We start from the raw sequence: 144,179 nt of genomic DNA, 5'->3' as shown, positions 1-144,179 counted from the left end.
CAGGTGCGCTGACCAACTGAGCTGAGGGGCGGACGGCCGATTCCGACGCCCACGTCTTCGCGACCGCCGGCGCGCATGTGCGGACGGCGAAGAGAGCGGCCCGAGGGGGCGGGAGGGGGTGGGGGGAGCGAGGGGATTTAAAACGGCCGCCCGCCCTCGGGAGCTCAGTTCGTCAGCGCACCTGACGATGACATGTTTGATAGCTGAAATATTGTGCCCGTTGGACACTATGAACCGGCAGTATACCCGTGGACTGTTCGAGAAAGAAGAAATGGATTGAGAAGATTGGTAAGTCACCTACGTACACACTTTTCCAACACTATCGGCGGAGTGCCTTTTCCATTGCGTGAGGAGTTGGCCGTTTAAATGCCAACGTCGCCAAACTGTCCAAAAAGCTCAATAAGGTGGTTGCTAATGCTGATCAAATGACCGATATTTTTACAAGCAATTTTTCCATCGTTGTTCGTTATGTAGAAGTAACGTTCCCAGTGACAGATCTATTCCACGACACCATATTCTGATGGAACTTTTGCAAATTAATAATAGTTAAGTACAGCCTGTGTGTGGCATGGCTGATTAGACATGTGTCCTTATCTTACTGTCTATGGCTACAACGTACATACAGTGAGTACAGAACGCAGACCCAGACGCTGCCTTGCTTTTACCTCTTCTTGGAGCCATCCGGCAGGGTTTGTTGGCCCTCCCCCTCCTGCTGCTGGCTGGAGGTGCTCGTGCCCTGTGCTTGCTCCAGGGAGCACTCTGGCGATGCGGACTTCTTTCGTGGCGGCTGCTCCTGCCCTTCCAGAGAAGGTTCATCCGGCAGCGGTTGTTGGCCCCCCTCCTGCTGGCTGGAGGAGCTCGCGCCCTCTGCCCGCTCCAGGGAGCGCTCCGGTGACGCAGACTTCTTTCGTGGGGGCTCCTCCTGCTCTTCTGGAGAAGCATCCGGCGAGATCCCTCGCTCCAGCCCACTGGTGCCTGGAACAATGTTCCCAGGTGAGTAATTTTGGTTGCCTGGTATGGAGTGGAAGGGACTAAATTGCAATGTCGTCAGTCCATCTGTCAAGTCGCAAATGCGGAAGTCGTCAAACGAAGGAGGCGAAAAGCAGACCCTGGAAATCCTAAGAATAACTGTCCCAATGAAGGCCGAGAATGGAAGTGGCTCTCCCATAAGGAGAGAACTGAGTAAGGCTGGTTTAACGAAGGTGTGTGCTGAAAGGTGTGAATGCTACCCGGTCATCGGTTGTGGTAACACTCAAACTTGCAAAATAAATACTGACGAATTTACAAAATGAGAAAAGAAATCTACCTCAGGTAATATCGGTTTGGGCTCTTGGGAAAAGTGGGGCACATGAGGCAGTATAGGGGCTAGAGCTGTTTAGGAAATAGGTTAAAGGAGGACATCTACGTTTGTCGTAAGAAATCTTTCGACAATGCCACTGGAATACGCTATTTGAATACTAATATTGGCAGGAGTAAAAGACAGGGAAAGGCAGGTTGTGTACAACTTTTACGGAAACCAGACCTTAGTTACATAAATATAAGGACATAACGGGGAAGCAGTAAGAAATCGTTGAAGCATACCCTCTTCTTCAGACTGTCTTGTGTAAGCAGTAAAGCAAGCCAAACAAGTCTGTAGAGGAAATTTAAGCTCTGAGACAAGAGAAAAATGATGAGGCTTGGTGATAGCAATGGAATTCAGTGAGGTGGCAAAGAACTGAGGAGCACTAAGTTACCGGTACGTATTTGTTGTAGCACTGTTCCAGGTTTCCAATACCCTTGTCAAAGGAGTCACCCACCTCATTTCCGCCAATTCCCTACTCTGATCTGCTGCTCGCTGTGTGTACCAAAACGCTGCCGTCATACCCAACAGTTCACCTTCGTTGCACGTGCAGTATGAGGCCGACAGTTATGATGGGCGACACTATGCGGCTCCAGGAAATGAGGTCCAACACCCAGCAGGTTTTCATGCTTGATGGGAAACACTTTCTAGGCATCCTCGTCTTCACTGTGCACTCAGAACCAGAGTGTGTGACATGACGCAATAGACGGGTGTACTAGCGAGCGCTGCTTCTATACTACTCTCCACACGATTTTCACTGTGGCCTTAATTTCACATCCGATGGGTGGTTAAGGAAGCCCTTTTAGATCTATGCAACACAGAGCGAGTTATTTGTCTAAGTGTTCTCAAATGCTTCTGCCGTAGAAATCAACCTAATCAGCGGCCCGTTTTACACGAGCCGCTTTCTCGTGGAAATAGACTAGTCAAAGTGCATTCGCCTCCCGTGCACGCATGTACATCAACCAACCGCTACACGAGAATGTGTATGAAGTTTATGCTCTAAACTGTGCCTAGTACGGAGTTCTGAATTTCGAGGTATGCTGCACATTACGCTCGCGCGGAAACAAGCTGCTATGGTAACCTCTCCTCACATTTGAAGTGAACCAATTGTGGCCGAGTTCACCCGTGTCGTACAAACAGGTTTTGTTCTTTCCCACCTTCTTGGTACGTGATGTTTTCTTACTTTTTCGGGATATTGGTAAGTTACACAAAGTCCTGGCACTTGTTTCTACTGGTGTTACTGAGGGAAAGCCTAAATTTTATATAAATGAGAACACTAAGATAAACATTTCTTACTAAAAATCATTTTAACAGTGCAGAAAGTCAGAATTATTTGACAACTAAGATTACTTTCTGTGTTACTTGGCACCTCCTATAAGCAAGCGAAAAGGATACAAAAGTAAAACGAAAAGGCACTTCCCTGCGTTCTAGAAATGTGTCTTCTTCAAGTACATATTTTTTCTATCAAATGTGTGTTCTGGTAAGTTTCGATGACTTTTCCTTTTCTTCCAGCTCTCAGTACGGTAATGAATATACTAGATCACCTGTGACAAGAACGTCCGCTATGAATTTTGGTTTTGTCATTAACTGCGTATTAACAATGCTTATTCCTACATTTAGATACTATATTTCGTCTTTCCTAAAGAAGTTGTTCCTCATAACCTCGCCTTCGCATTTCAGGTTCCATAGTGCACAGCAGACAGCTTTCACCTGACACCCAATTTTGGCAGTCAACTGTAAAGCAGAATCACCGCTAAAACGACCAAGGTACCCTCCGCCACACACCGTCAGGTCGCTTGCGGAGTATGGATGTGGATGTAGTCCCTGTGCAGAACTAAATGCCAGCTGCACTGCCAAGACTTGCCCCGAGCAGTGATGTGAGAAGACAGTCGATCGTGTACAAGAGGAGAGCTTAAGCCTGCGCTGTGTACCACTGTGAGGTCAGCTTCACGCAGACACTTGCCAGCCTTCTCCAGCTCTGGAGACTCAGCAGCTGCAGCAGGCAGCCCATCCAGCTCCGCGTCGCTTTCCTAAGGCAAAGAAATAACAGTTGTTAAAGAGACTGGCCAAGTCCAGACCGTGGGTAGGGAGTGGGTAGCGCAGGGCGGAGTATGGATGGGTGGTGAGGTGACCATCCAGGGAACACTCCTGTAGCGTTTTTATTGGTAGAGATTACCTGTAAAATTACACTTTCAGCTTCAGTCATGTTTATTTCACATGGTTCACTCGCACGACGTGTTGCGATCTGGCGCCTAACTTTAATGCACCTGATTATGGCAGCTTGCTGACGAAACCCGTTGTGTAAATAAATGTTTTTGAAAATAGATCTGGCTTAGTTGCTAGCGGTTTGTGAATGTAACAGTCAAACCTCAACCAATCACACAGAGCATGGACAAATCTTATGTAAGTAACGTTAATCTTCCATTACATTTTGTTACGAGTCAGAACAAATTACAACTGTATATATTGCGATATGGGTCAGGTTGTGTAATTAAAGTAGTACAATAGAAGCACTAATGTTTAAATTAACTCAAGTCTATTCGTACTATACTACTATAGAAAAGCACAGACATGCTGCGAGTTGGTGGGGGTGCATGCAGTCTCAATAGTGTGACATGTGAGGCCAACCCAATTTCAGCCAAGGCTACTGAGGGCAGCTTCGCCAAGTCGTGTCATCGCTGAAGATCAGACAGCAGAACATTTATATTCGGTTTAAACATTAACTGTCGTTGAAAGAAGGTAAGAACATCTCATGACCAGAGATGTTAACAAAAGCTGTGAAACGTTCACATAATTGATTTGTTAGAAATTTATTTTAAACACTTTGCTACGTTGGACTTTCAAAAACATTTACAACACAACAAAAATATTTCTTAAATGTGGTATGTACAAATATTAAATCCGACTATCTGTGGCTCCACTTTATAGCATTCTACATCTACATCTACATTTATACTCCGCAAGCCACCCAACGGTGTGTGGCGGAGGGCACTTTACGTGCCACTGTCATTACCTCCCTTTCCTGTTCCAGTCGCGAATGGTTCGCGGGAAGAACGACTGTCTGAAAGCCTCCGTGCGCGCTCTAATCTCTCTAATTTTACATTCGTGATCTCCTCGGGAGGTATAAACGCACCCTCTCGAAACCTGGCGAGCAAGCTACACCGCGATGCAGAGCGCCTCTCTTACAGAGTCTGCCACTTTATTAAACATCTCCGTAACGCTATCACGGTTACCAAATAACCCTGTGACGAAACGCGCCGCTCTTCTTTGGATCTTCTCTATCTCCTCCGTCAGACCGATCTGGTACGGATCCCACACTGATGAGCAATACTCAAGTATAGGTCGAACGAGTGTTTTGTAAGCCACCTCCTTTGTTGATGGACTACACTTTCTAAGCACTCTCCCAATGAATCTCAACCTGGTACCCGCCTTACCAACAATTAATTTTATATGATCATTCCACTTCAAATCGTTCCGCACGCATACTCCCAGATATTTTACAGAAGTAACTGCTACCAGTGTTTGTTCCGCTATCATATAATCATACAATAAAGGATCCTTCTTTCTATGTATTCGCAATACATTACATTTGTCTATGTTAAGGGTCAGTTGCCACTCCCTGCTCAAGTGCCTATCCGCTGCAGATCTTCCTGCATTTCGCTACAATTTTCTAATGCTGCAACTTCTCTGTATACTACAGCATCATCCGCGAAAAGCCGCATGGAACTTCCGACACTATCTACTAGGTCATTTATATATATTGTGAAAAGCAATGGTCCCATAACACTCCCCTGTGGCACGCCAGAGGTTACTTTGTCTGTAGACGTCTCTCCATTGATAACATGCTGTATTCTGTTTGCTAAAAACTCTTCAATCCAGCCACACAGCTGGTCTGATATTCCGTAGGCTCTTACTTTGTTTATCAGGCGACAGTGCGGAACTGTATCTAACGCCTTCCGGAAGTCAAGAAAAATAGCATCTACCTGGGAGCCTGTATCTAATATTTTCTGGGTCTCATGAACAAATAAAGCGAGTTGCGTCTCACACGATCGCTGTTTCCGGAATCCATGTTGATTCCTACATAGTAGATACTGGGTTTCCAAAAACGACATGATACTGGAGCAAAAAACATTTTCTAAAATTCTACAACAGATCGACGTCAGAGATATAGGTCTATAGTTTTGCGCATCTGCTCGACGACCCTTCTTGAAGACTGGGACTATCTGTGCTCTTTTCCAATCATTTGGAACCGTCCGTTCCTCTAGAGACTTGCGGTACACGGCTGTTGGAAGGGGGGCAAGTTCTTTCGCGTACTCTGTGTAGAATCGAATTGGTATCCCGTCAGGTCTAGTGGACTTTCCTCTATTGAGTGATTCCAGTTGCTTTTCTATTCCTTGGACACTTATTTCGATGTCAGCCATTTTTTCGTTTGTGCGAGGATTTAGAGAAGGAACTGCAGTGCGGTCTTCCTCTGTGAAACACCTTTGGAAAAAAGTGTTTAGTATTTCAGCTTTACGCGTGTCATCCTCTGTTTCAATGCCATCATCATCCCGTAGTGTCTGGATATGCTGTTTCGAGCCACTTACTGATTTAACGTAAGACCAGAACTTCCTAGGATTTTCGGTCAAGTCGGTACATAGAATTTTACTTTCGAATTCAATGAACGCTTCACGCATAGCCCTCCTTACGCTAACTTTGACATCGTTTAGCTTCTGTTTGAGAGGTTTTGGCTGCGTTTAAACTTGGAGTGGAGCTCTCTTTGCTTTCGCAGTAGTTTCCTAACTTTGTTGTTGTACCACGGTGGGTTTTTCCCGTCCTTCACAGTTTTACTCGGCACGTACCTGTCTAAAACGCATTTTACGATTGCCTTGAACTTTTTCCATAAACACTCAACATTGTCAGTGTTGGAACAGAAATTTTCGTTTTGATCTGTTAGGTAGTCTGAAATCTGCCTTCTATTACTCTTGCTAAACATTTCCTGTGTCACGATTTAATGAACTCTTGATCGCAGAGGAGTACAATATCGCCATTACTTAATTTTTAATGACTAACACACTTATTTGATTGTCTTAAGTGTCTCGATGCAGCGGCAGTCTAGCGAAATTAGTGACTTCCATGGAGTAGGTGTTCTGATAGAAGTATGTAGGAGCACCAAGACCGAGGCACGTAAGGCAATACTGATGCCAAAGCTGAGAAAGAATTTACACCCAAACGTATGGATCGAACTGGCACATAGGTCGGTGCAGACCAAGGGTCTTCCAGGGCTCATCCAATGGCGAGGAAAATCCACCCCACATCCAGCCCCTGCTAGCTGGAAAAAGGGCTAAGAGTTAACAGAGCAAAGCGTGCTAGTTTGCTGTCAAGACAGTAAAAGAGGAAAGCCTGAGAACGTAATGGACATCTGACTCCCAATAACAAAAACAGGAGAAAAATAGGTAACGCAACAGATGTGGCAGGCCTCTGAATGCGATTGCGGGAGGGGGAGTAGAAGTCTTACCCCACAGCCGACCTAGTCCTGTTCCTGTGTAGTCAAGGCTAGAAAAGTATCCGCTAATCAACACCGTTTCCTCTGATACAGAAAGTAGGGTGTGGAGGAAGGGGACAAACCGCATCAAAAAGCAACTCAGAAACACAGACACGGAAAACATTACCAAAAAATGCGAGCTCACAACCAAAGCTTCGTAGGATACTGTACTTTATCTAAAAAGCGGATATAAATAACACGAGATTGTAGAATTTTACCAATAGCTCGCATTATTACAATTTGCAAAGTGTAACTTGAATTAATCATTAATTAACTGATAAGTTTTGCTTCTATCCAATGTTATGTTGCAAGTATGTGTAATAGTTCATCTCCGACCTATTGTTGGAAACTGCTTTTACCGTCGTTGCTTTAAATCGCCATGGAGACAGTAGTAAAGTTTTGGTGGATAAAGTTAACGATAAATGCGTGCCCGGATGTAAGGACGTATACGGTGATGTGAGGTGGAAGGAACGGAACAATTTTTCTATTAAAATTTATTCTTAATCACCAGTTATTTTTGCATGAAAGTAATTTATTATGTAATCTTATTTGTAAGTATATTGCTATTCTTTTCAAGTATTATTATGAACTACGTTTGCGGATTGTTTAACGTAATTCATGCACTATTTCTCACTTCCAAATGCAAGAAGTTTACACTGATCATAAGCTGGTTCGAAATAGTGTTGATCTTTCCGAACTGACGACCGTTTGAAGTTCGTAACTTTAAAATTACAGCTCAGCTGTTTCATATATCCATTTTATTTCACAGCCCTACCCTCGTGCGCTTTGACAACACTGGAGATGCCTCGTCCGTTTCATTAAACATGTTGACGGTCGTTTTCAACCAAACTAGTAACGTGCGACCAGTAAACACAAGGCCAGTTATTGCTAGTCAAAAACAGAGGAATTCTTGCTGTTGCGTTCCCCTCGCTTGGTAACAGCAAGAATCGTTACACCAACACCGCTACAAACTCATGTGGAATGTGATCCAAAAATCTGAGTATCATAGCCTCTGCAGAGCACTGTGGGCTCTAACCTCGCTAAACGCTGTTCACTGGCCTGGTGTTACATGGCACCGAGCATAGAAAAGGCGTACTCGTTCCACTGCTTCATTAACTCAATGCTAAAAGAATACAAGTAATTCCTTCGTCTTCGGGCGAAGTAAGAATTTGGTGGATATAGGACAGCCATTTTGTGCCGAGTGAATTTCAGTATGTTGTATCGAAGAGGAACGACGAAAAATTGTCACTCAGGAGAGAATAAGTCATCTATAAATTACTTTTACTTTTAATTTTCCTAATTACTACGTTTTCCTTTCGTTCAAGGCTGTGTGAACGCATGCGAGAAGCTCACGGTCTGGTCCTTTGCGACAATCATGCACGGTTCACCAACAGATGTGCTGACAATCAGTATTGCATCGTAATTAACTTCATGTAGTGTCAGTATTTTCTCTATAAAATGCTCATTTTGATCGAAAAGTCTGCTCGAATAGACTTTTGCTACGTTTGCCGACTAGAAGATGTCTCATTCTGAGGCGTTCTCTCAGAGCGTCGCGCTAGGCCAGGTGTGCCGCCCACTGCTCAAGGGTGGCGCAGGTCTTAGGAGCTGCAGACGCTCTGCAGAGGTCTACAGCAGGCAATTCAGAGGCGTGAGATGTCCGAGGAGGAAACCAATTTTCAACTGGGGCAGCAAATTCTTGACAGTCTCTACTAAACTCTCACTACTTCAACAACAATGTACGGGCAATTACAAGGGTCATATACAAAGGAAAACTTTTCCTACAGAAATTTTCATGTAATTAAAGAAAACTATTTTACACACGATTTAATACTCCAACTACTTTTCTACACAATCACCGTTCACATTAGCCACTTCTACCGTTTTGCCACCTGTTCTATGCCTTCTGCATGTTCAGTTACCACCAGCTACTGGACTTTTTAAATGTGATTAGTACTTTAGATTCTGAACAATGTGGTGAATTTAGCGTAAAATCTTTCCGAGAATTTTGGTGAGAAATTCGGTCCCTCAAATTCATCTTTTACCGCAGACATTCCCAAAAAATGAAATTTTGGCGACGGCGCGTTAACAGGACGACGGAAACAATACGCCAGTGGCATGCAGTGGACACTGCAGGAATAGCCTGAGAAAAAGACAACCAGTAGCAGCGGCTCTGCTCAGTTCAAGCCACGCACCTGCCTCCTCAGTGTTCTGTTACTTTGGTGATAATTTAAGACTCGTGCCCTATGGGTTTCCAGGTTCGATGTTCACTTTGCAACATCCAGCTTAACCGTGAGAAAGCCCGTTTTTGTGTAGGGGCAGATGGCACTGCCTACACACGTCATTCTTACCCCTCTGTTCCTTAGGGCAGTGACTAGCTGGCGGCCCACACGTCACTCATCCGTCTGATCCCTCCTGGGAGAAACGTCTAGCCACTTAACAGAGCCTCTGATAAAGAGTGACATGGCCTTGAGGATACGTGAAACAGCTAGCACTACGTCCCTAAGCGCAGTGGTCCTAAGGAAGGTTCATTCCGAGATTCACAGACACTGACCGCAATTCAGCATTCACATGAAGTGTTGAAGATCGACATCCTTTTATTCTTAAATAGTTACAACCACAATGACGTTACACTGACATATCACCCAGCAAGCCACAGGTCAACTTGGAGGTAGTGTCTTACTAATGCACAGCCCACCCTTGTGTTAAGGTGCTACACCTTATTTTTGCTGACCTGACTGGAAAATGAACTATCACCTGTCAGCGTGATGGATGTTCATTTTTCGTGTCCGTTCAACGAAGTTCTTTCCAGAAGATGTCCGATGAAACATACTTTTCATCAGCTTTTGGCAATGTATGTGCAACGTCCATCCACCAGGTGTGTTTTGGTTTAGGGCGCAAAAACTGGGGTCATACGCACCCAAGTCAATACTACAGAACACGAAGACACGAGTTGAAAATCGAGTAGACGTCAGTCCCAACTGACATAACAGCATACATCCAATAACTGGCACTTAGAAAAAGGGGTAAAGAGACACTATACGGAAACAGTACCGAAATTAAAAATTAAATAACCTTCGCCATATTGCTTTGGCGGACAAAAAGTAAAATGCAGTCAACACGCCGCGCGTCATTTACTAAAACGGCCGATAAAAGACTGTAAACCCAAACGGTAACAAATTGTTAAGTTGGCATTCCGTAAGGAAGTGTGACAGTTAAAACTTGGACGCAATGTGCACTAAGTAGTGAGGTAGCGCCACTTATCAATTTATGAGGGCTAAAATGGCAGTGCCCAATACGCAGCCAAGTTAAAATTACCTCCAGCCGGGAGGGCCGAAAAGAGGTCGTTCAAGCCACTGGGAGAGTCTTGGTAAGCCTGAGCTTATTCCCGTGAAGGGAGGACCGTTGGCGATGCCAGAGGAACACCACCTCCTGTGAGACGGCAATGCAGAGATCAGACGTAACATACGTGCTCGCGGGGTGAGGTACAAGGACTGCAGCCTTGGCAGACTCGTTTCCTGGTAGACCGACAAGATAAATGTCACAGTGGCTCCACAAAGAGTGAGCCAGTGACAGCTTTCCTGGACTAGTTTCACTATGGGATGGGCGGTGTTCAGCGCACAGACTAAAGGGCACTGAGTGTCTAAATAGAGGACAATTAAAAAGTCTGTTGCAGGATGTACTCTGTAGCCTGATACAGGTTTAAGAGCTCGGTTGCAAATATTGAGCAGTTTGCCGGAAGCCAATATCTGAAGACACTGGTGCCAATGACTAGCTCATGGTCAGTCCGATAGACACCAATGTATACAAAGGTACTATTGCGAAATTCCATGCGAAGGTTGTTAAACTGAAGGCAATAGACGAAGGCTGGAGTAATGTCCTTAGGAAGCGACTAAAGGCCAAGGTTGACACGGGCCACTTCACGAAGCCAAAGGGTTCTCACCCACTGCGAAAGTTGCAGGTTGTGCGAAGTGCTGAAAGCGGACTCCAGTAGGTAACGGAAGAGGGACGTGCCCCTACTGGCGATCGAAGGAATCTAGGGAGACATAGGATTGCAGTCAAATGGCATGAATACCTGCTGAGCCACTACGGTAGGACAGTGGTAGTTCAGCAGCTTCAGCATACACGCTCTCAACTGGGCTAGTGTGAAAGGCGCCAGTGGCCAAACGAACGCCACAGTGGTGGATAGTGTTGAGACCGTATAAGAGAGATGGACATGCAGACGCATAAACAAAGCGTCCATAGTTGAGTTTCGAGTGGACAAGGAACCGGTACAAACGGAGGAGGGTGGTTCTATCGGCACCCCCAGGCGGTACCGTTGAGGACACGTAGGGAACTGAGGTAAGACATGGGAGGACTAAGCTTCAGATCGAGCATGATACCTAGGAATTTCGTAGTTTCAACGAACAGCACGGCAACAGACAAGATGGTGCGATGGCGAGAGAAACCATTTGCGTAGCCAGAAACTCACACAGGTGCGTTTGTCAGTGGAAAAATGAAAGCCATTGTCGATACTCCAAGAGCAAAGACGATCACGACATCGCTGAACACGCCGCTCAGTGGGCCAAGTCCGTGAGGGACTGCAATAGACGGCAAAATAGTCAAACAGGGATCCTGAGATGCCTGGCCGGAGACAGGCCATTATAGGGTTAACAGCGACAGCAAAGAGAACGCTCAGGACGGAACCATTAGTCACAGCGTTTTCGTGGTTAAGGGAGTATGTCAAGGCAGAAAACCCACATGCACATTGAAAAATCGGTGTTTTGAAAATTCCTGAAGGAGAAGGGTAGGCGTCCACAGAGGCCCCACATGAAAAGAGAATGGAGGATACCAGTTCTCCAGCAGTTGTCTTCTCCAGATCTAAAAACACTGCCAGAGTCTGGGATTTCCACAGAAAACCATTCATGATACTGTTGGTTGGTTTAAAAGATTGAGAAAGAACCAAACTGCGAGGTTATCGGTCCCTTGTTCCCAGTAGAACAATTACCCAAGGGAAAGAAGAAACAGAAGACTTATGGCACAACAGGAGAAAGGACGATCCAAAAGAAGAGGACAAACAACGGACAAAACAGGAAAAACAAACCACAGAGAGGCTCAAGAAACAGGGAAGGAAGATTAAAAACAAAATCCAGATTACCATGGCTGGCTAACCATGAGAGTAAAAAAGGAGAAGTCAGCCTCTCTGCAACACATTAATACCTCCACCCTAAAAGCCCTAGGGTGGAGTACACCCAGGGACAAAGGACATGGACTAAAACTCAGATCAAATGATAAAACCCACCCTCACGAATAAAACAGAACTAAAGCTGCTGTTCAGGCCCAACACTGAAGGTAGGGTGCTGGGAAAGTTAAAAGTCTGCCACAGAGCGGATAAAAATTGGCAGTCCAGCAAGGGGACGACCGTCATTTGTCAACCACAGCCACACCAAGGTGGGTCCTCGCAATGGAGGAGGTAGCCTTGTGTGAGCCACGTATGGCCAATGCAGGGAAGCCTTCCACACATTCGCGGTCTCCTTATTGGCACGCGGTTTGTTGTGCGTACTGTTATGCCGCTCCAGCTCCCAAAGCCGAAAAACCTTGCGGTGTAGGACAGAACGGAGGTCAGTTCCAGAGAGTCCCATCTCCAGGAGCGGTTTCTGCGTAGCCTTTTTCGACAGCCTGTGAAGTTCGTTGCCTGGGATTCCGACGTGTCCTGGGGCCCACACGAACACCACTGAACGACTGGACCATTCCAGGAGAGATATGGACTCCTGGATATTCGCTACCAAAGGGGGACGAGGTAGCACTCGACGATAGCTTCTAGGCTGCTCAGGGAGTGTTAACAGAAGAAACGATTCACCAGAACAGGAACAGACGTACTGAAGTGTACGAGATTTGGCCACAAGCTCTGCAGTGAATGCACTTCAGCCAGCGGGCAAGGAATGCTGTTCAGTATGGTCTCTGTGGACATGGGTGAAGCCAATATTACCATCAGCCATCGAGCCGTTTGTGTAAACTTCAGAGCCCCAAAACACGTCAAGAATGAGGAAGTGAGAGCAGACAGTTAACTGAGTCCTTAGAGCCATGCGAAAAGTCCAGTCAAAGCTTCTGCTGAGGTGTACACCATGGAGGTGTAGGTGAGTGGACCTCGAGGAGAGGTGGTAATGGAAAGGACTAGTTCACGCACAAGGGACCAGACGTTAACCGCAATCTTAAGCCCTGACCTGGACCGCCGATGTGGGAGATGAACTACTGCGAGTTAGAAAAGTATGGTTCTTGGGGATTGAAGGGACGAAACAGCACGGTCCTCAGTCCCTCGTTTCAAAGGTGGTCCATTCAGACGGATTTACATCTCAGAAGAGCCGTAACGATGAAAGGTGAAAGGCTAAAACACGTAAAATCGCAGTCGTTATCAATGGTGAAAACAAAAGGAGGGAAGTCAGCAAGTGGGCAACCCCAAGGCTATGCTACAGGCAGGAAATTTCCCACCTCCGAGGCAGTACAGTGGTTGGTTGGTTTTGGGGTTTGAACATCAAAGTCATCAGTCCCCTGTTCCAAACAGACATACCTGTAAAAGGCCTATACAGTAAAAGCGTAACCTCTGCACCCAGACGGAGGGAACACCAAGGTGTACTGAGCTAAAATAAACACCGCAATAACACAAAATGGACACTTAAAAGGAGCAGAGCAAATAGTTGACTTGAGTAAAAGACTACAGTGGTTGATGGATCAGGTAAAAGGTCAACCACTCAACTACAAACTAAGAACCTCCAGCTGGAAAGCGTTGATAGTGGTACCAACACAACTTGTTAACTTGTTACCGTAAGACACTATTTTGATATCCACGTCACAAAAGTCGCAGGAGTGGGTGTAGCAAGAGCGCCCACACTAGAGCGAGTGATAAAACCCAGCTGCACGGATAAAACGTAAAACAGTCAGCTATAGAGGCATTGTCACCTAGAATGAAGAAGTGCAGCTGGTAAAGGACTGCCGCAAGGGGGCTAAAAGGGGGAAGTCCATCAGAAGATGGACCACTGTCAGCCCTGCATCACAGCGACACTACGGCGGGTTCTCACGACGAAGAAGATAGCTGTGGGTCAACCGCGTATGTCCAATTCGGAGATAGAGAACTGAGTCCCTATGTGTGCCCTTCAAGGATGAGTTCCATACAGCCGTGGACGACTTTACCATGCAGAGCTTATTTGGCGTGTTCAAGAAAGACCATTCAGAGCTCCAGACATCGCAGACCTTGTGATATAGGGCTGACCGGAGGTCTCTTTCCACGAGACCAAGCTCCAGGGGTGACGAAGTGGTGGCCTGCTTGGCCAACCGATCGACACATTCGTTTCCTGGAATGCCAATGTGGCCTGGGGTCCACACAAACGTCGCTGAACGACCACTCTGCAAGAGCAAAAACAGCATCTTTAATACCGCGCACCAAAGGGTCCCAAGAAAAGATGCAGTACAGTGACGACCGCCTGCTATTCAAAAGCGTTCAACCGCTAGAACGTAAAAGTGCTTATTGTATAAGGAGACTAACCAAATCTAAGAAGTGATAAAAACAGAGTTAAGGGAAAAAAAGAGGATCTTTGCCATGGAGTGGAATCGGTAATCTCCAGACACTGCTTACAGTGGGAGACACCCCAACCCTCACCACAGTGGCCCTACTCAATAGCGACATTAAAAACCTTAGAACTGAAAATAACCACTTTCACAGTGGAAACAGAGCCAGTTCAATCATGTGGGAATCGTCTGCCAACATTAAAGGTAAAGTGCAGGGAAGTCTATACTTGGTATGCAGAGCGGAAAGGGGGCATTCCACCAAAATGTGGGCTACTGACCAAGGCTCCACAACCACGAAGTGGAGTGGCACGTAATGCAAAAGAAAGCCATGGGTCAGCCTGGTATGGCTGATGTGGAGCCAAAACAGGGTGGTCGAGTCCTTTTGGGACAGGCAGAAGGATGAATACCATGGGACAGGTGTCACCTTAATCACATGAAGTTTACTAGACAGGGAGGTAGCCCCCCAAAAGTTGGCCCATGAATGTGCCAAGTGAGATTTGATATGAAAGCGTAAATCCACTGCAGGAGGGGTTACAGAAAAGGGGGTAAGTGATCTCCCAGCCAAACGATTAGGAAGCTTATTACCTGGGGTATCTACGTGGTCAGGGACCCAAAGGAAGTAATTGAAGAAGCAGCATGGCAAATATCAGTGAGATGGTCATGGATGGCCGAGCCCAAGAGATTGCAGGAAAAATACCGATCAATAGCCTGAAGGCTACTCGTTCAGTCCGTACATAACAAAACACGGTTGAGTTGGGACTCAAAGGTAAGGGCCTGGGAAATTGACAATTCTGCAGTAAACAACCCATATGTAACAAACTTCCTGGCAGATTAAAACTTAATCTGCCAGGAAGTTTCATATCAGCGCACACTCCGCTGCAGAGTGAAAATCTCATTCTGGAAACATCCCTAAGGCTGTGGCTGAGCCATGTCTCCGCAATATCCTTTCTTTCAGGAGTGCTGGTTCAGCAAGGTTCACAGGAGAGCTTCTGTAAAGTTTGGAAGGTAGGAGACGAGGTACTGGCAGAAGTGAAGCTGTGAGGACGGGGCGTGAGTCGTGCTTGGGTAGCTCAGTTTGTAGAGCACTTGCCAGCAAAAGGCAAAGGTCCCGAGTTCGAGTCTCAGTCTGGCACACAGTTTTAATCTGCCAGGAAGTTTCATATCAGCTCACACTCCGCTGCAGAGTGAAAATCTCATTCTGAACCCATATGTAGTTGGCAGGAGACTATTTTCCATGACAACGGAGGACATGAAGGCATATCCCACACCATCAGCAGATTTAGAGCCACTGGTGTGAAAAAACAGCATCCCAAAACTCCTATAAAATCCAGCAGCAGGAACAACAGAACATCGAGGGAACTGAATCTTTTGGGCCTCAGCAGGGATCTATCTGAATCAGAGGCCAAGGTCCTAACCATGGTGGGGGGGGGGGGGGGAACATGGGAGACAGGACAAAGGAGGAAGCTGAAAATTGTGGCGAAGAGAGTCAAGGCAGAGCCCAACCGGTAAATCTGTCTGAGGTCAGGAATCATGGGGGGCGACGTCCTTTGTCTGGGAACAGGATAGAATAAGAAGGATGAGTGGGAGAGGAACAGACAGCAATTGCATAAACCAGGCACTGGGACCGCCAAATGGAAAGGAGAGGTCCCAGCTTCAACCAGGAGTCTAACAGGGCTAGTAGGGAAGGCACCAGTAGCCAAACAAATACCATGATGGTGGACTGGATCCAGGAGGCGCAGTGTAGAAGCAGCTGAACCATAAACTTGACAACTATAGTCGAAGTGAGACAGCACTGAAGACACAAAGGCAGAGAAGAGTGGAACAATCTGCACCCGAAGGTGTGGGCAAGGAAGCCAAGGACATTGTGTTTACGTACACAGCTTCGAAAGTGTGATATGAGGCAGCTAAGTGAGCTTGTTGTCGAAAAGAAGACCCAGGAAACGAAACTGTGGGACTACAGGTAATCGTCGTGCATCGAGGTAGAGCTCCGGATCAGGTTGAACCATAGTACGGCGACAAGTGGACCATCCGCGATTTTAAAGGAGAGAATTGAAACCTGTGAGAGTCCATGCAGAAGCACGCCATATAGCACCCTGGAGCTGCCAATCTGCAGAGGCCATCGAAGAGGAACTAAACCAAATGCAGAAATCATCCATATGCAGAGCAGGGGTCACCAGAGGACCAACTGAGGCCTCAAGACCATCTATAGCAATGAGGGAAAGAATTACACAATACGGAACGCTGTGGGATGCCATTCTCATGGGTCTGTGGAGAACTAAAAACAGCACCAAATCGAACCCTGAACTACTGATGGAACAGGAACTGGAGGATAAAAATCTGAAGTGGGCCCAGAAGACCCCACTCATGGAGTAAAATAGGTATGACGACGCCAAGCCGTGTCATAGGCCTTGACAAGGTCGAAAAATACTGCAAGCAAATGGCGGCGCTGGGAAAGAAGCTGCCAAATTGCGGATAACTAGCGTTGTAAATGATCGGAGACCATCCCTCTCTGAAGCCACACTGGTAAGAGAACAGTAGATCCTGATATTCGAGGACCCAATAGAGCCAACAGGCTACCATCGATTCAAGTAATTTGCAAACAACGTTTTTCAGACTAATCGGCCGATAGCTTTCGACAAACAGGGGGTTCTTACTAGGTTTAAGGACGGGAAACACGGTACTATCCCTCCATTGAGTAGCAAACTCACCCTGGAGCCAAATACAGTTATGCACCCAGAGAAGATGTGGAGCACTGAGATGTTGAAGCAGTTGGTTATGATTGGAGTCTGGGCCAGGGGCTGTATCACAAGAAGTGTGGAAAGAAGTTCCCATTCAGTAGAACGTTCGTTGTAAGATTCGGACAAGTGGTAAAACAATTCAGAAGCTTCAGCTCACTGTTTATGGTGAAGGAAATCAGCTGGATAGGAGATTGATGCAAATACTGTTGCAAAATGGGTCGCCAGATGTTCCGCGTGAATCAATGGGACCATGCAAAGGCCCTCTGGGAGGGCAAGGCCTGGGAGAATAGACTACCGATGGCAACCTAGGATAAAGCAAAATGTAGCCCATACCTGTGACATATCGACTGTAGAACTGAAGGAAGAAACGAAGTGTTCCTGACACCTGTTTGGTCTGTTTCAGTAACGGGCTTTGGTGCGAAGGCATTTAAAGTTACCAAGACTGACAGTGGATGGGTGCCACTTAAGGCGTTGCACATAGCTCGACGGCGATCACAGATGGCAATGGTTATGGCCATACTCCACCACGGGAATTGCTGGCGGCGAAATGGTCCAGATGAGCTTGGGATAGCAAGGGTAGCAGTGCGAACTGTCAGACACGTCACGTAGGTCGCCATCAATACAACCCAATAAAGAGGGAGAAAAACCACCTGTTCAGTATATAGCGGCCAATCGGCGTGTTGGAAAAGCTAACTAGGTAACCTGTCCATCAGGGAACGGGAAGCGAGCGAGAGAATCAACAGGAAATTGTCACTATCGCGAAAGTCTTCGTGTGGCGACTAGTGTAATAAAGGGAGGAGGGAGGGAGAAGGAAGAAATCAATGGCAGAAAAGGTACCATGACTGGCACTGAAATGGGTCATGGAGCCACCATTAAGACGGCACAAGTCGTGGTTTGCAAGAAACTGGTCTATGAGAAGGCTCCGACTAGATGGAAATGCACTGCCCCACAAGGGATGATGAGCATTAAAATGGAGGGGAGGAAGTTGCTGAAGAAGGGATGTTTAGGCAGCAGGTGTAAGAGTCCTGTCAGGAGGGAGTTAAAGATTGCAAAATGTGACCCCAGAGTCTAGGTGGACCCTAACAGCAACCACTTCAAATGTCCTTTGAAGAGGAATCCACGTGCTAGCAACATCTGTATGGACCAATGTATGAATGCCACCAGAGGCCTGCAGGGGGCCGATCCGATTTCGACAAAAGGCATGGAACCCACAGAGGGTCGGTGAGTGATCAGTAAAATGATATCCCTGTAGAACCACACAAGCTGCAGAGTAAAACCAAATAATGGATTTCAACTCCGGAAGGGGATTGTAATATCCATTACAATTCCATTGGATAACCACACAACAATGATTCAAAAGGGGGGCTGAACAGGCTAGAGCCAGTCATGCTGCTGGGTCACCATCTGTTGCTGACAAGGAGGGCGCGACAACCACGAACAGCACGTCAGTCAGGTTGAGAAGGTGCAGATGGTACCTCTGGTGACACCAGAACCTCTTTGTCCCGTGACTTATGTTTTTTTTCTTTCGTGTTGGAGATCGAGGAGTGCTGTGCTGCAAAAAGGAGCCAGCTGCAGCACAATCCGGAACAGAAAGACTGGGCGACCTGGGGGCCCACAGACCATGGTTCTCACGGTTGACAGGTGGCAGCAGACCTTTGGCATGGAAGGTGCCAAGAAGGGGGTCCTGAGATGGGCGCCCTTGACCGGCAGGCGCTGAAGAAGTGGGAAAAATCTCTAGCTGGAGATGGGGTGCGGCGTCCAGACAGGAAGCTAAGGGAACTGCAGGGGAGGGGGGGGGGGGAGGTGGGTTCGGGACTGGGGTAAGGAAGGGGGAGGAAGGGGTAAAGATGTAACAAGCATGGTTAGACGTCAATGACACAGGATGAAGACAGGCATACTACTTACAAGTCTGAGTGTAGGTTAGATGATCAAGGGACTTACTCCTGTATCTTTTCCTTCTTATAAACCAGGCAATCCATTGAATGTGGAGAATGATTACCACGACAAATTCACACAGGAGGGGGAATGCAGCAACTCCCCTCATGGAATGAATGTCCCCAGTCACCACAGTGAAGGGTCTGCGAACCATGGGAAGACCTGTGACCAATATGCAAGCACTTAAAACATCTCATAGGTGGCAGGATGTACAGCTTCACATCACATCGACAAACCATAATCTTGACCTCAGGGATGGTATCTCCTTCAAAGGCAAGGATAAAGGCGCCAGTATCAATGCGATTGTCATTGTGGCCCTTCTGAACATGCTGAACAAAGTTAAAACCCCACCCTCCTAGACTGTGAGGTCCCTGTGCAGAATTACACCTTGAACCACATTCAAAGACTGTGGGGGGGGGGGTGTAATGGACACAGGAATTGTGCCAAGGTGGTCACAGGCACAAAGGGCCAGAGACTGGGCAGCTGAAGCAGTTTTTATCAACTATGAACCCGACCACATCTTGCTCAGAGACCACTTTGCCCAACTTTTCTGGTGCAAAGCACATAGTGGGGGAAACGTTTCGCCCCTAGCCAACGGTGGTTGGTTGGTTGTTTGAGGTTTAAGGGACCAAACAGGAAGGTCATCAGTCCCTTGTTTCAAATATGGTCCATTCCGCTAATGGGACATCTCAGGAAAGTCAGGACAATAAAAGGGAAAAACGTAAAATGGCAGTCATGTTGTCAATGGTAAAAAACAAAATGAGGGAAGTCAGCAAGAGAACGAACCCAACGCTATGCTGAAGCAGCATAGGCAGGACCACCTGTGACATAAAAGGTGCAACCACTAGAATGTAGAAATACGTATGGGAAAAAGAGACTAACCAATCCTAAAAAAAATGGTAAAAACAGAGTAAAAGGGGAAGAAAAGAGGATCTCGGTCAGGGAGGTGAATCACGAATCTCCCAACACGGCTTACAGTGGGACACACCCAAACACTCACCGCCCTGCCCCAACACCAGAGAGATTACAACCTTAAAACTGAGAATAAAAACCACTTTCCCAGAGGAAATAGAGAACCAGAGAGACCATCCGGGAATTGTCAGCCAACATCAAAGGTGAAGTGTGGGGGAGTCTGTACTTAGCACGCAAAGCCAAAAGGAGGGGGCATTCAACCAAAATGTGGGCTACTGACTGGAAGGCTCCACAACCACAAGGTGGGGGTGGCTCATTACGCAAAAGAAAACCATGGGTCAGCCTGGTATGGACAATGCAGAGACGACACAGTGTGGTAGAGTCCTTTCGGGAGATGCAAAAGGAAGAACGCCACGGGCCTGGTGTCACCTTAATTGCATGAAGTTTATTAGACAGGGGAGTAGCCTCCCAAGAATTGGCCCATGACTGTGCGAAGTGGGATTTGATGTGAAGCCGTAAATCCACTGCAGGAGGGGTTACAGTAAACAGGGGTAGGCGACTGCTCCCCCAGCCAAACGATCAGCGAGTTCATTATCAAGGATACCCACATGGCCAGGGACGCAAAGGAAGCCAATGGAACAAGCAGCACGGTGAATATCAGCGAGATGGTCATGGATGGCAGAGACCAAGGGATAGCGCGAGAAACACCAGTCAATAGCAAGAAGGCCACTCATCGAGTCCATACATAACAAAACGCGGTTGTATTGGGACTGTTTAATAAAGGTAAGGGCCTGGGAAATTGCCATCAATCCCGCAGTAAACACCCCACATGTAGGTGGCAGCAGATGATTTTCCGTTCCAACAGACGACATGAAGGCATACCCAACATGATCAGCAGATTTAGAGCCATCAGTGTAAAAAACAACAGCATCCCGAAACTCCCATAAAATTTGGCGGAAAAAAGAACAGAACACCACCGGGGGGATGAAATCTTTCGGACCTCGGCGGAGATCCATCCGAATTCGAGGCCAAGGAGCTAACCAAGGGGGTGGAGGGAAGGGAGGACAAAGGAAGATGAAAATCACGGCAAAGATACGCAAGGCTGAGCCCAACTGGTAAACCCGCCCGTGGGCGGGAGTCGGGTGGGCGACATCCATGGTCCGGGAACAGGATATAATAGGAAGGATGAGTAGGAGAGGAACGGATAGCGAGTGCATAAGACACCAGACGCTGGGACCGCCGAACAGAAAGAGGGGGATCCCAGCTTCAACCAGGAGACTATCAACAGGGCTAGTAGAGAAGGCACTGGTGGCCAAACGGATACCACGATGGTGGACTGGATCCAGCACGTGCAGTGTGGAAGGAGCAGCTGAAACAAACTTGACAACCATAGTCCAAGCGAGACAGAACTAGAGCATGATAAAGACAGAAGGAGGGAGCGGTCCGCACCCCAAGAGGAGTGCGTAAGGAAGCGAAGGACATTGAGTTTACGGAAACATCCTACCTTCAGGAGTCTGATATGGGGCAGCCAAGTGAGCTTGTTGTCGAAAAGAAGACCCAGGAAACGAAACTGTGGAACCAAAGGCAATTGTGCAGCGAGATAGAGCTCTGGATCAGGGTGGATCGTAGTACGGCGACAGAAGTGGACCACCCGCGATTTTAGAGGAGAGATTTGGAACCTGTGTGAGAGGGTCCATGCAGAGGCACGCTGTATAGCTCCCTGGAGCTGCCGCTCTGCAGATGCCATCGAAGAGGAACTAACCCAAATGCAGAAATCATCGACATACAGGGCAGGGGCGATCAGAGGACCGACAGAGGCCACAAGTCCATCGATAGCAATGAGGAAAAGGACACTCAAGACAGAACCCTGTGGGATGCCCGTCTCCTGGGTCCGTGGAGAACTAAAAACAGTACCAACTCGAACTCTGAATGACCGCTGGAACAGGAACTGGCGGATAAAAATCGGGAGTGGGCCCCGAAGACCCCACTGATGAAGGGTAAGTCAGATGTGATGGCGCCAGGCCGTGTCATAGGCCTTGCGAAGGTCAAAAAACACAACAACCAAATGGCGGCGCTGGGAAAAAGCCTGCCGAACTACGGATTCCAAGCAAAGTAAATGATCGATTGGAGACCGTCCCTCTCGAAAGCCACACTGGTAAGGGGACAAGAGATCCAGAGATTCGAGGACCCAATTGAGCTGACTGAGCTGACTGGCTACCATCCGTTCAAGTAACTTACAAACAACATTGGTCAAACTAATTGGCTGATAGCTGTGAACAGATAGGGGGTTCTTACCAGGCTTAAGGACGGAACCACGATGCTATCCCTCCACTGAGAAGGGAAGTCACCCTGGAGCCAGATACAGTTCAACACCCGAAGATGATGTTGCCATTGTGGAGCACAGATGTTGAAGCAGTTGGTTATGAAAGGAATCTGGGCCGGGGGCCGTATCATGAGAAGAAAGTACAGAAAGAAATTCCCATTCAGTAAAAGGTTCGTTGTAAGATTCTGACTCACAAGGGGTAGAACATAAGGTGGAAGCTTCAGCCTGCTGTTTCAGGTGAAGGAAAGCAGCTGGATAGGAGGCTGATGCTGAGGCCACTGCAAAATGGGTCGCAAATGTTCTGCAAGAATTAATGGGTCCGTACAAAGGCCATCTGGGAGGTGAAGGCCTGGGAGGGTGGACTGCCGATGGCAACCTTGGAGAGAGCAAAGTGTAGCCCATACCTGTGACAGATGGACAGTAGAACCAAGGGAAGAAACGAATCTTTCCCAACATATCCGCTTGCTCTGTTTGATTAAATAACTGGCTTTAGCACGGAGGTGTTTAAAGGTAGTAAGGCTGGCTACGGGTGGGTGCCTCGAAGTGTTGCAAAGCTCGACGGCGATCAAGGATGGCAATGGCAATGGCCATACTCCACCATGGGACTTACCGGCGACGAAATGGTCCAGATGAGCGCGGGACAGCAAGGCTAGCAGCGCGAACAATCGCGTCAGACACGTCACGTAGGACGTCATCAATACAACACGACAAAGAGGGAGAAAACTCGACCTGCGCAGTGTATAGAGGCCAATCGGCGCGGTGGAAAGACCAACGAGGTAACCTGTCCATCGGGGAGCGGGAAGGGAGCGTGATAATCAACGGGAAATGGTCACTATCACAAAGGTCGTCGTGTGGCGACCAGTGTAATAAAGGGAGGAGAGAGGGAGAAGAAAGAGAAAGATCAATGGCAGAAAAGGTACCATGACTGGCACTGAAATGAGTAGGGGAGCCATCATTAAGAAGGCACAGGTCGTGGTCTGCAATAAATTGGTCGATAAGAAGACGTCGTCTAGATGGGAAGGCACTGCCCCACAAAGGATGAGCATTAAAATCCCCAAGGAGGAGGAAGGGAGGAGGAAGTTGCTGAAGGGCAGTTAAGGCAGCAGGTGTAAGAATCCTGTCAGGAGGGAGATAAAGATTGCAAACTGTGACTGCAGAGTCTAGGTGGACCCTAACAGCAACCGCTTCCAATGTAGTTTGAAGAGGAATCTTGCTCAGGGAGTCCACTTCGCCAAACTTGTCTTCAATGTGTTCCACAAAGAATAAAGGTTTGGTATTGGTGAAAGTATCTCCATCAGTCCTGGTGCAAACTAGATAACGGGAGGGAAAGGTTTCGCCCCTAGCCAACGGGCCTGACCCTCTTCCCAAGGGGTAGCCATGGAAGGGAAGGCCAAAGGGGCAAGAGAAGAAGCACTTTAATCAGTTCCACACAGAGAGACGGCCGCAGAAGAACAGCCGGAGTTCTTGACCCGTATGTGTTTCATTTGCATAGCGTCAGCCCTGCCCTGATACCATCCACTCCGATCAGGGGCTCTCCTCACGGGCACCATCCAGCCACAGCAAGGGCAGTCTGGTACAGTGGCCATTGCTGGGAGATCTGATGCTACAGGATGACGAGCAACCACTCCAAGGCATGCATGAGGTCACAGCTCAGGTATCAGAAGTATGATCCCTGTGTGTTCAGGGGGCTCAAAAGGGTACATAGTGACCCCACCATATGGGCTGGCTACCATGCTGGCCATGCACCCTAGCATCAGACGACGTGAAAGAAAAGGTGGAATGTACTAGGAGGGCACACGTCGGAGACTCTAGGTAAGGTGCTCTTCCCCCAAATGGCTCACACTACGGAGGAAAAATTTCGTAATGGAGGTTAAACCCCAGAGGAGGACAATGGAATGCCAAAAGGAGGAGATTATTATGCAACAAAGCCAGATTGTAAAACCAACAGAACCAGGAGGATAGTGGGGGCCAACGTAAGCAAGGACACCAAGAGGGAGAGGAGAGGGCGACGGGAAAGAAGCAAGGAGGGGAAAGGAGGGGAAGGGGAAGGAAATGCAGCCCTGGAGAGAAAGAAGGCTGCAATAGCTCGTGGCCCCGTGCTCGCCATGCACGTATCCATGTAAGAGTTGTTGACCCCCTGGGGGTCAAGGACAGGGAAGGAGGGGAAGGGAAAGGAAATGCAGCCCAGGAAAGAAGGAAGGCTGCAATAGCTTGGGGCCTTGTCCTCGTGACACGTACTCACTAAAGGACCATGAACCCCCTGGGGGGACAGATGGGAGGTGGGGCACATGGAGCATTGGGATGTAATGGGTGTCTGCAATCTCTACACGATGCTGGAAGTACAGCATGAAGACATATGGCCAAAGTTCCAGCACTTAAAGCAACGTTTTCAGTAAAGGATACAGGGCTTTACATCACAGCAGTGGACCATCACTTTGACCTTCTCGGGCACTGTATCACCCTCAAAAGCCAAGATGAAGGCACCAGTGGCAACCTGATTATCCCTCAGACCACATGTGCACCTCGCCACTAAATTGACACAGCTTATGGTCAGACTGCAAAAGAAAGTCCCCATGAAATATGATAACCTGAATCATATTTAAGCTCTTATGGGGCGTGATGGTTACAGAATCCTCCCCAGCTTGTCACAAGAGAGTAACACTCATGTCTGGGCAGAGGATGCTGTTTTGAGCAAGACTGACCCAGATCTCGTTTTGGACAAACACTCAACCTCCCCAAACTTGTCCTCTAAATGCTTAACAAAAACTGATGCTTCATTGTCGTTAAATTCCCTATCAGCTCTCTAACAAAGAAGGTACCAGGGCGAATAAGATCCTCTGCCATCCTCAGCCTGACGTCCCTCCCATGGTGTTGCCAGGGAGGGGAACGATTTGGGGTCTTACTTCTGTGCACTGGATTGAGCTCTTGAACGCTTAGAGACTGCTGGTGTTTCACCACCAGCAAGAGATGGACTACACTTAATGTGTCATCCACCCTGATGCCACACACTCCAACCATTAGCCCTCCCCACAGGCACCACCCAGCTGTATCAAAGGCCACCTGGCAGGATGGCCATTGCCTCTAGTCCCAATGCCCCAGGGGGTGGACATCTACCCTTTGGCATACGGCGCAGGCATCAGGAGAGCGATCCCTATGTGGTCAGGGGGCTACAACGAACAGTGTACATGGCGGCCCCACCACAATGGACTGGCTACCGTGCTGGGTATCAGGTGCAAAGAAGTCCATGGTTATCGTCGACGCAGAAAGCGACACTGTATAGTGCTTGGTGGAAAAGGCACAGAGGAAGGTGTCCTCACCCAAAAGATGGAGAATGGGCGGGACTGCAATGGGACGACGAGCAAGTGGGCTTAATATCTGAATAAACGATGGACAAAATGCACCATGTAAGGAGCCCTTACACAATTGGGTCGCTCTTCGGGAAAATTGTGAGGAATGGAGGTCAGACCCTACAGGGGACCATGACGTAAGGCCTAAACGTTGGATACTCCTTTTAGTAGCCTCTTACGACAGGCAGGAATACCTCAGGCCTATTGTAATCCCCAGACCTACAGGGGGTAACTTCGCCACGAAACGATCCTCAGCAGAAACAGCTTTCATGATTTAAACCATGAAACTTGACACTGTGTTTTCGCATGATGCTTTGCGAGATTTATTCTCTATCAAGTACTAATATTTACATAGGTATTATACAGGAAGTTTCGGAACTCCGACAAAAATCTGACTGCAGTAAACCATGAAACTGCAGAGCAAGAGGCTGAACAGACTTACGAAAACTACAAAATACCTATGTGACTATTTCCTTTTTGTAATGAGAAGTATTTTTCATACTTAATATCATGGTTTTAAACTACTGCAGTGTCATCACTTAAATATGACAATCGCTGGTTTTCGAAAGACATCGATTATGATTAAAGAAATTAAGAAATGGCATTTCGTAAGTAAGTTGTGTTTGTGAATATGGGGGGGGGGGGGGGGGGGGGGAAGGGCGGGCACTTTCATAAGGGTAAACTGAAAGGTTTGATTGCCTATTTATGTCCTCGCACTACAGCTCACGGTGCTGATTCTGGTGAACATTTCAAGCTGCTGCCTCACTATCATCTGTTTCAACCACTCTCGTTCCCATTTCTTTTTCTTCGAGCACTGCACTCGCCACCAGTATACGCTGTTAACTGTTTGGCATCCACTGCCAAACAATATTAAAATTTTATTATCGTATAATAGATCCAGTGAAATAGGTTGATCGAAGGAGCTTTAATTTGACAAAGCACGAGTTTGTGCCGGCGTAAAGTTAACAATGCTGACGTCTCACTGACGTGGGCTTTGGCCTGCATGTATCGTTGGCCACGCCAGAGGTAATCGCAGGAATGCGTTCGCAGACCTGGGCTCCACGCAGGAGCAGCGAAGACTACACGGCAGCACACGCAGCTGTCGAATGGGAAGGCGATGAGCGGCCTCTTCGTAGACTAGAGATCCACCTGCGGGCGTACCCTGGACCAACACCGACTCAAAGGAAGGCCTCGGCGCTTGTTGGTGACGTCACGTCAGCTAGGCACGGCGAACGCCAGGTCTGTTGCAGGCATACTCATAACGGTGGTGTCTCCCTCTCTGACACAGGAAAATGTGAAACTATTGGCGGTAGGTGACCAACACACATTGTTCCGAGAGATTTCTGCACTCAATTGTGCAGTTCATTACCCGTGATGACTGGGTGTTTTGTGATGTCCTTAGGTTAGTTAGGTTTAAGTAGTTCTAAGTTCTAAGTTCTAAGGGACTGATGACCATAGATGTTAAGTCCCATAGTGCTCAGAGCCATTTTTTAGTTCATTACACTTAACAAATAGTGTACTCCTGATCTTAAATTTCCACCTGTTTTAAGGATCGACATACAAAAACAACTTCATGGTCCAGCAGCAACAGAATTCGTACTTCTTTACCTTATTTGTAAATCTTAGGAAGTTACGTTTGTACTGGGTTGCTTTTACAGGAGACTGAACATATTGGTGCTCTTTAGGTATCTTGGTTGACTATGGGGTGGGAGCACTGAATGTTAATGAAATATGTTGCGATTGTACACGTTGGGGAGAGGGTGCGGGGACAGAAGAAGAGGCAAAAGAGATACTTGTTTTATCAAATAAAATTTTCTTATCTTATGAAGTTTCTTCTTTCAGTTGCAACAGGGGAATATTTATCTTTTCTAATGTGCATGTTTAAAAAAGTTTAAGCTCAGCAGTATTTTCGATGTATGAAGCTATTTTGTTTCCTGTTTAGAATTCCTTTAGTTGAAAACGACTAATCTAATGACTGACAACAGTTGGAGATTTACACATGTAAATTAGTTCACATTTCCAGTGACGATGTCAAACGAAAGTAAATAAAAGAAACGAGTTCATTGTAAGGGGGTTGGGGTAAGTTTCGGTAGCAAAATGGATCAAGTAAATACAGTTACTTGAATGTAAAATTTCCGAAGCTTGCAATGGGGCAAAGCATCTCATATTGATCTACGTTTCAACAGGATTCAGTAATACAGAACTATGATCATTTGCAGCTGTACGATAGTAAGAAAATATTTCATGTAAATGAAACTGCAGAATCCAAAACAATACCGAACATTTTGTCCAAAAATAGATTTATAGTGATAAGCACGCCCAGGCGTTTATGCCTGCAGCAGACCTGGCGTTCGCCGTGCCTAGCTGACGTGACGTCACCAACAAGCGCCGAGGCCTTCCTTTGAGTCGGTGTTGTCTGGACACGCTGGCATATTTCAGCAGCCCGTCACCGTACAACCGGCAGTCAATGGGCAGAGCGGCACAGTACAACGAACTGATTTTAGCCGACGCACAATCTTATATCTCTGGCAGGAAACAAAGGGTGTTATTAGGAAAGAGACATGTATCAAGCTATCAGGCATCATCCAACTGGGAACTAATTACATGTGGGGTCCCACAAGGTTCCATTTTGGGGCCCTTACTTTTTCTTGTGTATATCAATGACCTTTCATCAGTAACATTACCAGATGCCAAGTTTGTTTTGTTTGCTGATGATACAAACATTGCAATAAATAGCAAATCAAGTGTAGTCTTAGAAAGATCAGCCAATAAAATATTTGTAGACATTAATCACTGGTTCCTAGCCAATTCTTTGTCACTAAACTTTGAAAAAACACACTACATGCAGTTCAGAACTTGTAAGGGGTGTCCCAAGAGTATATGTCTAACATATGATGACAAGAAGATAGAAGAAGTGGACGGTGTTAAATTCTTGGGATTACAGCTTGATAATAAATTCAACTGGGAGGAGCACACCACAGAACTGCTGAAGCGTCTTAACAAATCTCTGTTTGCAATGCGAATTTTGTCAGACATAGGGGATATAAAAATGAAAAAGCTGGCATACTATGCTTACTTTCATTCCATAATGTCATATGGGATTATTTTCTGGGGTAATTCATCAAGCCAAGCTAAAGTTTTCCGGGCACAAAAACGTGCAGTAAGAATTATATGTGGTGTGAACTCAAGAACATCCTGCAGAAGCCTGTTTAGGGAACTAGGGATACTAACTACAGCTTCCCAATATATTTATTCCTTAATGAAATTTGTCATTAAAAATATATCACTTTTTCAAACCAACAGCTCAATTCATGGAATCAATACTAGAAATAAGAATAATCTTCACAAGGATTTAAAGTCACTTAGTCTTGTACAAAAAGGTGTGCATTATTCAGGAACACACATTTTCAATAACTTGCCAGCAGCCATAAAAAGCTTAACAACCAATGAAATTCAGTTTAAGAGAAGCCTAAAGGATTTATTGGTGGCCAACTCCTTCTACTGCATTGATGAATTTCTGAGGAAAACCAACTGATTTGTATATAAGTACAACATAACTTCTGCACAATTTCAGTGCAGTAATGTGTTCACTGAAAATTTGTGTGTGTGTGTGTGTGTGTGTGTGTGTGTGTGTGTGTGTGTGTGTAAGTATAATCTAACTTCTGCACCATTTCAGTGCAGTAATGTGTTCATTGTAAATAAGTATTACAGTAGTTGTATTACATGTTTCTTACCTTATAAATAAATATAAAACTTTTTTATTTTAAATTCAGTGCAATAGTATTTGTAAAATGACTCTTAGTGTTCATTAAAAAATGACGATCATTCCACTTGGGACCTGTGGAATGGTACATTAGCTTATTTGTTTTAGTTTAAATATTTGTCATGTATTGTTGTTTTTCTGACATGTTCCACATCCTGGAGGACCTCCTCACTATGGATCAATTGGAATGAAAGTAAAAAAAAAAAAACAAAAAAAAAAAAACAAAAAAAAAACACTGCAGCCTCCACCTCCGGCAGTTCGCGGCCGGTGCAAGACGACTTCCTCCTGCGACGCCAACATTGACGCCATGCCGTCGCTTTTGCTGGCAGCCGCACGTATTTCTTACTTCGCCGGTTCGCTGCGCCCTCCCCTCCAACTATACGTACGTTTAATCACAAAGTTGTTCCGTCACAGCCTTACATCATTCTCAATGTAGTGCAGCCAGTGGACAACAGTCTGCACTGGTATGGATGCCAGTGAACCAGGCTTGTTGCCTGTACCTGTTATTCGACCCGTCCACTGAGCAAGCTAGGAAGGAAAGCAACGAGGTATTTGGTAACAATTATAGTTAACGCGGAAGAAATTACATAGCATGCAATTCTGTTTGACAGACTTGGAAGATCAGTTGAACCCAGTGGACAGCGTCTTCAGAAGTACATTAGTATCGGCAAAAACCAAGGGCAGTGAAATGTTGTGTGGGAAAAATCAGGTGAAAAATTAGAATACCACATAATATCGTTTATCACTATTTGGTTGCAAAGTAGTTTACAATGGTTTAAGAAGGGAAGGATCTAAACTGGAATAACAAGAAAACAATTTCTTAAATTTGTTAAGATCGATATGAATGCGTAGAAGTCTTTTGAAAGAGTTGATCAGAGGCCGATCGGAGTCAAACCTCAACGGTAAGTAGTAGAAATAATACCGGACTATAACCTTTCTAATGTGTCATTAAGGGACTCCGGAACGCCCTATACTTGCAATGTTAAAATAACGCTTATAAATTATATCTTTCCTCACAAAGTATTTGAGGTAGGAAGTTGAACTTTTTACAGATTATTTATTGGAATATGGGCTACAACTTAACACAGGGATTTTACAAAATTTTAGTTCAGTTATTAAAGATGATTTTTCAATTGTAATGAAAATTAACAACATTTTTTGCAATTTTTTATTTATATATTCAAAAATATACAGTTTTTTTGGAAAAAGGCTGTGTTAAATTATGCAGAAGGTACTGTGTAACATTTACTGAAAGTTTGAATCATATGTTTGGAAGATCCTTAGAAAACATGTAATTAGTATGAGAAAATAAAAGTTTTGGGAATCGAGCGACAAAGATTGGATTAAATTTTTAGTGCATTCCAGGTCCATAGGATGGATTATCTTCATCCCCTGCAAACTACTCCTCCAGCTTCCTCTTGTTCCTCCTCCTGTTTACTCTTGCTTGTATTTCTAGACTCTTTACAGACCTGTCTGCAGCCCGAAGGCGTTCCTTGTCTAAAGCAAGCATCGCTCGTTGTTGTGTTCGTAGATTTTGCTACCATTTTCTTCAGTTGCAGTTACTGCAACACTGTTCCAAAAGGTGGTCATGTATGAACTCTTATCACATTTCAGTTGTATTTCACTAGCAAGTCCTACGTGCTTTATTATGGAGAGTTCCAGACCAACTTCACTACAATGAATACATCTTACACAGTTTGAAAAAATTCCTTTGAGAACCGACATATCAAATATTTCATTCACATCCGATTCGCCCATAAAACATTCATAGTTTTCACTCATTGAACCAAGCTTCTTCTGTGAAGTATTTTCTTTCCCACTGACTTCTATGGGCAGGTGTACTTGAGAGGTTAGGTTCACTCAATTGGTTATCGTCTATTTTTTACAGTAATAACACATACCTTTGGCTTTCCAACATTTCTCCTTTTCTTAAAATCCTTCAGAGGATTTCTAATAACTTTACTTTTACTCATTATTATACTTCAACAAAACAGACTCAAGAAACAGAATTAATTACGAATATTTTCGAGATAACGACAGAGTAAATAAACATGAAACAATCGACAATCACACCAGCGATATATATTGAACCATCACAGGTTAGCCACAACACATACTTTGTCTCACATCACTAAAATGTACCTGACGAACACGGACGTTAATAATAACACCATTTGACAGCAGTTTAACAGCGCCACAGTGGGTCACGCCCATGTAGAACACATTTCAAAAAAAATTTAAAAATAGTTGTCTTCAGAATTGAATAAATTATATATCTATTAAAAGGTAATAGTCTGCAGATTCAGAAAACGCAAAAAAGTAAAAATTGAACTTTTCATGATTTTGAGCCTTTCCGGAGCCCCTTAAAGAATAATGAAACAGCTAGGAAGCTGAATGAAGTCACAACGAAATTAGATTGTTTCAACCTTTTACTCAACTTGTCCAATAGTTTCTCTGCGGTTGCTGAGGCAATAGCTATGGCACAGGGAATAAGTCGATATCCCGCATATGGAAGACTCCAACTGTCGGTTTCGTAATGGGGGTAGCAAGAGAAGGGAGGCAGTAAAAAGTTTTGCGAGGCCAACGCTTCATTATAATAGGCAGCTTCGAATGGATGTAGATTGCAGTAGATACACAGACCAGGATGCTTGCACTGTGTAGGGAAGCATGGATAACTGAAGACCATAACACTTAAAGATTCGGAAAATTTAAGCAGCACTCTCCAGGCCCATTCACGTCTGTCAGTCTTTACACTAGAGGAATTTGATGACTCATTTACATGGAGCCGTAAATTCATCCAAGTGAGAACTGTGGAATCTATTGCAACTTTGCTCACGTCGCACTGGAAGAAAACGTAATATACTGCCGTAAGACATGGTTAGGACTCAAACGTACATCAGCTCAACGCTGTCCTCGTCTACGAAGTCAGTTTTCGGTACACTGTCATAGCATGATAATGTGTTCAATAACGACCGGAGACAGTTACTAATGAAGGTGAGGGAACTGGACGAGGTTGCAGCTTAAGTCAATATATCTTACTCGTGAAGTGGAACATCTGATTAGTCAGTGAGCATGATATCAACGTAAAAAAAAACAGTTTTTGCTCGTCTAGTTGTCAGTGTGCCGCCTCCATAGTAACTAAATACCAGCGGCGTTACAACCTACAGCTTCTCCATTATGCGTTTTCCCCTCCACGATTCTTTGTTGGTAATGCATTGTAAGAAAGAAATTAAATAGGGTCTGCTTGGCTGGTTCATATCAAACCGTGGGGCTGCCTTGTGTGTCTAAAGCGTTGCACCAACGTAGTTAAGGACGCGCTGGGTGAGATGGTTGCCATTTCATCACAGAACTGCAGTCGGAGCGTTTAAACATGAAGAGACTGATGACACCTAAAAGAGGAAAAATTTGGAAACTAGAAAATGTAAGCGAAGTCTACGAGATAACTTTCGTAGACGTTTGCAACCGCTTAGCCTTCAATGGAAGCAATTCAATTTTAGAAGCGTGCAAATTTCACTACAACTTGTGGAATACACAGTTTGCATCAATATTTGACGCTTAAGGCGGAGTAATCTGACCTAAAAATTAAATTCTGTTACACGCAAAAGAGCTACGTTTGCCCATCGTGTTTGTGGCGTCCTCTGGACCTGCGACAGTGCTTTTAGTGTCATCAATGGAAGGACCGCAACTCCTGTTACTGGTAACTATTGGCTCTACTATCAAGAAAGACGGCCCAAAAAGACCGTTACTTTTAATCTATTTCTGTGTCCTAGGTAACAGCAAATCGCATCTTGGAAATATAGAGGCTAAAAACAAATATGACGTTTTAAGAATCTGCAAAAGTTAGGTGTTTCGGGAAGCGTGGTCTGTGCAGGAATTCGAGGAGCGTCACTGAGGACCTCAGCATTTGGTGGCCTTCTGAGCTAAATTCAGCAAACTGTTCGTGTGACATGTCCGGTCCACGAAGTAATTTATTCGTTGCATTACATAAACAAGTAATAAAATCGTGAACCATGTGGTGACTTTAGGAAAATGGAAGAAAGCCTATCATTAATTTTATGGAGGTTCTGAAGGCCAATGAAACTGATTAAGAACTGAAACATCCGCATCTTCTGATGCTACTGAGGTTACTTAAGATTTTTCCCTATATGGAGCTGGAGCTAGCTATGTAACAGTGATACGCCACCTGGTCCCCAGCAGCTGGGTCTCTGCCTTCACGGGACGGCCCTGGCAGATCTCTGGCCTCTTGAGACTGCTGCTGCCGTTGTGCCTCAACAGCCGGTGCTGCCTCCTTCCTCACACGGCCCGCTTGTTTTTCCATAGCTGGTGGCTTCACACCGTTTTCTGCTGCGAAACAGTAAGCAGGCGGGTCAGCTTGTGGGGTCGTATTGTGTTATACTAATTTGGTACACAAGGCTCGAGGTGAGATGGTGGAAGAGGAGAGAGATTGGGAGAGGGAAAGAAGGAAAGGGAGATGGGCAGGGTACAGGAGGTGAAAGAGCGGAGAGCAGATAACTTATTTTAAGTGCTATACGTATTTAACAATTCTGAAACGTTGCTGGGTTCGCTAGCCAATACACAAGACAAAAATACTGGAAATACAGCTGTGATATGTTTCGTTACAATGAAGGAACAGTGTGTAAAGCACACTACCAACACGATTCATTGTAACTCACTTTCTCATAACTTTACGTCTATTTTCAACATCGCATCGAGGTGGTACTACAGAATTGCATGACTTTCACAAATTTAAACAGCTCTTGTCACATTTCACCGTAATTTAATGTAGGATAGGTGATCGCGTGTATCTGCTACAGCAGACAATTTGACACAGCACAATGGGCCTAGTTTGATTCCACATTTGATGAGCTGAAGAGCAGTGCTGACCAGAGGGCACTTCCCGCTGCACCAGTTACCCTAGCTGCTGCCTTTTCCCGTCACGCATTGGGCGCGGGAAGAATGTTTAAACGCCTGTCTGCACTGAAATTAGTCTAACCTTGTCCTCGTGGCCTCTACTGGAGTCTTAAGAGGGCGGTGCTATATTCGTAGTGTCATTACTAAAATGGTTCCTGAAGTTTGAAAGTAGGTTTCCTCAGGATTGTCTATCTACAAGCGTTTGCCAGACCAGTTCCTTCAGAATCTGACATTCCGGCTGTAGAAAAACCTGTGACCATTCGTGGACTATGTGTTCTGTGGCCCCTGTTAGTCTTGTCTCATATGGGTCCCACACACTAGCAGTTTTCAACAGTGAGTTGTAGCCTATTGTAGTGTTCAACCAGAAAACAGAAGTCTGCCACCTGCTTTATCTACAAGCGAGCCTATTGTGAAGCGAAAAGGTTTACATTTCTGAATATTAAAAGGAAGATGCCAAACTGTACATTCTGGTATTTCCACATGCGCCTTTTTTCAGACAAAATTTCACCATAGACCACCACCCCAGCTGCTAGAAGTCTGCGAGGGCTACGAGCACTTGTTCAGTGCAAGCTGTATCGCACTAGCTAAGATGCTCATAGCTCTTCATGCACGCATTTTACAAGCCGTATTTACCGAATTTTTTCCTTATGATCGTTCCAACCACATCGCAGAACACCGTCCATGCTTCCTGGGACACACTGTACGAGGTGTGGCTAGAAAAAACCGGACTAGTACTGGTGAAACAAAACGAATGCAATAAGGCTGAAAGTCGCGTGGCCTGTCACGTGACTCGCTCCGCCTACTGCTCGAGTTTCATCTGCCTCCTGCACTCAGTCTGCCCGTGGCGTCTGTTTTAAGTAGTTGACGTTTTGTCTGTGCGTCGGAAAATGTTGAGTGTACAGAAAGAACAGCGTGTTAACATCAAATTTTGTTTCAAACTAGGAAAATCTGCAAGTGAAACGTTTGTAATGTTACAACAAGTGTACGGCGATGATTGTTTATCGCGAACACAAGTGTTTGAGTGGTTTAAACGATTTAAAAGATGGCCGCGAAGACACCAGTGATGACACTCGCACTGGCAGACCATTGTCAGCAAAAACTGATGCAAACATTGAAAAAATCGGTAAACTTGTTCCTTGTCAACTCCTGTTAACTCAGACACTGCTCTGATTGTTAAACGGCGGTCTTGTCGAACAAGTTTACCGATTTTTTCAATGTTTGCGCCGGGGTGGAGAGGGGGATAGAGACTTCTTCTTGGAGGCCTTCTTGGAAGGCCGAGGAGGCACAGGGATGGTGGGCTGGACCCGAAGAAAGTCCTCACGCGCGGGTTCCGTTTTGGAACGCCGGACCTCGGAAATTGGGGTCCGGAACGTTTCCCTGATGGACGCCTGAGAAGAGGATCGCTTCTCAGGTGGCGTGGGGGGAGGAGGAGCAGGGGGAGGAAGGGTGGCCCCTGGGGCAGAGGGGGTGGGGGCCACAGGGGAGGAGGATTTGGAAGGGAGGGATTTGGGAGGCGGGGGCAGAGCCCCCTAAAGGGCGGAGGAGGCGGAGGGGGGACAGGATAGGGGTGAGGATACCGCGGAAGGAGTGGACACAACTGAGGCAAACGAAGTGGTCAATGGCACGGGATGAAGGCGGTCATACTTCTTCCTGGCCTCAGAATAAGAGAGCCGATCCAAAGTTCTGATTTCTTGTATCTTCTCCTTCTGATAGGCGGGGCAGTCTGAGGATCTAGGCGAGTGGACGCCAGGACAATTAATGCACTGAGGTGGTGGGGTGCATGTATGTTCCTCACGAAGAGGGTGGCCACAATCGCCACAAAGGGGCTCAGCCTCACACCGTGACGACATGTGCCCAAAGCGCAAACACCTAAAACAGCGCATAGGAGGCGGGACGTACGGTCGCACGTCACACCGGTAGCACATCACCTTTACCTTCTCCGGGAGAACGTCCCCCTCGAAGGCGAGGATGAAGGCCCCGGTGTCGATGCGATGGTCTTCGGGGCCGCGCTGGACTCGCCGGACGAAATGCACGCCTCGGCGCTCCAGGTTGGCCCTGAGCTCCTCATCAGATTGTAGCAGGAGGTCACGATGAAAAATAACCCCCTGCGTCCTATTTAGTGCCAGATGAGGGACAATGGATACTGGGATGTCCCCTAGGTGGTCGCACGCCTGGAGCGCCGCCGACTGTGTGGCGGAGGTGGTCTTGATAAGTACGGACCGTGGACGCATCTTGCTGAGAGCCTCGATTTCCCCGAAGACGTCCTCAATGTGCTGAACAAAGAACATGGGCTTGGAGGTGGCGAACGTCCCCCCATCGGTTCGAGAACAGACCAAATAGTGGGGGAAGTACTTCGCCCCAAGCCGGCGGGCCTGTCCCTCCTCCCATGGAGTGGCCAAGGGGGAAAGGGCAGGAGAACCAGAACTAGAAACGGTACGTTTTCTTTTGAAAGACTCGGCCGCAGAGCGACCCGATACATGTTGACGTTTCATCTGCGAAACGTCCGCCCCGATACCACCCACTCCGATCAGGGGCTCTCCCCATGGGCGCCGCCCAGCCACAGCAAGGGCCACCTGGCAGGATGACCATTGCCGGGAGTCCTGATGCCCCAAGGAGACGGGCATCTACTCCTTGGCCGACGTGGGGAGGGTGCAGCTCAGGTATCGGCAGTACGATCCCTGTGTTGTCAGGGGGCTACAACCTAGAGGGTACATGACGACCCCACCACAACGGGCTGGCTACCGTTCAAATGGCTCTGAGCACTATGGGACTCAACTGCTGAGGTCATTAGTCCCCTAGAACTTAGAACTAGTTAAACCTAACTAACCTACGGACATCACACACATCCATGCCCGAGGCAGGATTCGAACCTGCGACCGTAGCGGTCTCGCGGTTCCAGACTGCAGCGCCAGAACCGCGCGGCCACTTCGGCCGGCGCTGGCTACCGTGCTGGATTTCTGGTGCCATGGAAAGTCCATCATGATCGCTGGTGCAGATGGAGATGCACTATGGGCGTAACTTGGACAACCCATCAGGCGTTTAGGCCCAATTTGAGGAATAGTGGGTATGGTTACAACGCCAGTGCAATGCTGAGTGCCAAGGTCTTAGTGCACTTAGGACCAGTGGTACACCACGTACGGTGTCCTTCCCCAAAAGGCTCGTACTTCTGTAGAATTTTGAAAAATGGAGGTCAAACCCCAAGGGGGACCATCACATGGAAGGCCGAAACGGTTGAAACTCCTTTTAGTCGCCTCGTACGACAGGCAGGAATACCTCGGGCCTATTCTTACCCCGGACCCGCAGGGGGGGCGAGAGTCACGTGACAGGCCACGCGACTTTCAGGCTTATTGCATTCGTTTTATTGTTTCACCAGTACTAGTCCGGTTTTTTTCTAGCCACACCTCGTATGCATGGACAATGCAAATACTCCATGTATTGCCTGCTTGGAAAGTTCTCTTCCGTTCTCAAAGCTGCTGTTCGTTCTGAGTAACCCAGTATTGTTCATTTAGTATAGAGTACTATGTGCAGCTAGAAATCCTGAATGCTCCAATATGAGACTGCACGAACTATTCGAACTTACTCCAGTATCTACGGCTCTTCATTTTGTGCGTGATGACAGGAATTAAGCAAGCCGAGGAGGGATTATGGTCAAGGTTTAACGTATTATCAAAAAACCTGTCTATGTCGGTGGCGGTGGGGGGGGGGGGGGGGGCGGGGCGGGGGGAGCCGGAGGCGGTTCGACAGTCTACTCCAGCACTCCATTTAATTTAGGAAGACCAATCTGGATCGCTGGAAATACGAGAAGCCTAACTACTGCGAATGCGAACGCCGAATCTCAGCTAGCGAGCCCTGAGTTACGGGCGTTTCTGGTCCCTTCTCTTCCTAAAACTAAAGTACTACTAGTTAATTAAAATATCGAGCTACCTCCCAGCGGTAACAGAAGACACTGTCACTCGCAATGATATATTTCGTCTCAGTGGCCTTTCGTTATTTCGCTGCTCCAAGCAGATACTTTGCTGGCCGGTCGCTTTCACCTAATACTGTCTTTCTACAAAGACTTTCGAATTTTTTGGTTAACTGTCAAGGCGGAAGCGAACCACCATTATGCGTAATTTGACACTGGCTGGTATAATGAGACTTTCTGAAGAACGCTCACATGTCTACAGTGGTTAATATCCTGAATAGTCTATGCTCTTTACTCGTTTACGGAAGCCTGTCTTAAATACACTCTAAATCAATGGTCGTGTTCCTGTTAACTTCCAACATTTATGTACTTACAATGACTTCGTAACATCAGACAAATGCAAGCATGGAGCAAGACGTACAGGAATAAATTTTGAACTATGGATCAACTGCACTTTTGAAAGTGCGTGATAAATGGAGTAAGCCCAAAAGATAAACATGAATTGCAATGTCAAGGGACGGCACAGGAGTTTCGTCTGCTGAAACTGTACCATGCATTAAGATAAGTGAAATAGTCTATAGACTTCAGATTTTAAGCACAAACCAAGAACGCTATTAAAGTTTAGAGAATCGGCATTTTAACCTGACTGCAGAACGATCCTACCGCCACCAGTGCACATTTCGCTTAAACACCAAGATAAATTACGGCTCATACGGAGTCATAGGTAGTTTTCCCTCGCTCTGTTTGCGACTGGAACAGGCAGGGAAATGACTAGTAACGGTACAACGTACCGTCCGCCACGCTCCGTTTGGTGTCTTATAGGGTATGTAGGTAGATGGTTGGTTGGTTGATTGATTGATTTGGGGGAAGGGTGTCTAAGAGTGCTGTTAACGGACCGTCAGATTAGGAGGGAAGGGGAAGGAAGTCGGCCGTGCCCCTTCAAAGGAACCATCCCGGCATTTGCCTCAAGCTATTGAAGGTTTTTTTTTGGGGGGGGGAGGGTTTAGGGCGCAAAACATCCAAGGTCATATGGGATCAAGCGACTGAGGGAAATAAAGGAAAACGTAAATCAGGATGGACGGTTGCGGGTTTGAACCGTCGCCCTCCCGAATAAGAGTCCAGTGTGCTAGCCACTGCGCCACTTCCCTCGGTAGATTTAGTGAAATCTGTGCACCTGAGGGAGAAATGAAAGATACGACGGCGCAAGCTGACTAGCGCCGGCTATGAAGTTCAAGGAAATCAGCGTGCAGATACCACTCGTCTGCCTTAACTTTATGCAGTCTCAAGTCCTAATCGCAGAATTTTGTCATCGTTATTAACGCCGCTAGGAAATTCAAAACTGGGAACAATAGCGTGTGCTTCCCCGACGCAGCAAATGAAAATATAGGAAGACTTAGTGTGGTTCACAGTATACACACGCATTCTAATGAAACGCCGACCCTGTCAGAAGCTGATCACTACAGCGCTGACAATTGGCGCAACTGAAACGTTTGTAGTCCAGACCGAAATACCTTATTTCTCTCCCTCTGCTATAAATTTCGTATGAACAGTTGGCACGCAGTTTGTAATCGTGACAAGCAATTTAAGTACGTGGCAATCTTAACACTGTATTATACGTACAGGGCCCTTATTTTGCCTTTAATTCCAACTTTATACGAAGCATGGGACTACGTCACGCCACAATTCAGTCTGAACTGGATAACGTTCGTGTGGGTCTACACCGCATTGCTTGACCTATCTAGTTCCTTTCAATCGTGTACATAAACTTATGTACTACAGAACTACTAACTTCTATTTTCGGGATGTTTATATGAAATTTAGTCTCTGCACAGGTAAAGATTCAATGGATCTGGTAAATATGAGATTAGTTGCAGGTTTGCCGTAATTTACCATCGTCCTAAATTTATACGTTTTAACGTGATGTTATTTTAACTTCATATGGTTCGTTATTTACTAGAAAAGCAAGGAGTTTGCTTAGATGCAAAAAGGAGCCAGGATCCAGAGCAGTTTTACCACATCTGCTTGCATATATCAATTTCAGAACACGCGTGAAACGTGTTTATCCGTTTTGCAGCTGGTGGCCACGTATCAATGGGCGTACGCTACATACAGCAGTGACAGTCTTACACAGACGGGGCCTCAATCTTTGACCACTTTAGTATTCCAAAAAATTACCTGTTCGATCTGCAGTAAATTGGAGAACAAATTTTGAATCTCATGAGAAGTTTCTCCGCAAAAGCGCGTGCAGACGCTGTTTTGTGTGGGTATCACTATAACCTGTACGTCTGCCCCTAAGCATAGGTTGGATGGTTTACGTGGATGGAAAGAATGTACTAGGAACTCGCCAAGGCAAAGAAGTGCGTTGAACGAAACCTTGGAGTTATGAAATTTATGGCGGCCTTATAGTATCTTGCAGCGAAAGTGAAGAGTATGGTAGAAGCCACCAGTGATTCAACAAGGTAACTGGTTGACTGCCATCACGGGATCTGAACCCAGAAGGAATATTTTTCGGGGGATGGTTCAAGCTATTAATGCATATAAACTAATTCCAAAATTGAAAATATCAGTAGGGTAATGGAGTTTTCAACGGGGACGTAGTCATGCGTTCTACAGTGTATTGAAGAGACATCTAACTTTCAACCAAGTCAATTTTAAATTTCTAGGCTTGGGGGTACGCTTTGAACTGTTACGCCAACTGTCAAACTAGAGGCTGCGACGTCACTTTGGGATATCAGCTGTCACAAACTTCACGTCCTCGGGGCAAAGTTTGTCAGACTTACTACATTAATTAATATTCATCCTGAAACTGAAGTAATTTTCAATGAGACCCACTGCGTGCGCTGACGTGAAAGTAACGCTGGTTATTGATGACTCACTGGGAATGTATTACAAGCGAAAGCACGACCACGCACCACATCGCGAGACGGCAACAAACTGATTTAAACATTCGCTGCGCTCCTATATCAACTAGGGCTTGTCTGAAGATCCCTCCATACACACGCGACTTAATCGGCCCACTGGCCAATTTCGAAGCAGCCTACACGCGTTCCGACCGATCGCGCTCCGCGACTGCAGCACCGCTCTTGCTGCGATTTGTTTATCCTTTGTGCGTTGTGTTTACGTTCCAGAACCCCTTTGCTTTTAAACAAAAACCTGAGGTTTGCCTTGGCCATTTTAGAGGTAACAAGGCCAAAAGCAAAAAGCTTAGAGAAAGACATGGGCAAAAAGTGGTCAGCGCAAGGAAAGAAGTTCATCCACGTTCTATTACTTTAGGAGCTGGAAGACGATTTACGTTAATTATCCAAGATAGAAAGAACCATCCATATCGGAGCCGCTGAAAAACTATCCTTAACGAGAAAGCCTCTTAGCTGCATTACGGTTTCCAGCCACTGGCAGAAGTGAAGGACTCTTAACTCAGTGCTGTTTACACAAAAGTGTGTAAAATGACTTGACAACTGCAACGTTATTGATAGTTGCCTGAGGAAGGGGAAAAAACTGAAGGAGAACAAATGAAATATTCATGTATACTATGCACATAGCATAAAGGATTGTCTATAAGTTTAAGAGCCTCATTTCAAATAAATACTACCAGTTGTGGTGCACGTCACCTAGTGACATACATAAGAAATTAAAAATTCAGGAACTGTTAGATCTAAAAATCTCATTTTGCTATTCATAAAATAAGGCTTTGATATAAGCTGGACTCTAGCAGTTACAACAATGAATATTTTATTAACTAGGATCAATTGACCGTATTTCCGTCTTTGGGATTTACTTCCGATACTTATCGGGAGTTTAATGTTAGATCTGACCTGTCTTACAGATTCTAGTTTGCATTTCAGGTAAGTACCGGCACAAAAACCTAACAACTGAACTACAGAAGGTCGACGGATTGTTCATAAAGTATCTTTTACTCTATGCACCGAATAAACCATTATGGAGTCGTTTAAAAATGAAATACGTGCTTACTTTCTTGCGTCTATCTATAAATGTCGCACAAACATCTCCAATCTTTTAATTTTAGGAACTCTGTCAAAGTTTAAAACCCTCTCACCCTGTTATGTTTCTTAGAACAGTAATCACGCGCCGAATGATGAAAGAACTTTGTCGGGCGGTAGGCACACAGTTTGCAGTCCGTCTTGCCACACAGTTTGTGAGAAGTGGGTGTGGAGGTGCAAGGGCTTGGTTGTCACGTCGTCCGTCCCGCCCGCCATCCCAACAAGGGAAGTCGGTCGGTCGTTCAACAGGCCTACACGTCAAATTTGTCGGTCGGTGCGCGTGTCAAACATTTCCGTTAGGCTCTCCTCCCTTCTTCCTCCCACCCACCATATCGACGGCGGATTTATTGGTCAGCGTCGCATTGCTTTTAATCCATGGGAAAGTAGATTAACTCCGTTCTGAGGTACCATTAAATCAGTCCATTAGATATCTCAGGTAAGACTGCTGAGAAATCTAGCGATATCAATTTTATACAATAATGGATGGGCTTAAAATACTTTTATGTTGGAAAAAACTAAAAATAATTGGCACTATTCTTCTGACGCGAAAAACACCCGTTTTTGAAGTCATTGATACTGCTTGGAAATTGTTGGTAATTACAGAAGAACCCTTTCACTTGTTTTGGTTACTTTCATTATTTACGATTACATAAAATACCCCCAAATTAACGTGTTGTCGGAGGGTGAGCAGGAGGAAGGGTGGGGGGTGGCTGCAAGACGCTCTCACTTCTTTCGCGGAACGGACCAACCACGGACTGGCTGTGGACAGTACCACCTGGCTGACAGTTCGAGGCTTACTTGGCCCCAACACCAAATGGACGCGCAAGACATATTAAACCTAAGGCGTGAAGAACCTAGTAATTCATGAGGCAGGTTATCTGTTGCGTTCTGATAATGATCAGTCCAGAGTAGTGGTCCCACGTTCGATACAGTCCTCTGTTTTACGGCTTCTTCACCAAGGACATTGGGGTATAGTGCGAACGAAACAACTTGCTCGTCAGCACTGTACTTGGTTCAGAATCGATGCTGCGATTACGAATATGTGTTCTTCTTGCATGGCGTGTGCCGAACAACAATCCGCGCCGCCGCGGCAAGTCTTTGCATGGCCAAAAGCCACTTCTCCTTGGCAACGCTTGCACATTGATTTTGCTGGTCCATTCTGGAATGCTCGATGGTTGGTTCTGGTCGATGCCTTCAGTAATTTTCCTTTTGTTGTCCGGATGTCTTCCACGACGTCCTCCGCCACCATCCAAGCGTTGTCTGCTATCTTTTGCATTGAAGGTCTTCCGCAGACTATTGTTTCCGACAATGGCCCACAATTCATGTCCGCAGAATTTCAGTCATTCTGCAAGGCCAATGGTATTCAACATTGACATCCGCGCCGTTTTCGCCTCAGTCAAACGGTGCCGCTGAACGATTGGTCCGGACTTTCAAGTCTCAGATGTTGAAATTGAAAGAGTCGCATTCTCGGGAGGACGCATTGTTGCTCTTTTTGTCTTCGTATCGCTCTCAGCCCCGAGATGGTCGCTCGCCAGCTGAGTTGCTTCACGGTCGTCCTCATCGAACCTTGATGTCTTTGCTGCATCCGCCGCATCAGGTTCCTGTGCAGCGGCAGACTCCTGCTTTTGCTCCAGGCGACGTTGTATTCTATCGCAACTATCGCGGTTCACGGCGTTGGCTCGCAGGGCGCATTCTTTGCTGCCTCGGCCGCGCGATGTATTTGGTTTTGGGGGCCTCTGGTGAGGTGCGTCGGCATCTCAATCAGCTGCGCCTCTGTCGTCACACGGGTTTTGCCGCTCCCCGTCTGCTTTCAGCGACGGTGCCGTCCGGTCAGCGCCCTGGGGACCCATCTACTGGCTCGCCTCATCCCCAGGTGTTACCGACGATGCCTTCCATTTTGCCCCATGGCGACGCGCCGCCGCAGCCGCCGCCGCCGCCGCCTGTTCTCCAGCCGGCGCCGCCCGCAGTGGACGCTTCGCTGCAGCCGCCAAGCGCCTCCCTGGGTCACGCGCCGCCCGTGACCAGCTGTCCTCCGCCGAGGAACTCTTGCCCGCATCGGACCCCATGACGTCATCGCGCGTCGGATACCCCGACGCCATGGAGGTCGACCCTTCGGCCCCTCCTGTCTCTTTACGGGCGCATACACCGCATGTTGACGTGCACCCTGGACTAGGTTTTCAGGCGTTTCCTAGCTCCCCTCGGACCGAATGGCCGGGTGCGGGTGGCACAGCCTCGCCTGTTGTTAGGCTCCCCACCTCATCGCATGTCAACATGAGGTCCTCCCCACGGCGGGCGGAAGCCTTATAACACGACCGTTCGCCGATTTGCGGGGGAGGAATGTGGTGTCACCGCCAGACACCACAGAATGTTTCTTCACCTTGTATACCAAGTCCGGGATTCGAACCAGGGTCTCCCACGTACTAGGCAGATAGGTAGAAGTGCTGTTCACCACGCCACCCTTTGCACAACTGCAGGAACTACTCTAGTCTGTGGAGTCGCGCAAATCCACTGTGCCAGGGTGGCGTAGTGGCCAGCACTTCTACATATCTGCCTAGTAAGCGGGAGACCCTGGTTCGAATCCTGGCCATAGTGCAAACTTTCATTCGTCGCTTCAGTCTGTATATATACGAATCAGTGCCAGTTTCACTCGTGCCAAAGAACTGAATAAATATACAATTAGTTACTCTATCCTACACTTGAAGCCGGCCGAGGTGGCCGAGCGGTTCTAGGCGCTACACTCTGGAACCACGAGACCGCTGCGGTCTCAGGTTCGAATCCTGCCTCGGGCATGGATGTGTGTGATGTCCTTAGGTTAGTTAGGTTTAAGTAGTTCTAAGTTCTAGGGGTCTGATGACCTCAGCAGTTAAGTCCCATAGTGCTCAGACCCATTTGAACCTACACTTGAAATAAAAGCTCTGTAAAGGGTCGTATTTTGTTAGAAGGTTGTTTGATCTACAATCACTTATTCTTCAAAACAGTAATATTCCCTCACCTATAAAACGAGTGCCCTTAAAATAAGTTGGATGCATTTTGTTTGAAATGTTGTGACTTTTAGGATACAACTATTGTTAGCTCGTACGATAAAAGTTGTCGGTCCATTAAAGTCATTTTTTACATCAGAGAAACTTTGTGGTCAGGAGGAGAGGTTAGTTGCAACTGAGGGCGTTTTTGCGTATCATACAATTCAGCACAATCATAGTTTCAGGTCTATGGACTGTACACCGAAGCTTCTTCAAGCGATATTAGAGCCTAAATTTTCTTGTGCACGTACAAAAACAGAGGCAATAATTTTGAATGTTTTAGCTCCTCATGCATTAGATATGTTGCGATGTGATTTAGAAAAAGTTACATTTATTTCACTTCTAACTGATGCATCTAACCACAAAGAGATTAAGGTCTTTCCTATCCTCGTCAGATATTAGGATTACAAAACTGTTGTAAAAGTAAGATTATTACAATTAAAATCGTTTCCTGGGGAAATATCTACTATTGTGAGTGGCTATTTAACAGACTGCCTCAGAAAAAACAGCCTAGAGGAAAAAGTTGTTGGACTGTGTGCTGATAACACTAATTGCAATTTTGGAGGTGCTGAAAGAAAAGGTCAGAATAATGTTTTTGCTAAACTACAAGTGGAACTCGGTCATAGAGTGATAGGGGTTGGTAGTGCTGCTCATATACTGCATAATACTGTTCGAGCAGCTACTGATATTTTGCCTGTAGATACAGAAATTGTAGTTTCCAAAATATTTCTGTATTTCAAATCATACACTGTGAGAGTTGAAACTCTGAAGGACATTTACAGCTTTGTTGAAACAGATTTTGCAATGATTTTGGGCTATGCTCAAACAAGATGGTTAGCACTGTTGCCTGTTGTTGGGCGAGTTATCAAAATGTTTAAACCACTAAAATCATTCTTCCGATCTGAAAAAAGTGTCAATTGTTACTTCAAAACTTCTTTCAAAACCCTTTGTCTGAAGTATGGCGATACTTTGTTCACAGTCAGGCTTCATCATTTCATGAAGCAGTTTAAAAAGTTGAAGGACAGACAGTCACTATATTTGAAGTGGCTGATCGTATTAGTAAGTTGAAAACACATTGCAGTCCAAAATTGAAGACCAGTTCCTTCCCTCAAGATTTAAAACAATTCTTGAAACTCTTCATACACAGGTAGGTCTGCTTCCAGCAGAGGTAAAGGGTTTTCATGCTGCTGTATTATTTTTCTATGAAACTGCTCTATCCTACTTAAAGAAAGTGGACTGAAACAAGTTTCCAGAACTTGGACTGCTACAATTGGGTTACCTTGAATCAAATACCTGTATGGGATGACATTGAAAGAACTTCTACTCTAGTTAGCGAAACTGTGCCTTATGTTCGGTTGGCAGAAAATGTAATGTATGATGAGTATGTCAGTGTCAAACAGTTTGTAACTACAGAGAAATTCAATGAATGGACTGCTAACAACACTATTCCAGGTCAAAGATCGGTTGAGATGATTTCTCATTTCAGCCAGAACCATGTGCCATTCTTAAATGTACTCAAGCTAGTGGAGTTTCTTTTCTGCCTTCCTGCACTAATGCTGCTACTGAAAGGGTATTTTCCCACATGAGCAATATATAGACAAGTGACTAAACACAGTTGGCTGTAGAAACCATGAAAGCAATCTTAGTAAGTAGAATAAATTATGATGAAACTTGTGTTGAGTTTTTTCATATGTTGTTGAAAAATACAGACTTGATAAAGAAAATTCACAGCACTGATAAATACAGTTGTCCTGATCACACTCATTCATCTTAGAAGGGCTCAAATGAAATGACGTTGTTTCTTTTTTACTTAACCACTCATGCCTTGCATGATACATTGAAGAGCTCTTTACAAGGTTTCCCAGGAGGAACGGTCAATGTTCAGGGATATAACAGGAATGATCATTCGAAGAAAAAAGTCTAGTAAACATGGAATCTAAAATGCATATCTTAAACACTATGAGCACTTCATCTCTGGTACTGCGAAACAAATTTTTTTCATTGCAAGCGCTTTGCTCTCAGTATTTTGGGAAGAAACGGTGTGCATCAAAACGAGAAAAAATGCATACCTGAAGAGCTATGGACATTTATTCAGTAGAAGAGATGTGTTTCACATAGCGAAGGTGATAAAGTTCCCGTAACTCATGGGTTATGCATTTTTAGAGTACGTGTTTACCAGACAATTTGTTCTTCTTTTGATCCATACCATCTTTCCCCAAAATTTGTAAGCCAAAGAGTTTGCAGTAGAAAAGATTTGTTTCGCAGCAGCAGAATCAAAAATGAAGAAGTGCTCATAGCTGTTAAGGTAATTTTAGAGCTCATGTTTATGACTTTTTGTTTCGAATGAGGATTGCTGTCATATCCCTGGGGAAGCAGTCAAAGCATCCAGAGGTAAGCCATCTCCTTTCACCGTGATCAGTGTTAATCAAGAAATGGAAAAGACTGTTGGATTCAAAGTACCCTGCAAATTGCTCTTTCAGAACTAAGCCTATTAAGATAATATCATCTGAATAAAGCCACATCAAATGACTTATCACGGAAGAATGCAACCTGCAATCGCAACATTAACCAATGAATGGTCTATATGAACTGCCCACCTGCTTATAGCGGTTTGTTTAATTTCAGAATATGTATGTGATGTGAGTACTATTACTGTATTATCACAACCAGACATCCGTGATTATTGTGGAATTACTGCGTCTGTTTCACTTGCCTCACCTGTTTGTTTCCCCTAACAAAGTGACGATTCGCTGTATTTTGGGAACTTCGTTCTTCCTGAGAACACTCTGTATTTCATTAGCGATGTTTTTTTTTCCCCTGAGCCTTCAACTGATCGAGCACTGGAGTCCTTGCATTCATGGTTCTGTACCAATAGGCCTATCCTCAATGTCAAAAAAAACAAACTGTATGCAAATCAGCACAAACTCCGCTGCAGAGTGAAAATCTCATTTTGGAAACTGTATACAATTTGGAAAGTTGACTTAAAATCAAGATCTCTTTCTGGTACTGGGCGGAAATGAGTTAGAAAGGGTGCGATTGACAAAACTTGGTGCTAGAATGGCTTTGTTTGGTTACTTCCAGTATCTTGTAGCTTATGGGATGGTTTTATCGGCAAATTTGACAGTGGATGAAATTAAATTTTTGTGTTACAGGAAAGGGCCCCGCGAATCTTGTCACACAGCTCTGTTAGAGCTCACAGCAAGCTCCCATTAAAAAAATTTGTGTTTGCTTTCTGTACCGAGTTTGTACATATAAAGGTAAGTGTTGATAACAGGAACTAGACTTAGTAGTAGCAGTAGTAGTAGCTTTATTCATCCGTAGATCTCTTTTTACAAGAATATAGGACATATCAAAGTATTTTCAAATTTAGATCAATTTAAAGTAAACTAATTCGTATGCACATATATTTACAGACTTATACTTAGAAACAATCATTAGATTTACTCCTTGTATTAAATACTTTTTTACAAATAACTTATTAAATAATGTAATCCCACACTGTTCACTTATATCTCACTATCAGTGATGCACACACTATACACACATTGTTTTACAACACTTCACTCACTACACACACACACACACACACACACACACACACACATACACACACACACACACACACACACACACACACAATCACACACAGAAACTGGTGATCTCTGGGCCATTTTCTGTACTGCAACTTCCCATTTGCTATACTGAAAAACTGAGTCAGCATCACTCCATAATGAGTGAGATGTTGAGTTCTGAAAGAGGAAGTGGTGGTAGTAATGTGCTATGCCTAGCTTGGGGGTAAGTATTTCTAGAAAAGAAAAAAAAGAAAGAAAACATAAAGCGAAGGTGTTATGTGGAATGTTGGATTTTTTATAATCATTATTATTATTATTATTTATTTGTATAACATTTTTATCAAACCTCTACTCTGTTTTAGCTACGTAATCCTTCAATGTATAAAATGTATTGCATAACAGGTACTTTGTAGCTGCCTTTTTAAATAAGTGTATTTTGCAATTTTTTAAACCTCTTTTGGTAATTTATTGTACCGTTTTATTCCTTGGTAGAAAATGCTGTTTCGAGTTTTATATTTGTTTTTTTTTGGTAAATGTAAGTTAAGTCTATCTCTTGTTGCATGGTCATGGGCGGAGCTGTTTGTGCTCTAATTACAATGTTATTTTTGATGTGTACAACTGAGTGGTAAATCAATTCATAGGGAGCAGCTAAAATCCCCAGTGTTTTGAAGAAATGTCAACAATGAGCTCGACTAGTATTTTGTTATTATTCTTATGGCTCTTTTCTGGAGTTTGAAAATTGTGTTCATATTTTTTACATTTGTTTCCCAAAAAAGAATGTCATAGCTAAGAACTGAGTGTACATATGAATAACATGTAAATAAAGGACACTGCGTGTTACACATTGATGATAGGTTTCTAAGGGCATAACATGTTGATGAAATTCTGTTTGCAAGTCTCTTTGTGTGCTCACACCCTTCAGCTGAGAATCAATATTCATTCCCAGAAATTTTGCACTTATTACACAGTCTATAGAGGTGCCATCTACATTTGATTTAACATTGTCATTTTTCCTCTTCAAACTGAAATTCATGGCATTAGTTTTCTTTATGTTCAATGTCACTTTATTGCTTATTGACCAATCATAAACTTCCTTGAGAGTTTCATTTGCTTTCTCGGCAAGGAGTTCTCTTGTTTTCTCAGTGACTATAATATTGCTGTCACCATCGAAGGGGATTTTTTCACCATGAGTAACACTACTGGGAAAGTCATTGATGCATATCAGGAACAGTATTGGTCCTAATATGCTACTCTGGGGAACCCTTATATTAATGTATTTTGGTTCTGATAAGTGTGTTACTAAATGTTTCGATCTATTTGAAGTATGTGTTATCTCTACTCTTTGTACCCTATCTGTTAGGTATGATCGATACCGGTCATTAGCTACCCCTCTTATTCCTAATGCTTCTAAATTATTTAATAGAATCTTGTGGTCGACAGCATCAACGCCTTAGAAAGATCCAAAAAATATGCCTGTGACACATTCATCTTTATCAAGAGCATCAAGTACAACTTTTGTGAATTCTTCTATGGCTGACTCTGTATTTTTGCCACTTTGAAAACCAAACTGTGATTCGCTTAAAACATTGTATTTTTTCAGGTAATTCATTAATCTGTCTTTCATAATTGCTTCTATTATTTTTGAGAATGGCGACAGCAGGGAAATGGGCTGGTAATTTTCTATGTCTTCAGTATTATCTTTCTTAAGCAGAGGTAGAACTGTTGCCTGTTTTAGCAGCTCTGGAAATGTCCCTGATGTGAAGGATTCATTTATTATATTTGTTAAGAGTCCTTGTATAATCCCTATGCATTGTTTCAGTACACACATTGGTATTTCATCTAAGCCTACTGTCTTCTAATTTTTTAGTTTTTGAACAGTTTTATTGACTTCAGTCTCTGTGGTTGGAAGTAACATCATTGTATTTAGTGCAACAGTATTTACAGGTGCTATATTTGTCTGAGGGAATTTTTGCTGTAACTTCCCTGCAATACTTGAAAAATGCTCATTTACATAGTTTTCTAAGTGTTGTGGATCATTTGTTACCTTATCCCTCTCACTTAGCAGTATGTTATTCTGCATTTGTTTGCCTCTCCCTGGTTTCTTTTTTATAACATCCCAGACTTCTTCGCTTTTGTTCTCTGCATTATATATTATTTTGTCATTAAAAGAGTTTTTTGCAGCAGTCAGCACCATCCTATAGATCTTTTTGTATCTATGATAGAAATTTAAGGATTCTGGATCATTTATTTTTTATTGATTGCATGTTTGCATAGAGGATTGTTAAGTCTGTGAAATGCCCCATTTCACTCTTTGCAAAGGTTTGTTTTTCTTTGTAACTTCTGGTATATGTGAAATTTGAGGTGTTAAAATCTGTCTTGTGAATGATTGTTTCAGTATTTTTTAAAGTGCTGGCGACACTCTTTAGACAGGGGAACCTGTTGTCTGGATATATCCTAAAAAAGACCTGCTTTTCCTACCTATAACAACAGGTATTTGATCATGAGTGGTCCGAGACCATAGCTATAATACTCGCTACTGTGGGTCCCTCCATACAGAAAAAGCTAGAACAACCCCACCCAGACATGTGAGACGTTCTTTATGAGGCTCTGAAACACCACACGAAGAAGTTGTAAGAGGAAATGGCTTTTAGAGCGGAGTTAAAATCATGTCTTGATGATAAGTGTTTCTAAAGTGTAAAAATGATATGTCAGTCTTCAGGATTAATATGCATTGATTCACTGTTGAGTGCTTTTGATTCCATTAACTGATGTACCGTCTATGCTACTGGTTTTCTGTTTCCTCTGTTTCAGATGCAGTGTGCCCCACCTTCTCGGAGAAGGAATCTGGAGCCAGCCAAATTTGATCGATGTATTGTTGGTAAATTTTCGTGTGTCCGTGCGTTATACGTTTCACAGTGCTGTGTAATGTGTTGGTGTGTTTTTATCTTTGTCAGGTGTCTTTTATGTCAAAGTTTCATGTTTTTCTACATAATTAATTTAATTATTGTACATGCTGTTCTTTTCAGCAATGTTGTGTAATGCTTTCTAGTGTTACACTTTTTCAGTAGTGCTATTATTTCCAAAATTTCTTGTTCGTTGATTTACTTCTTGTGCATGTTGGAGTTTTTGTAGACTATGTATTTGTGATTTCCCTCCCAATCACGTACCGAGTGAGGTGGTTATTCCAGTCTTAATACATTGGACACGTATGCAGGAGGTCCGCGGTTTATTCCCTGTCGGACTATCCTGACTTGGGTTTTCCATGGTTTCCCCAAGTTTCTTATATGAATGTCGGGATGGCTTCTTGGATTAAGCCACAGCCGACTTCCTGCCCAGTCCTTGCCTAAACCTATCCTACTTCGGTAACGTTTCATATATGTATAAACTACTTCTGTAAATATCTGACTTGTCTGATAGTCTTGTACTAAATGGTCTGTGGACGAATAAATAAATAAACGTAGAACACAATAGGGACACATTCTACTACCTAACTGGTCATGACTTCGAACAGCACATCGAGGAAGCTTGTCGCTCTCTGGCATTAGCGACTTTACATGTTGTATGGTCGTTTACAAGGCGCATTGAGTTGTGCATTGTGAGAAATGGGTATTCGTTAGAACACCTCACTTAAATGAACACTCCACGATCAGAGCGTCCATCTGCACGTACAGCATTTCCAATTCACACCTGAAATTTTGAACATTTCTAACTCCCTAACGAAAATTGACAAAAATTTCATTTAAATTGATTTGTACACAGTTGGTTTAAATACAATAGTCACGTCATGGAAAAAATAAGTGTTTTTCTTCAAAAATTTGTAACTCGTTGCTATGACTCTCCATGAGATAACTTGTTAAACTATGTTCATAACTGTTTAGAAGGAATAATGTTTCTTACGTTTATCCATCAAAATAAATATTCGTTTTATTTTTTGTTTTGTAAGTTACAGAACTAAATGTGACGCGTCACCAGCGATTCACGATTACACGGTAGAGGGCTGTAGACCTCTATGGCCGGCCACCGGCGCAGCGAGGTCCTCTGGCTGTGTGGCGTGCTAGTCCTGCCCCAGTGTCCAGAGCCGTAGGTGTTCCCTGAGTCGCAGACTTCGAGCCTCCACGTGACAGTGAGTACGTGGGCATGGCGGCTCACTGCTGCCGTCACTTTGCTGCGCCGTCTCGTGTACTTGAGGGAACTATGCAAGAGCTCGGAAAAACATTGTGAATCGTTTGGGAGTCTCCACTGCCGAGAATCTCGCTTGGGGGTGGTTGGGTATGATCTCCGAGTTTCCGAACTCATAACACCACTCCAAAACTTTTTGGGTTACGTGAGGTTAAGTTCATCCGTCAAGACAAATTAAATGTCAGGTGACACATATTGCCAGAGCTATCGTTCGAGTTAGTTGATAATTTGATTGAGAATTGAAGCCAACCGTGACCATAATGAAATAAAAGCTGTAGCATCAGACTGACCGTTGCCTGAACGTCTAGCTTTGTGCCATATCCAACGTACTTTGTTATAAAAACTGAAACTGCAGGTGAATTCAGAAGACTTACGTTAGTTAACGGACAAGTCTGATTTAGTGCATATACCGACGCGACCGATCTCACCCGTCGACTTTGACCCGTGACGTGAGGCTGTTGTGGTGTTTCGTAACTACGGCGCGGAATTTAGTTTGTGAGAGTGGCGTGTTTATAGGTGTTGTTTTGATGCGATCCATGGTGCTGTCTGGTGGATGTTAGGTGATGTTTTGGGTTTAGTTTGCGAGTGTGGCGTCTTGGGTGACAATTTGTAAATTGCTTTTTTTATGTCTTTAGTAGGTATGGATATGACTGACAGGATCAAGTTTTCGGTTGTCGGCTATGATTGGGGACAGTACGTTGTGTCTAATAAAACTTCAACTATTCGGATTTTTGGATGAAGTGTAAACCACGATTCCAATATGGCGCATATAAAGTCGTTACGTAAACATTGAGGACGAAAATACATCGAAAAACACACATACGTTCCACAAAAAGCCTAATGACACTAAAGGGACAAGCCCGGGAAATATGGGGTTTTTGGGTAGGGACAAGCTAAATCTAAACAAATTTAGACACCCATCCCCATACAAAACCACGCAAAACGACGAAAAAACAGACATCACAAAACTCCACAGATACAACTATACACAATATCAGGAATCGGACACTTCCCTTGACCTTACATAAACTACGAAAAATGTAAGCGGTTGTCTACGAGATAACTTTGACCGAAACGGTAGTGAACTCTCGCTATGGCAGGTCGTAAAAACCTGTTTATCCATGTCAAACCACGAATCTGAATTTCTATTGCCTTTCCTTATTATTGACAAATAGTTCTTGGTTCTTAGAATCTGTAGTCTGTTTTTTACCAGACTTCACATTTTATTCGATGGTTTGTAACCTGCCGCATGATTTACCAACAGGAGATGTCGTTAGGTGTGCTGTGGCGGTTATTAGGTTCTTCCCGCTTTCTTTGCACGTCCAGTTGGTGTTGGGCCAAGTAAGTCTCGAACTGGCAACCAGTATGTGGTTCGTCCGTTCCGCGAGAGACGTCAGAGCGTCTTGCAGCCACACCACACCAATCCTCCTGCCAACCCTCCGACAAGACGTTATTAGGGGGTATATTACGCAGTCGTAATTAATGAACGTAACCAGCACAGGTGAACAGGTTTTTCTGTAGTTTTCAGTAATTTTCAAGCAGTATCAATGACATCAGAAACGGTGTTTTTCGCGTCCAAAGGGTGGGGACGATTATTGAGTTTTCCAACATAAAAGTATTTTAAGCCCATCCATTATCGTATAAAATTCATATCGCGACTTTCGACAAATCGGCGACAGATACTTTTCTCAGCAGTCTTACCTGAGGTATCTAATGGACAAACTGATTTAATAGTACCTCTGCACTAAGTTTATCTACTTTCCCATGGATTAGAAGCAATGCGACGTTGCCCAATAAATCAGACATCGATATGGTGGGTGGGAGGAAGAGGAGAGGAGAGCGTAACGGAAATGTTTGACACGCGCAACGACCGACAAATTGGACGTGTAGGCCTGTTGAATGACCGACCGACTTCCCTTGTTGGGATGTCGGGCGGGAGGGACGACGTGACAACAGAGCCCTTGCACCTCCACACCGACTTCTCACAGTGTGGCACGACAAACTGCAAATTGTGTGCCAACCGCCCGACAAAATTCTTTAATCGCGCTGCGGGTGACCACTGTTCTAAGAAACATAACAGGGGGCGAGGCGATGAAACTTTGACAAAGTTCCTAAAAAATTAAGATACATGTTTGTGACATATCGATTATAGATGCAAGAAATGAAGCACATATTTCGTTTTTAAAAGACTCCGTAATGGTTTACATGGAACAAAGAGTAAAAGATATTATATGAACAGTCCGTCTACCTTCTGTAGTTCAGTTTTTAGGTTTTTGTGCTGATACTTACCTGAAATAAAAACTAGAAACTGAAATAGACAAGTCAGATATATTTCCCGATGTGTGTCGGGAGTGAATCCCGATGACGGGAATACTGTCAACGGATCCTAGTTCATAAAATACTTGCTTCATTGTTATAACTGCTAAAGTCCAGCTTATATGTCTTCTCATACGAAAAGCAAAATGTGGGATTTTTAGTTCTAACAGTTGCTAAATATTAAATTTCTTATGTATCTGTTACTAGGTGATGGGCACCACGATAATTTGTAGCATTTATTCGAAATGAGTTTCTTCAATGTACAGGGCATCCTTTATGCTATGTACATAGTTTAAATGAATATCTTTTATTTATTCTGCTTTATCGTTTTTTCCTCAGGCAACTATAAATAACGTTGCAGTTTTCAGGACTCATTTTACATGCCTTTGGGTTTACAACAGCTTTGAGTTGGAGTCCTTAACTTTTTCCAGTGGCTGGAAACCGTAATGCAGCTAAGAACGTTTTTCGTTAAGGATAGTTTTTCAGCAGCTCCGGTATGGATGGTTCGTTCAATCTTGGGTAATTAACGAAAATAAACTCCCAGCTCCTAAAGTAATAGATCGTGAATGAACTTCTTTCCTTGCATTGACCACTTTTTGCCCACGCCTTCCTCTAGATCGTTTTCTTTTGGGCTTGTTACCTCGAAAACGACCAAGGCAATCCCCAGGTTTTTGTTGTGTATAAGCAAAGGGACGGTGCGTAAGTAAAAATTATCAACATACCGTAATAAGCAAAGGGCCTCTGGGACGTAAACAACGCACAAAGGATAAACAAATAGCAGCAAGAGGGCGGTGCTGTAGTCGCCTGAGTGCGATCGGTCGGGTCGCATGTGGGCTGCCTCGTAATTGGTCGGTCGGCCGATAACAACCGCGCGTGTATGGAGGGGCCTTCAGGCAAGCCCTAGTTGACAGAGGAGCGCAGCGAATGTTTAAATCCGTTTGTTGCCGTCTCGCGATGTGGTGCGTGGTCGTGTTGTCACGTGTAATACATTACCCGTGAGTCATTATCAATAACCAGCGTCACTTTCATGGCCGCGCACGCAGTGGGTCTCAGTGAAAATTAGATTTCAGAATATTCGTTACTATAAGTAGTCTGACAACGTTTGCCGCGAGAATGTAAAGTTAGTGACACTGCCGATATGCCAAAGTGACGTCGCAGCCTGTAGTTGGACATGGATGTTGGCGTAACTGTTCATGGCGTACCCCTCAAGTCTAGAAATTTAAAATTGACTTGGTTGAAAGTTGGAGAGGTTTCTTTAATACTGTAGAACGCATCACTACGTCCGTTGAAAACCCCCTTTTTCCCCACTAATATTTTAAATTTTGGAATTAGTTTATATGCATTAATAGCTTGAACCATCCCCTGAAAAACGTTCCTTCTGGGTTCAGATCCCCTGATCGCAGTCCAGTAGTTACCCTGTTGAGTCACTCGTTAAAACTGATGGCTTCTGCCATGCTCTTCACTTTCGCTGCGAGATACTTCAAGGCCGCCACATATTTCAAAACTCAAAGGTTTCGTTCGACGCACTCTTTGCCTTTACAAGTTTCTAGTACATTCTTTTCATTCGCGTAAACATCCAACCTATGCTTAGGGGTACATGTACAGGTTATCCTGATACCAACACAAAAGTGTCTTCACACTCCTTTGCGGAGAAACTTCTCATAAGTATCAAAATTTGTTATCCAGTTTACTGTAGATCGAGCAGATAATTCTTTGGAATACTAAATGTGGCCACGAGCTGTAAAACGGATCAACACGTTTCACGTGTTAGGAAATTGATACGCAAGCAGATGCAGTAAAACTGCTTTGGGTCCTGGCTCCTTTTTGCATCCAATCAAACTCCTTGCGCTTCTAGTAAATAACGAACTATATCAAGTTAACATAACGTAACGTTAAAACGTATAAATTTTGGACGATGGTAAATTACGGCAAATCAGCAACTAATCTCATATTTACCAGAGCCATTGGATCTTTACCTGCGCAGACTAAATTTCATATAAACATCCCGAAAGTAGAAGTTAAGTTCTGTAGTACCTAACTTTTTGTACACAATTGAAAGGAACTAGACAGGTCAAGCAATGCGGTGTGGATCTGCACGAACGTCACACAGTTAAGACTGAATTGTGGGGTGACGAAGTCTCGTGCTTCGTATAAAGTTGGAATTACATCCAAAATAAGGGCCCTGGCACGATTGCGAGCTGTGTGCGAAGTGTTCACCCGAAATCGATAGCAGAGGGAGAGGAATAAGGTTGTATTTCGGTCTGGGCTATAAACGACGTTTCAGTTGGGCGAAATGTCAACGCTCTACTGATTAGCTTCTGACAAGGTCGGCGCCTCATTAGAATGTGTGTATACTATGAACCACACCAAGTGTTCGTATGTTTTCATTTGCTGCGTCGGGGAAACACGTTGTCACCGGTTTCGAATTTCCTAGCGGCGTCAGTAACAATGATAAAATTTTGCATTGGCTTGCGGCTGCAGAAAGTTAAGGCAGATGAATGCTATCTGCACGCTGATTTCCTTAGACTTTCATAGCATGCGCTAGTTGGTTTGCGCCGTCGTATCTTTTATTTCTCCCTCAGGTGCACAGCTTTCAGTACATCTGCCGAGGGAGGTGGCTCAGTGGCTAGCACGCTGGACTCGCATTCGATAGGACGACGGTTGAAACACTCAACCGTCGATCCTGATTTAGGTTTTCCGTTATTTCCCTCAATCGCTTGGGCGCTTATGACCTTAGATGTATCCCTCCCTAAAGCCCCTCCCCCAAAAAACCCTCACTCGCTTCAGGCAAATGCCGGGATGGTTCTTCTGAAAGGGCACGGCCGACTTTCTTCCCAATCGTTCCTAATCACACAGTTTGGTCCCCTTCCCTCAAACAAACCATCTACCTATATGACACCAAACGGTGCGTGGCGGACGGTACGTTGTACCGTTACTAGTCATTTCCCTTCCTGTTCCAGTCGCAAACAGAGCGAGGGAAAACTACCTACATGACTCCGTAAGAACCGTAATTTATCTTCGTGTTTCTTAAGCGAATTGTACATTGGCGGCAGTAAGAACGTTCTGCAGTCAGGTTAAAATGATTCTCTAAACTGTAATAGCTTCTAGGTTTGTGCTTAAAATCAGCAGTCAATGGACTATCTCAATTATTTTACTAATCTTAAGGCGTGGTACAGTTTTAGCAGAAGAAACTCCTGTGCCATCCCTTTACGTTGCAATTCATGTTTATCTTCAGGACCTACCCCCTTTATCACGCACTTTCAAACGTGCAGTTGATCCATAGTCAAAATTTATTGCTGTACGAGTCTTTCTCCATGCTTGCCTTTGTCAGAAGTTACGAGGTCATTGTAAGTACATAAATGTTGGAAGTTAGCAGGGACACGTCCATTCATTTATAGAGTATATAAAGACTTGGTTAATCGGGAAGTTACCACGACACCCTGAAATTTAAATTCGGGGAAATAGTTACGTTCTCTTTAGACGATAAGTTTCCGTAAACCAGTAAAGAGCAGTTTAACTGGATTATTCAGGATAGCCGGCCGAAGTGGCCATGCGGTTAAAGGCGCTGCAGTCTGGAACCGCAAGACCGCTACGCTCGCAGGTTCGAATCCTGCCTCGGGCATGGATGTTCGTGATGTACTTAGGTTAGTTAGGTTTAACTACACTGCTGGCCACCGTAAATGCAACACCAAGAAAGACAAGAAGTAGCACAACAAAATTTATTTTGTAGATAACATGTTGACCAAGTATCAAATGATTACGTTTACAGAAGTCTGTGACATGTGGTTCCTGCCAGAATCAGTAGCCAGAGTAGCCGCCATTGTTGGAGATCACCGCTGCCACACGTCTCGGCATTGAGTCAGAGACGTTGGATGTGTTCCTGGGGTACAGCGGCCCAAGCAGCTTCCACACGTTGCCAAAGATCATCCGGTGTGGCAGCTGGGGATGTAATCTGGGTCACTCGTTGAGCAACCTTGGACCACACGTTTTCTATCGGCGAAAGATCCGGAGAGCGAGCCGGCCAGGGAAGCAATTCAATCTGGTTATTGACGAAGAACCTTTGGACAATGCGTGCCACGTGTGGTCGCGCATTATCCTGTTGAAATATGGCTGTGGCCGAGCCCTGAAGGTAAGGAAGGACAACTGGCTCAAGCACCTCGGATATGTAGCGCCGGCTATTTAAAGTACCGGCAATGCGGACTAGAGGCGTGCGAGAGTAATATCCAATACCGCCCCATACCATAACCCCCGGTGCAAGACCAGTGTGGCGGTGCATAATGCAGCTGTCCAGCATCCTCTCTCCACGGTGTCTCCACACTCGAATCCGACCATCGTGGTGCTGCAGACAGAAGCGTGCCTCGTCAGTAAAGACAACGTCATTCCATTCTGCCGTCCACATCCGTCTGTCATAACACCATTGGCGACGGAGACGTCTGTGGTTCTGCGTCAATGGTAGACGAAGCAATGGACGTATTACGGACAGACCACTCTGCTGTAAACGGCGTCGAATGGTACGCGCAGACACTGGATGATGCGTTACAGACGCAATGTGCTGTGCTATGGTTCGGGATGTTACTGAGCGATCCGTCACTGCCATGCGCACAATTTGCCTATCAGCACGTGCAGTGGTGCACGGAGGTGAATGCGATCGACCACGTCGGTCCGTCGTACCCTCCTGCATCCAACCGTCACATATCCGCATTACAGTTGTTTGGTTTCGTCCAACACGACTAGCGATTTCTGAGATAATCCACAATCTCGGTAAGCCACTATCCTTCCTCTGTCGAACTCGGATACTTGATCAAAAGATGTTCGCTGTTGTCTACGAGACATAACTGATCGTCTTGTGAAACAACCACAAGGTAAACACACGTGCCGAACGTACACTCGTCGAAATCGCCAAGCCTTAAATGGCGCTATGAGGTGGCGCCACAGGCGCGCGTGATGTGCGTCTGCGCTGAAATTCTAATCAGTTAGTTGCATATCTCATCGCTGCAAACTCATGGTGTAAATTTCACTTGATTCGGATGCTTCCTTCAGGGTGTTGCATTTACGGTGGCCAGCAGTGTAGTTCTAAGTTCTAGGGGACTAATGACCTCAGCAGTTGAGTCCCATAGTGCTCAGAGCCATTTGAACCATTTTTATTCAGGATATTAACCACTGTAGGCATGTGAGAGTTGTTCTTCAGGAAGTCTCATTATGCCAGGCAGTGCCAAATCATGCGTAATGGTGCTTGGCTTCCGCCTTGACAGTCAACCAAAAAATTCGAAAAATCTTTGTAGAATGAGTTACTATTAGGCGAAAGCGACAGTCCAGCAATGTCTCTGCTTGGAGCAGCGAGATAATGAAAGGCCAGTGAGACGAAATTTATCATAGCGATAGTATCTTCTGTTTCCGCTGGGAGGTAGCTCGATATTTTAATTAACTAGTAGTTTAGTTTTACGAAGAGAAGGCGCCAGAAACGGCTGCAACAAAGAGCTCGCTTGCTGAGACTCTGCGTTCGCATTCGCGATGGTTGGGCATCTCATGTTTCCAGCCATCCAGATTTGTCTTCCCAAATTAAAGGGAGTGCTGGAGTAGACAGTAGAACCGCCTCCCCCCGACACACAGCTTTTGTTGTCTCTAACGATCTCGCGTTGACAATACGTTAAACCTTGACCATAATCCCTCCTCGGCTTCATTACTTCCTGTCAATCACAAAATGAAGAGCCGTAAATAATACAGTAAGTTCGAATAGTAAGTGTAGTCTCATATTCGAGCGTTCGAGGTTTTTAACTGCACATAGTGTTCTACACTAAATGAACGATGTTTAATTACTGTGATTGGGTTACTCAGGAGCAGCAGCTTGGAGAACGGAAGAGAACTTTTCAAACCGGAAATACGTGAAGTGCTATCATTGCCAATGTATAGTGTTAACCCCGAATCATGGTCGGTCTTCAGGGATGTGATTGGAACGATCACAAGGAAAATATCTAGTACATACGGCTTGTAAAATGCGTGCGTGAAGAGCTATGAGAATCTTCGCTAATGCGAAACAGCTTGCACTGAAAGTTCTCATAGCAGCAGCTGGCGTGGTAATACAATGACGTATTGTCTGAAAAAAGCGCACAAATATTCAGTTGGATGTGGAAATGCCAAAATGGCGTACAGTTTGGCAACTTCCTTTAATATTCAGAAATGTAAACCTTTGCGCTTCACAGCATTAAAAGTATCATGGTTACGACGTCGGATAGCAAAGGGAATCGTCTGGCTCGTGCAAACACCTAGCTGTAACCATTTGTGCAGATACGAAATGGGACGATCACATACGCTCGCTTGTAGATAAAGCAGGTGGCAGACATCTGTTTTTTGGTTGAACACTAGGGAAATGCGATCAGTTTACAAGAGGCTACTCACCGTAGAATATTGCTGAAGTGTGTGGGATGCATAAGAGACAAGACTAACAGGGGCCACAGAACACACAAGTCCACGAATGGTCATAGGTTTGTTTCTCCAGCGGGAATGTCAGATGCTGAAAGAATTGGTCTGGCAATCCTGAGGAAAACTACTTCCCAACTTCAGGAAACATTTTAGTAATGACGCTAGCAATATAGCACCACCCTCTTGAGAAGACTCCAGTGGAGGCCACGAGGACAAGGTTAGACTAATTTCAGTGCAGACAGAGGCGTTTAAACATTCTTACCGCGCCCAATGCGTGATGGGGAAAGGCAGGAGCTACAGTAACTGGTGCAGCGGGAAGTGCCCTCTGGTTAGCACTGCTCTTCAGCTCATCAAATGTGGAATCAAACTGGGCCCAGTGTGCCTTGTGTCAAATTGTCTGCTGTAGCAGATACACGCGATCACCTATACATTAAATTACGGTGAAATGTAACAAGAGCTGTTTAAATTTGTGAAAATCCTGCAATTCTGTAGTACCACCTCGATGCGATGTTGAAAATAGACGTAAAGTTGTGAGAAAGTAAGTTAAAAGGAGTGGGGTTGGTAGTGTGATTTACACACCGTTCCTTTCTTGTAACGGAACATATCATCACAGCTGTATTTCCAGTATTGTTTTTGTCTTGTGTATTGGCTAGCGAACCCAGCAAAGTTTCAGAATTGTTAAATACGTATAGCACTTAGAATACGTTATCTGCTCTTCGCTCTTTCACCTCCTGTACCCTGCCCATCTCCCTTTCCTTCTTTCCCTCTCTCAATCTCTTTCCTCTTCCACCATCTCACCTCGAGCCTTGTGTACCAAATTAGTATAACACAATACGACCCCACAAGCTGACCCGCCTGCTTACTGTTTTGCAGCAGACAACGGTGTGAAGCCACCAGCTATGGAAAAACAAGCGGGCCGTGTGAGGAAGGAGGCAGCACCGGGTGCTGAGGAGGCACAACGGCCGCAGCAGTCTCAAGAGGCCAGAGATCTGCCAGGGCCGTCCCGTGAAGGCAGAGACCCAGCTGCTGGGGACCAGGTAGCGTATCACTGTTACATAGCTAGCTCCAGCTCCATATAGGGAAAAATCTAAAGTAACCTCAGTAGCATCAGAAGGTGCGGAGGTTTCAGTTCTTAATCAGCTTCATTGGCCTTCAGAACCTCCATAAAATTAATGTTGGGATCTCTTGATGTACTTGTCTCCATTTTCCTAAAGTTACCACATGGTTCACGATTTTATTACTTGTTTATGTAATGCAACGAATAAATCACTTCGTGGACCAGACATGTCACAGAAACAGTTTGCTGGTCAGAAGGCCACCAAGTGCTTGAGGCCCACACAATGACGTTCCTCGTCTTCCTGCACAGACCACCCTTCCCGAAACACCTAACTTCCGTTTGCAGATTTTTAAAACGTCATATTTTTAGCATCTGTATTTCCAAGATACTATTTTGTTATTTATGACACAGAAATAGGTTAAAAATAACGTTCTTTTTGGACTGACGTTCTTGATGGTAGAGCCAATGGTTATGAATAACAGGAGTGGAGATCGAAAACTGTGCTGGTCCTCCCACGTTTCCTATCTTTAGGCTCGCTGTCTGCGATCCCTCAACACCCTCCGTGTCCTGAATGGTACCTCCTGGGGAGCGGACCGAGTGGTCCTTCTCCGCCTCTATCGCGCCTTAGTGCGCTCGAAATTGGACTATGGAAGCATAGTCTACTCCTCTGCTCGGCCGTCTATTCTTCGGCGTCTCGACTCTATCCACCACCGTGGATTACGTTCAGTGTCTGGAGCTTTTTACACCAGCCCTGTGGAAAGCCTTTATGCTGAGACTGCTGAACCTCCGCTGTTCAATCGGCGAGCAGTCCTGAGTCGTTATGCTAGCCATCTGTCTTCCATGCCTGCTAATCCAGCCCATGACATTTTTTTCGACGCCTCCTTTGATCTAGGGTATGCAGGCTGCCGCTCCTCCCTACTACCACCGGGAGTCCGCTTCCGTCAACTGCTCCATTCTCTTTCCTTCCGCTTTCCTAAAACCTTCTTGACAACTTGGGGTATAGCACCGCCTTGGCTCCGTTCCCGGATCTGCCTGCTCCGTGACCTTTGTCGATTTCCCAAGGATGGTACCCCTTCATTTGTTTATCGTCGGGCATTTGCTGCTCTATGTGCACAAATGACGGACGCCACATTTATTTACACCGACGGCTCGAAAACATCGTTAGGTGTAGGGAGTGCCTATATTGTTGACGACACCCCAAATCACTTTCGGCTTCCCGACCAGTGTTCGGTTTATACTGCGGAGCTTTACGCTGCTCTCCAGGCTGTCCACTACATCCGCCATCAGCGGATACAATACGTTATCTGCTCAGATTCTCTCAGCTCTCTTTTCAGTCTCCAAGATCTTTATCCTGTGCACCCTCTGTTCCACCGGATTCAGGACTGTCTGCGCTTGCTCCACCTGGGGGGCGTCTCTGTGGCGTTCCTCTGGCTCCCAGGACACGTTGGTATCTGTGGAAATGAGGCGGCCGATATTGCAGCCAAGGCTGCAGTCTCTCTTCCTCGGCCAGCTCTTCAATCGATCCCCTTCGCCGATCTACGGAGCGTTCTATGTCGACGTGTTGTTCATTTATGGCACACGCATTGGTCGACACTTACCCATAATAAATTGCGGGACATGAAAGCTCTTCCTTGTGCTTGGACCTCTTCCTCCAGAACGCGTCGTCGGGAGGAGGTAATTTTAACTAGACTCCGGATAGGGCACTGTCTTTTTAGCCATCGACATCTTTTAAGCGGCGATCCTCCCCCACTCTGTCCCCACTGCTCTCAGCTGTGGACGGTGACACCTTTTGAGTGCCCCTATTTTAATCCGTTACGCTCCCGTCTACAGCTATCGCCTGATCTATCGTCGATTTTAGCAGATGACACGCGCTCAGCCGACCGCGTTCTCAAGTTTATTAGTGCCAATGAAATGACGTCAGTCATTTGAAGCTTTTTTTTGGGGGACAACCAACCCCCTTTCTGTAGTGGATTTTTAAGCCTTGCTTCTGCTTTTAGTTTCTCCAATTTTATGACTTTCGATCTCATTGCTGCTGGTTTTCAGTTTCGGTTTTTTACTGTTTCCTAAGTCACGGACCGGGCGCTAATGACCATAGAAGTTTTGCGCCCTAAAACCAAAACAAAAAAAGGGTGGAGATCCTTCCATTGAGGACACTAAAAGCAGTGTCGCAGTTCCAGAGGACGCCACTCATGATGGACAAAGGTAGCTCTTTTGCGTGTGACAGAATCCAATTTGTATGTCAGATTAATCAGTCCTAAGCATCAAATATTGATGCAAACTGTCTTCTGCATGTCGCAGTGTGTGGAATATTACCTGTTGCGAGACTATTGAAATTTGCACTCATCAAAAACTGAAATAGTTTCACTGAAAACGAAGCAGTTGCAAACACTTGCAAAGGTTACTTGTCTACTCTGCTGAATTTCCCAGATTCCAAATATGTTCCTTCTTTTAGATGTCATCTGTCACTTTTCATGTCTAAATGGCATGACTGCAGTAGTGTGATGAAGCAGCGACCATCTCCTCTAGCACGTCCTTAATACGTTGGTGCAACACTTTAGATGTAATAAAGGCAGCCGCCATGGTTTGATAAGCATCGGCCAACCAGAGCTTATTTAACTCCCCTACTTACAATGTTAGTCATTAGCAACAAAGAATCGTTAAGAGAAAACATTCGTTCAGGTATTGGAGAATCTGTAACTTGTTAACACGCTATTTACTCAGATTTACACTATGGCTGCGGAGGCACAGACTGAAAACTTGACGAGCAATAGCTGTTAGCTTTCGAAGGTTGCTACCTTGCTTCCTGGCGAGTCCAAATGTTAGACATATGGACTTAAATTGTAACATCATCCAGTTTCCTCACCATTAATAGCTGTTTCTTGTCCTAAATGAACAATCATCTTGCTGTGTGTCCCGAAAACTGACTTCTTGGACGATTCCTGCGTTGAGCTGAAGCGTGTTCGAGCCTTGTTCATATCTCCCGGCAATCTGTTAGGTATTCTTCCAGTGCGACGTGGGAAAATTTCCAATAGATTGCACGGTTCACTTGGATGAATTGAGGACTATGTAAATGGCCATCGAATTTCTGTAGCGTGAAGATCGTCGGACGTGAGTGAAAACTTATCGTAGTGAAATTTCCCCAATCTTAGGCATTAAGGTCTTCAGATAACCACGCTTCCCTGCACAGTGAAAGCCTCCTGGTCTCTGTGAATCTACTGCAATAGACATGCATTCGAAGCGGCTTATAATGAAGCCTCGGCCTCCTAAGCTGCCTCCCATCTCACTACCCCATTACGAAACTGACAGTCCCCGGGTTCTTCCACATGCGGGCTATCAATCCATTCCCTGCCATGTAAGCAGGAGATCCAGCAGCTATGAAAACGTTATTCAACAAGTTGTAAAAGGTTCGAAACGATCGAATTTCGTTCACTTCATTAAGCTTCCTATCTACTTTTCAGTACTCTTCCACGACAACACATTACAAAAGATTATAGTCTCGTATTTCTGTAGTCGTTTGCCTCCGAACGACTCTCTCCGAAGGCTTTTACGAATTTATATTCCATGTTAAGATTTAAGAAATTTTCTTGTTATTCCAGTTTATATCCTTCCCTACTTAAAGCACTGTCAACTACATTACAATCAAATAGTGACATATCGCCTTCATCTGGTATTCTAATTTTTTCACATTAGACAAAATTTCGTTGCCCTTGTTTTGTTGATACTAATGGACTTCACAAGACGCTTTCGACTGGGTTACTGATCGTCTCTCAGAATTGCATGTTATCACGTAACAATGTTTTTTCTATATTTTTACTAAGATGGTTTCTGTTCTTTCGAACATGTCTGAAAGATACCATCGGTGACCAAGCGGCTCATTAGAATGAAATTACAATGAAATTTACACCCTTAGTTTCTTACAGGCGTAGACATACGTCAACGGGGACAGATGAAAATGTGTGCCCCGACCGGGACTCTAACCCGGGATCTCCTGCTTACATGGCAGACGCTCTATCCATCTGAACCAGAGGACATCGACTAATAGCCGTCTCTCACGTTTCGCCCTTGTCATGATCCCTTGTCGGTTCTACCTCCATTCTTCCAAATTTTCCCAAAGAGCGAGCCAATTGGGGAGGGTGCCTTATATGGTGCATTGTGTCCATCGTGCATTTAGATCTTCAGCCCACTTTCTCGTCACATTGCAGTCCCCACCCATTCTCCATCTTTTGGGCGAGGACACCTTCCTGCACGAGTTTTTCACCAAGCGCTATGCAGTGCCACTTTCTGCGTCGACGATGACCATGGACTTCTTTGCACCTGATAACCCAGCATGGTAGCCAGTCTGTTGTGGTGGGGCTGCCATGTCCCCTGTTCGTGTAGCCCCCTGACCACATAGGGATCGCTCTGCTGATGCGTGCGCCGTTAACTCCCCACATATGCCACGGGGTAGATACCCACCCCATGGGGCATTGGGACTAGAGGCAATGGCTCTCCTGCCAGGTGGCCTTTGCTGCAGCTGGGTGGCGCCTGTGGGGAGGGCCCCTGGTTGGAGTGGGTGGCATCGGTGGATGACATGCAATGAAGTGTAGCCCATCCCTTCCTGGTGGTGAAACACCAGCAGTCTCTAAGCGTACAAAAGCTCATTTCAGTGCGCAGAAGTATGACCCCACATCGTTCCCTCCCTGGCCACACCATTGGAACTTCAGCCATAAGGAGGAACGGCAGGCTAAGGATGGCAGCAGATCTTATTTGCCCCAGTACCTTGTATGTTCGAGAGCTGATAGGTAATTTAATGACGATGAAGCCTCAGTTTTTTGTTGATTATTTAGAAGGAAAGTTTGGGGAGATGGAGGGCTTGTCCAGAATGAGATCCGGGTCAGTCTTTATCAAAACAGCATCTTCTGCAGTCACGGGAGTTACTTGCATGACAAGCTAGGGGATGTTTCTGTAACCATCACGCCCCGTAAGAGCTTAAATATGATCCAGGGTATCATATTTCACAGGGACCTTCTTTTGCAGTTGGCAGAGCTGCGCACTAGTTTAGAGTGGCAAGGTGTACATTGTCTGGTGCGCGAACTGAGGTCAGAGGGATAATCAGGTTGCCACTGGTGCCTTCATCTTCACTTTTGAGGGTGATACTTTGCCCGAGAAAGTCAAGGTCTACTGCTGTGATGTAAAGCCCTATATCCCTCCCCTGATGTGGTCCTTCAAGTGCTGGAACTTCAGCCATAAGTCTTCACATTGTACTTCCAGTGTCATGTGTTGAGTTTGCGGACACCCATCACATCCCAATGCACCATTGCCCTGCCTCCCATTTGTGTGCCCCCAGGGGGCTCAGTCCTTTCGTGAGTACATGTGTGATAATGGGGCCCTGAGCTATTGCAGCCTTCCTTCTTTCCCTGGCTGCATATCCTTTCCCTTCCCCTCCTTTCCTTTCCTTGTTCCTTCCCCTCTGCCCTGCCCTCACCTCTCCCTGTCTTGGTGCCCTTGTTTGTCGGCCCCACAAGCCTCCTGGTTATGTTGGCCACGTGAATTGGTTTTGTTGAGTAATTACCTCATCCTTTTGGCATTCTCTGGTCCCCCTCTGGGGTTTGACCTCCATTACTAAATTCCTATTCTGTAGTGTGAGCCATTTGGGGAAGAGCACCTTACCTATCTCCAGCATGTGGCCTGGTAATTCCATCTTTACCTTCATTGTCTGATGCTAGGGTATATAGCCAGCACAGTAGCCAGCCTGTGTGTTCGGGTTGCTCTGTACCCTTTTGGTTGAGCCCCCTGAAAACACAGTGGTCACACTTCTGATGCCTGAGCTGTGACCACCTCATGTAAGCCTGGGAGTGGTTGCTTGCCATCCTGGAGCATTGGAACTCTTGGCAATGACTGCTGTGCCAGACAGCCCTTGATGTGGGTGGGTGGCACCCATGGAGAGCCCCTGATTGGAGTGCGTGGTATCAGGGCAGACACAATGCAAATGAAATGCATACAGGTCCAGAACTTGGGCCATTCTTCTACGGCCATCTCTTTGAATGGAGATGGTTCTTTTCATGCTGCTTCTGCCCCTTTGGCCTTCCTTTCCTTGGCTACCCCATGGGAGGAGGGTCAAGCTTGTAAGCTAGGGGTGAAAGCTTTCCCCCGCTATCTGGTTTGCACCAGGACTGATTGGATACTTTCACAAATACCAAATCTTTATTTTTTTGTGGAACACATTGAAGAAAAGTTTGGCGAAGTGGACGCTAAGCAAGATGTGGTCGGGTTTGTTGTTGATCAAAACTACTTCAGCTGCCCAGTCTGTGGCCCTTTGTGCCTGTGAGCACCTTGGCATAATTCCTGTGTCAATTACCCCCCACCACTCTTTGAATATGGTTCCCTGTGTAATTTTTCACAGGGACCTCATTCCTCTGCCGAGGAATGAAGGGACAATCTGGGAGGGCGGGGTTTTCACTTCGTTTGTCGTGTTCAGAAGGGCCCGAAGGACAACTGCATTGATACTGGTCACTTTATCCTGGCCTTCGAAGGGGATACTATCCCTGAGGTCAAGATTATGGTGTATCAATGTCACGTGAAGCCATACATCCCACCACCTATGAGATGTTAGACGTGCTTCTCACTTTTCAGACTCATCTATGGTGACTGCATGTCCGCTTCATGAGGGGAGTTAATGTGCTTCCCATCCTGTGTATAATTGTCACTGTGATCATTCTCAATGTTAACAAAGCTGCCCAGTTCATGAGAAGGAAAAGACATAGGCGTATTCCCCCCAGGGGGTCCACAACTCTTTCGTGGATACGTGCGTGGCGAGCACGGGGCCCCGAGCCATTGCAGCCTTCTTTCTCTCCCGGGCTGCATTTCCTTTCCCTTCCCCTCCTTTCCCCTCCATACCCCTTTCCCCTCGCCCTCTCCTCTCCCTCTATTGGTGTCCTTGCTTATGTTGGCCCCCGCTATCCTCCTGGTTCTGTTGGTTTTACAATCTGGCTTTGTTGCGTAATCATCTCCTCCTTTCGGCATTCCTTGGTCCCCCTCTGGGGTTTGACCTCCATTCCAAAATTTCTCTTCCGTAGTGTGAGCCATTTGGGGAAGAGCACCTTACCTAGTGTCTCCGACGTGTGCCCTCCTAGTATATTCCACCTTTTCTTCTACGTCGTTGTCTGATGCTAGGGTGCATATCCAGCACGGTAGCCAGCCCGTGTGGTGGGGTCGCTATGTACCCTTTTGGTTGAGCCCCCTGAACACCAAGGGATCACACTTCTGATACCTGAGCTGTGACCTCCTCATGCATGCCTTGGAGTGGTTGCTCGTCATCCTGGAGCATCGGAACTCCCGGCAATGGCCGCCGTGCCAGACGGCCCTTGCTGTGGCTGGGTGGCGCCCGTGAGGAGAGCCCCTGATCGGAGTGGGTGGTATCAGGGCGGACGCTATGCAGATGAAACGCATAAGGGTCCAAACCTCTGGCCGCTCTTCTGCGGCAGTCTCTCTGCGTGGTACTGATTCCTCAAGTGCTGCTTCTCTTGCCCCTTCGGCCTTCCCTTCCGTGGCTACCCCCTGGGAAGAGGGTCAGGCCCGTCGTCTAGGGGCAAAACCTTTCCCCCGTTATCTAGTTTGCACCAGGACTGATGGAGATACTTTCACCAGTGTCAAACCTTTATTCTTTGTGGAACACATTGAAGAAAAGTTCGGCGAAGTGGACTCCCTGAGCAAGATGCGGTCGGGTTCATTACTGATAAGAACTGCTTCGGCTGCCCAATCTGCGGCCCTTCGTGCCTGTACCCATCTTGGCACAATTCCCGTGTCCATTACCCCTCACCAGTCTCTAAATATGGTACAAGGTGTGATTTTTCACAGAGACCTCATCCTTCAAACTGATGAGGAACTTCGGGACAATCTCGGACGGCGGGGTGTTCACTTTGTTCGGCGTGTTCAGAAGGGTCCTAAAGATAATCGTATTGATACTGGTGCCTTTATCCTGGCCTTTGAAGGGGATACCCTTCCTGAGAAAGTTGAGATTATGGTCTATCGCTGTGATGTGAAGCCGTACATCCCACCTCCTATGCGGTGTTTTAAGTGCTTGCGTTTTGGCCACATGTCTTCTCGCTGTACCCAGGACCCTCTCTGTGGTGACTGTGGACGTCCACTCCATGAGGGGAGTCCCTGTGTTCCCCCTCCTGTATGTGTAAATTGTCATGGTAGTCATTCTCCACGTTCAGCAGATTGCCCAGTCTATAAGAAAGAAAAAAAGATACAGGAGTATGTCTCTTGATCGTTTAAGCTACACAGAGGCCCGTAAGAAATATGCACGATTGCACCCTGTGTCCATGACATCTAGTTACGCCTTGGTTACATCTTCATCCCTTCCTCCCCCTTCCTTACCCCCGTCCCGGACCCCTCTCCTTCCCCCCTCCCCTGCGGCTCCCACACCTTCTCCTCTGGGCGCCGCTCCCCCTCCCCAGCCGGAGAAGTGTCCCACTCCTTCGGAGTCTGCCGGTCAAGGGCGCCTCTCCCGGGATGCCCCTTCCCGGCACCTTCCAGGTCAAAGGTCTGCTGCAGCGCGGCGACCGCGAGAGCCGCGGTCTATCGGCCCCCAGGTCGCCCGGTCTCTTTCTGTTCCTGATCTTGCTGCAGCTGGCTCCATTATGCCACACAGCCCTCCTCGATCTCAGCCTGAAAAGAAGAAGAAACATAAGTCCCGGGACAAAGAGCCTCTGGTGTCACCGGAGGTCCCTTCCCCGGCTTCACAACCGGATTCTGACCTGTCGTTTATGGATGTCGCCCCCTCCTTGTCGGTGACGGGTGGGGACCCGGCGGTATGACTGGATTTAGCGTGTTCAGCCCTCATTTAAACCATCGTTCTGTGGTTCTCCAATGGAATTGTAATGGCTACTATCGTCACCTTCCGGAATTGAAATCCCTTCTTTCGTCCTACTCAGCACTTGTGTGGTTCTCCAGGAATCTCATTTTACTGATGCTCACTCACCGACCCTCCGTGGGTTCCGTGTTTTCTGTCGAAATCGGGTCGGACCCTTGCGGGCTTCTGGTGGCGTTTGTACGTTGGTCCGTACAGACATTGCTAGCACGTGGATTCCTCTCCAAACTACATTGGAAGCAGTTGCTGTTAGGGTCCACTTACTCTCTGCAGTCACAGTATGCAATCTTTATCTCCCTCCTGACAGGACTCTTACACCTGCTGCCTTAACCACCCTTCTTCAGCAACTTCCTCCTTCCTTCCTCCTCCTTGGGGATTTTAATGCTCATCATCCTTTGTGGGGCAGTGCCTTTCCATCTAGACGAGGTCTTCTTATCGACCAATTTATTGCAGACCGCGACCTGTGCCTTCTTAATGATGGCTCCCCTACTCATTTCAGTGCTGGTCATGGTACCTTTTCTGCCATTGATCTTTCTCTTTCTTCTCCCTCTCTCCTCCCTTCATTACACTGCTCGCCACACGACGACCTTTGTGATAGTGACCATTTCCCGTTGATTATCACGCTCCCTTCCCGCTCCCCGATGGAGAGGTTACCTCGTTGGTCTTTCCACCGCGCCGATTGGCCTCTATATACTGCACAGGTCGAGCTTTCTCCCTCTTTGTCGGGTTGTATTGATGACGTCCTACGTGACGTGTCTGACGCGATTGTTCGCGCTGCTAACCTTGCTGTCCCGCGCTCATCTGGACAATTTCGTCGTCGGCAAGTCCCGTGGTGGAGTAGGGCCATTGCCATTGCCATTGCCATCCGTGATCGCCGTCGAGCTTTGCAACACTTTAAGAGGCACCCATCTGTAGCCAGCCTTTCTACCTTCAAGCGCCTTCGCGCTAAAGCCCGTTATTTAATCAAACAGAGCAAGCGGATATGTTGGGAACGATTCGTTTCTTCCCTTGGTTTCACTGTCCCTCTGTCACGGGTATGGGCTACACTTCGCTCTCTCCAAGGTTGCCATCGGCAGTCCACCCTCCCAGGCCTTCACCTCCCAGATGGCATTTGTACAGACCCATTAGTTCTCGCAGAACATCTTGCGACCCATTTTGCAGTGGCATCAGCGTCGGCCTCCTATCCAGCTGCTTTCCTTCATCAAAAACAGCAGGCTGAAGCTGTCACCTTATGTTTCACCACTTGAGTCAGAATCTTACAACGAACCTTTCACTGAATGGGAATTTCTTTCTGCTCTATCTGCTACTCATGATACGGCTCCTGGCCCAGATTCCATTCATAACCAGCTGCTTCAACATCTCAGTGCTCCACAACGGCACCATCTTCTTCGGGTGTTTAACCATATCTGGCTCCAGGGTGACTTCCCTTCTCAGTGGAGAGATAGCATTGTGGTTCCTGTCCTTAAGCCTGGTCAGAACCCCCTATCTGTTGACAGCTATCGGCCAATTAGTTTGACCAATGTTGGTTGTAAGTTACTTCAACGGCTGGTAGCCCGTCGGCTCACTTGGGTCCTCGAATCTCGGGATTTATTGTCCCCTTACCAGTGTGGCTTTCGAGAGGGACGATCTCGAATCGATCATTTGCTTCGCTTGGAATCCGCAGTTCGGCAGGCTTTTTCCCAGCGCCGCCATTTGGTTGCAGTGTTTTTTGACCTTCGCAAGGCCTATGACACGGCCTGACGCCATCACATCTTACTAACCCTTCATCAGTGGGGTCTTCGGGGCCCACTCCCGATTTTTATCCGCCAGTTCCTGATCCATCGGTCATTCAGAGTTAGAGTTGGTACTGCTTTTAGTTCTCCACGGACCCAGGAGACAGGCATCCCACAGGGTTCTGTCTTGAGTGTCCTTCTTTTCCTCATTGCTATCGATGGACTTGTGGCCTCTGTCGGTCCCTTGGTCGCCCCTGCCCTGTATGTGGATGATTTCTGCATTTGGGTTAGTTCCTCCTCGATGGCATCTGCAGAACGGCAGCTCCAGGTGGCTACACGGCGTGCCTCTGCATGGACCCTCTCCCACGGGTTTCAATTCTCTCCTTTAAAATCGCGGGTGGTCCACTTCTGTCGCCGTACTACGGTCCACCCTGATCCAGAGCTCTATCTCGCTGCACAAAGATTGCCTGTGGTTCCACAGTTTCGTTTCCTAGGTCTTCTTTTCGACAACAAGCTCACTTGGCTGCCCCATATCAGACTCCTGAAGGTAGGATGTTTCCGTAAACTCAATGTCCTTCGCTTCCTTGCCCACTCCTCCCGGGGTGCGGACCGTTCCCTCCTCCTCCGTCTTTATCGTGCTCTAGTTCTGTCACGTTTGGACTATAGTTGTCAAGTTTATGGTTCAGCTGCTCCTTCCACGCTGCACGTGCTGGATCCAGTCCACCATCGTGGTATCCGTTTGGCCACCGGTGCCTTCCCTACTAGCCCTGTTGATAGTCTCCTGGTTGAAGCTGGGATCCCCCCCCCTTTCTGTTCGGCGGTCCCAGCGTCTGGTGTCTTATGCCCTTACTATCCGTTCTTCTCCCGCTCATCCTTCCTATTCTATCCTATTCCCAGACCATGGACGTCGCCCGCCTGACTCCCGCCCTCGGGCGGGTTTACCGGTTGGGCTGCGCCTTGCGTCTCTTACCCGTGATTTTCGGCTTCCTTCTTTGTCCTGTCTTCCTCGCTCCCTCCCCTCCACCCCTCCTTGGTTAGTTCCTCGGCCTCGAATTCGGATGGATCTCCGCCGCGGTCCGAAAGATTCCATCCCCCCGGTGGTGTTCCGTTCCTTTTTCCGACAAATTTTATGGGAGTTTCGGGATGCTGTTGTTTTTTACACTGATGGCTCTAAATCTGCTGATCATGTTGGGTATGCCTTCACGTCCTTTGTTGGAACGGAAAATCATCTACTGCCACCCTCATGTGGGGTGTATACTGCGGAATTGATGGCAATTTCCCGGGCCCTTACCTTTATTAAACAATCCCAACACAACCGCGTTTTGTTATGTACGGACTCGATGAGTGGCCTTCTTGCTATTGACCGGTGTTTTTCGCGCCATCCCTTGGTCTCTGCCATCCATGACCATCTCGCTGATCTTCACCGTGCTGCTTGTTCCATTGACTTCCTATGGGTCCCGGGCCATGTGGGTATCCCGGGTAATGAGCTCGCTGATCGTTTGGCTGGGGGAGCAGTTACTTACCCCCCGTTTTCTGTAACCCCTCCTGCAGCGGATTTACGGCTTCACATCAAATCCCACTTTGCACAGTCATGGGCCAATTCTTGGGAGGCTACTCCACTGTCTAATAAACTTCGTGCCATTAAGGTGAATACAGGCCCATGGCGTTCTTCCTTTAGCCTCTCCCGCAAGGACTCGACCACACTGTGTCGTCTCCGCATTGGCCATACCAGGCTGACCCATGGTTTCCTTTCGCGTGATGAGCCACCCCCGCTATGTGGTTGTGGAGCCTTCCAGTCAGTGGCCCACATTTTGGTTGAATGCCCCCTTCTTTTGGCTCTGCGTGCTAAGTACAGACTCCCCCACACTTTACCTTTGATGTTGGCTGACGATTCCCGGATGGTCTCTCTGGTTCTAGGTTTCCTCCGGGAGAGTGGTTTTTATTCTCAGTTTTAACGTTTTTAATCTCCCTCTGGTGTTGGGGCAGGGCGGTGAGTGTTTGGGTGTCTCCCACTGTAGGCAGTGTTCAGAGATTCCCGATTCACCTCCCTGACCGGAATCCTCTTTTCTTTCCCTTTTACTCTGTTTTTACCCCTTCTTTTTAAGGCTTGGTTAGTTTTTCTATTCCCATACGTACTTTCTGCATTATAGCAGTTGTACCTTTTAAGTCACAGGTGGTCTTGCCTATGCTGTTTCAGCATAGTGTTGGGTTCGTTCTCTTGCCAACTTCCCTCATTTGTTTTTACTAATGACAACGTGACTGCCCTTTTACGTTTCCCCTTTATCCGTTTTATTTTTCTGACTATACTGAGATGTCCCGTTAGCAGAATGGAGTCTATTTGAAACAAGGGACTGATGACCTTGCTGTTTGGTCCCTTTAACCTCAAACAACCAACCAACCAACATAGGCATATTGGTCCCTTTATCGTCTAACCTACAATGAGGCTCATAAGTGTGCCTGTCTTCATCCTGTGTCAATGATGTCTAGCTATACTTTAGTTAAATCTTCACCCTCTTCCTCCCCCTTAATTACCCCAGTCCTGAACCAATCTTCTCCATCCCCCTCCCCTGTGGTTCCCACACCCTCCCCTGTCGGCGCTGCTACCCCTCCCCAGCTGGAGAAGTGTCCCACTTCTTCGGCGTCTGGTGATCAAGGGCACCCCTCCTGGGAACCTGGCACCTTCCAGGCCAAAGGTCTGCTGCCACCCAACGACCATGAGAACCACGGTCTGTGGGACCAGGGTTGTCTGCTCTTTGTTCCAGATCTTGAAGTGGCTCTACTTTTTGCAGCACAGACCTCCTCGATCTCAAACAGAAAAGAAGGAACATCAGTTGAGGGACAAGGGGCCTGTGTCGCCAGAGGTCCTGTCCCCCACCTTCGCAACCTGACTCTGACCTGCTGCTCATGGACGTCACCTCCTCCTTGTCGGTGATGGATGGTGACATGGCGGCATGACTGGCTTTAGCCTGTTCACCCCTCCCCCCATTATCATCATCGTTCTGTGGTTACCCAATGGAATTGTAATGGATATTACAGCAACCTTCTGGAGCTGAAATCCCTTATTTCATTTTACTCTGCAGCTTGTGTGGTTCTACAGGAATCTCTATTTACTGATAACTCTCCGACCCTCTGTTGGTTCCCTGCCTTCTGTCGAAATCGGGTCGGCCCTCTATGGGCCTCTGGTGGCGTTTGTATGTTAGTCTATACGGACGTTACTAGCACGTGGATTACTCTTCAAACGACATTCGAAGTGGTTGCTGTTATGGTCCACCTGGACTCTGGGGTAACAGTCTGCAGTCTTTATCGCCCTCCTGACAGGACTCTTCCACCTGCTGCCTTAACAAACCTTCAGCAACTTCATCCCCTCCATTTTAATACTCACCATCGCCTATGGGGAAGTGTATTTTCCTCTAGTTGGGGTCTTCTCATAGATCAGTCCTTTGTAAACCATGACTTGAGCCTTCTTAGTGGTGGCTCCACGACCCATTTGTCTTGCTCATGGTACCTTTCCTACCATTGATCTTTCTTCTCCCTCCATTACACTGGTCGCCACACGAAGACTTTTGCGATAATGACCACTTCACGTTGATTCTCTCGCTTCCTTCCTGCTCTCTGATGGACAGGTTACCTCGTTGGTCTTTCCAACGTGCTGATTGGCCTCTACATACTGCACAGGCCGTTTTCTCCCTCTTTGATGTGTTGTATTGATGTCCTACGTCACATGTATGATGATTGTTCGCGCTGCTAGCGTAACTTGCAAACGTTGTTCGCAAGTTACTTGAACGGATGGTAGCCTGTCGACTCTATTGGGTCCTCGAATCTTGGAATCTGTCTCCTTACCAGTGTGGCTTCCGAGGGGGACAGTCTCCGATCATTTACTTCGCTTATCCGCAGTTCGGCAGGCTTTTTCCCAGTGCCGCCATTTGGCTGCAGTATTTTTTGACCTTAGCAATGTCTGTGACACAGCTTGATGCCATCATATCTTACACTCCAAGAGTGGGGTCTTCGAGGCCCACTCCAGATTTTTTCCGCCAGTTCCTGTTCCATTGGACGTTCAGGGTTCGGTTTGGTATTGTTTCTAGTTCTCCAGGGACCCAGGAGAATGGTATCCCTCAGGTTTCCGTGTTGAGTGTACTTTCCTTCATTGCTATAGATAGACTTGTGGCCCCTGGTCGGTCATTTGGTCACGTCTGCTCTGTATGTGGAAGTTTTCTGCATTTGGGTTGGTTCCTGTTCGATGGCCTCTGCAGAGTGGCAGCTCCAGGGTGCTATTCGGCGTGCCTCTGGATGGACCCTCTCACACAGGTTTCAATTTTCTGCTTTAAAATCGCGAGTGGTCGACTTCTGTCTCTGTACTATGGTCAACCTCGATCTGGAGCTCTACCTCGATGCTCGACAATTACCTGTGGTCCCACGTTTTCGTTTCCTGGGTCTTCTTTCCGACAAAAGGCTCACTTTGCTGCCTCATATCACACTCCTGAAGGTTTTACTTTTTGTCCGCCATAGCAATATGACGAAGGCCATTTAATTTTGGTCCTCCGTTTCCGTGTGGTCTTTCTACCCATTTTTCTAGGTGACAGTTTTTAGGTGTCTTCTGTTGGTTGGGACTGACGTATAGTCTACTTTCAACGCCTGTCTTCGTGTTCTATAGTTTAGACTTGGGCGTGTATGACCCCAGGTTTTGCGCCCTAAAGCAAAACACGCTTGATGGATGGAATTTGCACGCAACTTCCCCAAGTCTGATGAAAAGTATGTTTCGTCGGCAATTTTCTGGAAAGTACTTTAAACGGGCACGAAAAAACATCCATCACGTTGACAGGTTATAGTTTTTTCCAGTCAGGTCAGGAAAAATAAGATGCAGCACCCTGACACAAGGGTGGGCTGTGCGTTAGTAAGACACTGCCTCCAAGTTGAGCTGTGGCTAGCTGGGTGATGACGATACGTGTCAGGGTAACCTTATTGCGGTTGTAGCTATTTAAGAATAGATATCGATCTATACCACTTCAGGTGAATGCTGGTTGGCGGTCAGTGTCTGTGAATCTCGGAATGTACCTTCCTTGGGACCGCTCGGCTTGGGGACGCAGTGCTAGCTGATCATGTATCACCAAGGCCATGTTGCTCCATCGTGTACTCGTATCAGGCTGTCCGGATGGCTAGACGTGTTTCTCCCAGGAGGAACAAAACGTAAGAGTGGCGTGTGGTCCGCCACCTAGTCACTGCCCTAAGGAACAGAGGGATAAGAATAACGTGTTGGCAGTGCCATCTGCCCCTACACAAAAACGGGCTTTATTACGGTTAAGCTGGACGTTGCCAAGTGAACATCGAACCTGGAAACCCAGAGGGCACGCGTCTGAAATTATCACCAAAGTAACAGAACACCGAGGAGGCAGGTGCGTGGCTTGAACTGAGCAGAGCCGCTGCTACTACTCGTCTTTTTCTCAGTCGACTACTCTTGCAAAGTGTCCAATGCATGCCACTAGCGTATTGTTTCCGTCGTCCTGTTAACGCGCCGTCGCCACAATTTCATTTTTTGGGAATGTCTGCGGCAGAAGATGAATTTGTGGGAGCGAATTTCTCACCAAAGTTCTTGGAAAGATTTTACGCTACGTTCACATTGTTCAGAATCTAAAGTGCGAATCACTCTTAAAAATATCCAGTACCTGGTGGTAACTGATCATGCGGAAGGCAAAGAACAGCTGGTAAAACGGTAAAAGTGGCTAATTTGAACGGTGACTGCGTAGAAAAGTTGTTGGAGTATTAAATCGTATGTAAAATAGTTTAATTATCAATATCTGTAGGAAATGTTTTCCTTTGCAGATGAACCCCGTAGTTGAACGTGCATTGTGCTTCTGAAGTAGTGAGAGTTTAGTAAAGACCGTCCAGAATCTGCTGTACAAATTGGAAATTTTTCACCTCGGACTTTTCACGCCTCTGAACTGCCCGCTGTAGAACTTTGCAGAGCGTGTGCAACCTCTCAGACCTGCTGCGCCACCATTCAGCAGAGGGCGGCACCTGTGGAAGAACACCTGGACTAGCGCGACGTACTGACAAGGGAACCTCCCCATCGCACACCCTCAGATTTAGTCATAAGTTGGCACAGTGGATAGGCCTTGAAAAACTGAACACAGATCAATAGAGAAAACAGGAAGTAGTTGTGTGGAACTATGAAAAAAATAAGCAACATATACAAACTGAGTAGTCCATGCGCAAGATAGGCAACATTAAGGATAGTGTGGGCTTAGGAGCGCCGTGGTTAGCGTTAGCAGCTGCCTATCGAGAAGTCCTTGGTTCAAGTCTTCCCTCGAGTGAAGTTTCCGTGCTTTATTTTCGCAAAGTTATGATCCGTCCGCTCGTTCATTGACGTCTCTGTTCATTGTAATAAGTGCGATTAGTAGACGGAAGGACGTGCCTCTCCAGTGGGAACCGAAAAAATTTGATCGCAAAGTCATAGGTCAACAGATTCCACAACAGGAAAACACGTCTGATATATTCTAAACGACACTGGTGACGGCATGTGCGTCACATAACAGGAGTATGTCAACCCACCTAACTTGTACACTAGGCGAATGGAGAAAGATTCTACCTTGCCCGATTTAAGTTTTCTTCTGGACGTGATAATCACTCACAAAAAAGTGATGAAAACAGACTTTGTCACACAAACTGCAACAAATGAATGAAACAGTTTCACAGTCGCACACTTTTCCTTGTGCTTTGTCAAAACAAATGTTTTTAACGTTTTCAAATTTTTCCGGGTGTAGACCGTCAACTCCTGCATATATCAAAGCAAATCTGAAGATGTACTGGAATTTTGGAGAGCGAAGTTTATTATGTGTGGATGCCTGAACTTTGATAATTGTCTGAAAATAAATTAAAATTTTCATTCGAGGGCAGACTTGAACCCTTCGATCCGCAGTTGCTCACGCTAACCACGGGACCACAGCACTCCTAAACTCACATTATCCTTGATGTTGCCTATCTTGCGCATGGACTACTGTTTGTATTTTTTGCATAGTTCCACACAACTTCTTCCCGTTTTCTCGATTGATCTGTGTTCAGCTTTTCAAGGCCTATCCACTGTGCCAACTTATAACTAAATCTGAGGGGGGGGGGGGGGGGTGGTGCGATGGGGAGGTTCCCCTGTGAGATAACGCCTCTGAATGAGACATCTTCTAGTAGTCAAACGTAGCGAAAGTCAGATCGAACAGACTTCACCTATAAAAATGAGCATTTTTCCGAGAAAATACTGATCCTACAAGAAGTAAACAACGATCCAGTACTGATAACACACGTTTGTGAAATGTGCATGACAGTCGCAAAGGACCAGACCGTGAGCTTCTCGCATGCATTCACAAATCCTTGAACGAAAGGAAAACATAGTAATTAGGAAACTTAAAAACAAAAATAATTTAGATTACGTATTCTTTCTAAAGTGACTATTCCGCCGTTCTTCTTTGATACAGAACATACTGCAGTTCACTCAGCACAAAATGGCTGTCCTATATCCACCAAATTCTAACTTCGACAGAGGACGAAGGAATGTATTTCAATTCTTTTAGCATTGAGCTAAAGAAGCAGTGGAATGAGAACGACTTTTCTATGCTCGGTGGCATGTAACACCAGGCCAGTGAACAGCTCGTGTTCAGCGAGGTTAGTCCACAGTGCTCTGCAAAGGCGATGATATACTCAGATTTTTGGATCACATTCCACATGAGTTTGTAGCGGTGTTGGTGTAACGATTCTTGCTGTTACCAAGCGAGGGGAACGCAACAGCAAGAATTCCTCTACCTGTTTTTGACTAGCAATAACTGGCCTTGTATTTACTTGTCGCACGTTACTAGTTTGGTTGAAAACGACCGTCAACATGTTCAATGAAACGGACGAGGCATCTCCAGTGTTGTCAAAGCGCACAAGGGTAGAGCTGTGAAATAAAATGGATATATGAAACAGCTGAGCTGTAATTTTAAAGTTATGAACTTCAAACGGTCGTCAGTTCGGAAAGATCAACACTATTTCGAACCAGCTTACGATCAGTGTAAACGTCTTGCATTTGGATGTCAAAAATAGTGGCACGAATTACATTCAACAAACCACAAACCTAGTTCATATTAATGCTTGGAAAGTACAGCAATATACTTCGAAATAAGATCACTTTTATGCAAAAAAAAACTGGTCAGTAAGCAGAAATTTAAATAGAAAAATTATTCCGTTGCTTACACCTCACTTCAACACGTCCTTACATACGGGCACGCATTTATCGTTACCTTGATCCACCAAACCTTTACTACTGTCTCCATGACGATTTAAAGCAACGACGGTAAAAGCAGTTTAAAACCATACATCGATGATAAACTTTTATACATACTTGTAACATACCGTTTGATAGAAGCAAGACTATCAGTTAATTAATAACTAACTTAAGCTGCACTTTGCAAATTATAATAACACGAGCTATTGGTAAAATTCTGTAGTCCCGAGTTATTTTTATCCGTTTTTTAGATAAGGCACAGTATATGGTGTCACCACAAGACACCACACTTGCTAGGTGGTAGCCTTTAAATCGGCCGCGGTCCGCTAGTATACGTCGGACCCGCGTGTCGCCACTATCAGTGATTGCAGACCGAGCACAGACACACGGCAGGTCTAGTCTAGACTCCCTAGCGCACACCCCAGTTGTACAGCCGACTTTACTAGCGATGTTCACTGCATACACACGCTCTCATTTGTACAGACGACAGTTTAGCATAGCTTTCAGCTACGTCATTTGCTACGACCTAGCAAGGCGCCATATTTGTTACTATGTTTTGTGAACAGATATTGTGAATCATGTACCGTAAAGAGCGACGTTCATCATTAATGGATTAAAGTTAGGTATCAAACTAAATACGTCTGCTTTCTGAATTCTAATTCCTTGTCATGTTCCAGACCTCACGGCATTAGTCCTTCCCTCCTCAAGCCAGCCCGCGAGAGCTAAAACGCGTGCACTTCGGCCCCCTCCAGTAACACGGTGTTGGCTCTTCTGCCAACACAACACACTATCTTACGAAGCTTTGGTTGTGAGCTCGCAGTTTTTGGTAATGGTTTTCCCTGTCTTAGTGTTTTTCAGTTCCTCTTGGATGCGGTCTTTCTCCACACCCTACTTTGTTTCAGAGGAAACTCTGTTGAATAGTGGATGCTTTTCCCGCCTTGACTACATTGGAGCAAGGGTGTGTCGGCTGTGGGGTAAGACTTCTACCCCCCCACCCCACCAAATCACATTCAGAGACCTGTCCCCATCTGTTGCTTTACCTATTTTTCTCCTGTTTTTGTTATTGGGAGTCAGACATCCATTACATTTTAAGGCTTTCCACTTTTGTCTTTAGAGCAAACTAGCACACTTTGCTTTGTCAACTGTCCTAGCCCTTTATCCAGCTAGCAGGGCTGGATGTGGGGTCTGGACTTGGCCAGTCCCTTCAACAACTGTTTTTTCTTTGCCCTAGGAAAGCGGCGCGGAGCTGGAGGGGCTGCCTGCTGCAGCTGCTGAGTCTCCAGCGCTGGAGAAGGCTGGTAAGTGTCTGCGTGAAGCTGACCTCACAGTGGTACAGAGTGCAGGCATAAGCTCCTCTTGTACACGATCGACTGTCTCGTCTCACGTGACTGCTCGAGGCAAGTCTTAGACAGTGCAGCTGGCATTTAGTTCTGCACAGGGACTGGTCGGTTAAGCGGTGATTCTGCTTTACAGTTGTCTGCAAAAATTGGGTGCCACGTGAAAGCTGTCTGCTGTGCAGTATGGAACCTGAAATGCGAAAGTGAAGTTATGGTTCAAATGGTTCTCAGCACTATCAGACTTCAAATCTGAGGTCATTAGTCCCCTAGAACTTAGAACTACTTAACCCTAATTAACCTAACATCACACACATCCATGCCCGAGGCAGGCTTCGAACCTGCGACCGTAGCGGTCGCGCGGTTCCAGACTGAAGCGCCTAGAACCGCTCGGTCACTACGGCCGGCTGAGGTTATGAGGAACAATTTTTTTTAGGAAAGACGAAATATAATATCTAAACGTAGGTATAAGCAATGTTAATACGCAGTTAATGACAAAACCAAAATCCATAGCGAACGATCTTGTCAAGTGACCTAGTATATTAATTACCGCCCTGAGACGTGGAAGAAAAGTCATCGAAACTCACAATACACATTTGACAGAAAAATATGTACTTGAAAACAATTTCTAGAAAGCAGGAAAGTGCCTTTTCGTTTTACCTTTGTATCCTGTTTCTTTGCTTATAGGAGGTGCCAAATAACCCAGAAAGTAATCTTAGTTGTCAAATAATTCTGACTTCTTGCACTGTTGAAATGATTATTAATGACATGTTTATCTTTGTGTGTCGTCCTTTATGTAAAATGTAGGCTTTCCCTCAGTAACACCAGTAGAAACAAGTGCGAGGACCTTGTGTAACCTATCAATATCCCGAACAGTAAGAAAACATAACGTATCAAGGTGGGAAAGAACAATCTGTTTGTACGACACGGGTGAAGTCGGCCACAACTGGTTCGCCTCAAATGTGAGGAGAGGTTGCCATATCCGCTTGTTTCAGCGCGAGCGTAATGTGCAGCATACCTCGAAATTCAGAACTCTGTACTAGGCACAGTTCAGAGCATAAACTTCATACACATTCTCGTGTAGCGGTTGGCTGATTTACATGCGTGCACGGAAGGCGTATGCACTTTGACTAGGCTATTTCCATGAGAAAGCGGCTCGTGTAAAACGGGGCGCTGATTAGGTTGATTTCTACGGGAGAAGCATTTGAGAACACTTAGACAAATAACTCGCTCCGTGTTCTTGCTTAGACCTAAAAACGCTTTTTAACCACCAACCGGATGCGAAATTAAGGCCACAGTGAAAATAGTGTGGAGAGTAGTATAGAAGCAGCGCTCGCTAGTACACCTGTCTATTGCGTCATGTCACACACTCTGGTTCTGAGTGCACAGTGAACACGAGGATGCCTAGAAAGTGTTTTCCACCAAGCATGAAAGCCTGCTGGGTGTTTGGCCTCATTTCCTGGAGCCGACATAGTGTCGCGCATCATAACTGTCGGCCTCATACTGCAGGTGCAACGAAGGTGAACTGTTGGGTATGACGGCAGCGTTTTGGTACACAGCGAGCGGCAGATCAGAGTAGGGAATTGGCGGAAATGAGGTGGGTGACTCCTTTGACAAGGGTATTGGAAAGCTGGAACAGTGCTACAACAAATACGTAACTTACTGCTCTTCAGTCCTTTGCCACCTGACAATTCCAATACTATCAGCAAGCCTCATCATCTTTCTCTTGTCTCAGAGCTTAAATTTCCTCTGCAAACATTTTTTGGCTTCCTTTACTGCTTACACAAGGCAGAACCTGAACAAGATTGGGGTATGCTACGACCATTTCTCACTGCTTCCCTATCACGTCCTTAGTTATATGAATCTAAGGTCTGGTTTCTATAAACGTTGTACACATCCCGCCTTTGCCTGTCTTTTCCTCCTGCCACGTTTAGTATTCAAACAGCGTGTTCCACTGACACTGTCGAGAGATTCCCTTACGACAAACGTAGATCTTCTTTTAACCTATTTCCTAAACAGCTCTAGCCTCTATACTGCCTCATGTGCCCCACTTTTCCCAAGAGCCCAAACCGATCTTAAGGTTGGTTTCTTTTACCATTCCTTTGTAAATTCGTCAGTATTTATTTTGCAAGTTTGGGTATTAACGCAACAGATGACCACGTAACATTCACACCTGTCAGCACAGACCTTCTTTAAAACAGCCTTACCCAGTTGACTCCTTATGGGAGAGTCACTTCCGTTCTCTGCCTTCATTGCGACAGTTACTCTTAGGATTTCCAGGGTCTGCTTTTCGCCTCCTTCGTTGGACTACTTCGGCTCTTGCCACTTGACGGATGAAGGAACTGATGACATTGCAATTTAGTCCCTTCCACTCCATACCAGGCAACCAAAATTACTCACCTGGGAACATTGTTCCAGGCACCATTGGGCTGGAGCGAGGGATCTCGCCTGATGCTTCTCCAGAAGAGCAGGAGGAGCCCCCACGAAAGAAGTCTGCGTCACCGGAGCGCTCCCTGGAGCGGGCAGAGGGCGCGAGCTCCTCCAGCCAGCAGGAGGGGGGCCAACAACCGCTGCCGGATGAACCTTCTCTGGAAGGCCAGGAGCAGCCCCCACGGAAGAAGTCTGCATCGCCAGAGTGCTCCCTGGAGCAAGCAGAGGGCACGAGCACCTCCAGCCAGCAGCAGGAGGGGGAGGGCCAACAAACCCTGCTGGATGGCTCCAAGAAGAGGTAAAAGCAAGGCAGCGTCTGGGTCTGCGTTCTGTACTCACTGTATGTACGTTGTAGCCATAGACGGTAAGAAAAGAACGCATGTCTAATCAGCCATGCCACACACAGGCTGTACTTAACTATTATTAATTTGCAAAAGTTCCTTCAGAATAATATGATATGGTGTCGTGGAATAGATCTCACTGGGAACGTTACTTCTACATAAGAAACGAACGACGATGGAAAAATTGCTTGTAAAAATAACGGTCATTTGATCAGCATTAGCATCAACCTTGAGGTTTTTGGAGAGCTTTGCAACGTTGGCATTTAAACGGCCAACTCCTCACGCAATGGAAAAGGCACTCCCCCGATAGTGTTGGAAAAGTGTGTACGTAGGTGACTTACCAATCTTCTCAATCCATTCCTTCTTTTTCGAACAGTCCACGGGTATACTGCCGGTTCATTGTGTCCAACGGGCACAATATTTCAGCGGTCAGACATGTCGCCATCGTCAGGTGCGCTGACGAACTGAACTCCCGAGGGCGGGCAGCCGTTGTAAATCCCCTCGCTCCTCCCACCCCCACGGGCCGCTCTCTTCGCCGTCCGCGCCGGCGGGCGCGAAGACGTGGGCGTCGGAATCGGCCGCCCGCCTTCAGGAGCTCAGTCTGGGTTTAGAGCGCGACATTTTGCACTTGACCATTTCGTTACTTTGTCATGAACAGTTTTCTGCAGATATCATTGTTACCGTGTTTTTCAATCTGGAGAAGGTCTGACATCTTATGGAGAACTAGTATCCTATGTACTCTTTACATGTGCGGCTTCCTTGGCTGCCTGCCCTATTAACTTAAGGAATTTTTAAGACAGTTGTCAAGATGCGTGTGTGGGTTCTGTGTTGTTAAACATCTTTACCCAGGAAAACGGTGTGCCTCGACGTTCCGTCCTGGGCGTCGTCGTCATTGCTATTGTCATTAACCCTATAATGGCCTGTCTCCCGCCAGGCATCTCCAGCTCCCTTTTTTGCTAACTATTTTGCAGTCTACTGCAGTTCCTTACGTAGCTGTCTTACTGAACGCCGTCTTGATCGTCTTTACTCCTGGAGTAACGACAATGGCTTTCGTTTTTTCCATTGCCAAAACCGTCTGAGTTTCTGGCGATGCAAGTAGTTTCTCTCACCATCTTCACAACTTGGGCCTATTGCCGTTCCGTTCGGTAAACCTAGGAAATTCCTTGTTCCCATGCTCGATAGGAAGCTCTTGGTCCTCCCATGTGTCTTACCTGGCAGCTCGCTGTACGCGGTTCCTCAATGTAAGTGTCCTCAATTGTACTTCCTCGAGTGCCGATCGAACCACCTTCTCCATTCATACCCCTCCCCTGTCCATTCTAAACTCGACTGTGGGTGCTTTGTCTACACGTCCATCCCTCTTTCTCAGTCACAACTCTCTCCACCTTCGTGGCATCTGTTTGGCTTGTGGTCCCTTTCACACTAGCCCAGTTAAGTGTATGCTGAAGTTGCTAAACTACCACTGCCCTACCGCCGTGACTTTCTCTTCAGCAGGTATGCACGCCAGTTCTACCATGCATGTCAACCCATTCTATGCCTCCTTCGATGATGACCTTGATCGCCAGTATGGGCCACGTCCGTCTTGTTACCACCTAGTCAGCTTTCGTCACTTGATCTGGTGCGGTAACTTCACACCACTTGCAGCTACCCCAGTGGGGGCGAGAACCCTTTGGCTTCGTTAAGTGGCCCATGTTAACCTTGGCCTTCATTCGCTTCCTAAGGACACTACTCCAGCCTCGGGCTCACCTTCAGATTTACGACCTGCACATGGAACTTCATGATAGTACCTTTGTGTACACTGATGAATCTCGGACTGCCTGATGTCAGGTGTGCCTTCGTCATTGGCTCCCTTGTCTTTAGATATCGGTTTCCGCCAAACTGCTCAGTATTTTCAGCCGAGTACTTCGCCCTTTATTACGCCACAGAGTACATCTGGCGACACATTTCAATTGTCCTCTGCTCACTCAGCGCCCATCAAAGACGACGTGCGCTGTACATCGCCCATCCCCTAGTTCAGAGGGTCCGGGAAAACTGTCACTTGTTCATACTTGGTGGAGCCGCTGTGGTGGTCATTTGGGTTCCTGGTCATATTGGTCTGCCAGGAAACGAGGTTCTGACGCTACTGTTAAGGCTGCAGTCCTTGTACGTCCCGATCGAAGCTGGATTATGGGAGCTTCGTCTACTCGTCCGCTCGGCCATCCCTCTTACGCCGTCTCAACTTCATCCACCATCGGGGGTTACGTCTTGCGACCGGAGCCTTCTACACTAGTCCTGTTCAGTCTTTATGCTGAAGCTGCTGAATTACCATTGACCTACCGGCGCGACATACTGCTGTGTCGGTATGCCTGCCGGCTGTTGTCTATGCCCGACCACCCCTCTTACCAGTCCTTCTTCGCCGATTCTCTCGACCGTCAGTACGGGTTGTATGTCTCTGCCCTGCTGCCCCCCGGAGTCTGCTTCCGTCGCCTGCTTCGGCAATAGGATTTTGCCCTGCCTACCACCTTCAGAGAGGGTGAGAGCCCGACACCACCTTGGCTCCAGGCTCCAGTTCATATTTATCTCGACCTCAGCTCACTCCCGAAGGAGGGTACTCCGGCTGCAGTGTATTGCTCACGGTTTGTCGAACTTCGTGCTCGCCTTGCCGGTCACACCTTTATTTACACCGATGGCTCCAAAACTGACGATGGTGTCGGCTGTGCCTTTGTCGTCGGGGCCGCCACCTTGAAATACCGGCTCCTCGACCAATGTTCGAGCTTCACGGCCGAGCTTTTTGCTCTCCATCAGGCCGTTCAGTATGCCCGCCGCCACCGCCATTCATCGTATGTACTCTGCTCTGACTCGCTCAGTGCTCTTCAGAGCCTTGTAGCTCCCTATCCGATCCATCCCTTGATTCAACGGATACAGCAGTCCATTCTTTCGCTGATAATGGTTCTTCTGTCAGCTTTGTGGGTTCCCGGACATGTAGGAGTGCCTGGGAATGAGGCTGCGGATGCTGCAGCGAAGGCTGCAGTCCTCCTGCCTCGGCCAGCCTCCCATTGTGTCCCGTCATCTGACGTTCGTGGGGATGTTTGTAAGAGGCTTGTGTCGTTGTGGTGGGATGCTTGGTCATCCCTCCAAGGAAACAAGCTTTGGGCAGTAAAACCGCTCCCAACAGCTTGGACAACCTCCTCCCGACCATCTCGGCGAGAGGAGGTCCTTCTGACCAGGTTGCGGATTGGGCATTGCCGATTTAGCCACCGCTACCTGCTCTCTGGTGACCCAGCCCCGCAGTGCCCTTGTGGTCAGGCATTAACAGTGCGCCATGTTTTATTGTCGTGTCCCCGCTTTAGTCAATCTCGTGTTGTCCTGTCCCTGCCATCTACTTTACCGGATATTTTACCTGATGACGCTCGAGCAGCTGCTCGTGTTCTGCGTTTTATAACTTTAACTGGCTTGTCCAATGTTGATGCTATAGCACATTATAAGAAATACTGCAAAATATTAAAGACTGTAATATGGATGTCAAAGCAAATATATTACAAGGAAAAGATAGTCATATCAGATAACAAAATAAAGACAATATGGGATATAGTGAAGGAGGAGACCGGTAGGACCAGACATGAAGAGGAACAAATAGCATTAAGAGTAAATGATACATTGGTGACAGATGTGTATAGTGTGGCAGAACTTTTTAACAAACATTTTATAACTGTTACTGAAAAGATGGGGTTGTCAGGTTCGGTAGATGCTGCTATGGATTACCTTCGACCAGACATTTCAAGTAATTTCCATAATATGAATTTGACCCTCACTACCCCAACAGAAATAATGTCCATCATAAAATCTTTAAAATCAAAAACATCTAGTGGGTATGATGAAATATCAACAAAGTTAATTAAAGAATGTGATTCTGAGCTAAGTAACATATTAAGCTATCTGTGTAACCAGTCGTTTATCAGTGGAATATTTCCTGAATGGCTGAAATATGCTGAAGTTAAGCCACTGTTTAAGAAGGGAGATAAAGAAATAGCATCAAATTTCCGTCCAATTTCACTGTTACCAGCATTCTCAAAAATTTTCGAAAAAGTAATGTACCGTCGTCTTTATAACCATCTTATCTCAAATAACATACTGTCAAAGTCACAGTTTGGATTTCTAAAAGGTTCTGATATTGAGAAGGCTATCTTCACTTACAGTGAAAATGTGCTTAATTCATTAGACAAAAAATTGCAGGCAACTGGTATATTTTGTGATCTATCAAAGGCATTTGACTGTGTAAATCACAATATCCTTTTAAGTAAACTAGAATATTATAGTGTAACAGGAAATGCTGCAAAATGGTTCAAATCTTATATCTCTGGCAGGAAACAAAGGGTGTTATTAGGAAAGAGCTTGATACATGTCTATCAGGCATCATCCAACTGGGAACTAATTACATGTGGGGTCCCACAAGGTTCCATTTTGGGGCCCTTACTTTTTCTTGTGTATATCAATGACCTTTCATCAGTAACATTACCAGATGCCAAGTTTGTTTTGTTTGCCGATGATACAAACATTGCAATAAATAGCAAATCAAGTGTAGTCTTAGAAAGATCAGCCAATAAAATATTTGTGGACATTAATCACTGGTTCCTAGCCAATTCTTTGTCACTAAACTTTGAAAAAACACACTACATGCAGTTCAGAACTTGTAAGGGGTGTCCCAAGAGTATATGTCTAACATATGATGACAAGAAGATAGAAGAAGTGGACAGTGTTAAATTCTTGGGATTACAGCTTGATAATAAATTCAATTGGGAGGAGCACACCACAGAACTGCTGAAGCATCTTAACAAATCTCTGTTTGCAATGCGAATTTTGTCAGACGTAGGGGATATAAAAATGAAAAAGCTGGCATACTATGCTTACTTTCATTCCATAATGTCATATGGGATTATTTTTTGGGGTAATTCATCAAGCCAAGCTAAAGTTTTCCGGGCACAAAAACGTGCAGTAAGAATTATATGTGGTGTGAACTCAAGAACATCCTGCAGAAGCCTGTTTAGGGAACTAGGGATACTAACTACAGCTTCCCAGTATATTTATTCCTTAATGAAATTTGTCATTAAAAATATATCACTTTTTCAAACCAACAGCTCAATTCATGGAATCAATACTAGAAATAAGAATAATCTTCACAAGAATTTAAAGTCACTTAGTCTTGTACAAAAAGGTGTGCATTATTCAGGAACACACATTTTCATTAACTTGCCAGCAGCCATAAAAAGCTTAACAACCAATGAAATTCAGTTTAAGAGAAGCCTAAAGGATTTATTGGTGGCCAACTCCTTCTACTCCATTGATGAATTTCTTAGTAAAACCAACTGATTTGTATATAAGTACAACATAACTTCTGCACAATTTCAGTGCAGTGTGTGTGTGTGTGTGTGTGTGTGTGTGTGTGTGTGTGTGTGTGTGTGTGTGTGTGTAAGTATAATCTAACTTCTGCACCATTTCAGTGCAGTAATGTGTTCATTGTAAATAAGTATTACAGTAGTTGTATTACATGTTTATTACCTTATAAATAAATAAAAAACGTTTTTTATTTTAAATTCAGTGCATTAGTATTTGTAAAATGACTCTTAGTGTTCATTAAAAATGACGATCATTCCACTTGGGACCTGTGGAATGGTACATTAGCTTATTTGTTTTAGTTGTAAATATTTGTCATGTATTGTTGTTTTTCTGACATGTTCCACATCCAGGAGGACCTCCTCACTACGGATCAATTGGAATGAAAGTAAATCTAATCTAATCTAAAAGACATCTAACCTTTTTACTTCTTTTATCTGCATCTTTGTCAGGTCTTTCTGGTGTCCCCCCTCCCCTTGAGTTTTACTAGACTCCATGTGCTCTAACAACGGTGACTGGGCACTATTGACCTCAATAGTAGAGCGCCCTTAAACCCCACAAAAAAAAATCCTTGTACGTCAGCTCACTAGTTAGTATATTTGCTCTGATCTGTATTGCCGTCTGTCAAGTGGTGGTGCCCCTTCATGGGCGTAAGATAAAGCTTATTAAGCATCTCCCAGCATCATGGACGACCACCTCTCGGCCCTCCCATTGGGAGGTCATTTTAACTAGGCTGCGTATTGGACACTTCCTTTCTAGCCATCATTTGCTAAGCGGCGCTACCCCACCATTTCGTACACATAGTACACCAGTTTAACTGTCCGCCACTTCCTTATGGAATGCCCATTTTTTAACCAATTACGTTCCTGCTTACGTTTTCCATCTGTTTCATCGGCTGTTTCAGCAAATGATGCACGGGCTGTCGACCGTGTTTTTTTATCGTCAAAACAATATGGCGAACGCCATTTAATTTTTAGTTTTGGACAAATTTCTGTATGGTGTCCTTTTCAGCCCATTCTCCACGTCCCTGCTTTTAGCTTTCTTCTGTCCCTTCGGGCTGACGTGTAGTTATTAACTCCTCGGTCTTCGTGTACTATAGTAACGAATTGGGTGCGTATGAGCCCGGCTGTTTTTCGTGCCCTAAAGCAAACCCAAACGCATCCAGACGTTGCACGCTGTTGCTCGCTTTGACCTCATGCGTGAGGGGAGATAAGTGGCCAGTTCCCTCTTTCTCCTTCCACCCAGGGACTGCGGTCCTACGCTGTACGCCAACCGCACATCCACCAGTGAAGACCCAGTGAGCTGTCGTGCATCGGATTATGCAGTGAGATCGGGGATTCCAGCTGCACGACATGTCTCAACGTCGCCGCAGCGTAAGGCAGCACATCGATGTCTGGCAACTGGGGTCAGCACAGATTTCGTTCTGCTCATTCCCTGCGCCAGTAAGACGTTGTCAGTCATATGTTAGGAACGACGAAACAGTTTCGTGTCACGTGAACTACAAACTGTAAGCGGAGATGGCAGCTGTCTCAACAAAGCAGCTTACAGGACAAAGCTGAACAGTCGTGATGACCTTTACACAGGGTTTATGAAGGTTGTGGCATTCTATTCGTGTGGCCGCGCTCCTCATGAATTGGCAAGGAATCAATGTATTCGACAGGTTGCGTAGCTTGAAAATTTTGTTCTTCGTAACCCAATTTGTACATAAGTTTGATTTGACGTCACTTTTGGCCACTACTTAAAACGGTTTGAAAACCATCTTTCACTCTGTATCGATAATTCTTTTCATCAAATTTCTTCATTTGATAGGACTTCTATTTTGGTTTAGCAACGTGTTTGTACATCAGAACCAACCCCTGTTACCAGTGACATAATAGGTTTGTTGGGGCTAGAATACACACATTTCGCTTACCTCCAGAATTCATGAATATTTAAACGAGCTATTACAGTATGTTGCCTTCTTGCAATCTCAGCTCTAACTTTCCAAGTTTAACGTGCCCTCTGTACGACGGTGGAATGCAGCATTTTTCACACAAGGCAAAAAATTTGTGGTCAGAGTGCGTGAGCACTAGCACTGCAGGAGCAGCGCCAACTGACAGGCAGTGCCCTGGCGCCCCTTACTACATACACCCACTGCCTGACCTAGCAGCAGCCAGGAGGGGTGTGGGAAGCGAAAGGGGATTCCAGAGGTTGGCAGGGTGTGTGTTGGTATTAGTCATAACAAAATAGATTTACAAAGAACTTGCTGCAATGTACCCTCTTAGCGGAATAGCGTTGTCTCTGGACTGGATTCATGTAGATGAGGTTGGGGTGTTAATGCCAACATGTCTCTCCTGAGGCAAGCTAGTACAAAATTGCTGTAACTGGTCCTACACTGCCACGATACTGCTACTAGGACGAAACAAACATCAGAACTGGTCCCACACTGGTCTTGCTGGAGGCAGATCTGGGGGCCAGTACCTCACAATGGAGATTGCTCATACACAACTGCCACGTGTGGACAATCATTGTCCTGTTGGAAAATTTTCCACGATACTGTGGCATAAGGGAGCAACACATGAAGCAGTGTATTCCTCACATGCATTTTGCCATCAGTTAATTCAGTCACTACCAGCCAGCACCTGAAGTTGTATGTGATGGCTTCCCACATCATGACACTAAGAGTAATACCACTGTGGGGGACTGTTGGGGACTGTCCCCAAGTCACTGTCTTGATCGCCAGTGGACATATAGGATAGTGCAGAACAGCAATTCATCGCTGAACACAGTGCTGTATTACTCAGTAGTCCACGGTAGGTGGTGATGTGAAGGGTTTATCTGTGCTGCACAATCGGGTGATACTATCTTGGTAGTCGGACGGGGTGGACTGGAACCTTGACTAAGAGCGCGCCTGCCGTCACGTTCACATCCAGTAAAACACTGGACAAGTCATCTGGATGCTCCACAGATCTGGGTATTGTAAGGTTCGAGCTACTGGCCAAATAGATGTCCCCAATGAGGCATTCGCCTCCAACCTTCCTCCATGAAAAAGGAGCAGCTCTCTTCCAGTGATCAGTCAGCATCTGCAGCTGTTCTTTATGTACACCATACCTCAGCTGGTAAACACGAGTAAACAGTGCACTGTGGTTTGAGCCCTGCCTGTCATAGAATTGCAGCTGTCATAACGCACGTACACAACACCTGCAGGTGTGTACAAGGATTTCCACAGACGTCAGATCATGTTTTATGGGTCGTAAACTTTGTCAGGCAGTGTACCGGGAGGGAACATATTCAACACTTTCCGTAAAGTCCGCAGTTCCCATTAAAAAAGGCAGCATTAACTTCAAAAATTACATTCAGTGTGTAAACTGAACGTTCATGCTGCTTCTGTAGTTAGTGTGCCACAATGACTGAGGTAAGTGAGGTTCTCAGACGCCCAGCAATTCCATTCAAATTTTTAGACTTCATGTAAGCGACATAGAGATTTGACATAACAAACATTGAGGACAATTTTTATAGGTGGTGTTACGCACAAAATACTTTTCTTTAATCATTTTGTGTTCCACTCAGTTACCGAGAAACTGAAACCGGACATTTTACGGGAAGTGTAAAAAATGTATCGAATGCAAAAAAATCAGGCAGGGTATGAAATTCATCACTGAAGAATCGGGCTAGACATTTAATAGGACCCTGCTTATATTTAAGGCAGAGTTTGAAAGAAAGATAATTTGACATTTAAACGACCCCCAGACATGACTGTTCGAAAATTTCAGTGGAGTTCGGTTTTGTCAAGTTCTGTGTCCATCAGCTATAATCAACGCAGCATATTGACAGTGAACACTTTAAGCTATACGGTGTAAAGTGTGAAGATGTTCAGATGGACAAAGTATATTTCAGGTCAGTTGAAATTCAGCCGTCCACGACGACTGGAAAAGGATTTGTATAAAGTGGAACATGAGATGTTTCACGTGTTTGTGCTTAAACACGAAGAGTTGTTAGCAATTCAAGATAGCAATTTCGGTAACGCTTGCTGCAATGAATAAAGCGTAAAATATGTACAGCTTTCAATTATACGAAAATTAAAGTTCAGATAGTTAGCTTCTAGCAAGCATTTGTAGTAAACGCTGAACTTTTCAGTTATTACATGGTACATTGTTAAAACTGTTGAACTAATACATTTAAGATAAACCAGTTTCCAGACACAACTGACAACTTTCATTAAAACTAGAAATTAGTTTTTTGATTTTTATAGTTCCCCAGAGAAACATTAAACACCTTGCCAAACGTTATAGACGTTATGTGCAGGATGGTCAGAAACAGTATGAAACGTTTGCAAGGTCCTTCGCGGTGCTCAGACATAAAGAAAAATGTTCTAACATTCCAGTTAATTAGCAGTGAAATTTGGCGCTGAGGCCAATGTGCGCGCAAATTACAGGGGCCCGTCACAGTTGTACTCAAACGCATTCGTAATTCCGTTCCCTGAAACGGAAAAAGTGATGGAGGAACTGGATGTGGGACAGTAACAACAAAACCCAAGCCAAAGGCTGAACAGTGTATTAAGACATAATCGGTGCTATGAGAGCTGACACTAATTCCATAGGCAGGGCACTTGAATTAGTGCACGCAGTTGCCTCCCTGGGTAACTTCGATGCTAGTTAACTTCGAAATGGCGCAACGTACGGAAATACTTTCCTTCAGCTCTCAGCACGACCTACCTTGCAACACTGTTAGTTCCTTCTCCGACAGTTTCTGACCATTCGGTGTGTTTCCTGGTCATAGATACAATTACAGTTCGCCAGTGAGGAGCCTGGTCTTGTTCACAGGGCGTTCACCCTGGAGAGCCGCCTGCAGGGCGCAGTGAAGAAGCGTCTGCTGCGGCGGCAGCTGTCCACCCCGGAGAGCTCCTCCAGCCCGGCCAGCGAGAGCCAGGAGGGCTCCGACGACGGCAGCTCGCGAGACCTGTCGTTGCACGAGGAGTCCTCGGGAGACACGCGCGACGTCAGGGGGCGCTTAAAGCAGCTAAAGATCGCTGCGCCCAAGCCGCAGACGTCGCAAGGGCCGCCGCAGACGTCGGCGCCACCGTCCCCGCAGACATCGCCCGCACAGCCGCAGCCTCTGACGTCGGCGCCGCCGTCACCACCGACGTCGCCCGCACAGCCGCAGCAGCCGACGTCTCCCGCGCAGCCGACGTCGCCGCCGTCGCCAACAGTGAGCGACGCGATGCGCGAGATGTTCTCCCCCGGCACCAGTGACGAGATCTGGTCAGCCAGGTGGGTCCAGGGGCGACACGGTCTGACAGCGATCACGGGACGGGGAGGGGGAGACAGCGGCGCAATCGCTGTCAAATACCTGATGGAAGGTATAGTTACAGCCATCGGTTGTACGTACTCAGTTGCATTCCTTACCATTTTCCGTTTCTACACCGATCTCTGGGAGACTAAGCAAGAACACAAGATTTGTAGTACACACAGACGAAAATAATGAAAAATATAACTGTGCTTGTGTACTTGAAAACCAGTCAGTACTTAAAAAACATTGACAACTTGGAGTACAGCAACGCTTTGGTTCCGGCCCCGGACCTGCCTGCTCCGTGACCTTTGTCAGTTTCCCAAGGATAGTACCCCCTTCTCTTGTATATCGTCGGGCATTTCCTGCTTCCTGCTTTCTGCGCACAAATGCAGGATGCCACATGTAAACTGACGGCTCAAAAACATCGTTTGGTGTAGGGAGTGCCTATACAGGGTGTTACACAAAGGTACGGCCAAACTTTCAGGAAACACTCTCCACACACAAAGAAAATGTTGCGGACATGTCTGGAAACGCTTACTTTCCATGTTAGAGATCATTTTATTACTTCTCTTCAAATCACATTAATCATGGAAAGGAAACACAGCAGCAGAACGTACCAGCGTGACTTCAAACACTTTGTTACAGGAAATGTTCAAAATGTCTTCCGTTAGCGAGGATACATGCATCCATCCTCCATCGAATGGAATCCCTGATGCGCTGATGCAGCCCTGGAGAATCGCGTATCGTATCACAGCCATCCACAATACGAGCACGAAAAGTTTCTACATTTGGTACTGGGGTTGCCTAGACAAGAGCTTTCAAATGCCCCCCATAAATGAGTCAAGAGGGTTGAGGTCAGGAGAGCGTGGAGGCCATGGAATTGATCCACCTCTACCAATCCATCGGTCACCGAACCTGTTGAGAAGCGTACGAACACATAGACTGAAATGTGCAGGAGCTCCATCGTGCATGAACCACATGTTGTCGTACTTGTAAAGGAACATATTCTAGCAGCACAGGTAGAGTATCCCATATGAAATCACGATAACGTGCTCCATTGAGCGTAGGTGGAAGAACATGGAGCCCAATCAAGACATCACCAACAAAGCCTGCCAAAACGTTCTCCCCCCCCAGGGGGTCCACAACTCCTTTGTGGACACGTGCGTGGCGAGCACGGGGCCCCGAGCCATTGCAGCCTTCTTTCTCTCCGGGGCTGCATTTCCTTTCCCTTCCACTCATTTCCCCTCCTTGCTCCTCTCCCCTCGCCCTCTCCTCTCCCTCTTGGTGTCCTTGCTTATGTTGGCCCCTCTATCCTCCTGGTTCTGTGGCTTTTCCAATTCGGCTTTGTTGCATAATCACCTCCTCCTTTTGGCAATCCTTGGTCCCCCTCTGGCGTTTGACCTCCATTACAAAATTTCTCCTCCGTAGTGAGAGCCATTTGGGGAAGAGCACCTTACCTAGTGTCTCTGACGTGCGCCCTCCTAGTACATTCCACCTTTTCTTTCACGTCGTTGTCTGATACTAGGCTGCATAGCCAGCACGCTAGCCAGCCCGTGTGGTGGGGTTGCTATGTACCCTTTTGGTTGAGCCCCCTGAACACAAAGGGATCACACTTGATACCTGAGCTGTGACCTCCTCATGCATGCCTTGGAGTGGTTGCTCGTCATCCTGGAGCATCGGAACTCCAGGCAATGGCCGCCATGCCAGACGGTCCTTGCTGTGGCTGGGTGGCACCCGTGAGGAGAGCCCCTGATCGGAGTGGGTGGTATCAGGGCGGACGCTATGCAGATGAAAAGCATGCGGGTCCAAAACTCTGGCCGTTCTTCTGCGGCTGTCTCTGTGTGGAACTGATTAAAGTGCTGCTTGTCCTGCCCCTTCAGCCTTCCCTTCCATGGCTACCCCCTGGGAAGAGGGTCAGGCCCGTCGTCTAGGGGCAAAACCTTTCCCCCGTTATCTAGTTTGCACCAGGACTGATGGAGATGCTTTCACCAGTGTCAAACCTTTATTCTTTGTGGAACACATTGAAGAAAAGTTGGGCGAAGTGGACTCCCTGAGCAAGATGCAGTCGGGTTTGTTGCTGATAAAAACTGCTTCAGCTGCCCAATCTGCGGCCCTTCGCGCCTGTACCCATCTTGGCACAATTCCTGTGTCCATTATCCATCACCAGTCTCCAAGGTGTGATTTTTCACAGGGACCTCATCCTTAAAACTGATGAGAACTTCGGGACAATCTCGGACGGCGGGGTGTTCACTTTGTTCAGCGTGTTCAGAAGGGTCCTAAGACAATCGTATTGATACTGGTGCCTTTATCCTGGCCTTTGAAGGGGATACCCTCCCTGAGAAAGTTAAGATTATGGTCTATCGCTGTGATGTGAAGCCGTACATCCCACCTCCTATGCGGTGTTTTAAGTGCTTGGGTTTTGGAGACATGTCTTCCCGCTGTTAGCAGGCCCCTCTGTGGTGACTGTGGATGTCCACTCCATGAGGGGAGTCCCTGTGTTCCCCCTCCTGTATGTGTAAATTGTCATGGTAGTCATTCTCCACATTCACCAGATTGCCCAGTACATAAGAAAGAAAAAAAGATACAGCTGTATAAGTCCCTCGATTGTTTAACCTACACAGGCCTGTAAAAAATATGCATGACTGCACCCTGTGTCCATGACATCTAGTTATGCCTTGGTTACATCTTCACCCCTTCCTCCCCCTTCCTTACCCCCATTCTGGACTCCCCTCCTCCCCTCCTCCCCTTCTCCCCTTCTCCCCTGCGGCTCCCACACCATCTCCTATGGGCGCTGCTCCCCCTCCCCAGCTGGAGAAGTGTCCCACTCCTTCGGCGTCTGCCGGTCAAGGGCGTCTCTCCCGGGATGCCCCTTCCCGGCACCTTCCAGGCCAAAGGTCTGCTGCCGCGCGACGACCGCGAGAGCCGCGGTCTGTCGGCCCCCAGGTCGCCCGGTCTCTTTCTGTTCCTGATCTTGCTGCAGCTGGCTCCTTTATGCCACACAGCCCTCCTCGATCTCAGCCTGAAAAGAATAAGAAACATAAGTCCCGGGACAAAGAGCCTCTGGTGTCACCGGAGGTTCCTTCCCCGACTTCACAACCGGATTCTGACCTGTCGTTCATGGATGTCGCCCCCTCCTTGTCGGTGACGGGTGGGGACCCGGCGGTATGACTGGATTTAGCGTGTTCAGCCCTCATTTAAACCATCGTTCTGTGGTTCTCCAATGGAATTGTAATGGATACTATCGTCACCTTCCGGAATTGAAATCCCTTCTTTCGTCCTACTCTGCAGCTTGTGTGGTTCTCCAGGAATCTCATTTTACTAATGGTCACTCACCGACCCTCCGTGGGTTCCGTGTTTTCTGTCGAAATCGGGTCGGACCCTTGTGGGCTTCTGGTGGCGTTTGTACGTTGGTCCGTACAGACATTGCTAGCGTGTGGATTCCTCTTCAAACTACATTGGAAGCGGTTGCTGTTAGTGTCCACCTAGACTCTGCAGTCACAGTTTGCAATCTTTATCTCCCTCCTAACAGGACTCTTACACCTGCTGCCTTAACTGCCCTTCAGCAACTTCCTCCTCCCTTCCTCCTCCTTGGGGATTTTAATGCTCATCATCCTTTGTGGGGCAGTGCCTTTCCATCTAGACGAGGTCTTCTTATAGACTAATTTATTGCAGACCACGACCTGTGCCTTCTTAATGATGGCTCCCCTACTCATTTCCGTTCTGGTCATGGTACCTTTTCTGCCATTGATCTTCCTTTCTTTTTCCTCTCATCTCCCTTCATTACACTGGTCGCCACACGACGACCTTTGTGATAGTGACCATTTCCCGTTGATTATCGCGCTCCCTTCCCGGTCCCCGATAGACAGGTTACCTCGTAGGTCTTTCCACCGCGCCGATTGGCCTCTATACACTGCACAGGTCGAGTTTTCTCCCTCTTTGTCGGGTTGTATTTATGACGTCCTACGTGACGTGTCTGACGCGATTGTTCGCGCTGCTAGCCTTGCTGTCCCGCGCTCATCTAGACATTTCGTCGCCGGCAATTCCCGTGGAGGAGTACGGCCATTGCCATTGCCATCTGTGATCGCCGTCGAGCTTTGCAACACTTTGAGGCACCCATCTGTAGCCAGCCTTACTACCTTTAAACGCCTCCGTGCTAAAGCCCGTTATTTAATCAGAGTAAGTGGATATGTTGGGAACGATTCGTTTCTCCTCTTGGTTCTACTGTTCTTCTGTCATGGGTATGGGCTACACTTCGTTCTCTTCAAGGTTGCCATCGGCAGTCCACCCTCCCAGGCCTTAACCTCCCAGATGTCATTTGTACAGACCCATTAGTTCTTGCAGAACATCTTGCGACCCATTTTGCAGTGGCATCAGCGTCAGCCTCCTATCCAGCTGCTTTCCTTCATCAAAAACAGCTGGCTGAAGCTTCCACCTTATATTTCACCCCTTGTGAGTCAATCTTACAACGAAACTTTTACTGAATGGGAATTTCTTTCTGCTCTATCTTCTTCTCATGACACGGCCCCTGGCCCAGATTCCATTCATAACCAACTGCTTCAACATCAGTGCTCCACAATGGCAACATCTTCGGGTGTTTAACCGTATCTGGCTCCAGGGCGACTTCCCTTCTCAGTGGAGGGATAGCATTGTGGTTCCTGTCCTTAAGCCTGGTAAGAATCCCCTATCTGTTGACAGCTATCGGCCAATTAGTTTGACCAATGTTGTTTGTAAGTTACTTGAACGGATGGTAGCCCATCGGCTCAATTGGGTCCTCGAATCTCGGGATCTATTGTCGCCTTACCAGTGTGGCTTTCGAGAGGGACGGTCTTCAATCGATCATTTACTTTGCCTGGAATCCGCAGTTCGGCAGGCTTTTTCCCAGCGCCGTCATTTGGTTGCAGTGTTTTTTGACCTTCGCAAGGCCTATGACACGGCCTGGAGCCATCCCATCTTACTTACCCTTAATCAGTGGGGTCTTCGGGGCCCACTCCCGATTTTTATCCGCCAGTTCCTGATCCATCGGTCGTTCAGAGTTCGAGTTGGTACTGCTTTTAGTTCTCCACGGACCCAGGAGACGGGCATCCCACAGAGTTCAGTCTTGAGTGTCTTTTTCCTCATTGCTATCGATGGAATTGTGGCCTCTGTCGGTCCCTTAGTCGCCCCTGCCCTGTATGTGGATGATTTCTGCATTTGGGTTAGTTCCTCCTCGATGGCATCTGCTGAGCGGCAGCTCCAGGTAGCTATACGGCGTGCCTCTGCATGGACCCTCTCACACGGGTTTCAATTCTCTCCTTTAAAATCGCGGGTGGTCCACTTCTGTCGCCGTACTACGATCCACCCTGATCCAGAGCTCTATCTCGCTGCACAACAATCGCCTGTGGTTCCACAGTTTCCTTTCCTGGGTCTTCTTTTCGACAAGAAGCTCACTTGGCTGCCCCATATCAGACTCCTGAAGGTAGGATGTTTCCGTAAACTCAATGTCCTTCGATTCCTTGCCCACTCCTCTTGGGGTGCGGACCGTTCCCTCCTGTCTTTATCATGCTCTAGTTCTGTCTCGCTTGAACTATGGTTGTCAAGTTTATGGTTCAGCTGCTCCTTCCACACTGCACGTGCTGGGTCCAGTCCACCATCGTGGTATCCGTTTGGCCACCAGTGCCTTCCCTACTAGCCCTGTTGATAGTCTCCTGGTTGAAGCTGGGATCCCCCGCTTTCTGTTTGGTGGTCCCAGCTTCTGGTGTCTTATGCCCTCACTATCCGTTCTTCTCGCACTCATCCTTCCTATTCTATCCTGTTCCCAGACCATGGACGTCGCCCACCCGACTCCCGCCCTCGGGCGGGTTTACCGGTTGGGCTGCGCCTTGTGTCTCTTTGCCGTGGTTTTCAGCTTCCTTCTTTGTCCTGTCTTCCTCGCTCACTCCCCTCCTCCCTCCTTTGTTAGTTCCTCAGCCTCGAATTCGGATGGATCTCTGCCGAGGTCCGAAAGATTCCATCCCCCTGGTGGTGTTCTGTTCCCTTTTCCGCCAAATTTTGTGGGAGTTTCGGGATGCTGTTGTTTCTTACACTGATGGCTCTAAATCTGCTGATCATGTGGGGTATGCCTTCACGTCCTCTGTTGGAACGGAAAGTCATCTGCTGCCACCTACATGTGGGGTGTTTACTGCGGAATTGATGGCAATTTCCCAGGCCCTTACCTTTATTAAACAGTCCCAACACAACCGCGTTTTGTTACGCACGGACTCGATGAGTGGCCTTCTTGCTATTGACCGGTGTTTTTCGCGCCATCCCTTAGTCTCTGCCATCCATGACCATATCGCTGATATTCACTGTGCTGCTTGTTCCATTGACTTCCTTTGGATCCATGGCCATGTGGGTATCCTGGGTAATGAGCTCGCTGATCGTTTGGCTGGGGGCAGTTTCTTACCCCCGTTTTCTGTAGCCCCTCCTGCAGCGCATTTACGGCTTCACATCAAATCACACTTCGCACAGTCATGGGCCAATTCTTGGGAGGCTACTCCCCTGTATAATAAACTTCGTGCAATTAAGGTGACACCAGGCCCGTGGCGTTCTTCCTTTTGCATCTCCCGAAAGGACTCGACCACACTGTGTCATCTCCGCATTGGCCACACTGTTGACTCATGGTCTCCTTTTGCGTGATGAACCACCCCCACTATGTGGTTGTGGAGCCTTACAGTCGGTAGCCCACATTTTGGTTGAATGCCCCCTTCTTTTGGCTCGGCGTGCTAAGTACAGGCTCCCCCACACTTTACCTTTGATGTTGGCTGACGATTCCTGGATGGTCTCACTGGTTCCCGGTTTCGTCCGGGAAAGTGGTTTTTATTCTCAGTTATAAGGTTTTTAATCTCTCTGGTGTTGGGGCAGGGCGGTGAGTGTTTGGGTGTCTCCCACTGTAAAGTGTTCGGAGATTCCTCATTCACCTCCCTGACCGAATTCCTCTTTTCTCCTCCTTTTACTCTGTTTTTACCCTTTTTTTTAAGGCTTGGTTAGTCTTTCTATTCCCATACGTACTTTCTACATTATAGCAGTTGTACGTTTCAAGTCACAGGTGGTCTTGCCTATGCTGCTTCAGCATAGTGTTGGGTTCGTTCTCTTGCCGACTTCCCTCATTTTGTTTTTTACCGATGACGACATGACTGCCTTTTTGCGTTTTCTCCCTTTTTCCGTTTTATTGTTCTGACTTTCCTGAGTTGTCCCATTAGCGGAATGGCGCATAATTTAAACAAGGGACTGATGACCTTGCTGTTTGGTCCTTTAAACCTCAAACAACTGACCAACCAAACGTTCACAGAAAATCTGTGCTGATGACGTGATTGCACAATTGCGTGCGGATTCTCGTCAGCCCACACATGTTGATAGTGAACATTTACAATTTGATCACTTTGTACTGAAATGGGGATTGACAAATTGTTAAATGAACCATTCACAGAAGTGTACCTGTGGTGGCCAATCAGATGCTGATAGTGCCTGCACACGCTGTGCATGGTACAGAAACAACTGGTTCTCCCGTAGCACTCTCCATACAGTGACGTGGTCAACGTTACCTTGTACAGCAGCAACCTCTCCTCCCTGATGCTGACATTAGGGTTAGCTTCAACTGCACGAAGAATTGCCTCGTCCATTGCAGGTGTCCTTGTCGTTCTAGGTCTTCCCCAGTCGCGAGTCATAGGCTGGAATGTTCCGTGCTCCGTAAGACGCCGATCAATTGCTTCGAGCGTCTTCCTGTCGGGACACCTTCGTTCCGGAAATCTGTCTCGATACAAATGTACCGCGCCACGGCTATTGCCCCGTGCTAATCCATACATCAAATGGGCATCTGCCAACTCCGCATTTGTTAACATTGCACTGACTGCAAAACCACGTTCGTGATGAACACTAACCTGTTGATGCTACGTACTGATGTGCTCGATGCTAGTACTGTAGAGCAATGAGTCGCATGTCAACACAAGCACCGAAGTCAACATTACCTTCCTTCAATTGGGTCAACTGGCGGTGAATCGAGGAAGTACAGTACATACTGACGAAGCTAAAAGGAGCTCTAACATAGAAATTAAGCGTTTCCGGACACACGTCCACATAACATCTTTTCTCTGTTAGTGTGTGAGGAATGTTTCCTGAAAGTTTGGCCGTACCTTTTTGTAACACCCTGTATTATTGGTGACACACATCGATTTCGGCTTCTCGACCAGTGTTAGGTTTATACTGCGGAGCTTTACGCTGTTCTCCAGGCTGTCCACTACATCCGTCGCCATCAGCGGATACAGTACGTTATCTGCTCAGATTCTCTCAGCTATCTCCTCAGTCTCCAAGCTCTCCACCCTGTCCACCCTCTGGTCCGCCGGATTCAGGACTGCCTCCACTTGCTCCACTTGGGGGGCGTCTCTGTGGCGTTCCTCTTGATCCCAGGACACGTTGGTATGTGGAAATTAAGCGGCCGACATAGCGGCCAACGCTGCAGTCTTTCTTCGGCCAGCTATTCGCATGATTCCTTTCGGCGATCTACGAAGTGTTTTATGTAGTCCTGTGCTCTTTTATCGCACGCACGTTGGTCGAAACTTCCCAATAATAAATTGCGGGATGTGAAAGCTCTTCCCTGTGCTTGGACCTCTTCCTCCCGAAGTCGTCGTCGGGAGGAGGTAATTTTAACTAGACTCTGGATAGGGCACTGTACTTTTAGCCATCGACATCTTTTATGCAGCGATCGTTCACAGCTGTCCCCACGGCTCTAAACTGGACAGTGAGACACCTTTTACTCTAATGCCCCTATTTTACTCCATTACGCCCCCCCCTGCGGGTCCGGGGTAAGAATAGGCCCAAGGTATTCCTGCCTGTCGTACGAGGCGACTAAAAGGAGTTTCAACCGTTTCGGCCTTCCATGTGATGGTCCCCCTTGGGGTTTGACCTCCATTTTTCAAAATTCTACAGAAGTACGAGCCTTCTGGGGAAGAACACCTTACGTGGTGTACCACTGGTCCTAAGTGCACTAAGACCTTGGCACTCAGTATTGTACCGGCGTTGTAACCATACCCACTATTCCTCAAATTGGGCCTACACGCCTGATAGGTTGTCCAAGTTACGCCCATAGAGCATCTCCATCTGCCCCAGCGATCATGGACATGGACTTTCCATGGCACCAGAAATCCAGCACGGTAGCCAGCCCGTTGTGGTGGGGTCGTCATGTACCCTCTAGGTTGTAGCCCCCTGACAACACAGGGATCGTACTGCCGATACCTGAGCTGCACCCTCCCCACGTCGGCCAAGGAGTAGATGCCCGTCTCCTTGGGGCATCAGGACTCCCGGCAATGGTCATCCTGCCAGGTGGCCCTTGCTGCGGCTGGGTGGCGCCCGTGGGGAGAGCCCCTGATCGGAGTGGGTGGTATCGGGGCGGACGTTTCGCAGATGAAACGTCAACACGTATCAGGTCGCTCTGCGGTCGAGTCTTTCAAAAGAAAAGGTACCGTTTCTAGTCTTGGTTCTCCTGCCCTTCCCCCTTGGCCACTCCATGGGAGGAGGGACAGGCCCGCCGGCTTGGGGCGAAGTACTTCCCCCGCTATTTGGTCTGTTCTCGAACCGATGGGGGACATTCGCCACCTCAAAGCCCATGTTCTTTGTTCAGCACATTGAGGACATCTTCGGGGAAATCGAGGCTCTCAGCAAGATGCGTTCAGGGTCCATACTTATCAAGACCACCTCCGCCACACAGTCGGCGGCGCTCCAGGCGTGTGACCGCCTAGGGGACATCCCAGTATCCATTGTCCCACATCTGGCACTAAAAAGGACGCAGGGGGTTATTTTTCATTGTGACCTCCTGCTACAGTCTGATGAGCTCAGGGCCAACCTGGAGCGCCGAGGCGTGCATTTCGTCCGGCGAGTCCAGCGCGGCCCCAAAGACCGTCGCATCGACACCGGGGCCTTCATCCTCACCTTCGAGGGGAACGTTCTCCCGGAGAGGGTAAAGGTGATGTGCTACCAGTGTGACGTGCGACCGTGCGTCCCGCCTCCTATGCGCTGTTTTCGGTGTTTGCGCTTTGGGCACATGTCGTCACGGTGTGAGGCTGAGCCCCTTTGTGGCGATTGTGGCTGTCCTCTTCGTGAGGAACGTACATGCACCCCACCACCTCGGTGCATTAATCGTCCTGGCGTCCACTCGCCTAGATCCTCAGACTGCCCCGCCTATCAGAAGGAGAAGAAGATACAAGAAATCAGAACTTTGGATCGGCTCTCTTATTCTGAGGCCAGGAAGAAGTATGACCGCCTTCATCCCGTGCCATTGACCACTTCGTTTGCCTCAGTTGTGTCCACTCCTTCCGCGGTATCCTCACCCCTATCCTGTCCCCCCTCCGCCTCCTCCGCCCATCAGGGGGCTCTGCCCCCGCCTCCCAAATCCCTCCCTTCCAAATCCTCCTCCCCTGTGGCCCCCACCCCCTCTGCCCCAGGGGCCACCCTTCCTCCTCCTCCTCCTCCTCCTCCCCCCACGCCACCTGAGAAGCGATCCTCTTCTCAGGCGTCCATCAGGGAAACGTTCCAGACACCAATTTCCGAGGTCCGGCGTTCCAAAACGGACCCCGCGCGTGAGGACCTTCTTCGGGTCCAGCCCACCATCCCTGTGCCTCCTCGGCTTTCCAAGAAGGCCTCCAAGAAGTAGTCTCTATCCCCCTCTCCACCCCGGCGCGTTTCGTCTGATGCTTCATCCCTGAGTCGCTGCTCCCGGCCGTCCTCAGTTTCGCCGGGACGCTCTGCTGCCAGGCGCTCCGCCGGCCTTTCGTCGGCGAATGATGCGGCCCCTTCTACACAACCAGGGACAGTGGCCGCAGCTGGCGACGAGTCGATGGAACCGGATCCGCCTCCCGTCGGTTGTAGCGTTGTTCCCTCGCAACCTGGCCCTCCGCGGCCGTCGAGGTGACCAGCTCTTCTCCCGTCTCGTTCCCCCAACTTTTTGACTAGCGATGGCGTTGTTTCATTGGAACATAAGAGGTATTCGATCTAATCGGGAGGAATTACGACTGCTCCTCCGCCTGCACTGTCCACTCGTCCTTGGTCTCCAGGAAACCAAGTTGCGCCCGACTGACCGTATTGCCTTTACCCACTATACCTCAGAGTGGTATGACCTCACCTCTGTGGACGGTATCCCAGCTCATGGTGGGGTCATGTTGCTCGTTCGGGACAATGTCTATTACCGTCCCATCCCATTGACCACCCCACTCCAAGCAATAGCTGTCCGCATTACTCATTCTGCTTTCACTTTTTCAGTTTGTACCATCTACACTCCACCGTCATCTGCTGTTAGTCGGGCTGACATGATGCACCTGATCGTTCAGCTTCCCCCGCCGTTCTTATTGTCTGGCGACTTCAATGCCCATCATCCCCTTTGGGGCTCTCCTGCATCCTGTCAAAGAGGCTCACTCTTGGCGGATGTCTTCAACCATCTCAATCTCGTCTGCCTCAATACCGGCGCCCCGACTTTCCTCTCGGACTCTACTCACACCTACTCCCACTTGGATCTCTCGATCTGTTCTACCACTCTTGCCCGTCGGTTTGAGTGGTATGTTTTTTGACACCTATTCGAGCGACCACTTCCCCTGTGTCGTTCGTCTCCTGCACCACACCCCATCCCCACGTCCTTCGAGCTGGAACATACTGACAGCTGACTGGGGACTTTACTCCTCCCTGGCGACGTTTCTGGACCACGATTTTCCCAGTTGTGACAGTCAGGTCGAATACCTCACGGCTGTTATCATCAATGCTGCCGAACGTTTCATTCCTCGTACTACTTCTTCTTCACGTCGCGTTTCCGTCCCCTGGTGAAACGAGGCTTGTAGGGACGCTATCCGTGCTCGACGACGTGCTTTACGCACATTTCGCCGCCATCCTACATTTGCGAATTGTATTGAATACAAACGACTCCGAGCGCAATGCCGTAGAATCATCAAAGACAGCAAAAAAGCTTGTTGGGCCTCTTTCACCAGCTCCTTTAACAGTTTTACTCCCTCTTCTGTCGTTTGGGGTAGCCTGCGCCAGCTGTCGGGCATTAAGGCCCACTCCTCTGTACCTGGCTTGACCTCAGGTAATGAGGTCCTTGTTGATCCTGTGGCTGTCTCCAACGCCTTTGGCCGCTTTTTCGCGGAGGTTTCAAGCTCCGCCCATTACCACCCTGCCTTCCTTCCCAGGAAAGAGGCAGAAGAGGCTCGGCGACCTTCCTTCCACTCACTGAATCTGGAAACTTATAATGCCCCCTTTACTATGCGGGAACTCGAACGTGCGCTTGCACTGTCCCGGTCCTCTGCTCTGGGGCCAGATGCCATTCACGTTCAGATGCTGGCACACCTTTCTCCGGCGGGCAAAAGCTTCCTTCTTCGTACCTACAACCGCGTCTGGACCGAAGGTCACGTCCCCATGCGTTGGCGTGATGCCGTTGTTGTTCCTATACCCAAACCCGAGAAGGATAGACACCTTCCTTCTAGTTACCGCCCCATTTCTCTTACAAGCTGTGTCTGTAAGGTGAAGGAGCGCATGGTTAATGCTCGGTTAGTCTGGATTCTTGAATCTCGACGACTACTTACTAATGTCCAATGCGGCTTTCGTCGCCGCCGCTCCGCTGTTGACCACCTTGTGACCTTGTCGACATTCATCATGAACAACTTTTTGCGAAGGCGCCAAACGGTAGCCGTGTTCTTCGACTTGAAGGCTTATGATACCTGTTGGAGAGGAGGTATCCTCCGCACTATGCACAGGTGGGGCCTACACAGTCGCCTGCCCCTTTTTATTGATTCCTTTTCAACGGATCGAAAGTTTAGGGTACGTGTGGGTTCCGTATTGTCCGACGTCTTCCTCCAGGAGAACGGAGTGCCTCAGGGCTCCGTCTTGAGTGTAGCCCTTTTTGCCATCGCGATCAATCCAATTATGGATTGCATTACACCTAATGTCTCGGGCTCTCTCTTCGTCGATGACTTCGCGATCTACTGCAGTGCCCAGAGAACATGCCTCCTGGAGCGCTGCCTTCAGCGTTTAGACAGCCTCTACTCATGGAGCGTGGCAAATGGCTTCCGGTTCGCTGAAGAGAAGACGGTTTGTATCAACTTTTGGCGATATAAAGCGTTCCTTCCGCCATCCTTACATCTCTGTCCCGTTGTTCTCCCATTCGTGGACACAACTAAGTTTCTAGGGCTCACGTTGGACAGGAAACTGTGTTGGTCTCCACATGTCTCTTATTTGGCGGCCCGTTGTACACGTTCCCTTAATGTCCTCAGAGTTCTTAGCGGTTCATCTTGGGGAGCGGATCGCACTGTCCTGCATCGCTTGTATCGGTCCATAGTCCGATCGAAGCTGGATTATGGGAGCTTCGTCTACTCTTACGCCGGCTCAACTCCATCCACCATGGGGGGGATACGTCTTGCGACCGGAGCCTTCTACACTAGTCCTGTCCCCCCCAGGGGATCCACAACTCTTTTGTGGATACGTGCGTAGCGAGCACGGGGCCCCGAGCTAATGTGGCCTTCCTTCCTTTCCGGGCTGCATACCTTCCCTTTCCGCATCCTTCCCCATCCCCTGTCTTCACCCCCCCCCCTCACCTCTGGCTCTTTCCTTCACTTTCTCCCCCTCTGGGAGTATGGTTTGCGCCTACGTCCGGAGACGGACGCTTGTAAATGTACCGCATTCTTCTTCTTCCTTGCTTGTATGTCTTCTTCCTTCCTTTGTCCTTCTCTTTTCCTTACCTCTTCTCTTTACCCTTTTCTCCGCTGCGGCGTTTGAGACCCCTCTCCTTTCCTTTCCCTTTCTCTTTCTTCCTCCCTGTGCGTGTCTGAAGGCCGACCCACGCACTTCCATGCGTAGCCGGTGACGGGGTAACGCGTAATTCCCCGCCCCGGGTAGACAGGTAGGACACGTACGTACCCCCTGCTAAAGGCCAGGCCCAGGGAGGGGTGATTACCCGAGCTGATACCTTCCAAAAGTGCCGATTGGTCCCTCCGTCCGTTTGTCGGGAGGTGTGACCTGAGGTGTGAACAATCACCTAAGGCGGGAGTGCCCTCGGTGAGGGCCCCCACAAGGCAGGAGCGCGCCATCGGAGACGCCGGTAATCATGGGGGATTCTTCCGCAATGGTTTCCTCACCTTCCACTATGTCTGCTCACAAACGTAAGTTCACTGAGTCTCAGCCACAGACGTTTCTTCCATCGTTGCCACAGTTCCTTGTTGTTTCTAGGTCTGACGAAGGTCACGACTTTTCCACGGTCAACCCTTTCATTATTCAGAAAGGTGTCGACGCAATTGCGGGTCCTGTAAAGTCTTGTTCCAGATTACGGAATGGTACCCTGTTGTTAGAAACACACAGTGCCCTCCAGGCTCAAAAATTGCTGCGTACTTCTCTGCTCCACACCTTCCTGTCCGGGTGGAACCGCACCGTACCTTAAATTCCTCGCGTGGAGTCGTTTATACACGCTCCCTCGATGGATTGTCTGACGAAGAAATTCAGCACTACCTGTCTGACCAGGGCGTCACCGCTGTTCATCGGGTTATGAAAAGGGTTGACTCGAACATCATTCCAACCCGCACTGTCTTCTTGACATTTGACAAAGTTCAACTCCCATCAAAAATCAAAGCAGGCTATGAGATAATTTCCGTTCGCCCTTATGTCCCAAACCCTACGCGTTGCTATCGATGTCAGCGGTTCAATCACACCAGCCAGTCCTGTTCCAATCCGGCCAAATGTGTTACGTGTGGCAAGGATGCCCATGAGGGTGCTTGTCCACCTCCATCCCCTCACTGCATCAACTGTATGGGTGACCACGCTGCTTCCTCTCGAGATTGCCCCGTTTTTAAGGATGAAAAGCTCATCCAGGAAATAAGAGTGAAGGAAAAGGTGTCGACCTTTGCTGCTCGAAAGTTACTCGCCAGTCGACAGCCCACCGTGCCTCAGAAAGGAAAATACAGCACTGTCCTTGCTTCTCCTCGGCCAACAAAGGAGGCGGCCACGCAGACTTGCGACCTCACATTTAGTACCACGGTCGTCAGATCGGCCAGCGCAAAGATCGCCCGTTCAACCTCACCGCTTTCGCCTGCCCACTCTCTGGCTCACCCTTCGTCGGGTTCTGCTAAATCTCGAGCCCAAAAGTCAGACGCCAAGTCTTCGAAAAAAGAGCATTCTCGTGAAGAGTTTTTACGTACTGCAACTTCACAACCATCGGTTCCTCCTTCATCTAAACATCATACTTCCAAGAAGGCTACGAAGAAACACAGTTCCTCTCCTTCTCCGCCAAGGCGTGTCCCAACTACAGCACCATCTGGCGGAAATCGCCCTCGGCCATCTTCCGTGTCGCCGAGGCGCACAGCTGGTGGCCGGTCAACTGGCCGATCGTTGGAGGCAGGAGCTGCTCCTGACCAACCTATGGATCAGGATCTTCTGCCTTCGACTGAATGCCATTCCATGCTGTCGGTCGCAAGCTCTGAGCAGTCGTTGAGTTGACAGCACCCTTGGTCACGTTTCTCCATTTTATGTTCACCCTATGTCCATTATCCACTGGAATATCCGCGGCATTCGCGCCAATCGGGATGAATTGTCGATCCTCTTACGATCCTACTCGCCGGTCATCTTCTGTCTTCAGGAAACAAAGCTGCGTCCCCATGACCGCTTTGTTCTCCCTCATTTTCAGTCCGTCCGATATGACCTCCCCTCTGTTGAAGGCACTCCAGCCCATGGAGGACTCATGATTCTTCTCCATGATACTCTCCATTATCACCCAATCCCCTTAAACAGTTCCTTCCAAGCTGTCGCCGTCCGTCTTTCCCTTTCTGGATACACGTTCTCTCTATGTACGGTATACATTCCATCGTCTACACCACTGGCACGAGCTGATCTCCTTCATCTTCTTGATCAGCTTCCACCCCCCTATTTGCTGGTTGGGGACTTCAATGCCCACCACCCGCTTTGGGGATCTCCACATCCTTGTCCACGTGGCTCACTATTGCTAGACGTCTTCCACCAAGCGGATCTAGTCTGCCTCAACACTGGGGTCCCCACATTTTTGTCTGCCTCCACGGCAAATTTATCTCATTTGGACCTTGCGGTCGGTACTGTTCCGCTAGCCCGGCGCTTCGAATGGTTCGCCCTTGATGATACACACTCGAGTGACCACTTTCCATGTGTCCTTCGACTGCAGCCTCAACTGCCATATACGCGCTCGCGACGCTGGAAGTTTGCCCAAGCCGATTGGACACTTTTTTCGTCTCTAGCGACATTCGATGACCGTCGCTTTCCCAGCGTCGACGATGAGGTCACACATTTTACCGACGTTATTCTCACACCTGCGGAACGTTCAATACCACGCACCTCCGAATTGCCCCGGCGCCCCCCAGTTCCTTGGTCGAACGAGGCATGCCGTGACGCAATACGTGAGCGGCGACGTGCTCTTCGCATTTTCCGTCACCATCCTACTTTAGCCAACTGTATCCGATATAAGCAGCTCCGTGCGCGATGCCGTCGCGTCATCCGCGATAGCAAGAAGGCAAGCTGGCAATTCTTTATTAGCTCATTTAACACCTTCACTCCCTCCTCGGAAGTTTGGAGTCGGCTTCGACGGTTCTCAGGCGCGCCTAGTTTCTCCCCGGTCTCTGGGCTCACTGTCGCGCATGATACCTTAGTGGACCCCGTCGCAATTTCTAACTCATTGGGTCAGCACTTTGCTGAGATTTCGAGCTCTTCAAATTACCCGCCAGCGTTTCTCCCGAAGAAACGTGCAGCGGAAGTGCGACATCTTGCTTTCTCCTCCCAAAATCGCGAAAGCTACAATACTGTTTTCTCCTTGCGGGAACTCCAACATGCACTCTCTTCTTCTCGCTCCTCCGCCCCAGGACCGGATGGTATCCATGTCCAAATGTTGCTGCATTTATCAACCCATAGCCTGCGTTGCCTCCTTCGCCTTTATAATCGAATTTGGACCGACAGTACCTTTCCCAGGCGATGGCGGGAAGCTATTGTCGTTCCCGTTCCGAAACCTGGAAAGGACAAACATCTCCCCTCTAGCTATCGCCCCATTTCTCTCACGAGTAGTGTCTGTAAGGTTTTGGAGCGTATGGTGAATTACCGTTTAGCTTGGTGGCTGGAATCCCGCAGTCTTTTAACACCAGCCCAATGCGGATTCCGACAACATCGTTCTGCCGTTGACCATCTTGTTGCTCTCTCCACTTATATCATGAACAATTTCCTCCGGAAACGCCAAACGGTAGCAATATTTTTTGATCTGGAGAGAGCATACGATACCTGTTGGAGGACAGGCATCCTCCGCACACTGTTCTCTTGGGGCTTTAGAGGCCGGCTGCCCCTTTTTCTTCGCGAATTTATGGCAGAGCGCACATTTAGGGTGCGGGTGAACACTACTCTATCCCGTACTTTCTCCCAAGAAAACGGGGTACCCCAGGGCTCCGTGCTGAGTGTTGTACTGTTTGCCATCGCCATTAATCCAATTATGGATTGTCTCCTTCCTGATGTCTCGGGCTCCCTCTTTGTGGACGATTTTGCGATCTACTACAGCTCTCAACGGACCAGCCTTCTTGAAAGACGTCTTCAAGGATGTCTCGATCGCCTCCACTCGTGGAGCATCGAAACCGGCTTCCGTTTTTCTCCCAGTAAGACCGTTTGTGTTAATTTTTGGCGACGTAAGGAGTTTCTTCCGCCCTCCTTACATCTAGGTCCTGTCAACCTTCCGTTTTCCGACGTCGCTAAATTCTTGGGTCTTCTGTTTGACAGAAAACTGTGCTGGTCCTCCCACGTTTCCTATCTTTCGGCTCGCTGTCTGCGTTCCCTTAACACCCTCCGTGTCCTGAATGGCACCTCTTGGGGAGCGGACAGAGTGGTCCTTCTCCGCCTCTATCGCGCCTTCGTGCGCTCGAAATTGGATTATGGAAGCATAGTCTACTCCTCTGCTCGGCCGTCTATTCTTCGGCGTCTCGACTCTATCCACCACCGTGGATTACGTTTAGTGTCTGGAGCTTTTTACACCAGCCCTGTGGAAAGCCTTTATGCTGAGACTGCTGAACCTCCGCTATCCAATCATCGGGCAGTCCTTCTGAGTCGTTATGCTAGCCATTTGTCTTCCATGCCTGCTAATCCAGCCCATGACCTCTTTTTCGACGCCTCCCTTGATGTCGGGTATGCAGGCCGCTCCTCCTCCCTACTACCCCCGGGAGTCCGCTTCCGTCAACTGCTCCATTCTCTCTCCTTCCGCTTTCCTAAAACCTTCTTGACAACTTGGGGTACAGCTCCGCCTTGGCTCCGTCCCCAGATCGACTTGCTCAGACTTATGTCAATTTCCCAAGGATGGTACCCCTACACTTGTTTACCGTCGGGCATTTGCTGCTCTATGTGCACAAATGACGGAAGCCACATTTATTTACACCGATGGCTCGAAAACATCGTTCGGTGTAGGGAGTGCCTATATTGTTGGCGACACCCCAAATCACTTTCGGCTTCCCTACCAGTGTTCGGTTTATACTGCGGAGCTTTACGCTATTCTCCAGGCTGTCCACTACATCCGCCGCCATCAGCGGATACAGTACGTAATCTGCTCAGATTCTCTCAGCTCTCTCCTAAGTCTCCAAGCTCTTTACCCTGTGCACCCTCTGGTCCACCGGATTCAGGACTGTCTGCGCTTGCTCCACCTGGGGGGCGTCTCAGTGGCGTTCCTCTGGCTCCCAGGACACGCTGGTATCTGTGGAAATGAGGCGGCCGATATAGCGGCCAAGGCTGCAGTTTCTCTTCCTCGGCCAGCTATTCAGTCTCTTCCGTTTACCGATCTACGGAGCGGTTTATGTCGCCAAGTTGCTCATTTATATCATGCGCATTGGTCAACACTTCCCCATAATAAATTGCGGGAAGTGAAAGCCCTTCCTTGCGCATGGACCTCTTCCTCCCGATCGCGTCGTCGGGAGGAGGTAATTTTAGCCAGACTCCGGATAGGGCACTGTCTTTTTAGTCATAGACATCTTTTAAGCGGTGATCCTCCCCCACTCTGTCCCCACTACTCTCAGCCGTGGACGGTCAGACACCTTTTAATTGAATGCCCCTATTTTAATCCGTTACGCTCCCGTCTACAGCTATCGCCTGATCTATCGTCGATTTTAGCAGATGACACGCGCTCAGTTGACCGCGTTCTACAGTTTATTAGTGACAGTGAAATGACGTCAGTCATTTGAAGCTTTTTTTTGGGGGGACAACCAACCCCTTTCTATAGTGGATTTTTAAGCATTCCTTCTGCCTTTAGTTTCTCAAATTTTATGACTTTGTTCCCATTGCTGCTGATTTTAAATTTCGTTTTTTTCCTGTTTTCTACGTCACGGGCTGGGCGCTAATGACCATAGAAGTTTTGCGCCCTAAAACCACAAACAAAAAAAAAAAAACTAGTCCTGTCGAGAGTCTTTATGCTGAAGCTGCCGAGTTACCATTGACCTACCGGTGCGACGTACTGCTGTGTCGGTATGCCTGCCGACTGTTGTCTATGCCCGACCACCCCTCTTACCAGTCCTTCTTCGCCGATTCTCTCGACCGTCAGTACGGGTTGTATGTGTCTGCCATACTGCCCCCCGGAGTCCGCTTCCGTCGCCTGCTTCGACAATTGGATTTTGCCCTCCCTACCACCTTCAGAGAGGGTGAGAGCCCGACACCACCTTGGCTCCAGGCTCCAGTTCATATTTATCTCGACCTCAGCTCACTCCCGAAGGAGGGTACTCTGGCTGCAGTGTATTGCTCACGGTTTGTCGAACTTCGTGCTCGCCTTGCCGGTCACACCTTTATTTACACCGATGGCTCCAAAACTGACGATGGTGTCGGCTGTGCCTTTGTCGTCGGGGCCGCCACCTTTAAATACCAGCTCCTCGACCAATGTTCCAGCTTTACGGCCGAGCTTTTTGCTCTCCATCAGGCCGTTCAGTATGCCCGCCGCCACCGCCATTCATCGTATGTACTCTGCTCTGACTCACTCGGTGCTCTTCAGAGCCTTGGAGCTCCCTATCCGGTCCATCCCTTGATTCAACGGATACAGCAGTCCCTCCATTCTTTCGCTGATAATGGTGGTTGTCAGCTTTTTGTGGGTTCTCGGACATGTAGGAGTGCCTGGGAATGAGGCTGCGGATGCTGCAGCCAAGGCTGCAGTTCTCCTGCCTCGGCCAGCCTCCCATTGTGTCCCGTCATCTGACGTTCGTGGGGATGTATGTAAGAGGCTTGTGTCGTTGTGGTGGGATGCTTGGTCATCCCTCCAAGGAAACAAGCTCCGGGCAGTAAAACCGCTTCCAACTGTATGGACAACATCCTCCCGACCATATCGGCGTGAGGAAGTCCTTCTGACCAGGTTGCGGATTGGGCATTGCCGGTTTAGCCACCGCTACCTGCTCTCTGGTGACCCAGCCCCGCAGTGCCCTTGTGGTCAGGCATTAACAGTGCGCCATGTTTTATTGTCGTATCCTCGTTTTAGTCAATTTCGTGTTGTCCTGTCCCTGTCATCTACTTTACCGGATGTTTTAGCTGATGACGCTCGAGCAGCTGCTCGTATTCTGCGTTTTATAACTTTAACTGGCTTTTCCAAAGACATTTAACCTTTTTACTTATTTTATCTGCATCTTTGTCAGGTCCTTCTGGTGTCCCCCCATCCCCTTGAGTTGTAACAGATTCCATGTGCTCTAACAACAGTGACTGGGCGCTAATGACCTCAGCTCCCCCTGCAGGTCCGGGGATTAGAATAGGCCCGAGGTATTCCTGCCTGTCGTAAGAGGCGACTAAAAGGAGTCCATCCCCCTCACGGGGGTAGTTAGCGCCTGCGTCCGGAGACGGACGGTTTCACGACCTATAATCGTGGTCTTTTTGGTTTTTCACTTCTCGTTTCTTCCTTCCTTTTGTTGGTTCCTTTCTTTGCTCTTCTCCACTTCACTGTCTTCCTTACTCTTTCCCTTGACTTCTCCTTGCCTTCTCATTGCCTTCTTCTCCTTGCCTTCTCTGGTCTCCGCCTCGGCGTTTGAGACAGTCTGTCCTCTTTCTCCCTCTCTCTTCTTTTTCCTCTTCTTCCTTCCTCCCTGTGCGTGTCTGAAGGCCGACCCACGCGTTCGCACGCGTAGCCGGTGACGGGGTAACGCGTAAGTCCCCGCCCTGGGTAGACATGTAAGGCACGCGCGTACCCCCTGGTAAAGGCCAGGCCCGGGGAGGGGTGATTGCCTGAGCTGATACCTTCTGACCATGCCGATTGGTCCCTCCGTCTGTTTCTCGGGAGGTGTGACCTGAGGTGTAAACATTCACCTAAGGCGGGAGTGCCCTCTGAGAGGGTCCCCACAAGGAAGGAGCGCGCCATCGGAGACGCTGGCAATCATGGGGGATTCCTCCGCAATGGATTCTACTCCATCTCTTTCGACTTCGACCCACAAACGGAAACGTGACCAGCCAACAGTGCCAAAATTACTACCGCCTGCCCCACAGTTCCTCGTAGTTTCTCGATCTGAGGACGGAAAGGATTTTTCCTCTGTCAACCCCTTCGTTATTCAGAAGGGCGTAGATGCCATAGCCGGATCTGTCAAATCTTGTACCAGGTTGCGTAACGGTACCTTATTACTAGAAACTGAGAGTGCCTTTCAGGCACAAAAACTGCTTCGGGCCACACTCTTGTACACGTTCCCTGTCCGGGTGGAGGCCCACCGCACTTTGAATTCGTCTCGTGGTGTAGTCTATAGTAGCTCTCTCGACGGATTGACTGACGAGGAGCTTCAATCTTTCCTCGCTGAGCAGGGCGTGACGGCTGTCCATCGGGTCATGAAAAAGGTCAACAATGACCTTGTACCGACACGGACACTTTTCCTAACCTTCGATAGTGTTAAGCTGCCATCGCGCATCAAGGCGGGCTACGAGGTTATTTCTGTTCGCCCCTATGTCCCGACACCTACGCGCTGCTACCAGTGTCAGCGATTCAATCACACTCGACAGTCTTGTTCCAATGCGGCTAAATGTGTCACTTGTGGCAGGGATGCCCATGAGGGTGACTGTCCACCTCCGTCTCCTCGTTGTGTGAACTGTCAGGGTGACCATGCCGCATCCTCCCGCGACTGTCCTGTCTATAAGGAAGAACGCTGTATCCAGGAAATTCGAGTCAAAGAGAAAGTGTCCACCTCGGCTGCTCGCAAGCTATTGGCTAATAGGAAGCCCACGCTGCTCCCAGCGGGGAAATACAGCACTGTCCTCGCCTCTCCTCGGACTACCCGGGAGGTAGCAACCCAGACATGCGATCTGACCTTCAGCACCACGGTCGTCCGTTCGGCCAGTGCTAAGATCGCGCGGTCGACGTCTCCTCTTCCTCCCATCACCCCACAGACACCAGCCACTTCCTCAGCTTCTGCTCAGTCGAAGACCCCGAAGTCAGATGCACGGGCCTTCAAGAAGGAACCATCCCGTGCAGACTTCCTCCGTCCCTCGACCTCCCAGCCTTCGACCGGTACTTCCACCAAACGTCCTTCTAAAAAGGCGCATAGGAAGCACAGTTCTCCTTCTCCGCCGCGGCGCCTTTCTTCTCCTGCGCCACCCAGCGGTTGCCGCCTCACGCCGTCATCCGTTTCGCCTGGCCGCACCGCTGGTAGCCGAACATCTGGCCGTTCACCGGCGGAGGAAGCTCACCCTCCCGGCCGTCCTCCCGAGATGGCCGATGACCCTATAGACCCCATGGACGATGACTGTCCGCCTCCTGCTAGCGGCGGCAGTGCTCGCTCGAAGCCAGGCCCTAAGTGGCCTTCGAGGTGACCCCTTCTCTCATCTTCCTTTTCTTACGATGGCACTTATTAACTGGAATATTCGCAGCATTCGCTCCAACCGAGAGGACTTGAAGTTGCTGCTCCGCTTGCATCGTCCGCTCGTCGTAGCCCTCCAGGAAACGAAGCTACGCCGATGCGATCAAATTGCCTTGGCACACTACACCTCTGTGCGTTTTGACCTACCCCCTGTGGTAGGTATCCCAGCTCATGGAGGGGTTATGTTGCTGGTCCGGGATGATATTTACTACGATCCCATCACGTTGCACACCGGCCTGCAGGCAGTTGCCATCCGCATTACTCTCCCCACTTTTACGTTTTCCTTTTGTACCGTTTACGCTCCATCGTCATCTGCCGTTACCAGGGCAGACATGACGCAACTTATTGCTCAGCTACCTGCACCATTTTTGTTAACTGGAGACTTCAATGCCCACCATCCTCTTTGGGGCTCTCCAGCATCCTGCCCGAGGGGCTCCTTGTTAGCAGACCTTTTCAACCAGCTCAATCTTGTCTGCCTCAATACTGGCGCCCCTACTTTTCTTTCGGACACATCTCATACCTATTCCCATTTAGACCTCTCTGTATGTACTCCCCAACTTGCACGCCGGTTTGAGTGGTATGCACTTGCTGATACATATTCGAGCGACCACTTCCCGTGTGTTATCCATCTCCTGCAGCATACTCCCTCTCCGTGCTCCTCTCGTTGGACCATCTCCAAGGCAGACTGGGGGCTCTTCTCTTCCAGGGCGACCTTTCAGGATCAAACCTTCACAAGCTGCGATCGTCAGGTCGCACACTTCACGGAAGTCATTCTCGCTGCTGCTGAATATTCCATCCCTCACCCTACTTCTTCTCCTCGTCGCGTACCGGTCCCCTGGTGGACCGCAGCATGTAGAGACGCTTTACGTGCTCGTCGACGTGCTTTACGCACCTTTAAACGCCACCCTACAGTGGCGAATTGTATTAATTATAAACGATTACGTGCTCAGTGTCGTCGTATTATTAAAGAAAGCAAGAAAGCCAGCTGGGCTGCTTTCACAAGCACCTTCAACAGTTCAACTCCTTCTTCTGTTGTCTGGGGTAGCCTGCGCCGGCTATCTGGCACGAAGGTCCACTCCCCAGTTTCTGGCTTGAAGGTCGCGAATGAAGTCCTTGTGGCCCCTGAGGCTGTCTCCAATGCCTTCGGCCGCTTTTTCGCCGAGGTTTCGAGCTCCGCTCATTACCACCCTGCCTTCCTCCCCCGCAAACAGGCAGAGGAGGCTAGGCCACCTGACTTCTGCTCCTCGAATTGTGAAAGTTATAATGCCCCATTCACCATGCGGGAACTCGAAACCGCACTTGGCCGATCACGGTCCTCCGCTCCAGGGCCTGATTCTATTCATATTCAGATGCTGAAGAACCTTTCTCCTGCGGGTAAAGGTTTTCTTCTTCGTACATACAATCGCATCTGGATTGAGGGACATGTTCCCGCATGCTGGCGCGAGTCTATTGTTGTCCCGATTCCTAAGCCGGGGAAGGACAAGCACTTGCCTTCCAGTTATCGACCTATCTCGCTTACCAGCTGTGTCTGTAAAGTGATGGAGCCAATGGTTAACTCTAGATTGGTTTGGCTGCTCGAGTCTCGACGCCTACTTACCAATGTACAATGTGGATTTCGAAGGCGCCGCTCTGCTGTTGACCATCTGGTTACCTTGTCGACCTTCATTATGAACAACTTCTTGCGGAAGCGCCCGACCGCGGCTGTGTTCTTTGATTTGGAGAAGGCTTACGACACCTGTTGGAGGGCGGGCATTCTCCGCACCATGCATACATGGGGCTTTCGCGGTCGCCTCCCTCTTTTTATTCGTTCCTTTTTAATGGATCGACAGTTTCGGGTACGTGTGGGTTCTGTCCTGTCCGACACCTTTCGCCAGGAGAATGGGGTGCCACAGGGCTCAGTTTTGAGCGTCGCTCTCTTCGCCATCGCGATCAATCCAATAATGGATTGCCTCCCAGCTGATGTATCAGGCTCCCTTTTCGTGGACGATTTTACCATCTATTGCAGCGCGCAGTGTACACGTGTCCTGGAGCGCTGTCTTCAGCATTCTCTTGACCGTCTTTACTCCTGGAGTGTCGCCAATGGCTTCCGTTTTTCTGCCGAGAAGACGGTCTGTATTAACTTCTGGCGCTACAAAGAGTTTCTCCCACCGTCCTTACGACTCGGTCCCGTTGCTCTCCCGCTCGTGGAGACAATCAAATTTTTAGGCCTTACCTTTGACAGGAAACTTAGCTGGTCTCCACATGTGTCATATTTGGCCGCCCGTTGTACCCGTTCTTTAAATGTCCTCCGTGTTCTCAGTGGTATGTCGTGGGGAGCGGATCGAACCGTCCTACTTCGTCTATATCGGTCGATCGTCCGCTCCAAGCTGGATTATGGGAGCTTCGTATACTCCTCTGCACGGCCATCCATCTTACGCCGCCTCAACTCCATACAACATCGGGGTTTATAACTTGCGATCGGAGCGTTTTATACTAGCCCGTAGAGCGTCTTCATGCTGACGCTGGCGAATTGCCACTCACCTACCGGCGCGATATACTGCTTTGTCGGTATGCCTGTCAGCTACTGTCAATGCCCGACCATCCGTCTTATCGTTCCTTTTTTGACGACTCTCTTGACCTTCAATATGGGTTGTATGTCTCTGCCTTGCTACCCCCTGGAGTTCGCTTTCGTCGCCTCCTTCAACACCTTCATTTTTCACTCCCTGCAACCTTTCGAGTGGGCGAGAGCCGCACGCCACCTTGGCTCCAGGCTCAGGTCCGCGTTCACCTCGACCTCAGCTCGCTCCCAAAAGAGGTCACCCCCGGTTCGGTCTACCACTCCCGTTTTTTGGAACTTCGTTCGAAGTTCAACAACATGACTTTCATTTATACAGATGGCTCTAAGACCAATGACGGGGTCGGGTGTTCCTTTATTGTCGGGGCACAAAGTTTCCAATACCGGCTCCATGGCCATTGTTCGGTCTTCACAGCTGAGCTCTTTGCCCTCTACCAGGCTGTTCTTTACATCTGCCGCCACCGACATTCTGCTTATGTCATCTGCTCAGATTCCCTGAGCGCCATCCAGAGCCTCAGTGGTCCGTACCCGGTTCACCCTTTCGTACACCGGATCCAACGCTCTCTTCAGCAGCTGGTGGACGTCGGTACGCCGGTTAGCTTTATGTGGGTTCCTGGCCATGTCGGTATCCCTGGGAACGAAGCTGCAGATGCCGCGGCCAAGGCTGCGGTCCTCCAGCCTCGGACAGCTTCTTGTTGTGTCCCTTCGTCCGATTTTAGCAGGGTTATTTGTCGGCGCGTTGTGTCGCTGTGGCATGCCGATTGGGCTGCACTTACCGCCAACAAGCTTCGGGCCTTAAAACCTCTTCCCGTGGCTTGGACGTCCTCCTCACGCCCTTCTCGGCGGGAGGAGGTCGTTTTAGCAAGGTTAAGAATTGGACACTGCCGGTTCAGCCATCGCCATCTGCTGACGGCTGCGCCGGCGCCGTTCTGCCCATGTGGGCACTTGCTGACGGTTCGACACATTTTAATGTCCTGTCCAGATCTTAACACACTGCGCCTCGATCTTAACCTGCCTAATACTTTAGATGCCATTTTAGCGGATGACCCACGAGCAGCTGCTCGTGTTCTTTGTTTTATCAATTTGACAAACCTCGCTAAGGACATTTGATGATGTTTTTTAATCCTATGCCTGTCAGTCTCTTTTATTGTGTTTTCCCTTTTAGTTGTTGTTGTCAACTTGTGCCTCGCGGTGCATTCTTAGAGTAGTCAGGGCGCTAATGACCATTTAAGTTGTGCGCCCGAAAACCACAAAAAAAAAAAAGACCTCAGCAGTTGAGCGCCCTTAAACCCCACAAAAAAAATACAAATGGGTAAAATTCGATGAGTGAAATGGATGAGTAAAATTTTGGCAGCATGTTGTGGTTATCAGATGATACAGACTGTGGTATAAGAGCAACCTCCAATGACACTGCTTACACTACTCAGTGTGCTGTTTGTAAACTGTAGCATTTTGTCAATGTAGTACTCGTCTGAGCCCTTTTGCTCTGAGCCATTTCCCTGGCACATGGCTTGCATACCTAGCTCACTCCTGCTGGTGGTCGTATGGCTTCAATAGTTTCTTCAGAAGGAAAGTAGTTCACTGCAGAGGTACAACTTCAATGTTTCCTTCCTGACTTTACCGTGTCAGGAACATAATAGTAACAGACAGGTAGAGGCGTACTCCCCCCAAATTCCTGTATTCTACAAGGACAGAGAGAGATTATTTTTTGGCTGTAGAGCCTAAACTCTTAGCAGAGAATATTCAGGACAAGTTGGGGGACGGTGCAGACATCTTCAAAATGACTGTCACTTCAAATGAAAACAGCATCCCCCCGCCCAGTCATGGGCGTTCCTTGCTTGTCATAAACTAGATGATCTGGTCACTCACTCGCCATGATGGTCTAAATGTGGTTCGAAGCACTTCACATTAAGACGACCACCTTAGTTTGACGATGAGCTATTCTCAAACTTCGAGAGCAAGGTGTAGATTTTTTATTTGACCATAGGTGGCCAGTTTGATCCCTTTAACCACAACCACTAGCCAACCATCTATTAGTTCACGAGCCCACTCGATGTTGTAAACTGTTAAAAAATACAGCTGTTGGTAATAAAGACCCCTGACGAACCCCCCAGGGGGTCCACAACTCTTTTGTGGATACGTGCGTAGCAAGCACGGGACCTCGAGCTAATGTGGCCCTCCTTCCTTTCCGGGCTGCATACCTTCCCTTTCCGCATCCTTCCCTGTCCCCCATCTTCGCCCCCCCCCCCTCACCTTTGGCTCTTCCCTTCCCTTTCTCCCCCTCTGGGAGTATGGTTTGTGCCTATGACCGGAGACGGACGATCGAAACTGTTACAAATTCCTTGCTTTCTACACTTGCAAGTCTTCGTCCTTCCTCTGTCCTTCTCTTATCCTTAACCCTTCTCTTTGCGCTTTTCTCCGCTGCGGCGTTTGTGACCCCTCTTCTTTCCTTTCCTTTCCCTTTCTCTTTCTTCCTCCCTGTGCGTGTCTGAAGGTCGACCCACGCATTTCCATGCGTAGCTGGTGACGGGGTAACGCGTAATTCCCCGCCCCAGGTAGACAGGTAGGACACGTACGTACCCCCTGGTAACGGCCAGGCCCAGGGAGGGGTGATTACCCGAGCTGATACCTTTCGAAAGTGCCGATTGGTCCCTCCGTCCGTTTGTCGGGAGGTGTGACCTGAGGTGTGAACAATCACCTAAGGCGGGAGTGCCCCCAGAGAGGGCCCCCACAAGGGAGGAGCGCGCCATCGGAGACGCCGGTAATCATGGGGATTCTTCCACAATGGTTTCCTCACCTTCCACTACGCCTGCTCACAAGCGTAAGTTCACCGAGTCTCAGCCACACAGTTCTTCCATCGTTGCCACAGTTCCTTGTTTCTCGGTCTGACGGTCACGACTTCTCCACGGTCAACCCTTTCATTATTCAGAAAGGTGTCGACGCAATTGCAGGTCCTGTAAAGTCTTGTTCCAGATTACGGAATGGCATCTTGTTAGAAACAGTCGGTGCCCTCCAGGCACAAAAATTGCTGCGTACTTCACAGCTCCACACGTTCCCTGTCCGGGTTGAAGCACACCGCACTTTAAATTCCTCGCGTGGAGTCGTTTATACACGCTCCCTCGATGGATTGTCTGACGAAGAAATTCAGCACTACCTGTCTGATCAGGACGTGACGGCTGTTCATAGTTATGAAAAGGGTTGACACGAACATCATTCCAACCCGCACTGTCTTCTTGACATTTGACAAAGTTCAACTCCCATCGAAAATCAAAGCAGGCTATGAGAATTTCCGTTCTTCGCCCTTACGTCCCAAACCCTGCGTGTTGCTATCGATGTCAGCGGTTCAATCACACCAGCCAGTCCTGTTCCAATCCGGCCAAATGTGTTACGTGTGGCAAGGATGCCCGTGAGGGTGCTTGTCCACCTCCATTCCCTCGCTGCTTCCTCTCGAGATTGCCCCGTTTTTAAGGACGAAAAGCTCATCCAGGAAATCAGAGTGAAGGAAAAGGTGTCTACCTTTGCTGCTCGAAAATTTATTCACCAGTTGACAGCCCACCGTGGCTGACAGGAAAATACAGCACTGTCCTTGCTTCTCCTCGGCCAACAAAGGAGGCGGCCACGCAGACTTGCGACCTCACCTTTAGTGCCACGGTCGTCAGGTCGGCCAGCGCAAAGATCGCCCGTTCAACCTCCACTTTCACCTGCCCACTCTATGGCTCACTTTATCGGGTTCTGCTAAATCTCGAGCTCAAAAGTCAGACACCAAGACTTCGAAAAAAGAGCATATTCGTGAAGATTTTTTACGTACCCCAACTTCACACCCATCGGTTCCTCCTTCATCTAATCATACTTCCAAGAAGGCTACAAAGAAACCCAGTTCCTCTCCTTCTCCGCCAAGGCGTGTCCCGTCTACAGCACCACCTGGCGGACATCGCCCTCGGCCGTCTTCTGTCGCTGAGGCGCACTGCTGGCGGCCGATCAACCGGCCGATCGCTGGTGGCAGGAGCTGCTCCTGAACAACCTATGGATCAGGATCTTCTGCCTTCAGCTGAATGCCATTCCATGCTGTCGGTCGCAAGCTCTGAGCAGTCGTTGAGTTGACAGCAACCTTGGTCACATTTCTCAATTTTCTGTTCACCCTATGTCCATTATCCACTGGAATATCCGCGGCATTCGAGCCAATCGGGATGAACTGTCGATCCTCACACGATCCTACTCGCCGGTCATCTTCTGTCTTCAGGAAACAAAGCTGCGTCCCCATGACCTATGTTCTCCCTCATTTTCAGTCCGTCCGATATGATCTCCCTTCTGTTGAAGGCACTCCAGCCCATGGACTACTCATGATTCTTCTCCATGATACTCTCAATTATCACCCAATCCATTTAAAGACTTCCTTCCAAGCTGTCGCCGCCCGTCTTTCCCTTTCTGGATACACGTTCTCTCTTTGTACTGTATACATTCCATCGTCCACAAAAATGGCACGAGCTGATCTCCATCTTCTTGGTCAGCTTTCACCCCCTATTTGCTGGTTGGGGACTTCAATGCCCACCACCCGCTTTTGGGATCTCCACATCCTTGTCCACGTGGCTCACTATTGCTAGACGTCTTCCACCAAGCGGATCTAGTTTGCCTCAACACTGGGGTCCCTACATTGTCTGCCTCCGACAACTTTCTCAATTGCACCTTAAGGTCGGTACTGTTCCGCTAGCTCGGCGCTTTGAATAGTTGGCCCTTGATGATACACACTCGAGTGACCACTTTCCAAGTGTCCTTAGACAGGAGCCTCACCTGCCATATATGCGCCCGCAGCGCTGGAAGTTTGCCCAAGCCGATTGGACACTTTTTTCGTCTCTAGCGACATTCGATGACCGTCACTTTCCCAGCGTCGACGATGAGGTCACACACATTACCGACGTTATTCTTACAGCTGCGGAACGTTCAATATCACGCACCTCCGAATTGCACCGGCGTCCCCCAGTTCCTTGGTGGAACGAGGCATGCCGTGATGCAATACGTGAGCGGCGACGTGCTCTCCGCGTTTTCCGCCACTATCCTACTTTGGCCAACTGTATCCGCTATAAGCAGTTCCGAGCGCGATGCCGTCGTGTCATTCGCGATAGCAAGAAGGCAAGCTGGAAATTCTTTATTAGCTCATTTAACACCTTCACTCCCTCCTCGGAAGTTTGGAGTCGGCTTCGACGTTTCTCAGGCGCGCCTAGTTTCTCCCCGGTCTCTGGGCTCACTGTCGCGCATGATACATTAGTGGACCCTGTCGCAATTTATAACTCATTGGGTCAGCACATTGCTGAGATTTCGAGCTCTTCATATTACCTGCCAGCGTTTCTCCCGAAGAAACGTGCAGCGGAAGTGCGACATCTTGCTTTCTCCTCCCAAAATCGCGAAAGCTACAATACTGTTTTCTCCTTGCGGGAACTCCAACATGCACTCTCTTCTTCTCGCTCCTCCGCCCCAGGACCGGATGGTATCCACGTCCAAATGTTGCTGCATTTATCAACCCATAGTCTGCGTTACGTCCTTCGCCTTTATAATCGAATTTGGACCAACGGTACTTTTCCCAGACGATGACGGGATGCTATCGTCGTTCCTGTTCCGAAACCTGGAAAGGACAAACATCCCCCCTCTAGCTGTCGCCCCATTTCCCTCACGAGTAGTGTCTGTAAGGTTTTAGAGCGTATGGTGAATTACCGTTTAGCGTGGTGGCTGGAATCCCGCAGTCTAACACCTGCCCAATGCGGATTCCAACAGCATCGTTCTGAAGTTGACCATCTTGTTGCTCTCTCCACTTGTATCATGAACAATTTTCTCCGGAAACGCCAAACAGTAGCAACGTTTTTTGATCTGGAGTGGGCATACGATACCTGTTGGAGGACAGGCATCCTCCGCACACTGTTCTCTTGGGGCTTTAGAGGTCGGCTGCCCCTTTTTCTTCGCGAATTTATGGCAGAGCGCACATTTAGGGTGCGGGTGAACACTACTCACTCCCGTACTTTCTCCCAAGAAAACGGGGTACCCCAGTGCTCCGTGCTGAGTGTTGTACTGTTTGCCATTGCCATAAATCCAATTATGGATTGTCTCCTTCCTGATGTCTCGGGCTCTCTCTTTGTGGACGATTTTGCGATCTACTACTGCTCTCAACGGACCAGCCTTCTTGAACGACGTCTTGAAGGATGTCTCGATCGCTCCCACTCTTGGAGCATCGAAACCGGCTTCCGTTTTTCTCCCAGTAAGACCGTTTGTGTTAATTTTTGGAGACGTAAGGAGTTTCTTCCGCCCTCCTTACATCTAGGTCCTGTCAACCTTCCGTTTTCAGACGTCGCTAAATTCTTGGGTCTTATGTTTGACAGAAAACTGTGCTGGTCCTCCCATGTTTCCTATCTTTCGGCTCGCTGTCTGCGATCCCTCAACACCCTCCGTGTCCTGAATGGTACCTCCTGGGGAGCGGACCGAGTGGTCCTTCTCCGCCTCTATCGCGCCTTAGTGCGCTCGAAATTGGACTATGGAAACATAGTCTACTCCTCCGCTCGGCCGTCTATTCTTCGGCGTCTCGACTCTATCCACCACTGTGGATTACGTTTAGTGTCTGGAGCTTTTTACACCAGCCCTGTGGAAAGCCTTTATGCTGAGACTGCTGAACCTCCGCTGTCCAATCGGCGAGCAGTCCTTCTGAGTCGTTATGCTAGCCATCTGTCTTCCATGCCGGCTAATTCAGCCCATGACATTTTTTCGACGCCTCCTTTGATGTAGGGTATGCAGGCCGACCCTGCTCCCTACTACCACCGGGAGTCCGCTTCCGTCAACTGCTCCATTCTCTTTCCTTCCGCTTTCCTAAAACCTTCTTGACAACTTGGGGTACAGCACCGCCTTGGCTCCGTCCCCGGATCTGCCTGCTCCGTGACCTTTGTCGATTTCCCAAGGATGGTACCCCGCGGAGCTTTACGCTGTTCTCCAGGCTGTCCACTACATCCGCTGCCATCAGCGGATACAGTACGTTATATGCTCAGATTCTCTCAGCTCTCTCCTCAGTCTCCAAGCTCTTTATCCTGTGCACCCTCTGGTCCACCGGATTCAGGACTGTCTGCGCTTGCTCCACCTGGGGGGCGTCTCGGTTGCGTTCCTCTGGCTCCCGGGACACGTTGGTATCTGTGGAAATGAGGCGGCTGATATTGCAGCCAAGGCTGCAGTCTCTTCTTCGGCCAGCTATTCAATCGATTCCCTTCGCCGATATACGGAGCGTTCTATGTCGACGTGTTGTTCATTTATGGGACACGCATTGATCGACACTTACCCATAATAAATTGCGGGACATGAAAGCTCTTCCTTGTGCTTGGACCTCTTCCTCCTGAACGCGTCGTCGGGAGGAGGTAATTTTAACTAGACTCCGGATAGGGCACTGTCTTTTTAGCCATCGACATCTTTTAAGCGGCGATCCTCCCCCACTCTGTCCCCACTATCAGTTGTGGACGGTAAGACACCTTTTAATTGAGTGCCCCTATTTTACTCCGTTACACTCCCGTCTACAGCTATCGCCTGATCTATCGTCGATTTTAGCAGATGACACGCGCTCAGCCGATCGCGTTCTCGAGTTTATTCGTGCCAGTGAAATGACGTCAGTCATTTGAAGCTTTTTTTTTGGGGACAACCAACCCCTTTCTGTAGTGGATTTTTAAGCCTTCCTTCTGCTTTTAGTTTCTCCAATTTTATGACTTTAGTTCCCATTGCTGCTGGTTTCCATTTTCGGTTTTTTACTGTTTCCTAAGTCACGGACCGGGCGCTAATGACCATAGCAGTTTTGCGCCCTAAAACCAAAACAAAAAAAACAAACCCTGACGAAATAGGGCATCATGACAGAAACGGGAATTAGTGACAACATGGTTGTTGGAGCGACACATTCACCAAGAATAAATTCAAATTATACACTTCCTTAAATAAGCAGAATTTCTTGACGCTTTCCTAGGTATCATATCTTTACAAACTAGCGACATAAACGTCAAGATCTAGCTTAGATTCAAAATCAGTATCGTTGGCGATTGAGATTTATACCAGATAACTTAAGAGAACTCATCCATGATACAAAAAGCACGCCGGATTTAAAAGAATACCAGCGGTAAATAAAAACGTCCACTGTGCGACGGGCATGGTCATACCGACGACAGTGCCACTAGGGCGGAGTTACTAAACATAATTTTTAGAAACTACTTGACCAAAGACGATAAAGTAAATACTTCATAATTCGAATCAAGAAAAGCAAGCATGAGTGAACTAAATACTACCAGTGTAACGAAGCAACTTGTGATTTAACAAAGGCGAGTCGACCAGACCTTATAGCATACCAGAGTATTCTCGCTTGACGAAACAGGTCACAGGTCACACCAGTACTAAAGAAAGGAAACGGGAGTAATGCGCTGAATTACACCCGCACATCACTAACGTCGATTGGCAGTAGGGTTTAGGAACAGACACGGTGTTCGAATATAATGAATTACTTTGAAGAGAAAGATGCACTGACAGTCAGCAGAGATTCAGAAAATACCGTTCGTGAGAAACCAACTAGATCTTTACTCTCACGGAGCAATGTAAGCCATCGACAAGAATCTCTAATAGTTTTCCAAATCTCCAGAAGACTTTCGTCACAAGAGGCTTCTAATTACAAAGTCTGTCTTCAGAGTAAAACCTCATTTCTGCGACTGAATAAGTGATAGCCTATGAGGTAGGTCAGTCCGTAGCAATCGATAAATTCAGCGAGTAAAACAGAAGTCACATCTGGTGGTGTCCAGAACAGTGTTACTGGCCCTTTGCTGTAATAATTTATAGAGAGTATAACAAGGAAGTTTAACAACCCTATTAGTGTCTTTGCTGGAGATACTGTTATTTACCATCTATTCGTCATCGGAATAAAATTGAGAAGATAAAGAAAAAATGTGTAGTACCATAAGTGGCAGTTGACTGTAAATAATTTAGGTTATCCGAAGTAATAAAAGGAATCCACCAGATTTCGGTCACAAGAGAAACCAAACAAATTGAAAGCTTGTGAACTCAAATACCCAGGAACTTTAATTACTGATAAGGTAATTTAAAATAAAAACATAGAAATGTTCTGGGGAAGTTACCAAAAGACTGCATTTTACTGGCAGAACGCTTGGAAGCGATTCTACTAACACTGCCTCCACTACGCTTTTCTTCATTCTAAGTGTTTACTGCTGTGCGTTATGGGATTGACGGAGGATACCGAAAAAGTTCTTACAAGGGCAGTTGGATTCCTACTAGGGCGAAAGACGGCAGTGTCGCGGGTTTATGCGATTGAGGGTGACAACCATTAAAACAGAAGCGTTGTTACAGTGAGGCATTTTCTCGATATTTATTACAAATTATTTACGCCCCCTACATTCGGAGAAACGACCATCGTAATAAAATAAATAATAGCTCGCGTGGAAAGATGTTAGTTTCTGCCAGGCGCTGTTCACGAGTGGAACGTAGAGAAACACCTTGGAGGCCTAGGGCCAAGCATGTAAGTATGAACTGCAGAAAGCTCATGTACATGGAACTATAGATGAATTAATTACATGTGCTCTTTTGCAAATGTTCTGCGAGAGTGACCCTGTGCATGTGTGGATTGCCTGAGTTGTGGTGATACACAATGTGAAATGTGCTGTGTGACAGCTACATGCGAAGTGTTTGACGTACACGTGTGATTGGCATGGTGCGGGAACCTGCTCTGACAGGCGTCGGCGTGTTACATTACACCAAAGTTTGTCTGACGCAGGGTATAAAACTGTGAAGTGGAACAACTGAATCATCAAATTTATTAACAGTATAGTAAATAAGTGCGAAACATCAAAGTTAGCTAATAATTAGTAAAGTCCTAAACGAATTAATATGGTCGTCCCATATTCTAAGCATCCATCAAGTACTCTGCATTTGCAGACGACTGTAGTCCACTGTAGAGCGCCCAGTAACGCGTGCTGCTCGTAGATAACTTGACATTGGACACTGTTCACTGTTGAGTTGTAGCGCCCCGCCCCCCTCCCCCCCCCCCCCACCCCCCCTCCCCGAAGAACCCAGCGAGTGGGGTGGTACTGTCACACTCCACTTCACAGCATGTGCCTGCTGCTGTAAAATTGTGCAGCCATATTGACATGTGGTCTTGGCGGCATCCTCTGGTCTTGGCGCTTTCTGTGAGCCTGATCGGATCTGCGTTGTCATACTGTTTACGCCTGCCTTGCAGCCACGGCTGTACCGCCTGAGACCGCTATGTCCCTTGGATGCAGAACCGCCACCAATAGTGGACGACTCCGTATGGTGACACCTGGGCCATGTTCCATGGACCTTGGTATTTGGCATGTTTCAGCTGCGTTGGACAAGTTAGGAATGGTGTTGGAAACGAATCTGATAAAATCGTTGCAGCAGCTAGGCAGAGATATGTAAAGCAGCAAACTAAAAGCTTATGGCAGTAAAGGCAGTGTACTTTTGACACTGCTGCTGTGCAAGAGTAATGATATTGGCTGTTGCATATGCGTAGGATAGGCAGACGATTTTTTAAATAGTCTGACTAAACATGCCATGGGGTACAGGAACACTGCAGAAGCATACGCACTGGAGTTTTTAAATGGTCAGATCGTTGGCACAGTTTGAAAACCAGTGACGAGCCTTACGAATTATATTACCAGTCTCAGCCGACTATTCTTCTGATAAATGCGAATAATAGCTACAGGAAGATCCGGAAGGTTGTTTCATACTGTACAATACAGGGCGTACAGTGGAAGTATTCCTGTCACCCTGAGTGCCTCACAATATTACCTACGTGAGTTTGTTCACAGCTCTGTGAACTGCTGCCAGCGAGTCTGCATTGCTAAATGGTTCGGTGATTGTATCGGACTCGTTCCAAAGATCGCTCTCAATTTCTTGTTTGACTAAAATTGAGCCGCCATCTGCCAAAGCAGTGGGAACTGTCCAGTGTGTGTACATTAGTTGGAATTGGTCTCTCCAGTACTTCATCCCATTAAACAGATATTTAGCTGGCAACTACGAGGTATCCCCTGTATTACAGTCGTGCTATAGTATCTATAGTATAAGATAGTAAGCAGGTGTTAGGTATAACTTGGTAAGAGATGGTAGGATACAGTAACAGCTGTTTTCAGAAGTGGTCAGCAGTCAGTACAGGCTAATCCTTCCTGCACAGCGCCCCCTGTTCTCGGGAGGGCAGCATGCCGGGTTCCAGGCCATCCTCCAGCGCCGCCTCCAGCCCCTCCAGAGCTGAGGGCCGGAATTTGCGGGACGTGCCACCAGAACCTGAGATCCCTCAAGAGGGCACTGAGGGGAGAAGCGTGCTGGAGGAGGAGGCGGACAAGGAGGCCGGCTTGTTCCCGGGGCCTGACCTTGAGGGGCTGTTCACGTGCTCCGCGACAGGCGTCTTCCGGTCATCCGTCGGCGAGACATCGGCATTCAAAGGGTAAGTGAGCAGTTTTCCTCATAATTATCCACAAATGGACTAACTGTATTCCAGCTATTTAATCTAATCACATTTGACCATTCAGGACACGTTTCATACTGAACAAGCATTTCACGCACAAGTAGTCTTGCACGAGTTTATTTCAAAAGGTGTCTGTTGCTGATAACGACATGGAAGCTAGATCTCAGAATATATTAGGTTGTATAGGATCCCTGACACACACACACACACACACACACACACACACACACACACACACAGCCGTAAGGATTGTGACAGTTATTTACTTCTCAAAGGGACATGGGTGTATTAACACCTTCAAAGAACGGACTAAACTGAAGCGCCAGAGGAACTGGTATAAGAATGCGTATTCAAATAGACATACGTAAAAAGGCAGAATATGGGGCTACGGTCGGTAGCCTTTAAATGAGACAACTAGTGTCTGGCACAGTTACTGCTGCGAAAATCGTGTATTATCGAGATTTAAGCTAGTTCCAGCGTGGTGTTGAAGTTCGCTAACGAACTATGGGATACAGGATATTCGAGGTACCGCTGAAGTGAGGATTTTCCCGTACTATATTTTCACGAGTTTACCGGAAGTATCAGGAATCCGGTAAATCAGATCCGGACATAGCTGAGGCCGGGAACAGATCCTGCAATAACGGGACCGACGACGACTGAAGAAAATAGTGTCAGAAATGCAACCGTTCTGCAAACTGCTGCAGATTTAAATGCTGGGCCATAGTGTCAGCGTGCTAACCATTCAACGAAACATCGATACGGACTGTCGGAGCGGAAGGCCCACTCGTGTACTCTCGATGACTGCATGACACGAAGCTTTACGCCTCGCCTGGGCACGACAATGCCGACATGGGATTGTTGACTGGAAACATGCTGCCTGGTCGGATGAGTTTCGTTTCAAATTGTACCGAGCAGACTGATGTTTACGGGCATATACACAACCTCATCACTGTGTGGACTCTGCATGTTAGCAGGGGACTGTTCACGCTGGTGCAGGCTGTGTAATAGTGTGGGGCCTCGGCAGTTAGATACGGGATCCCTGATACGCCTAGATACGACTGATGGGTGACCTGTATGTAAGGAACCTGTCTGATCACCTGCACCCATTCATGTCCATTGTGCATTTTGACGGACTAGAGCAATTCCAGTAGAGCACTGCGAAGTCCCATGTCTAAAGTCGGTGGAGAACGGCTCCAGGAAAACTCGCCAGAGTTTGAACATTTCCTCTGGTCAACGCTCCCTAGACATAAACATTGAGCATATCAGGGATGCCTTGGAACCTGCTGTTCACAACAGATCACCACCTCCTTGTACTCTAACGTATTTACGGACAGCCCTGCGGGATTCATGGTGTAAGTTCCATCCAGAACTACTACCGACATTAGTGGAGTCAATGCTACGTCGTGCTGCGGCACTTCGGCGTACTCTCGAGGGCCATACACGGTATTAGGCAGGTGTAACAGTTTCCTTGACTCTTCAGTGTAAATGGAAACGATACATCGCTCGTTGAGCACAAGAAAAGGTACAAACACAGGATGGAAGATGACACGGTTTTGGGCCAAAAACTGCTCGACCTGACGGGACAAAAGTTGCTTTCATTAAATTGTACTACAGAAATGTTATGCAAGGTGAAATTACGTTTGCTTACGAATTGTTAGACGACGACGACGAGTCGGTCGTAAACTCAGAAGTTAGAGAAGCAGCTACCGAGCTGACTCGTGCTTCCAACCGTCCTGGTACGCTAGACAAACTCGGCTTGGGCCTAGCGTGCTATTTAGCGACGCCAGACTCAGGCAAATATAACGCCTGACAACGCAGACTGGAGGGAGAATCAGCATTGGAGATGCGGTGCAACAGGAGTATGTCTAAAATTACTTTGACTTACACTGGAAAGACAACATGGATAATACTGTCGCTAAGGCGAAACAGTCTGCGCGTTGTTGGCAGAACACTTGGCAGATACGACAAACCCACTAGAGACAGCCTACATTGCACTTGTCCGTCCGTCCTCAGCTGGAATATTGCTGCGCGGTGTGGGATCCGTACCAGGTAGGATCAACAGAGGATATCGAAAAATTGCAAAGGGCAGCTCGTTTCGCGCGTTTTGTGGCGAGAGCTATTTACGACATTCCAATCACCAACGTTCTCTTATGAATGCGAAAATATTTCACACCCACCTACGTAGGGAGAAATGATCATAATAAACTACAGAAATGAGAGCTCGAACGGAAAGATTTAGGTGTTCCTTTTCCGCACGCGCCATTCGATGGTGGAATAGTAGGGTAGTAGTATGAAAATGGTTCGATGAATCCTCTGCCAGGCACTGCAGTGTGAACTGCAGAGTAACGATGTAGAAGTAGGTAGACGTGAGCACTCGTCCGCCTGTGGTCTCGAGTTTGAAATCGCAGCTACTCGGTGTAGGCTGCCAGCACTGCTGCATCTTCTGTTCCACTTCGAGGTAGCACCATAATGCTTTTCGTACTCCCCATCTCTCGCTTAACCTCTCTTACGAAAAAACTTTTACCTTGTTTCGTCATAAATATTTGATACTCTCGGCCTGCGATCTGAGATACAGCTGCTGTACAAACAGCTGAGTGTACGGCCGCTAGGTGTTGCTGCACATAAGCACTGTCCTCAATGGCATATTTCAAAGAATGAGATGATACTCAACCTTGTCAGTCCTTGGTACTTTCTGGAGGAAGAAATTTTAAACATCTGATGCTCTCAGGCAACTCGTTACTGATTTTAGAAGCAAATTTTATACAGATTTGTACCTATTCTCAAATTAAACTTCGTTCGAATGGTTCCTTTTTATGGAATAAAGCAATTTTGAAACATTCATTCTAACAAAGCTATCAATAAATACCACGTGACATAACATTCCATTAAGTCACCCGTCTTCTGACCATTTCGATGCAGCTTCCTCCAAATTCCTGTCCCGCCAGCCACTTCTCGGTATAGCACATGCATCCTACATTCTCAGTTACGTGCTGCATGTTTTCGAATCACTGTCTTCCTCTCAATTTTTTGCCATGTACGGCCACCTTCTAGTACCTTGGACGTTATTTGATGTATTAGCACATGTTATCACCCTGTCCTTGTTTTCAGTGTTTCCCGTGTCTTCCTTCCTTGGCCGACGCTGTACAGAACCACCTCATTTATCAGGCCACCTAATTTTAAGCATACTTCCGTTGCACTACATATCTAGTGCTTAGCGTCTTCTGTTCCATCAAGGAGGAATATTAACTAACCAACCGCTTCCGTGTATTGAGACAAACTCCTCCACATTTCGCATGTCAGAGATGCATAACAATGGCAGCGCTCTTGACGATGAAAAGTTTACGCATTCGCGAACTTAATCAGGTTTTTATTGAGGAAAAAGATTTGTTCCATCTAAGACAGTAAAAATTGATGTATGCAATTGTAGCTAGCATATACTGAGTTAACACTGTACATAAAGCGAGATAGGAACAGTTAAAAATGTAAGAAAGAAAAAATTAGAGCTTAAAAATCGGTCGACAACAGTAAGTTTGTAACTACTAGCTTCGAAATAGGTATCAGCAGTACATAATGAAATGGTCTGGAAGGAGCATATCGAAACACGAAGAATTTCGCTCTTAAAATAGAGAAAAAATACTGTTCTGTATAGACGTTGTGCCAAATGGAAATGCATTTGCGAAATATACATTTGTATTTCAATTTTTACTCATTTTTGAAAAATAGGAAGGTACCAATACGTGCTCCAGTTGTTTCAAAATTTTCTGTATGATCTAAGAGGACGTGTTCATATAAAACGTTCACTCACTTCAGAAAACTTCTACGTCGTATGTCATAAACTGCAATGACTGTACAATTCTCGTAAGTTTTCGAAGAGGTGGATTAAAAAGATTTTAAAATATTCGTTTTTGTAGTTTAAATTCCAACCTCCTACAAAGTTTTTCCACTACACCATTTCTTTTAGAACTCTCCTCAAATATTCTGCATACTTTCTACCTCAGTTTCTTCAGGTAATTTTCCAAATTTCCAAATAATTAAATTTGGATCCAACTCTTACAGCTAGTTCTTAACATAACTAAGTTTACTGGGGCAACTTTTCTCTACCCAGACCAACCCCCTCCTCATGCCACATCTACCTTGCATGTGGAAACACCTGCAAGTAAAGGTTGAGACAGAAATGTTCAACGTTGTCGTTGTCTAGAAAGCTGTGTATCTTGGTAGTAGGCCGGACGTTCTCTCTTGCAGCAGTCTCTCCGCCATATTTTCGGAAATTTTATAAATTATATAACTCAGTACATATCTCGAAATATCTCTTCTTATCTTACCGATTCCTAAACTTTAATATACGGTGATTATCAATGCATAGTAGTTTAAAGCCCTATTATTCCTTGGAGCGTGCATTTACTCCATGGAATAGCTTCTGTTTTCTCTTATGAAAAGAATGTCAGATCTTGCCGGTTAGCTGTGAAAGAACGAATATGTATATATATGTACTGTTGAGCTAGTCGCCATCTTCATGAGATTCTGTATGAGAAGGAATTTAATACATGAACTAAACTGTGTTAGAGTATTATTTAACTGATTATTATTGACGGTTTCTGCTTACTACGCTGTGTTGCATGGAATCAGTGGGAACGTCTGATTTACACTGGGCGAACCTGCCATTTTGTACGCTCAAGATATCCAGTTTATTACTTACAATAAATGGGCTAACACAGTCTTACCAGCAGATCTCCCGTCTTCCCCATGTGATCACCGAAAGTTAATATTTATTACAAATGTTTTCAGGAGATCGACTGACAATTTTCGTCACACCGAGACCTGGAAATTACTTCAATGCCTTATGGAATTTAAGTTAAGCTCAATTTAATCAGGATAGAACAGTATTGAACTGTGTGAATGTGATAAGCCTGCTTTGTGAATGAAAATTCCTTTAATATACGCAGGGTTTTTACTATCCTGATCAGTGAAGCTAAATCAGGCCGGTGTGCGAGGTTTTTAAATTTCAGATCCCACAAAGTTATTAAAATGTCATTAAGCCAAAACAACCTTAGCGGAAAGTTCCTGTAACATAAAGTACTTAATTCAGATCGGTTTCATACAGGAGCGAAAATCTCACCAGTAGCTACATGTCCAAAGTAATGAAGTGTTTCGTATCGTTGCTCTTCCTACAGCATCCCAGAAGAGCCACCTGAAGAGCAGCAGAAAGTGTCAGAGCATCCAGTGTGTGAAGAGCCAGGTGAGGGCCAGGGACAAGAGGTGGGCCCCCCTGCTTGGACACTCGGGCCTCTAGCCGCGGTGGCCTCCTCGGCGTTCGGCGGGCTGCAGCAGCAGCAGCCACAGCAGCAGCAGAAAGCTGAAGGGGAGAGTGCGCAGCTGGTGGGGCAGCAGACAGCACAGGGCGGGGCAGCGTTGGCGGAGGACAGCGGGAAGCAGGAGCCGGGGGCAGAGGAAGAGGCAGGGGAAGGGGGGCCACTGGGGCAGGACTCGCCAGGGCCGCAGCGGAGGCGGGCCTCCAAGCGGAAGAGCACAGCCAGCTACTACGAGCTGATGCCGAAGAGGGGCCGCAAGTGAAGGCTGCACACTAGTTTTAGATGTAAACCATCAATTTTTAAAATCTCATTTAACTTCACTCTAAATTTTTCAGTAAATTAACGAAGCTTTTGGCAAATATTGACGATCATTACCACAGATGAAAGTAAATTAATGTTGAGCCCATTTGTCTGTCACATTCTAGAAAATTCCAAAAATGTTAGTTTTAATGTCAGTACTAAGAGCACGAAGAAAGAAACAAAACAATATCAATAATTTTTGGTGGTGGTGGTGGTGGTGGTGGTGGTGGTTAGTGTTTAACGTCCCGTCGACAACGAGGTCATTAGAGACGGAGCGCAAGCTCGGGTTAGGGAAGGATTGGGAAGGAAATCGGCCGTGCCCTTTCAAAGGAACCATCCCGGCATTTGCCTGAAACGATTTAGGGAAATCACGGAAAACCTAAATCAGGATGGCCGGAGACGGGATTGAACCGTCGTCCTCCCGAATGTGAGTCCAGTGTGCTAACCACTGCGACACCTCGCTCGGTAATTTTTAGTGGCTTAATCCTTTGCAGAGCTGTTTAATAACTAATTATTGTACTTCATGTGTAATTTACAACTTGTCTGTGGTGAATAAAAATCTATAAATTTTTGTTTCCGTAACTGAGTGGTAATATTCCTAATCACATTCCTTGTAAGTTACCCCAGTACAATGAACTGCAAAGTAAAGGTACTTCAGAGCCGTTTCGATGATACAGGCTCACCTTGCTTCCTGTTTAAACTCTGTATATTCCTTTACCTTCATGAACTGTAGCTGAAGTTGGCTCATAAGTACCTAGGTTGAGAAAATGACGTTAGTACAGCTGTCACTTAAATGGACTCAAACTGTCAAAACCAGATTTCCAGACAACTGACGACCGGCGGGACAACCACAGCCTTGTTCGAATAATCTTCCTCCGTAAAAATTTGTTATAATATTTTGAAAGATCGTATCTGTGCTCCTCCATTGGGATTAACTCCTTCAGATTGAAAGAGCGATACACATACTTAACTCCCGGTCAACTTTAGAGTTATTGTGATGCGTCATGTCCACTAATATGATGCCTATGTAGCACTAATACCCGATTTGTCTTCAGTCTTAATTACGTTGTACGTTTCGCAAAGTCTCGATTTTTTTATGTCCTCACACCCGGTGGAAGACATCAGCGATTAAATGTAATTCGGTATTTTGCACAACGTTTCAGCTACTCTTTCCTTTTAGCTCTGCGTCCTGCACAGCTGCCTTGCTTTGAGCTGTGTGTTTGACTACGTTCGGCAAATAGTTAACCCACTCCCTCTATCACCTTCATCCTTTAACCCTTTGTTGCCTGACGGTACTTAAAAGTACCAGTAAGTTTTGACTCATTATTTTCTCGTGGTGCAGTTTCGTGATCTGAGACCCTGTTCGTACGTAACAGTAACTCTGCTCTAATGTTTCATAGATGTTATTGTGCAATACATAGACCTCTCTGGCGGTCAGAGCTTGAAATTGTTTTTCGCGCGCTGCTGTGAAAACAGAAGATTGTATGTGCTTGTTTCCATGGTGTTGCCTGAATTTGTGCGCAATTTATTGAAACTTCCGTTGAGTTTTCCATTGCACATACTTAGCTTCTTTGTTCTTTTTATAATAGTTTGAAGCATTACGTTACAAGTGAATGAGATAAAGTGGAAAATATAAGGCGGACTTATTAGTACCGTCAGGTTGTGCGAACACTTTATTGTAACAACAATGCGTTACCTCTCAATAGTTGTTCTGTCCACTTTTTCTCACACAGAAATCAGTAAATACATTTGCCTGTGGAACAATTAGAACATACAGGAAAGATTTGGAAGGGAATTTACGTAAAGACAAATGACTAAATCAAATCAGTCATATTTAGACCTAACAGTATTTCAATGGAAGGAAAATAAACTTCCATGGCACTGAACAGAGCGTAGTGACAAGAAAACAGAAATATGGAACTAGTATGACAATACCATGTCCAGTTACTGTATGTGATTACAATAAAAACATGGGTGGTGTGGATCATGTAGACAGATTACGTTCAACTTGTGGTCTTGACAAGCGATCAAAGAAATGGTGGCACCGTCTCTTCTGGGGAGCAATACAAATTTCTTTTGTCAATGCTTATGCCATTTTCAGTGATCTACATGGGGCACTGCCACTGCTGGAATTCGGGCGTGCTGTGGCACTAGGGCTAATGAATGAATGAATAGCAAGTGCCAAATCTCAAAAAGAGAAACTCAAGATGAAATTTCTCTCCCAAAGAGAAGAAAGGATAACTTTTCTGTTCCGAAGGATGTACGTCTTGGCAACCGAGGAAACCATTTTCTAGAGTTCAGTTGTAAAAGAGGACGATGCGAAATGTGTGCGAAAAATAAAATTCAGTCGAGACCACATTCACAATCTATTACATGTAAAGTGTGTTTGTGCTGCAATGAGAAAAAGAACTATTTCATACAATTCCGTGAGGTATCACTAAATATGTGATATGTATATACTGTCAAAAATGTATAGCTAGGTTACTATGTATTGTGAAGTTGCTCTAGAATAAATTTATGCGAAATTAAAAAAATCAGAAATATATTTCTGTTAATTAATTGTCTAATGTAAAAATATTTAATATTTATGTGGAATAAAGTACAAGTTACAAAAATTTGAGCATTTTTCTGCACATGTTGTGATTGTCTGTGGAGTCTGACGGTACTTCTGAGTACCAGGAGAGAAAAGAGTTGCGAAAAATAAAATAAAATTTTACAAAAAATCCTACCGTCATTTAAGGCCACAATAGCATAAATTCTGCAAAGAAAATGTTAAAAGGTAAATTTTTTCTTATGTCAGGAAACAAAGGGTTAAGATACCCAGCTAATTGGTGAATATAACCTGGAATATCTTTGTATCCTCAAGTGGACAAGATAAGAAGCTCGAAATGTACATTACAGCATCTCTGAAGTCTTAGTTTCAATTCTGCATTTGTTTTTACTCATAATTTCGACAGCCTAAATTAAAATTCTGAATTAATATAGAACAAATTTTTCTAGGTGATTGCTAAGTCACGTTTCTACCGTAGAAGACTATGCTGGAATGAATGCTGTAAGTTTCATAATGACCTAAAGCCATTTTTGATATAACAACCGAAGTTGAGCCGCTAAAAAATCCCCACATAGTTGACTTGCAGTTCCTGCAGTACTGCCCATGCACTGTCGGGGATTAAGAGGCGAAAACAAACTCTCACCCAGTCTTATCCTAAGATTCCACTTTCATGGCACGTGTCAGTTTTAACTCATTTCGCACCCTCTACCTCAGCCTTCTTGGCTTCGTCTTCTCGTAGGGTCTGATCTCAAGTTTACTACATTTCAGTGAAGTGTGGGCCGCTAAGGACGTCGCAGGTTGTGTATAGTGCACCCACCACTTGCTGCGATCCTCTACACATTAGAATGGATTTATGTTCACATCCAAATCACAGTATGGCAGCGTATTCATCGCAGGGCATTGTCAGGTATCCTCGAAATTTTAGTCCCACCTGAAAATGGAGGATCACAATGCTGGTGTAAGAGCTGTAACCTCAAGTGTGTGGAGGATAGATGGCTGCCCAGTCTGGTGTACCAAGACTGGACAGTGGCTGCTATGACAAGTAGTCGCTGCTAGAGTGTGGTGACACTCAGGGGAAAAGTCTCCAGTTAGTGATATAATGGTGATTTCTGCTGAGTCAGAGCAAATTCATCCATACTCCCCTCTCTCCACCATCTCGGCTTTAATTTCCGGGATACAGGCTTTGTGATCCTGGGTTCCTGAGCTGGGGACTGGTAAATATATGTCCTGTCACCCGAAGCTCTGGACATGATTCAGCGCCCATCATGTGGTGTAGTGGTGGAATGTTGTGCGTTTCGGAGAACAAGAACCTTGACTTTGCTGCCTAGTTCGTCAGGAACGTGCACCTATCTAAAAAAAAAAAACCTCAGTGTGCTACATGCTGACAAAGTGAATGGCTATTGAGGTTGTCTCTATTGGACCACCTGCCGCTGCCTCCCTCCCGCCCACAATATAAGGCTTGCTCAGGCATGCAGGGCTCTACATGGGTCGACATTTGTTTCCCTATCTGGTCGTGGGTCCCTATGTAACGATCTCATTAAACTACTGATGGAATAGTTCACTGCCAGGCAGTGCCTATGCCCACTCATCGGAGCTGTGCCATAACACTTTCATTGTAATAGAGAACACAGAAGCTTTCAGGTCTCCCGTTTCTACATTCATAAGGCGCTGGAGGGTACTGTTGAGTACATTCCATTACAAACGACTTTGTGATGGAACATTTCTTGTTGAAACTGCTAATTCAAAGTAAGATTATCTAAGCTTCTGGGCTCTGAACATTTAGGTGGCTACTCAATCGAGGCTGCGTTGTGTAACATCCTTAAATTTATCAAAGGCGGGATTACCTGCTATGATGATGATGGTTAGGGACCCTGCAGACTTACGTGAAGGACGGAAAATACAGGTGTCGTGGAAGTGCAGAACTACACTGAAGCGCAAAGGAAACTGGGATACGTATGAATGTTCAAATACAGACAAGTAAACAGGCAGGGTACAGCTCTCCAATCAGCAACCCCCTATATAAGACAAGTGTCTGCCGCGGTTGTTAGATCGGTTACTGCTGCTAAAATGACAGGTTATCAAGATTTAAGACTTTGAACATGGTGCTACAGTCGACGCACAAGCCAAATGACATAGCATCTCCCATGTACCGATGAAGTGGATTTTCCCGTACGACCTTTCACGAGTTTACCGTGAATATCGGGAATCAGGTAAAACATCAAACCTCGGACATGGCTTGGCCAGAAAAAGATCCTGCAAGAAGGGGACCAACGACGACTGAAGATCGCAGTTCAGCGTGACAGAAGTCCAACCGTACTGGAAACTGCTGCAGATATTAATGCTGGGCTATTGAAGAGTGTCAACCTGCATACCATTCAATGAAACAGATACGGGCTTTCGGAGACTGTGCGACACAAAGCTTCATGAATTACTTGGGCGTGTCAACACCGATATTGGACTGTTGACTGAAAACATGTCTGATTGGACGAGTCTCGTTTTAAATTGTATTGAGCAGATGGACATGTACGGGTATGGAGAAAACCATAGAGCCTGCATGTCAGCAGGGGACTGTTCAAGCTGGTGAAGGCTCTATAGCGGCGTGGACAATGTGCAGCTGGAGTGGTATGGGACCCCCTGATACGTACAATACGAGTCTGTCAGGTGACACGTAATTATCCTTTCCGATCACCTGCATCCATTCGTGTCCATTGTGCATTCCGATGGACTGGCTTAATTCGTGATACTCCACCCGTCCAGAAATGCTACAGAGTGGCTCCAGGAACAGTATTGTTTAAACACTTCCGTTGGC

The 144,179-nt window shown here is 47.1% G+C and overlaps 1 protein-coding gene across 1 annotated transcript; it reads left to right on the top strand.

The window, feature by feature from the left end:
- The first annotated feature begins 62,639 nt into the window (after nt 1–62,639).
- On the top strand, nt 62,640–138,781 carry LOC124775232 (gametogenetin-like). The gene is made up of 7 exons (XM_047250070.1): nt 62,640–62,777; nt 82,840–82,906; nt 85,361–85,670; nt 95,883–96,329; nt 132,920–133,189; nt 138,382–138,466; nt 138,599–138,781. The coding sequence occupies exons 1-7, from the start codon at nt 62,640–62,642 to the stop codon at nt 138,779–138,781; spliced, it is 1,500 nt and encodes a 499-aa protein (XP_047106026.1).
- Nucleotides 138,782–144,179: the final 5,398 nt, after the last annotated feature.

This window comes from Schistocerca piceifrons, chromosome 2, assembly GCF_021461385.2.
Source record: "Schistocerca piceifrons isolate TAMUIC-IGC-003096 chromosome 2, iqSchPice1.1, whole genome shotgun sequence".
Taxonomy (NCBI): domain Eukaryota; kingdom Metazoa; phylum Arthropoda; class Insecta; order Orthoptera; family Acrididae; genus Schistocerca; species Schistocerca piceifrons.
Note: the sequence above shows the minus strand (reverse complement) of the source record. Positions and strands in the feature narration are given on the sequence as shown.

Coding starts and splice junctions, on each gene's coding strand:
- LOC124775232 (XM_047250070.1), top strand. CDS start 62,640: ATGGAAAAACAAGCGGGCCGTGTGAGGAAGGAGGCAGCACCGGGTGCT. Junction 85,671..95,882: donor CTGGATGGCTCCAAGAAGAG/GTAAAAGCAAGG, acceptor TCTTGTTCACAG/GGCGTTCACCCTGGAGAGCC. Junction 138,467..138,598: donor GTGAGGGCCAGGGACAAGAG/GTGGGCCCCCCT, acceptor GTGGGGCAGCAG/ACAGCACAGGGCGGGGCAGC.